The sequence below is a fragment of the Syzygium oleosum genome, unplaced genomic scaffold (assembly GCF_021117445.2).
Source record: "Syzygium oleosum isolate NSW1041296 unplaced genomic scaffold, Sole_v2.1 Sole_v2.01, whole genome shotgun sequence".
Taxonomy (NCBI): domain Eukaryota; kingdom Viridiplantae; phylum Streptophyta; class Magnoliopsida; order Myrtales; family Myrtaceae; genus Syzygium; species Syzygium oleosum.
The window spans coordinates 28640939-28784592 of NW_026607485.1; the positions used below are offsets into that span (position 1 = coordinate 28640939).

The window sequence follows — 143654 nt, forward strand, 5'->3', positions numbered from 1 at the left end:
TGATTCTCTGAAGCCTCTTTGGAAGCATCTTCTAGGCTCACTTCCAATAGAGTAAACTTGTAATTTTTTGCTCCAATTATCAAACCCAGCTCATCCACTTTTAGATCGAACTTTTTGTCACCAACAGTGAATTGAATCCAGTTGGGTGACAAAATGGAAAGATTAGAATAAAAGTAGGCAGTCAGTTCAGCATATACATTGGCAGATTGCAGACAAAATTCATAAATCCTCAATTTCTCAAACAGATGTTTCACTGAGATGCCAGCCTTTTCAAGGTAGTCGAAATCCACAGTCCGATGGTTCATGACCCCTCGAGCAAGTAATAGCTTATAGTAGACATTGTGCTCAGTACTTCTGAATAATCCTCCAGTACCTTGCACACCAGATGCAATTCCCACTTTCATTTCAAAAATATTAAAGAATCGAGCATCATCATCAGGAATTACAAATTTGGATGCACTGGTGGTCTTAGGGCTTATTTGAACGAATTTCTTGTCAGAGGGAGTGGATGATTCTCCGACTTTCTCCTTTCCCTTTCTGGAAGTAGGCTCTTTTGGAGTAGTGCTGGCCTGATCGAGATCAGTTTTAGTGCAAAGCTGAGAATAACTTTGCATAAGACTTGCTTCAAAGAGAAAGCCGTTGTCTTTCAGACATTCACGAAGGACCGATGCAGAAGCATTACTTCTTTTTCAACCTTTGATAAGCATTCCACACAAGTTTGATGCTACTGAAGCGAAAATCAGTTTTACCGATGGTTTTGGGTGGCGACGATTGTTGTGGTGGTGTCGCTTCTGAAGGGTCTTGTTGTTGGTCCAATTCTGTGTCTGAAATTTCCATGAACTCTGCCGGTGCTGAAGACTTGGAATCTTGGTTGAGAATACGCGAAGATCGTCTTTTGAAAGGCATTTTGATCACCTCTAGAGCAAAAAGTTTTGATCTTGGAGAAGGAATGGGAGTAGACTCTGAGTATCGTGAAGGTCGGGAGTGAAAAAGGTTCGTACTAATAGGGTTTTAGAAGAGAGAAGGACAGTTTAAAAAAAATGACAGTATGTGGAAAGAAATACCACTTTTAGAAAATATAATAAGTGAACCCAAATATTTAGGAAGGAAATATACTTTTTGAAGCACAAACAATCACGACAATATCATATCAATATATTAAGCACAATTAATCAGATAAATTAGCATACGTACCTGATTTGCTTCCGAATGTAACAAATATGAAAATATCCTGCCTGAAATGCCAAAAATATACCCGCCAAAATTTGAATTAAGGACGTACCTTTCTTTGTGAGTTTGAAAAGGACATTCAGACTGAGAACATTTGAGTCTGAAAAATTCCTGTCTAACAGATACTTCAAGAAAATAGATAAGTAATGCACAGTTTATTTCTAATTTATTCAAATGAAGACTTATCAAGAGGTTTTGTGAATATATCAGCTAATTGATTTTTAGAATCAATGAATTGAATATTCACATCACCATTTTGAACATGATCTCGAATGAAGTGATGCTTGATTTCAATATGCTTAGCACGAGAATAAAGAATTGAGTTCTTGATCAAATTGATAGCACTTGTGTTGTCACATTTGATTGCAACACTTGAATCTTCAATAGCAAAGTCTCGCAACTGCTGCTTCATCCACAGAATCTGTGCACAGCAACTTCCCAAAGCTACATATTCTGCTTCTGCTGTAGAAAGTGCAACTGTGTTTTGCTTCTTTGAGTACCAGGATACCAACATGTTTCCAAGTAGTTGACATGTTCCTGTAGTACTTTTCCTGTCCACTTTACATCCAGCTAGATCAACATCAGAATAACCAGTAAGAGTAAAATCTGAATCTTTGGAATACCAAAGACCTAACATTGGATAAGTTCCAATGTATTTGATTATCTTCTTTACTGCATAAAAATGTGATTCCTTTGAGTCTGATTGAAATCTTGCACACATACAGACACTAAATAGTATGTCAGGTCTAGATGCAGTAAGATACAATAATGAACATATCATGCTTCTATAAACCTTCTGATCAACCTTTTTACCATTTTCATCTTTGTCCAGTTTGGATGATTGAGACATGGGAATGTCTGTTTTCTTGCAATTTTGCAATCCAAACTTCTTGATAATCTCCTTTGCATACTTCTCTTGGCAAATGAATATACCATCTTTGGTTTGTTTCACTTGTAAACCAAGAAAGAATGTTAATTCGCCCATCATACTCATCTCGAACTCATTCTGCATATTCTTAGAAAATTCTTTGCAAAGCAGTTCGTTAGAGGATCCAAAAATGATATCATCAACATAAATTTGAACAAGTAAAAAATCCTTACCTTTTTTCTTAATGAATAACGTTGTATCAACTTTACTTTTTGTGAAGTCATTTTGCAGAAGGAAGTTACTTAATATTTCATACCAAGCACGTGGTGCTTGTTTCAGACCATAAAGGGCCTTTTTGAGTTTATAGACATAATCAGTCTTCCTTGGTTCTTCGAAGCCAGGTGGTTGTTCCACATATACTTCTTCTTTGATATATCCATTCAGGAAGGTACTTTTCACGTCCATCTGAAATAATTTAAAGTTATGGAAACAAGCATAAGCTAATAGTAGCCTAATGGCTTCTAACCTTGCAACTGGTGCATATGTTTTATCATAATCCATGCCTTCTTCTTGATAATAGCCTTTTGCAACCAGTCTTGCTTTGTTTCTTGTGACTTTCCCTTTGTCATCCAGTTTGTTTCTGAATACCCATTTTGTTCCAATTATTGGATGATTTTTTGGTCTTGGCATAAGTTCCCATACTTTGTTGATTCTGAACTGTTGAAGTTCCTCCTGCATAGCTTCGATCCAGCTTTCATCTGATAATGCTTCACCAACTTCTTTTGGTTCTATTTCTGATATCAATGCCAAGTTGCTGATGTTGTCTTTGTGTTTAGATCTAGTCTTGATGCCATCTTCTATTTCTCCAATGATGAGGTTCTTCGGATGACTGGATTTATGTTTCCAGTTTCTGTCAAATCTTTCCTTCTGAATATCATCAGACTCTAAAAGTTCTGATTGAGTCTGAATTGTATCTTCTTTTCCTTCTTCTACAAATTCTACGATCTTTGGAGATTCTTGTTGAGCTTCTGATAACTTTTGAATGTTGAGAGATGGTTTAGATTCATCTTTGTGAGTCTGGATATTTTCATCAAACCTTACATTCATTGTTTCTTCCACAGTCTGAGAATTCTTGTTGAAGACTCTGTATGCTTTACTTGTAGTAGAATATCCAAGGAATAATCCTTCATCTGCTTTCCCATCAAACTTGCCAGAGCGGTCAATTGGATTTTTAAGTATAAAGCATTTACAACCAAATACACGAAAATATGAAATATTGGGCTTTCTACCTTTATAAAGCTCATAGGGGATTTTCTCAAGAATGAGTCTGAGAAAAGCTCTGTTAATGATATAACATGCTGTAAAAACTACATCTGCCCAGAAATGAAAAGGAATCTTGCTTTCAATCAACAAAGTTCTTGCCATTTCTTGCAAAGAACGATTTTTCCTCTCCACAACACCATTTTGTTATGGTGTATAAGGAGTAGAAAAATTATGTTGAAAGTCATTTTCCTCACAAAAATCTGAAAAACTTTGATTTTCAAATTCTCCCCCATGATCAGTTTTAATGCAGGAAATGGTATAGCCCTTTTCATTCTGAACTCTTTTTGCAAATTTTGAAAAATATGAAAATGCTTCATTTTTATGAGCAAGGAAGAACACCCAAGTAAATCTTGTGAAGTCATCAACAATAACTAAACAATATTTCTTACCACCAATACTTTGTGTTCTGGTTGGTCCAAATAGATCCATATGAAGAAGCTGCAAAGCACGATTAGTGGAAACATGATGTATAGACTTAAAAGAGCTTCTTACTTGTTTTCCTAGAGTGCAGGCATTGCATAACTCTGTTTTCTTGTATTTCAAATCTGGCAGATCTCGAACCAATTTTTTGTTTGAGATCTTTGAGATTTGTTTCATACTGATATGCCCCAATCTTCTGTGCCATAGATCTTCATCCTCTTTGATTGAGATCAAGCAATGAGTGGAGTTTGGATTGACATCTAGAAGATAAATATTGCCGTGTCTTCTTCTTGTGAATGTTTGAGAAGAATCTTTGCTTGTTCCTGAGCATGTATCTTCTTGAAAGTTGATTTTGAAACCTGTATCACATAGTTGGCTTATGCTTATCAAGTTGTAGTTGAGTCCTTTTACCAATGAGACATCATTAATTGTGAGTCCTCCAATTTCAACCGTTCCTTTGCCAACTATTTTTCCTTTGTTATTTCTTCCAAAGGAAACTTTTCCACCATTCAGGCTTTGTAGTTCAACGAATATGCTTGGATCTCCTGTCATTTGTCTAGAACATCCACTGTCTAGGTACCACTTTCTTTTTCTCTTTGTGGTAACCTGCAAAAGTCACAATATCTCAATTTTTCTTTGGTACCCAAATTTGTTTGGGTCCTTGAGCATTAATATAGGCTGTCTTAACAAAGTCTCTTCGAATAGGTCTCCAGACCTTAGGACATTCATTCTCAAAATGTTGTGGATCTCCACATTTTGAGCACTTAAGAGCACTTCGGCCAACAGGTTTGACAAAATTCCTTTTGAAATGATTTTTATAAGCTTGTCGAGGAGGTCTTTGTCTTAATCTCTCTTTGACCTTTGGAAAATTGATTAAGCTATCACTTTCATTCACAAATCCGAGACTAGATTTGTTGTAGTAAGGAATTTGGATAGAAATGATATGTTTCAAGGTTTCTGAACCTTTTGAAAATTTGGAAGTAATTTCTGAAACTTCCTTTTTCAAAACAACATTTTCTTTGGAAAGAAAATCTCGACTTTCCTTGACTTGATGAAATTCTTTTTGAAGGAAATCGATTTTTTCTTTTTATGAAACATCCTGTTGCCTCAGTGATGAATTTTCCTTTTTCAAAGAAGAGATTCTTTTAAGAGCAGTCTTAAATTCAAAGCATAATTCATCAATGTAATTTGATACTTCAATAGGCATTTCAGAATGCTTTATCTCAATTTCCACTTTTGGATCATAATCTAAATCTGAGTCTGAGTCTGACTTAGCCATTAGACAGAAATTTGAGATATCTTCATCACTGTCTTCGCACTCTGTATCACTCCGGGTTTCTGCTTTTAAGGCCTTCTTTGCTTTCTCAAATTTGGTCTTCTTTTTCAGAAGTGGACAATTTGGCTTGATATGTCCACGTTTCTTACAGTGAAAGCAGATTACCTCCTTTGATGTTTCATCGAGAGCCTTCTTCTTCTCAAAAGGCTTCTTCCCTTTGAGGTTTCTTCCTTTGATTTTCATCTTCTTATACTTCTTTATGAAGAGGGCCAGTTCTTCATCATCAACATCTTCATCTTCAGAATCTGCATCAAAATCAATGTTAGTTTTTAATGCAATTGACTTATTACCTCTGGATTCATTCTCCTCATTCCGTTGCTCAGTCTCATATGATTGAAGAGTTCCAATTAACTCATTCACTGATAGAGGCTTGATCCTTTGTGTCGCTCGAAGAGATGTTTTGATATTATCCCACTGCTTTGTCAGTCCTCTCAGTAGTTTGTTGACTTTCATCGCATCTGGGACTGGTTGTCCTTGATATGCAAGACCGTTTACTATGTCAGCAAAGCTGTAATACATATCAGCAATTGATTCTCCAGGCTTCATTTTGAAGGATTCATATTGATCAAGCAAAAGATTGATTTGAGTTTTCTTGGCTCGATCTGTTCCTTCATAAGTAGTGTGGAGAGTATCCCAGATTTCCTTGGCTGATTCACAAGCAGCAATTTTTTTATATTCAATAGGTAATAAGGCACAATAGAAAGAATAAATTGCTTTGAAATCTAAGGCTTCTCTTTTAGATATCTCAGTTTGAGATAATGGAGGATCTGCTGCTTTGCTTCCGTCTGCCTTTTCTTTTGAATCAGAAGATTTTGGATTGACTCCTCTGATGATGACATCCCATTGCATGTGATCAATTGACTTTATGAATGCCTTCATCTGATTCTTCTAGACACTATATTCCTTGCCATCGAAATATGGTGGTCTGTTGTTGCTTTGTCCTTCAATGAGACCTGGAGCACTCAAGCTAGCCATATAGATCGTTAGCTCAGAAGTAAAACACTTCAATAAATGAGCAACCTGCTCTGATACCAATTGATGTAGTTAGCAAGGATCACCTAGAGGGGGGTGAATAGGTGATCTTAAACAATTTATGCGGAAATGAAAGATCACAGTTGAGTCTGAATAAAATTCAGATTCAAGACAGTTTATAGACAGTGCTCTTGATGTGCAGTATGTAAGATAAGAGATAAGGGATAGAAAAACTGCACACAAATTTATAGTGGTTCGGCTTATAGCAAGCCTACGTCCACTCTCCCATGCTGACAGCCTACCGGCTGGATTTCACTATGTAATCAAGAGGAATTACAGATTCTGTGTGACAGCACTCTTGTGTATGATAGGACTCTCTATCTCATACAATCACTCTTACAAAGTATCCCTCAAGATCTTAATTTTTGGCTCAGAAAGACAAGAGAAATGATCGGAGTATGCTCAGACTTTGGACTTGTTGATTCTTGATTCTGTTCTACCTTCTGCTGCTCGTTGATCTCCTTAAATACTCCTCCACTTCTAAACTAGCCGTTGGACAGCTTTCAGAGGATCACCTTCCAATCTTTACCTTAGACAGATTTGTATAAAAATGATTGAGTAGCCGTTGGATGACAGATTCTGAATCCCGCTGATTCTGGTCGCCCATACAATCAGAATCTTGGTTTCCATAAGTAGAGCTTTATCCGTTGTAATGCATACTTGTCGTAGTATTTGATTGTCAATCAATTATAGCCTTGGATTGAGACAATCAAAACTTTCCTTCTGTGAAATCCATGCCAGATCACTAGCTGTTATGTTTCGTTCTGAGTTCTGCGTCTGAAGAAATTCTGCGTCTGCGTCTGCGTCTAAATAATTTCTGCGTCTGCGTCTGCGTCTGCATCTGAATAACTTCTGCGTCTGCGTCTCAAAACTTAGATTATGTGGGTCTTCAATAAGATATGAACTTCTTATTTTGCCAGCTTGTAAAGTCTAAAAAACTTCCTTCTGAGCTTCCAGCATATATATACATACCTGGAATAAAATAGTTCAGAATAAGTATCAAATTTACAATAACATGGAATGTTTTGTCAACTTCAAAATCAATAGGAGTTTTCCTCAACATACTTCACATCCGTCTCGGTAATAAACCATAAAAATAAAGCCCATATATCTCGTATGGTATTCTGAGTTCAAGTTGCAAGCAGATTATAGTTGTATCCTACGTTGTACTCGTGTGCTTACAAAATGGTCCAGTAAAATGTCTAATTTAAATAAATTGCACAAGTCTTGTTATTCACCAACTTATGAAAAATCATATCTAGCTGTTTGTGTTAGGTAGAAAGGCTCGAGCCAATTACATCCAATGAGTTTTCTTTTCCCGAAGAATGTTGTTTTTCATTTAATATCAAGTGCTACTCACGATAGACTTTTATATGTTGATGCCTATGGACAAGTCTCCAATATTCTCTAATTTTTCATTAACATGCGATATATGACCGTTCCACTTACTAGTAGTACTCGTGAATGCTTTGCAGTTTTCTTTTGCAGTTATATCACAGCACCCTTATTCTATTTTTTTTTTTTTGGGTTGATATTCTATTTTGTTTAGAAGTCTTTGCCGGCCACATTGTTCTGTTGGGACGCAAGACATATGAGAGTTTGTTTTTTTTTTTTTGGTAAAACCATATGAGAGTTTTTTTTTTTACCCAGGAACCCCCCGCACGGCCGACAGCCGGAGGGGTAAACCTGGGGTGACGCTAGCGCAGGACCCACTACCACGGCGCCACACTTAAGAATCCCTAACGACTACGCTGGGGTTCGAACTCTGATCCCTTCGTGGGGGGATGAGAGCGCAAGCCAACGCAGCCGCTGCGGGCGGTTGTTTTGCTCAAATCCAAGATTGCCGCACAATGATTCTCCGTGATTTATTTTATTCTTACATTTGGAGTCATCGATGGCATTGTATATGGTTCGATTCACAAATTTCTTTTCTATGGTGGAACCGAGGCACTAAGTGTTTGTTTTACATGGGAACAAATGACATATTGTATGTTCTGCATGCTTTAAGACAAGGATAACAAAATATATTGGTAGGATAGAGAAAACCTCCATGTAATATTTTGATTTATTTTCCATATTGATTGCCGAAATTGTATGTCACATGGAGAGACAAATAACATCCAGAGACAGAAATCATTAACTAAATCTATTCTTAAACAGATACAAGCAAATTTTCACAATTTGCAGCTTCATAGCTGGACATGCTATTTACCGTGTTATCAATAGGATGAGTTTGTCTACTATATATATTTTAGATAACTTTTTCCCTCGAGTAATTCGGAGAGTTATAAGCATTTCTCTCGAAAATGCCGGTCCTTGCTTCATAAGATCCAAAAGATCCTTCCACCAAATTCATAAACAAAAGGTTGGTGGAGAAACCTATAAGAAGAATCTCTCATATATAGACCACGCAAATCGAACTTATATAGAAAAAATCAGGAGAGAAAGTGTAGGCAGAGAGTCAGTCAAATCATGAACGCATTGCAACACATGACGACACTCCTCGTCATAGGGCTGTTTGGCACCGGCAATATTGTGATATGTACTCCTGACACAACAGAGGTTTACTGTATATGCAATGAAATGACGTACAGTTCATTTGATGCATATGAAACTAACTATGGTACTGTTATGGATGATGTGTGTGCTTACACACCAATGAATGGTTTCAATTACTACACTAGCTGCTTCGACTGTCACGGCCATGGAGTGTGTAACGGGGCATTGACACAATCTGATTGCAATGAGTGCTTGAAGGAAGCTAGAGATCATCTGTTCAACGAATGCCGTCTGAGAGTAGGTGCTCAAGTTCAACTTAAGGATTGTAGAATTAGATATGAAAATTATGAATTCAGCGAGTAAATAATATGCTTCACGTCCTTCTCGGTAATGAACTGTAATAATAGGGCATAGATGTCTCGTATGATATCCTGTGTTCAAGTAGCAAGCGGACTATAGTTGTATCCTACGTTGTACTCGTGTGCTTACGAAAAGGTCCAGTAAAATGTCAAAGTTAAATAAATTGCACAAGTCTTGTTACTCACCGGCTTGTGAAAATCTAATCTAGCTGTTTGTGTTAGGTAGAAAGGCTCGAGGCAATTACATCCTAAGAGTTTTATATATCCAATCAATCCTCTATCTATAGTACGGATACTAATTTAGTCCTAAAATTTTAAATTTTTTCAATTTAATCCTAAATCTTAGCTCAAAATTCCAATATAATCATTCCAGTCTTTTTTCACCAAAAATCGCTGATGTGCTGGTGTGCCATGTAAGAAGGCCGACGGTGATTGGATCCCTACGTCCGCAATTTACGACAAAAATTGACTAGAAGGCCCTACATTGGAGTTTTGAGCAAATGTTCAGGACAAATTGACAAAATTAAAAAAATTTAGGACGTAATTAGCATCTATACAAAAGATTTAGGACTGATTGGGTAATTTTCCCATTCCACATGCATACACAAATTCGGCATTGTGGTAAGAGTGGACAAGTCGTTTACTGTTGATTGACGGTATTGCCCTATATAAGCACAAGTGAATCAACGATTTGGAAAATTATTGTTAATTTGATTCATTAATTCTCAAAAAAAATAAAATACATGGTTTGGTATTTTTGCAACTTTGACTAATCATGTGCACTTTATCACTTATAAAATGAGTTTATCCAATGACTTAAGAGTTTATGGAAAATTTTAAGAGGAATAAACATAAGAGTATTTGTAATAGAATGTACTGAAATATAAAATGGGGAACAAAATGAGATTATAAAAGCCAACGAGAGACTTCCGTCTCAATTTACATAAACGAAAGTTGGTGGAAAAACCTATAACAACCTTTTTTTGCCCTATATAAACTGTCCATTGGAGCTTCGGTGAAGAAAAGGTCAGGAGGAAAGGAATACGTAGATGACCAAACCATGAATACATCGGAAAATATTGCGACACTAATGTTCATAGGGATTCTTTGTACTTTTCAATGTCGTGAAATGTGATCCCGATACGAGAGTAGTGTATTGAACATGCAGTGGAAGGACGTATGATCGGTCGGACTCTACCTATATCGTCAAGAAAACTGCTGTCCTGGATGGTTTATATGACAGTACTTTGGCCCACTGTTATAATTATTACATTGATTATGAGAATTGAAGAAAAATGATACTAGAAGTCCCATTATTTTCGTATGACGCTCATTTTAGTGCAAAAAATTTTCACTGAATCACTTCAGTGTCACACAAAAGAAAAGAAATCACTTAAGTGCCTTCGATAATAAAATCTGACAAAAAATCTTATGTGGCTTTTTTAATTTAATGTTAATGCATATGTGGATTTTTTCTGATAGAAGAAAGTCCACGTGGAAAAGAAATCAAATTATTTTTTATTTCCCTCCATGAAAATTGCAATTTCAAATCTCACGGAGCCATTCTTCTTCAACCTTACTCAAATCCTTTTTCACTAACCTCTCGAACGGCCCCAAAAATTAGGGGTATGCAAAATAGACTGCCCAAACTAGAAACCCCCTAGACTGGATCGAACCTGCTGGTTGGGTCCAGTTCCTAATTTCTAAAAGTGGAATCGGTATCATGACGGTATGGTTCTTAGTCCCAAGGGGGAACCAGACCAACTGGACCGAATCGACTACATATACTTTTTTTTTATCTTTTTTAAAAAATTAGTAAAATGTAAATAAACTCTAATTAAACTTCATTGACATAAATTCATTAACAAAAATTAGTAAAATGTGAATTAAACCCCAAGTGGTCGGTTCCATTGGATCGGACCGGGGTCCGGTCCGGTTCCCGGTTTTAGGACCAACCAGTCCGGTCCCTAGTTCCTAATTTTGAGAACCGATCCTCCCTGTCCAGTTTCCAGTTCTACCTTGGAACCGGATCAGACCGGGAACCGATCACTCCTACCAAAAACTCAATCAAATAAAAATGGGTGCTCTCCTAAAGGTCAACACAGCACCAAAAATGATGGTGTCATACTTTGGTCGTCTCTTTCTCTCTCGGCTTTCGCTCACTAAAGCTCTACACAGCACCAACAATGGTGGTGTCTTCGAGTGCTTGAATGCTCTCAGCTAAAGGCATTGCCGTGTCGACCACCGTACTCTCAGTGGCTCTGGCTCCGAAGCTCTCCGTCTTGTCAATCTCTAAGCTCGTGAAGGTTCATATCTCTCTCTTGTGGCTCGAACCTCTGTTCAACTTTCTCATCATCAACGGCGTCATCTTTGCTATAGCCGCTTTCTCCAATCTCCAGAAAAAAAAAATTTCTCCATTCCTATTCTATTCAAAACCATTGTGGCCGAAAGCGAATCCAAATCGTTCCCTGTTCCTGAATACTCTCCAACCTCCCACCTTCCTTGCGTCGCCACTATGGATGCGCAGAACCAGAGCATAGGAGCTACTGGAGAAATAATTTGTTTTGAGTTTAGATTTAGTCTCTTGGCATCTACAATGGTAATTGTCCGAATTAGGGTTTAAATTTGGTGCAAACTTGTTGAAACACATTGTATAGGGCTATTTATGCTGACTCAAAGCGTCGGCGAGCCATGTCGGTCGAAGAAAAGATAAAACATTGCCACGTCAGATTTTTAGCGTCCTCAATAAAAGTTGATACTTGAGTAACTGTTTTTTTTTTGTCAAAGTGGCACTAAAGTGATCTAACGAAAAGTTCCGATATTAAAGTGAGCGTCGTTCAAAAGTTATGACATTTTTATCATCCTAATCATGAGAATTAGCATGGCCATAGAGTATCCAATGATACATTGACTCATCTGGACTGCGACATGTGCATAGGGAAAGCTAAAGCTCTCAACTATGAAGAATACGGCCGAAGTCGTGGGGCTCAAGTTCAGCTTCAAGACCATAGAATTAGATTCAAAGACTAACCGTTTTTTGTATAGTTGAGCTTCTCCATTGAACAAAAATAGCACTGGCGAGCCTCCGTCGGACAAAATGTTAAAATATTGCCACGTCGAATTTTCGGCATCTCAAATCGGTGATGGCACTTAAGTAATTATTTTTTTTTACAAATATTAATATTTCCAAATTTTCAGGCGAACTAATTTTTATAGATGCCTGTAATTTACCTTTGTTACATACATAGAGTAATGGTCCTGAGCAGGACCTTAAAAGGCTCAAAGGGAGACAGGGGAAGGAATTTCCCGGTATGGTGGAGGTTCCTCCCTGTAAGTTCTCTCCAGGGAAGAAAAACATTTGGAGGGAACTTAGGAGGCCTCTTACATAGTGAAGGTAGACACCACGTCAACTTTGGTTAGCTATCGCCGGGTAAGCAGGTATATTAGCCTCATGTGCCTGGAATGACAAGAGGGAAAGTCTCGGTTTCCTGCAGGTCAGCCAGTGTTCCAAATTTTTGGGCGAACTAATTTTTATAGATGCCCGTGATTTACCTTTGTTACATACATAGAGTAAGGGTTCCACTTGTGAAACGGCGGTTGTGATCCTCAGAGTGACCTTAAGTGACAATATACCTCTTTGGGTATGGCTTACTTTTAAATATGGGCAAGGCAAAATTGTGCTTGTCTTAGAGCAAGAAGAAGAAAACGGCTTCCATGAGGACCTCATGAAAACACGTTCTCAATGGCAAAGTAAATTGGTTTTCTGGTTAAGAAAAGTCAGTAAAAAGTTATTGATTTGCGTCGAGAGGTAGGCACATTGTTACACATGGTATCAAAGCATAAGTCTTTACAGGTGATGCCACTAAAATTAAAAATAGGTCAAAATTCACTAAAGGCCCACATAATGAAATCAGGTCATGGGTAACTAAATTCAATTCATTTTATACTCTTGTTTACCTTAACACGAATGGGACATGATCTTAATAGTTAGACAAATCTAAGGTATGAAATGCACGCTTGAAAGCCTGTCTAAATACATTGGGAATCATCCAAATCATCAGTTCAAGATATGGCAGACAATCAGAAGCTGTAGAAGAAATTTGGTGTTCCATAAAGTGAGTAGGGATTGACCTTTGTCGATCAAGTTCACACTCTAATATTAATCTCAATCAACTGAGTTGTTTTTTTGGACGGACAATCAATTGAATTCAGTAGTTCCTTAAAGTTGCCCATTACATATAATTCACATGCACCCTAAGGGCGTAAATGATAACTATTCTGTTTCTAAAATATATTTTTTACTAGAAAAAAGATTTTTTTTATTTCTATTCCCTAGACGAGTTTCTGAACAGAAATACGCATTTGATAACTACACAAAATTTCTCTTCTTGAAACAAAAATTCGTTTAATAACGACACAAATTTTTTCCCTCTTATGCTCTTTTCCATTCATTGACGGCCGCACGGCCAACAAGGGATGGTGGCCGGCAGAGGGTGGTGGGAGGCGGCGGCCGGCCCCCGGGGGGGGGGGGGGGGGGTGTGGTGGTGGCGGGCGGGGAGTGGCGGAGGTGATGATGAACGACAAGAAGAATTTTTATTTCTCTTTTTGTTCCAAAAACTAAAAAGTAGAAAACTTTTACTTCTCATTTCTATTCTAAACCTATTTCTGGACTAAAAATATGTTCCAGAGAAATATAAAATTGCGTTACTGAACAGATTTCTGTTTCAAACTTATTTTCGGGACAAAAAAAATAGAAAAATAAAATAGTTATCATGTGCGTCCTAAAAGACTCGTAGCTAGCAATCTAAAAGAGATTATCTTCTATATTTTTTTATTGCTTAAAATAGATCAAATCTATAGGTTCAGACGCATGTCAATTGGGGAAGGTTAGAAGAGTGACTTTGACATTTTGTGATTAAATGAAAAATGTTATGAAGTACGATACAATGTGAACTTATATCAGGTGTAATTTGAAGTCTCATTGCAAAGTGTTGATTTGAAATGTATAGATATATAAAGGCAAAATGTAATGGCGATTTTTGAAATTTCCATAGAATATTTTCGACAGAGCTACCTATAGAGATCTTCTCTTAATCTTTCACTACATATATACTTACAACGGTAAGATATGTTAATTGAGTACTTCCTGATCGCTAATTCTTATCAAATGTGCAAGTAAACCTTCAAATTCCACCCCAAAAAAAAACCTTCAAAACTTCTTTTTATATAATCAAGCCCTATATATTCTTTTTAGTATTTTGACATAGCCACAAATTAAAGAAAAAGAAGTTGAAAAAGATGTTGGCTTTTGAGTGCATGAATTTCTTACTACACACATCACGGGAGCTCATGTCATTAAGAGAATTGCCTGCTTAAAATGAAAGCAACCTAAAGTACGGTTGCAGTCCATACAAAGCGATAATCTTTGTTTCGGAGGTGATAATGAAATAATAACAACACTAGAGCATAGGGAAATCACGCTAAACTGACACAAGTTGGAAAATGATCTTAGCTATATAAAGCAACTCTGAAAAGACAAGATAAGAAATGCTGATCTTCATTCTTGCTCTGGAGAGTACCAAGCCATCGGAAAACCTCAAGAAGACTTCAATGAATTGGCAACGTCGATGACAAATCGATACTTAACATCCGCCTTTGACAGACGCTCCATGGCAGTGTTCACATAATCCATAGGAATAAGCTCAATATCCGAAACTATGTCGTGCTTCGCTGCGAAATCAATCATCTCTTGCGTCTCTTTAATCCCTCCAATAAGGCTTCCTCCCACAATCTTTCTTCCTGTCATTGTTAGTCTTAACTGTTACTTTTTTTTCTCATATGTGAAACTCGACAATAAATTTTTACAAAAACTACAAAACATTACAATTTTATCTTAGATACCAAAAACGAAGGCAGTTTTTTTAAGAAGAAATTCCAAAGGCGTGCTTAGGCTTACCCATAAGGAGTGGCATAGCAAGTAACTCAAGTGGCTTCTCTGGCGCACCAACCAAGACAAGCTTGCCATGAGTTTTCAAAAGACCGATTAAAGGCAAAAGAGCATGCACGGTGAGGCGTGTCAATGATCCCATCCATTGTACCTATCGCCGACTGCACGTAACAAAAGATAGTAACATAAATTTATGTTACCTTATCCTTATCCCTATACATGATAAAAGAAAATCTTTTATGACTAGAACATACTTGCATCTCTTCAGTGTTGCGGCTAACCAAGAATTCGTCGGCTCCCAAATGGTCCATGGCTTCCTTCTTCTTGTTAGGCGAAGTACTAATAACGGTCACCTTGAGGCCCATGGCCTTGGCAAACTTCACGGCCATGTGCCCCAGCCCACCCAACCCAACCACTCCTAAGTGCAATCCAGCCTTATCAAGCCCATAGTACTTCATTGGACTGTAGACAGTGATCCCGGCACAAAGGAGAGGAGCAACGCCATCAAGAGGCAAGTTGGCAGGAATTTTAATTACAAAGTGCTCATCTGATACCATGACGTCCGAGTAGCCACCATAGGTAATGGTTCCATCGTAGAACTTTGAACCATAAGACAGGATCATTTTGGGGCAGTAATTCTCAAGATCATCTTTGCAATTTGCACAGGATTGACATGACCCAACCAAACACCCAACACCCACTTTGTCCCCAACTTTGAATTTTGTCACTTTGATGCCCACTTCAGTGACTACACCGACAATCTCATGCCTGCATACAATGGCCAATTGGTATAATTATTTTGTCAAAACTTTCGTTTATTTATCTAAGAAAATCGAAAAAGATCATGTTTTTGAGAACCATACCCGGGTACCACGGGATAAGAAGTTGATCCCCATTCGTTTTTGACATTGTGGAGATCAGAATGGCATATACCACAATACAATACCTTAAAAGTCACATCTTTTTCTCCGGTGGCCCTATAAAAATGAATTTCCAGAAAAAAAAGATTTTTACCTTTGTTGCATTTTCACTGCACCAAAAAACAGAAACAGAGAACAGAAAGACCAAGACATGTTACCTTCTTGAGAACTTGAAGGGAGAGAGATGTCCTGAGCAATCTCTGGCTGCCCATCCCAAAGCCTTCACCGGGTGTTCATTTCTCTGGTGACATTGCCATTTCACCAAGCATGACGAGCACTACTTCAAAACTTAAATCGGGAGAGAGTTCTGTAATTTGTGTGTGTTGGGATATCAGAAGAGATTGGCGATGAGAGGGGTGTGAGAACCGAGGTACATATATAGGGCTTGAGAAGGTGCGGGAAGAGGTGGTGATGACGTACTTAGTGAGCAAACTGCGGCAGAAAGCGTGCGTCATCATATCTTCTTGTTTTGACTAGTCAACCTTTGCAAGTAATATCTCTCTTTCGTACTTGCGTGTGCTCTGCTAGCAGCCAAGAGTTCATGGGTAGCATCCAATTGAAAAAAAGGAAAAAAACGGAAACAATATGCAATCCTCTAAAATTATAGCACGTCCACATTATCTCGTTCGTATACGTTTGTAATGGATGTATTATGTATTATTTTTAATATTGGAAAAAATCTATTGTACTTCGGTTCTGTTTCATTTTTTGTCCCGAGAAACATCATTATTGCTAAATTCATTTTCTTGGATTTCGTGGAATTTCTGACTTTTTCATGGAATTTTAATTTTTAAGATTAATTAGAAATAAACAAAAATCGGCCCTAGTATAACATGCCTGATTTTGCACCTGGTCTGTAGAAACGATTTGGAAATTACACGTCCACGAAGAGACTTTCAACAAATCATCCTTTTAAGTAAATTGCTATAACAATGTTTTGAATACACAAATGTACAAGGAAAGATAAAGACCTTAAATAATAATAATAAAATTTTTAGCACTTGCAGGTAAAGTGGATGCGCATTTTTTGCCTTTCCCAATTAAATAATTCCAGAGGATGCGTATTGTTTCTGTTTTTTTTTTCTTTATTTTATAGTTGATGCTTCTCTCTCGTTGGCCGGTATGAGAGCAGACCCAAGTACAAGGAGAGATAAATTTCTTTCAACGGTTGGACTGGTCAAAAAATTGGGAAGCAATGCTGGCGCACTACGTCCGGTTCAGTTTGCTCACTAGGTACGTCATCACCACCTACCCTATTCTGGTATCTTCTCAAGCACTATATGCACCTCGCTTCTCGCCCCGCTCTCATCGCCAATCTCTTCGTACACCCAAATGATCATTTCCTATGGTAAAGGTAGACACCAAGTTAATTTCGATTGGTTATTGCCGAGTAGGCAGATATAATAGCCTCTCGTGCCTGGAATGACAAGAGCGAAAGTCTCGATTTTCTGCAGATCAGCCTGTGTTTCAAATTTTCGGGCGAATTAATTTTTATAGATGCCCGTATTTTACCTTTGTTACATACATAGAGTAAAGGTTCCACTTGTGAAACGGCGGCTCTGATCCTCATAGTGACCTTTAAGTGACAATATACCTCTTTGGGTATGGCTTACTTTTAAATATGGGCAAGGTAAAATTGTGCTTGTCTTAGAGCAAGAAGAAGAAAACGGCTTCCATGAGGACCTCATGAAAACACGTTCTCAATGGCAAAGTAAATTGGTTTTCTGGTTAAGAAAAGTCAGTAATAAGTTATTGATTTGTGTTGAGAGGTAGGCACGTTGTTACACATGGTATCAAAGCATAAGTCTTTACCGGTGATGCCACTAAAACTAAAAATAGGTCAAAATTCACTAAAGGCCCACGTAACGAAATCAGGTCACGGGTAACTAAATTCAATTCATTTTATACTCTGTTTACCTTAACACGAATGGGACATGATCTTAATAGTTAGACAAATCTAAGGTACGAAATGCAGACTCGAAAGCCTATCTAAATACACCGAGAATCATCCAAATTATCGGTTCAAGATATGGTAGACAATCAGAAGCCGTAGAAGGAATTTGGTGTTCCAGAAAGTGAGTAGGGATCGGCCTGTGTCGATCAAGTTCACACTCTAATATTAATATCAATCAACTGAATTGTTTTTTTGGTCGAACAATCAATTGAATTCAGTAGTTCCTTAATGGTAATGCTCCTCTTCTTTGTGGTGGGATCACCGTCAACGGTCCATTGAAGTATTACGGGCTTGATAAAGCCGGAACGCACTTCATGGGCTTGGGCACATGGCTGTAAAGTTTGCTAAGGCCATGGGCCCAAGGTGACCGTCATCAGTACCTCGCCTGACAAGAAGAAGGAAGCCATGGACAGCTAAGAACCAACGGATTCTTCATTAGCCGTAATACAGAAGAGATGCAAGTATGTTAGAGTAACAACAAATTATTTTCTTAGATCATGCATAGGGGTAAGGATAAATGAATACGAACTAATGTTATTATCCTTTATTAACTAGAGTCTGCAATGGGCGCAATGGATGGCATCATTGACACAGTTTCCGTTGTGTCTGCTCTTTTGCCTCTGATCGGTCTCTTGAAAACTAATGGAAAGCTTGTCATGATTGGTGTACCTGAGAAGCCACTTGATTTACTTGCCACGCCGATCCTCAAAGGTAAGCCTAAGCAGGTCTTTTAAAATTATATAGTTCTTCTTGTGAAATATTGCCTTCATTTTGATGTTGAGGGATGCTTTTTAGTTTTAGTAAAAGGTTAGCTTTGAGTTTTTCATAGATACAAAAAGTTAAAAATAAGACTTATAACATCAAGTCGAAAGATTGTGGGACGAAGTGGCATTGGAGGGATTAAGTAGACGCAAGAGATGATTGATTTCGCAACAAAGCACGACATAGTCGCACATATTGAGCTAATTCCTACGGATTTTGTGAACATTGCCATGGAACGCTTGTTAAAATTAGATGTTAACTATAGATTTGTCATCGATATTGCCAATTCATTGAAGCCATTATGATGATCATCCCAATGGATTACTACTTGGCTGAGCATGGATGAAGATTAGCTTTCTTTATCTTGTTTTTTCAGGGCCGTGTTTTACTACTAAGATGATTTTTCCATTTCATAATTTGCTTCCACTTAGTTTGGTGATATCATTTCATTGTCCCCTTTGGAATAACGATAACTACTTTGTCTAAATAACAATTACGTTTAGGGGTGAGTATGGTTTCGTGGTAGAATTTGGAACCAAAGAACTGAACCGGTGGGAACCTGTTCAGTTTTAGGTTGCAGGAGATGCAAGATACGTTTCAGGTTCCAAAAATAGAGAAACCTGTTTCGACAGATAAGTTTTAGGTTATAGGTAGGTAGAACTTGGAACAAATTTTTGTATTTTTTTTTTGTCTATGTCTTCATGTGATCATGTGGTATTTCATGGTGTCCGATAACGAGTGTATAATTTGAAATCACTAATCTGAGCTTCTATTTTATGACTGAGATTTTTACTTTGTTAATGTTTCATATTCTTCGTGTGTTTAAATATAAATTGTGGTCAGTTGATTTGTAGCAACAAGTGATAGTTATTAAAGATGATGATTCACGGCAATTGTTCAATTAATAATACGGGTGGAAACCTAAGTAGATTTTGGAACCAACCTTAGAACTTGTGACAGGGTACATTCCAGGTTCTACAGTATGTAAAGTAAGTTTTAGGTTTCAAAAAATGAGGAATCTATTTTCAAATAAAACCTGTACGGAAACTAAAACCACTTACCCCTAATCACATTATGGGTTTCTTTCCTCTAGAGTATGCAGTCCACATAGTCACAAGAGTTCCTCTATGTTTAGTGAGAAATTCATGCTTTCAAAGCCAATTCCCTTTCTCAACAATCTTTTTGTGAGGTGCGAGAATAGAAACTAAACAACTCAGAGGATTTGGTCGATCAACAAAAAGTTTCACAATCGAATTTCTCATTCGATAATCGAGAAAAACTCTATATATGTTGAGGGTGTGCAAAGGAACCAAGAACGGCCCGGAACCTGACCAGACCGGCTCGAAACCGGCAGCTCCTGTGAGGACCGGTCCGGTTTTCGATTCTAATTTACAAAAATCGATGAGTACCGATCTGGTTCCCAATTCTAGACATGGAATCGCCCACCCAGACTGAACCGGATCGGTAATATATGTACATATATATAATTTTTAAGAAAAATTTCAACCAAACAAAAAAAAGAAAACATTTTTAGAAAAATGAAAGTCATAAAATCCCTAATTTGAAGCTCGACTCTCAACTCCCATTAACTCATGGCCGCGCCTCTAGCCGTTCATTGCCTTTCCCTCTCACTCTCGGTCACCTCTATTTATGTGAAACTTGATGGGACCGGTTCCATGGATCCACCCGGGAACCGGACCATCCGGCTCCCGATTTCAATTTCTCAGAACCGGTCCTTAGTGGGCGGTTCCCGATTCCATGTTGGGAACAGCCCGCCTGAACCATGCTTACCTTTAATATATGTAGATCCGAAAATATTTAAATGAAGTTTCAAAAAATCCTCATTAATTTTTGTCTCATTAGTCCCTCGCATCCTCTAGTATTAAAATCAACAATTTGCACCGTGAGACTCATAAGGGATAATGATACAAACAGTCCTTAAACTTTGACCCAATGTGCAATTTAGTCCATGAACTTTTAATTTATTCAATGTAGTCCCTGAACTTGAATTAATGAAAGGACTACACTGAACATTTTCATATAGTTCAGAGAATAAATTGAACATTTACCATAAGTTCAGGGATTACATTAAACAAATTAAAAATTCAGGGACCACATTACATATTGGATTAAATTTTAGGGACTACATTGAATAAATTAAAAATTCAATGACCACATTGTACATTGCGCCAAAGTTTAAAGACCGTTTGTGTCATTTTTCCGACTCATAATTAGACTTTAAATTACTCGAAACATCAGTTGATATTATAGCTTAGCAAATTGCCATTTTCTCCCAATCCATAGTGAAATTTGACCTTCCTCTTATGATTCTTTCCCGGGCTCCATTGAATAATTGACGAGACTCGGCCATGGGCTCACCGTGATCAAGGTCCAGCGAACCACACATAAATCACCCTTTTTCCTTCTTATCTGTGAGGTTCACTAACTTGCCTAGTTCACACCCCCGACGATTTTTAGAAGCAATTCTAGAATTTACTAAAATAGGGAAAATATTCAACGGGATCAAGTAAATAAATGAAGGGGATTTGGCTGAATTTGGCAAAATAGACGGAGCGATCAAGCTAATTTGGTGGAACTAAATAGGAAATGAGGAGAAATGGGAAAGAAAGAGAGATTTGGGGGCTGGTGGTGAATTTTTTTTGGTCGAAATAAAATTGTATTTATTACTTAAAAGAATACTTGAGAAGTATATAGAATTCATAGCGAAGCAAAGCAAATCGAAATACAGACTCAGAAACCTTAACATGAATGGGACATTATCTTAATAATCAGACAAATCTAAGGTACGAAATACATACTCGAAAGCCTATCTAAATACACTAGGAATCATCCAAATCATTGATTCAAGATATGGCGGACAAGCAGAAGCTATAGAAGAAATCTGGTGTTCCAGAAAGTGAGTAGGGATTGGCCTGTGTTGATTCAGTTTACACTCTCGTATCATTATCAATCAATTGAATTCAATAGTTCCTTAAAGTTACCCATTACATTCAATTGACATACACTCTAAAAGACTCCTAGCTAGCAGTAGCACTCTAAACAAAATTATCTTCTATATTTTGTGAAGTAAGTATACCAAAAGTCCTAAAACTTATCACGAAAGTGTAATTTAATTCTAAAACTTTCAAAAAGTGCAATCAAATCCTAAAACTTATCACAAAAGCACAATCAAGTCGTAAAACTTTCAAATAGTGCAATCAAGTCCTAAAACTTATCACAAATATGCAATTGAGTCTTAAAACTTTTAACAAGTGCAATCCATGAAAGCACTTGATTGAACCAATTTGATAAATTTTAGGACAAGATTATACTTTTTAAAAGTTTTATGACTCAATTGTACTCTCGTGACAAGTTTTAAGACTTAATTGCACTTTTTAATAGTTTTAATAATCAATTGTACTTTCATGACAAGTTTTATGACTCAATTGTACTTAATTGGGGAAGGTTAGAAGAGTGACTTTGACATTTTGTAATTAATTGAAAAATGTTATGAAGTACGATATGATGTGAACTAATTTCATTCGTAATTTGAATTCTCATTACAAAACTTAAGATGTAAAGTGTTGATTTTAAAAGTATAGATGCAAAGTGAAATAAAGGCAAATTGTAATGGCAATTTTCTTTTATTTCCATAGAATATTTTCGACAAGGTTACCTATAGACGTTTTCTCTCAATTTTTCGTTACATATACTTAAACGGTGAGATATGTTCATTGAGTACTTCTGATCGCTAGCTCTTACTAAATGTGCAACTGATTTTTCAAAACTTCATTTTGTATAATCAAGTTCTAATTCTTGTTTTCAGTATTTTGACACAGCCCCAAATTAATGAAATAATAGTTGAAAAAGGATGTTGGCTTTTGAGTTCATGAATTTCTTACTACGCGTACAGGGAACTAAGTCATTAAGAGAATTGCCTACTCAAAGCGAAAGCAACCTAAAGTACGGTTGCGATCTATACAAACTAATAATTTTATTTGTGTGTTTTGGTGTAGGAAGAGATTGGTGATGAGATGGGTGTGAGAAGCGAGGTATGCATAGGGCTTGAGCAGACACTGGAAGAGCTGGCGATGACATACTTAGTGAGCAAACTGGGCAGACATCGTGGGTCCTAATCTCTTCCCATTTTTTGACCAGTCAACCTTTGCACGAGAATTGTCTCTTTTTGAGCGAATTGAACCAGACAAATTCAATTTTGCAAGAAGCTTCTATCTTTTTGCACTCCGAATGTTCGACTGTAGCATCCAAATCTGCGCAAAAACTATAGCATCCAATTGGAAAAAAAGAAAAATATATATAAAAAAAAGAAAGTGATACCACGTTTTCTTCTTCTACATTCTAAAAGGGCATATAATTTTGGCACCTGCAGCTAAAACGGGTGTGCTATATTCATTGCCTTTGCCATTTAAATCAGTTTAGAGGATGCATATTGTTTCTGTTTATTTCTTTTCCTTTTTATTTTACCAATTGGATGCTATAGATGACGTGTCTCTCTTTTTGGCTGCTAGCAGAGCCGACACGAGCACAAAAGCAGACGGTAGCGTTCGGTGCAAGGGTAGGACTAGTCAAAAAATTGGGAAGCAATGATGACGCACTGTGTCCGGTTCAGTTTGCTCACTAAGCACGTCATCGCCGCCTCTTCCTATGCCTTCTCAAGCCCTATATATTCCTCGCTTCCCACCCCCCCTCTCATCAACTTTCTCTCTGTATCTCAAAACACACAAACTACAAAATTCTCTTCCAGTTTGATTTGAAGCAGTGCTCGTCAAGCTTGGTGAAATGGCAATGTCGTCAGAGAACGAACACCCAGTGAAGGCTTTTGGATGGGCAGCCAGAGATTCTTCAGGACATCTCTCTCCCTTCAAGTTCTCAAGAAGGTAATATGCCTCGATTTTTCTTTCCTTCGTTTCTGTTTTTTGGTGCAGCTGAATGTACAACAAAGGTGAACATCTTTTTTTTCGAAATGCATCAATTGTCTTTGTCTTTTTTTATAGGGCCACCGGAGAAAAAGACGTGACTTTTAAGGTATTGTACTGTGGTATATGCCATTCCGATCTCCACAATGTCAAAAACGAATGGGGAAAAACTTCTTATCCTGTATTACCCGGGTATGAGCTCTAAAAATTATCATCCTTTTCCTTTTTCTTAGATACATAAATGGAAATCGTTGAGGAAGTAATTATACTAATTAGCCGTTGTATGCAGGCATGAGATTGTTGGTGTTGTCACTGAAGTAGGCACCAAAGTGACAAAATTCAAAGTTGGGAACAAAGTGGGTGTTGGGTGTATGGTCGGATCATGTCGCTCTTGTGCGAATTGCAAAGACGATCTTGAGAATTATTGCCCCAAAATGATCTTGTCTTATGGTGCAAAGGACTGTGATGGAACCATCACTTATGGTGGTTACTCGGATATTATGGTATCGGATGAGCATTTCGTAATTAAAATCCCCGACAATTTGCCGCTTGATGGTGGTGCTCCTCTCCTTTGTGCTGGGATTACTGTCTACAGTCCATTGAAGTACTATGCTCTTGATAAGGCTGGAACGCACTTGGGGGTTGTGGGGCTTGGTGGGCTCGGGCACATGGCTGTAAAGTTTGCTAAGGCCATGGGCCTCAAAGTGACTGTCATCAGTACCTCACCTAATAAGAAGAAGGAAGCCGTGGACCATTTGGGAGCTGACGGATTCTTGGTTAGCCGTAATACAGAAGAGATGCAAGTATGTTAAGAGTCACAGCAAATTTTTTTTTGTCATGCATAGGGGTAAGGATAAATGAATAAAGATTCATATTAATATCTTTTATTAATTGCAGTCTGCAATTGGTACAATGGATGGCATCATCGACACAGTCTCAGCTGTACATGCTCTTTTGCCTTTGATCGGTCTCTTGAAATCTAACGGAAAACTTGTCATGGTTGGTGCACCAGCGAAGCCACTCGAGCTACTTGCTATGCCACTCCTCATGGGTAAGCCTAAGCAAGTCTTTTAAAATTTTATAGTTCTTCTTGGAAAAGACTGCCTTCATTTGGTGTCCAAAATAGGATTATGATACTTTTTTTGTTTTAGTAAAAGGTTAACTCTGAGTTTTTCATGGACTGAAAAAGTAACGAATAAGACTTATAATATCAGGTAGAAAGATTGTGGGAGGAAGTTGCATTGGAGGGATTAAGGAGACGCAAGACATGATCGATTTTGCAGCGAAGCACAACATAGTTGCAGATATTGAGGTTATTCCTATGGATTATGTGAACACTGCAATGGAGCGCTTGTTAAAAGCAGATGTTAAGTATCGATTTGTCATTGACATCGCCAATTCATTGAAGCCATTCCAATGATCATTTCGATGGATGACTACTTGGTTGAGCGTGGATGAAGAGCAGCTTTCTTTATCTTGTTTTTTCAGGGTCATGTTTTACTACCAAGATGAAATTTCCATTTCATAATTTGCTTCTACTTAGTATGGTGATAACATATCATTGTCCCCTTTGGAATAACGACCACTACTTTGTATTAATAGCAACCACGTTTTAGGTTGCTATCCTCTGGAAGTATGCAAAAGAGTTCCTTTATGTGTAGTAACAAATTCATGCCCTCAAAGCCAATGCCCTTTCTCAACATTTCTGTGACTGTGTGAAGAAAAAACTAAACAACACGGGGGATTTGGTCGATCAACAAGAAATTTCAAGATCCAATTTCTCATTTGATGACAATTGTTAAAGGATCAACAGTGTGCTTAACCCACATAATACGCCATACTATATAAAGAACGTATCATGAAAAATTGAGAAAAAATATTGGTGTATATCTGAAAATAATTTATTGGAATTTCAAAAAAAAAAATCCTCGCTAACATTTGTCGAAACACCACTTTGCATCCTCCACTTTTTAAATCGACACAACCATGAGACTTGTAATTAGACTTTAAATTACACTAAAAAATAGTTGATATTTATAGCTTACAAAATTGTCATTTTCTTCCAAAAATACATATCAATATATATACACATATAAAACTAATGCATTTGTCCATTCTCAAAGATTTACAAAGGAAAACAAATAAATGAAACTTTCTTAGAGGGCTACTTCAGAATTTTTTTAAAGCTTATGCAAATTGTACGTTGGTGGTAAGTTTAGAGGATCTATTCAATTCAATTGCTAAATACGGTCTATAATTCAAGAATCTTTCTGTTTCTAAACATTTAAAATTTGGATTTTACCCAAGATACTTGTAATCTAAAACATTTCAACTTCCATTCTATTATCAACACTTTGAATTTAGTTCTATCTATTTTTACAATATCCTGAAGACATTTGTTCTAAAACTTTTCGATTTCCAAGAACATATCTAATATAAAACGTTGCCCTCTCTAATTTAAACCCTTAAGGAATCTAAGCTAAAATGCTACCCTCAATAAAGCTAACGCAATTCTTTCTAAAACACTACTAACGAACTCGCCCCCATTTTTCTGCCCCTCCTAATAACTAACAAAAAAACAGAGGTAATAACATGGGTGATCCTTGAACTTTTTTTCCTTGTTCAATGTGATTCTTGAATTTTTTTTTTGTACAATCTAATCATTGAATTCTAAAAGTTTGATCATTGTAGTCCTTTCATTACATGTATCGCCACATTATGAATATATTTCTGAATTGGACTGCCGCGACAACATTTATTGGGCCGATATAGTGATGCGAACTAGTAGCCCGCTCTCCCAAGTCAACACTTACTTTTTTTCCCTTTCCTTTTATTCCTTCTATGGGTCTAACATGTGACATTTCCTCTTTCCTGAGGAAAAGGTGAAGAAAAGAGTTGATGGTAAAAAAAAAATATTGATCGTTTGCTAAAAATGAAGGAATGCTGAGCAAGTTGTACCCGTCCGACATCCGGGCTCTGTGAAGGTGTGATTGTGCTTGGGTCTATTAAGAGCTACGCACCGAACTTCTAAGTCCTGACTGATGCAAATTCAATAGCCGATCAGGGGGCAAAGTGGGCCTGAGTCCACTTCAATCTATTTGAAGCCCAGGACTTTCGACGAAAGTACACTCAGATGCACCGAAATGGGCCTCGAGACAGGGCGGCGAGCGACGTGTTTTTGGCGGGTTGACTCGCGATCCCGCCTCGAACTTAGTCATACTACGAGATCTCGAACGAGTTGACAAGGTTACTGAGTTTCAACTTGCGAATCCGTGGGATTTCACGAGTTGGCTCGCGATCTTAATTACGTTGGCCATCCTTGTTGTTTTGTATGCGATTGATGCATTTGACATAAAAAAAATGTTTCATATCGAGTATGGTTGAGTGCCCGAGACAATTATTGACAATGCTAAACCATTAGAAGATGCAAAAGCGTTCAACTTTTTTATACAAATTAATCAATGCAAAAGACATTGGTCATCACAGGTAGAATCTTTCAAGGTGCATTTATATCTAGTTTGACTATACTGCACTAAATCAATTAACTTTCAAGAAAGAACAGGTCCTGCATAAGAGGTCACAAGATTATCTTCGCATATTTCGTATATTATAGTCGAGAAGCGTTCAACTTTTTTATACAAATTAATCAATGCAAAAGACATTGGTTATCATAGGTAGAATCTTTCAAGGTGCATTTATCTCTAGTTTGACTATACTGCACTAAATCAATTAACTTTCAAGAAAGAACAGGTCCTGCATAAGTTGCCACAAGATTGACTTAGGATATTTCGTGTACTATAGTCGAGTTTTTGGTCACAAGTATAGCGTTCAAATATGAAATTTCAACTATTAGTAGTATAAGTTAGTGTTTGACTATATTGCACTAAATCAATTGGTATGGCAATGTTTTAAATACAAATCTGTGCAAGGAAAAGTGGATTTTGCTGTCTTTTTCTCTCTCTCTCTCTCTCTCTTTTTTCATTTGGTTAAGATGATGTTTCTCTCTTTTTCCTGGCAGCCCAAAACGACAAAATTCTCGTGCAAAAGTTGACTGGTCAAAAACAGGGGGAAGGTTCGACCAAAAAAAAAAAAGGGGGGGGGGGGGAAGGGATGATGACGTCTAGAGCCTGGTTCAGTTTGCTCACTAAGTACGTCATCACCACCTCGTCCTGTATCTTCTCAACCCCCATATGTACCTCGTTTATCACTCCACCTTTCTCCTCACATCTCAAAACACACATATTACAGATTTCTCTTCCAGTTTGATTGAAGTAGTGCTCGTCAAGCTTTAGTGGAAATGGCAATATCAGCGAGAGAATGAACACCCAGTGAAGGCTTTTGGATGGGCAGCGGAGATTCTTGGGACATCTCTCTCCCTTTAAGTTCTCAAGGAGGTAACACGCCTGGATTTTTCCGTTTTTTGGCGCAGCTGAAAATACAGCAAAAGGTGAACATTCTTATTTCCTCGAAATGCATTAATTTTCTTTTGTATAGGGCCACCGGAGAAAAAGACGTCACTTTTAAGGATTCATATTGACTTTCAGCTGAAAAAGCCTTAGTTTGTTGACTTTCATCGCATCTGGGACTGGTTGTCCTTGATATGCAAGACCGTTTACTATGTCAGCAAGCCTGTCATACATATCAGCAATTGATTCTCCAGGCTTCATTTTGAAGGATTCATATTGACCAAGCAAAAGATTGATTTGAGTTTTCTTGTCTCGATCTGTTCCTTCATAAGTAGTGTGGAGAATATCCCAGATTTCCTTGGCTGATTCACAAGCAGCAATTTTTTTTATATTCAATAGGTAATAAGGCACAATAGAAAGAATAAATTGCTTTGAAATCTAATGCTTCTCTTCTAGATATCTCAGTTTGAGATAATGGAGGATTTGCTGCTTTGCTTCCGTCTGCCTTTTCTTTTGAATCAGAAGATTTTGGATTGACTCCTCTAATGATGACATCCCATTGTATGTGATCAATTGACTTTATGAATGCCTTCATCTTATTCTTCCAGACACTATATTCCTAGCCATCGAAATATGATGGTCTGTTGTTGCTTTGTCCTTCAATGAGACCTGGAGTACTCAAGCTAGGCATATAGATCGTTAGCTCAGAAGTAAAACACTTCAATAAATGAGCAACCTGCTCTGATACCAATTGATGTAGTTAGCAAGGATCACCTAGAGGGGAGTGAATAGGTGATCTTAAATAATTTATGCAGAAATGAAAGATCACAGTTGAGTCTGAATAAAATTCAGATTCAAGACAGTTTATAGACAGTGCTCTTGATGTGCAGTATGTAAGATAAGAGATAAGGGATAGAAAAACTGCACACAAATTTATAGTAGTTCGGCTTATAGCAAGCCTACGTCCACTCTCCCATGCTGACAGCCTACCGGCTGGATTTCACTATGTAATCAAGAGAAATTACAGATTCTGTGTGACAGCACTCTTGTGTATGATAGGACTCTCTATCTCATACAATCACTCTTACAAAGTATTCCTCAAGATCTTAATTTTTGGCTCAGAAAGACAAGATAAATGATCGGAGTATGCTCAGACTTTGGACTTGTTGATTCTTGATTCTGTTCTACCTTCTGCTGCTCGTTGATCTCCTTAAATACTCCTCCACTTCTAAACTAGCCGTTGGACAGCTTTCAGAGGATCACCTTCCAATCTTTACCTTGGACAGATTTGTATAAAAATGATTGAGTAGCCGTTGGATGACAGATTCTGAATCCCGCTGATTCTGGTCACTCATACAATCAGAATCTTGGTTTCCATAAGTAGAGCTTTATCCGTTGTAATGCATACTTGTTGTAGTATTTGATTGTCAATCAATTATAGCCTTAGATTGAGACAATCAAAACTTTCCTTCTGTGAAATCCATGCCAGATCACTAGCTGTTATGTTTCGTTTTGAGTTCTGCGTCTGAAGAAATTCTGCGTCTGCGTCTGCGTCTGAATAATTTTTGCGTCTGCATCTGCATCTGAATAACTTCTGCGTCTGCGTCTCAAAACTTAGATTATGTGGGTCTTCAATAAGTTATGAACTTCGTATTTTGCCAGCTTGTAAAGTCTGAAAAACTTCCTTCTGAGCTTCCAGAATATATATACATACCTGGAATAAAATAGTTCAGAATAAGTATCAGATTTATAATAACATGGAAGGTTTTGTCAACTTCAAAATCAATAGGAGTTTTCCTCAACATACTTCACATCCGTCTCGGTAATAAACCATAAAAATAAAGCCCATATATCTCGTATGGTATTCTGAGTTCAAGTTGCAAGCAGATTATAGTTGTATCCTACGTTGTACTCGTGTGCTTACAAAATGGTCCAGTAAAATGTTTAATTTAAATAAATTGCACAAGTCTTGTTATTCACCAACTTATGAAAAATCATATCTAGCTGTTTGTGTTAGGTAGAAAGGCTCGAGCCAATTACATCCAATGAGTTTTCTTTTCCCGAAGAATGTTGTTTTTCATTTAATATCAAGTGCTACTCACGATAGACTTTTATATGTTGATGCCTATGGACAAGTCTCCAATATTCTCTAATTTTTCATTAACATGCGATATATGACCGTTCCACTTACTAGTAGTACTCGTGAATGCTTTGCAGTTTTCTTTTGCAGTTATATCACAGCACCCTTATTCTATTTTGTATTTTTTTTTATTTTGGGTTGATATTCTATTTTGTTTAGAAGTCTTTGCCGGCCACATTGTTCTGTTGGGACGCAAGACATATGAGAGTTTGCTTGTTTTGCTCAATTCCAAGATTGCCGCACAATGATTCTCCGTGATTTATTTTATTCTTACATTTGGAGTCATCGATGGCATTGTATATGGTTCGATTCACAAATTTCTTTTCTATGGTGGAACCGAGGCACTAAGTTTTTGTTTTACACGGGAACAAATGACATATTGTATGTTCTGCATGCTTTAAGACAAGGATAACAAAATATATTGGTAGGATAGAGAAAACCTCCATGTAATATTTTGATTTATTTTCCATATTGATTGCCGAAATTGTATGTCACATGGAGAGACAAATAACATCCAGAGACAGAAATCATTAACTAAATCTATTCTTAAACAGATACAAGCAAATTTTCACAATTTGCAGCTTCATAGCTGGACATGCTATTTACCGTGTTATCAATAGGATGAGTTTGTCTACTATATATATTTTAGATAACTTTTTCCCTCGAGTAATTCGGAGAGTTATAAGCATTTCTCTCGAAAATGCCGGTCCTTGCTTCATAAGATCCAAAAGATCCTTCCACCAAATTCATAAACAAAAGGTTGGTGGAGAAACCTATAAGAAGAATCTCTCATATATAGACCACGCAAATCGAGCTTATTTAGAAAAAAATCAGGAGAGAAGGCATAGGCAGAGAGTCAGTCAAATCATGAACGCATTGCAACACATGACGACACTCCTCGTCATAGGGCTGTTTGGCACCGGCAATATTGTGATATGTACTCCTGACACAACAGAGGTTTATTGTTTATGCAATGAAATGACGTACAGTTCATTTGATGCATATGAAACTAACTATGGAACTGTTATGGATGATGTGTGTGCTTACACACCAATGAATGGTTACAATTACTACACTAGCTGCTTCGACTGTCACGGCCATGGAGTGTGTAACGGGGCATTGACACAATCTGATTGCAATGAGTGCTTGAAGGAAGCTAGAGATCATCTGTTCAACGAATGCCGTCTAAGAGTAGGTGCTCAAGTTCAACTTAAGGATTGCAGAATTAGATATGAAAATTATGAATTCAGCTAGTAAATAATATGCTTCACGTCCTTCTCAGTGATGAACTGTAATAATAAGGCATAAATGTCTCATATGATATCCTGTGTTCAAGTAGCAAGTGGACTATAGTTGTATCCTATGTTGTACTTGTGTGCTTACGAAAAGGTCCAGTAAAATGTCAAAGTTAAATAAATTGCACAAGTTTTGTTACTCATTAGCTTGTGAAAATCTAGTCTAGCTGTTTGTGTTAGGTAGAAAGGCTCGAGGCAATTACATCTTGAGAGTTTTATATATCCAATCAATCCTCTATCTACAGTACGGATGCCAATTCAGTCCTAAACTTTTAAATTTTTTCAATTTAATCCTAAATCTTAGCGCGAAATTCCAATGTAATTATTCCAGTCAATTTTCACCAGAAATCGCTGATGTGCTGGTGTGCCATGTAAGAAGACCGGCGATGATTGGATCCCCACGTCCGCAATTGCAAACAAAAACTGACTAGAAGGCCTTACATTGGAGTTTCGAGCAAATCTTCAGGACAAATTGACAAAATTGACAAAATTTAGGATGTAATCAGCATCTATACAAAAGATTCATGATTGATTGGGTAATTTTTCCATTCCACATACATACACAAATTCGGCATTGTGGTAAGAGAGGACAAGTCGTTTACTGTTGATTGACAGCGTTGCCCAATATAAGCACAAGTGAATCAACGATTTGGAAAATTATTGTTAATTTGATTCATTAATTCTCAAAAAAAGAAAATACATGGTTTCGTGTTTTTGCGACATGGACTAATCATGTGCACTTTTTTTTTTTTGATGACCCAGGGAACCCCCGCACGGCCGACAGCCGGGAGGTAAACCCTGGGGGCGACACGTGCTAGCCACCACACACGTGCACCGGTTAAGTCACCCTGCGGCACCCGGGATTCGAGCTAATCATGTGCACTTTATCACTTATAAAATGAGTTTATCCAATGACTTAAGAGTTTATGGAAATTTTAAAGAGGAATAAACATAAGAGTATTTCAAATAGAATGTACTGAAATATAAAATGGGGAACAAAATGAGATTATAAAAGCCAAAGAGAGACTTTCGTCTCAATTTAAATAAACGAAAGTTGGTGGACAAACCTATAACAACCTTTTTTTGCCCTATATAAACTGTCCATTGGAGCTTCAGTGAAGAAAAGGTCAGGAGGAAAGGAATACGTAGATGACCAAACCACGAATACATAAGAAAATATTGCGACACTAATGTTCATAGGGATTCTTTGTACTTTTCAATGTCGTGAAATGTGATCCCGATACGAGAGTAGTGTATTGAACATGCAGTGGAAGTACGTATGATCAGTTGGACTCTACCTATATCATCAAGAAAATTGCCGTCCTAGATGGTTTATATGACGGTACTTTGGCCCACTGTTATAATTATTACATTGATTATGAGAATTGGAGAAAAATGATACTAGAAGTGTCATTATTTTTGTATGATGCTCATTTTAGTTAAAAAATTTTCGCTGAATCACTTCAGTGTCACACAAAAGAAAAGAAATCACTTAAGTGCCTCTGACGATAAAATCTAACGAAAAATCTTATGTGGCTTTTTTAATTAAATGTTAATGCCTATGTGGTTTTTTTTTCTGATAGAGGAAAGTCCACGTGGAAAAGAAATCAAATTATTTTTTATTTCCCTCCATGAAAATTACAATTTCAGATCTAACAGAGCCATTCTTCTTTAACCTTTCTCAGATCCCTTTTCACTAACCTCTTGCATGGCCCCAAAAATTAGGGATGTGCAAAACGGACCGTCCAAACTAGAAATTGCCTAGATTGGACCAAACTGGCTGGTTGGGTCCAGTTTCCGGGAATGTCGATCCAGTTCCTGATTTCTAAAAGTGGAATCGGTGTCCTGGTGGTATGGTTCCTAGTTCCAAGGGAGAACCGGACCGACTGGATCGAATCGTTTACATATACTTTTTTTATCTCTTTAAAAAAATTAGTAAAATGTAAAATAAACTATAAGTGAACTTCATTGACATAAATTCATTGACAAAAATTAGTAAAATGTGAATTAAACCCCAAGTAACTGGTTCCATTGGACCGGACCGGGGTTCGGTCCGGTTCCCGGTCCTAGGACCAACCAATCCGGTCCCCAGTTTCCAATTTTGGGAATCGATCCTCCCGGTCCAGTTTTTAGTTCTATCTTAGAATAGGATCAGACCGGGAATCGATCACTCCTACCAAAAACTCAATCAAATAAAAATGGGTGCTCTCCTGAAGCTCAACACAGCACCAAAAATGATGGTGTCATACTTTGGTCCTCTCTCTCTCTCTCTCTCCGCTTTCGCTCAATAAAGCTTCGTTCGTTTCATGAAAAATATTACGTTTCCGGAAAATATTTTTCAGGAAGCCATTTTCCTGAAAAATAACACAATTTTCCGGTATTCAACTGAAACTGAAAAAGTCTCGAAAAATATTTTCTGCCGTTCGGTATGGAAAATATTTTCCTTCATGCATTATTTTTAATAAATTTGTATATTGTATTTTTGTATTTTAATATTTCTTTTCTTTTCCTTTTTTCTCTTTTTTATTTCCCTTTCTTTCTTGCTCTGCCGATCGCCGGCCACGGTGACGGCCGGCGATCGGCCACAGGCGAGGCTTGGCCTCGCTCGTCCAAGGCCGGCAAGGTTCGCCGTGGCCGGCGACCGGCCTCGGGAGCAAGGCCTCACCTCGCCTCACTAAATCTGGTAAGGCTCGGCCTCGAGCTCGGCCTTGCCTCGCCTCGCCAGATCTTGTAAGGCTCAACCTCGCCTCGCCTCGCTGGTCTCGAGCTCCGCCAAGCATCGCCGGATCTGGCGAGGCGAGGCTAGGCTTGGCTACGCTCGAGCTCGCCAGCCATGGGACGAGACGAGGGATGAGAGGACACGCAAGGTAGCAACGGGGGAGGAGCAAACGAAGTGCGAGGCAGCAACGGAGGAGGAGCGGCTCTGGAAATCCAGCGATGGGAAGAGGAGAGGACGATGGGAACGATGGGAAGAGAAGAGGACGGGAAGAGGAGAGAGGAGAGGAGAAGACGGGAAGATTGGAAAATGATTTCCTTTCCTCAGTTTTCAAAGGAGCTTTTCCATTGACCGGAAAACATTTTCCTTGACCACTCATTTTCCGCCTCCCGAACACCAGAAATTATGAAAAATATTTTTCGAAAAAATATTTTCTGCGAAACAAACTGAACCTAAAGCTCTACACCGCACCAACAATGGCGGTCTCTTTGAGTGCTTGGATGCTCTCGGCTAAAGGCATTGCCGTGTCGACCACCGTACTCTCATAGGCTTTGGCTCCGAAGCTCTCCGTCTTGTCAATCTATAAGCTCGTGAAGGTTCATATCTCTCTCTTGTGGTTCGAACCTCTGTTCAACTTTCTCATCATCAACGGTGTAATCTTCGCTATAGCCGCTTTCTCCAAGCTCCAGAAAAAAAAAATCTCCATTCCAATTCGATTCATAACCATCGTGGCCAAAAGCGAATCCAAATCGTTCCCTGTTCCTGAATACTCTCCAACCTCCCACCTTCATTGCGTCGCCACGATGGACGCGCAGAACCAGAGCATAGGAGCTACTGGAGAAATAATTTGTTTTGAGTTTAGATTTATTCTCTTGGCATCTACAATGGTAATTGTCCGAATTAGGGTTTAAATTTGGTGTAAACTTGTTGAACGACATTGTTTAGGGCTATTTATGTTGACTCAAAGCGCTGACGAGCCGTGTCAATCGAAGAAAAGATAAAACATTGCCACATCAGATTTCTGGCGTCCCAAATAGAAGTTGACAATTGAGTTCTTTTTTTTTTTTTGGCCAAAGTGGCACTGAAGTGATCTAACAAAAAGTTTTGATACTAAAGTGAGCGCTGTCTAAAAATTATGGCATTTTTATTATCCTAATCATGAGAATTAGCATGGCCATAGAGTAGGCAATGATACATTGACTCATCCGGACAGTGACATGTGCATGGAGAAAGCTAAAGCTCTCAACTATGAAGAATGCAACCGAAGTCACGGGGCTCAAGTTCAGCTTCAAGACCGTAGAATTAGATTCAAAGACTACCAGTTTTCTGAATAGTTGAGCTTCTCCATCGAACAAAAACAGCGCTGGCGAGCCTCCGTCGGACAAAATGTTAAAATATTGCCACGTCGAATTTCCGGCATCTCAAATCGGTGATGGCACTTAAGTAATTATTTTTTTTTACAAATATAAATATTTCCAAATTTTCAGGCAAACTAATTTTTATAGATGCCTGTAATTTACCTTTGTCACAGACATAGAGTAATGGTCCTAAGTAGGACCTTAAAAGGCTCAAGGGGAGATAGGAGAAGGAATTCCCCGGTATGGTGGAGGCTCCTCCCTGTAAGTTCTCTCCGTATTCCTTCTCACCAGGGAAGAAAAACATTTGGAGGGAACTTAGGGGACATCTTGTATGGTGAAGGTAGACACCACGTCAACTTCGGTTGGCTATCGCCGGGTAGGCAGGTATAGTAGCCTCTCGTGCCTGGAATGACAAGAAGGGAAGTCTCGATTTCCTGCAGGTCAGCTTGTGTTCAAAATTTTCGAGCGAACTAATTTTTATAGATGCCCTAATTTACCTTTGTTACATACATAGAGTAAGGGTTCCACTCATGAAACGGCGGCTGTGATCCTTAAAGTGACCTTAAGTGACAATATACCTCTTTGGGCGTGGCTTACTTTTGAATTTGGGCAAGGCAAAATTGTGCTTGTCTTAGAGCAAGAAAAAGAAAACGGCTTCCATGAGGACCTCATGAAAACACGTTCTCAATGGCAAAGTAAATTGGTTTTCTGGTTAAGAAAAGTCAGTAAAAAGTTATTGATTTGTGTCGAGAGGTAGGCACGTTGTTACACATGGTATCAAAGCATACTTCTTTACCGGTGATGCCACTAAAACTAAAAATAGGTCAAAATTCACTAAAGGCCCACATAACGAAATCAGGTCATGGGAAACTAAATTCAATTCATTTTATACTTTGTTTACCTTAACACGAATGGGACATGATCTTAATAGTTAGACAAATCTAAGGTACGAAATGCAAACTCGAAAGCCTATCTAAATACACCGGGAATCATCCAAATCATCGGTTCGAGATATGGCGAGACAATCGAAGCGATAGAAGAAATTTGGTGTTCCGGAAAGTGAGTAGGGATTGACTGTGTCAATCAAGTTCACACTCTAATATTAATATCAATCAACCGAATTGTTGTTTTAGTCGAACAATCAATTGAATTCAATAGTTCCTTAAAGTTGCCCATACATACAATTCACATATACTCTAAGGGCGCGAATGATAACTATTCAATTTCTGAAATATATTTCTGACCAGAAAAAGATTTTTTTATTTTTATTCCCCAGACGAATTTCTGAACAGAAATACGTATTTGATAATGACACAAAATTTCTCTTCCTGAAACAAAAATTCGTTTGATAACGACACAAAATTTTTCCTTCTTATGCTTTTTTCCATTCATCGACGGCCGCGCGGCCAACAGGGGATGGCAACAGGAGGCGGTGGCCGGTGGGGGTGGCGGCCGGCAAAGGGTGGTGGGAGGCGGCGGCCGATCGCCGGGGGGGAATGTGGTGGTGGCGGGCGGGGGTGGCTGCGGGAGGTGATGGCGAACGACAAGAAGAATTTTTATTTCTCTTTTTGTTTCAAAAACTGAAAAGTAGAACTTCTCATTTCTATTCTAAACCTATTTATGGACTAAAAATATGTTCCAAAAAGAGAAAAAATGAAATTGCCTTACCAAATGGATTTCTGTTCCAAACTTGTTTTCGAGGACAAAAAAATAGAAAAATAAAATAATTATCATGTGCGTCCTAAAAGACTCCTAGCTAGCACTCTAAAAGAGACTGTCTTCTATATTTTTTTATTGCTTAAAATAGATCAAATCTATTGGTTCATACGGATGTCAATTGTAGAAGGTTAGAAGTGTGACTTTGACATTTTGTGATTAAATGAAAAATGGTATGATGTACGATACTATGTGAACTAATTTCAGGTGTAATTTAAAGTCTCATAGCGAAGTGTTGATTTGAAAAGTATAGATATATAAAGGAAAAATGTAATGGCAAATTTTGAAATTTCCATAGAATATTTTCGACCGAGCTACCTATAGAGATCTTCTCTTAATCTTTCACTACATATATACTTACAACGGTAAGATATGTTAATTGAGTACTTCCTGATCGCTAATTCTTATCGAATGTGCAAGTGAACCTTCAAATTCAACCAAAAAAAAAAAACCTTCAAAACTTCTTTTTATATAATCAAGCCCTATATATTTTTGTAGTATTTTGACATAGCCACAAATTAAAGAAAAAAAAGTTGAAAAGGATGTTGGCTTTCGAGTGCATGAATTTCTTAATACACACATCAAGGGAGCTCATGTCATTAAGAGAATTGCCTGCTTAAAATGAAAGCAACCTAAAGTACGGTTGCAGTCCATACAAAGCGATAATCTTTGTTTCGGAGGTGATAATGAAATGATAACAACACTAGAGCATAGGCAAATCACGCTAAATTGATACAAGTTGGAAAATGATCTTAGCTATATAAAGCAACTCTGAAAAGACAAGATAAGAAATGCTGATCGTCATTCTTGCTCTGGAGAGTACCAAGCCATCGGAAAACCTCAAGAAGACTTCGATGAATTGGCAACGTCGATGACAAATCGATACTTAACATCCGCCTTTGACAGACGCTCCATGGCAGTGTTCACATAATCCATAGTAATAAGCTCAATATCCGAAACTATGTCGTGCTTCGCTGCGAAATCAATCATCTCTTGCGTCTCTTTAATCCCTCCAATAAGGCTTCCTCCCACAATCTTTCTTCCTGTCATTGTTAGTCTTAACTGTTACTTTTTTTCTCATATGTGAAACTCGACAATAAATTTTTACAAAAACTACAAAACATTAGAATTTTATCTTAGATACCAAAAACGAAGGCAGTTTTTTTAAGAAGAAATTCCAAAGGCGTGCTTATTCTTACCCATAAGGAGTGGCATAGCAAGTAACTCAAGTGGCTTCTCTGGCGCACCAACCAAGACAAGCTTGCCATGAGTTTTCAAAAGACCGATTAAAGGCAAAAGAGCATGCACAGCTGAGACAGTGTCAATGATCCCATCCATTGTACCTATCGCCGACTGCACGTAACAAAAGATAGTAACATAAATTTATGTTACCTTATCCTTATCCCTATACATGATAAAAGAAAATCTTTTATGACTAGAACATACTTGCATCTCTTCAGTATTGCGGCTAACCAAGAATTCGTCGGCTCCCAAATGGTCCATGGCTTCCTTCTTCTTGTTAGGCGAAGTACTAATAACGGTCACCTTGAGGCCCATGGCCTTGGCAAACTTCACGGCCATGTGCCCCAGCCCACCCAACCCAACCACTCCTAAATGCAATCCAGCCTTATCAAGCCCATAGTACTTCAATGGACTGTAGACAGTGATCCCGGCACAAAGGAGAGGAGCAACGCCATCAAGAGGCAAGTTGTCAGGAATTTTAATCACAAAGTGCTCATCTGATACCATGACGTCCGAGTAGCCACCATAGGTAATGGTTCCATCGTAGAACTTTGAACCATAAGACAGGATCATTTTGGGGCAGTAATTCTCAAGATCATCTTTGCAATTTGCACAGGATTGACATGACCCAACCAAACACCCAACACTCACTTTATCCCCAACTTTGAATTTTGTCACTTTGGTGCCCACTTCAGTGACCACACCAACAATCTCATGCCTGCATACAATGGCCAATTGGTCTAATTATTTTCTCAAAACTTTCGTTTATTTATTTAAGAAAATCGAAAAAGATTATGGCTGCGTTTGGTTCAGCATTGGGAAGGGGCTTTCAGCCCCGAAAGCCCCTTCCCAAAAATGCTGAACCAAACGGTTAGCATTGAGCATTGAAAATGCTCAAAACTAGCATTTTCAATGCTGAAAGCCCAATACTGATCAGGACTAGCTTTGGACTTTCAGCCTTGAACCAAATGCCAAAATCATTTTTATACTTTCCAAACTACCCTCACTCAAATTTCAATATTCCGGCTTTGCCCTCTCGTTACTGTTCATCTTCTTCACCAAAGGGACTCCGGCGAGGGCAAAGGGCCGGCGACGGCGAAGGTCCGGCGAGGTCGCCCGACCCAGGCGACGGCCGCCCGGGGTCGAGCGATCGCCCGAGGCGCGGCCGCTCGGGGTCGGGCGACCGCCAGTGTGCGGCCGCTGGGTCCCGCGACCTCGGGCGACCGTCGCACGGGTCGCGCGACCCGGGCGGCCGTCGGCCGGGTCGCGCGACCCAGCGGCCGTCGGCTGGGGTCGCGCGACCCGGGCGGCCGTCGGCTGGGTCGCGCGACCCAGGGCGGCCGTCGGCCGAGGTCGCGCGACCTCGGGCCTCGTCGCCCGAGGTCGGCGTCCCTCGCCGGGGGTCGCTCGGCGACGGGCGACGGCCGCCGGTGCCAGATCTGGCTCGCCGGCGGCCGTAGCCCTTCGCCGGAGCCGTAGCCCTTCGCCGGAGCCGTAGCCCTTCGCCGGAGCCGGCGAAGGGTATTTTTGCCTTTTTTTAAAAAAAACCCCCTCAAAGCCCATTTGTAAAAAAAATTAACCAAACACCACTTGGGTCAAAATAGCTTTGCAAATGAGTTTTTACCGAACGCCATTTGCATTTTTCCTAAAGGGCTTCCACCCAAAGGCATTTGCATTCCCAAAGTAGCATTCCAAATGCTGTACCAAACGCACCCTATGTTTTTGAGAACCATACCCGGGTACCACAGGATAAGAAGTTGTTCCCCATTCGTTTTTGACATTGTGGAGATCAGAATGGCATATACCACAATACAATACCTTAAAAGTCACATCTTTTTCTCCGGTGGCCCTATAAAAATGAATTTCCAGAAAAAAAAGATTTTTACCTTTGTTGCATTTTCACTGCACCAAAAAACAGAAACAGAGAACAGAAAGACCAAGACATGTTACCTTCTTGAGAACTTGAAGGGAGAGAGATGTCCTGAGCAATCTCTGGCTGCCCATCCCAAAGCCTTCACCGGGTGTTCATTCTCTGGTGACATTGCCATTTCACCAAGCATGACGAGCACTACTTCAAAACTTAAATCGGGAGAAAGTTCTGTAATTTGTGTGTGTTGGGATATCAGAAGAGATTGGCGATGAGAGGGGTGTGAGAACCGAGGTACATATATAGGGCTTGAGAAGGTGCGGGAAGAGGTGGTGATGACGTACTTAGTGAGCAAACTGCGGCAGAAAGCGTGCGTCATCATATCTTCTTGTTTTGACTAGTCAACCTTTGCAAGTAATGGATGTATTATGTATTATTTTTAATATTGGAAAAAATCTATTGTACTTCGGTTCTGTTTCATTTTTTGTCCCGAGAAACATCATTATTGCTAAATTCATTTTCTTGGATTTTGTGGAATTTCTGACTTTTTCATGGAATTTTAATTTTTAAGATTAATTAGAAATAAACAAAAATCGGCCCTAGTATAACGTGCCTGATTTTGCACCTGGTCTGTAGAAACGATTGGAAATTACACGTCCACGAAGAGACTTTCAACAAATCATCCTTTTAAGTAAATTGCTATAACAATGTTTTGAATACACAAATGTACAAGGAAAGATAAAGACCTTAAATAATAATAATAAAATTTTTAGCACTTGCAGGTAAAGTGGATGCGCATTTTTTGCCTTTCCCAATTAAATAATTCCAGAGGATGCGTATTGTTTCTGTTTTTTTTTTCTTTATTTTATAGTTGATGCTTCTCTCTCGTTGGCCGGTATGAGAGCAGACCCAAGTACAAGGAGAGATAAATTTCTTTCAACGGTTGGACTGGTCAAAAAAATGGGAAGCAATGCTGGCGCACTACGTCCGGTTCAGTTTGCTCACTAGGTACGTCATCACCACCTACCCTATTCTGGTATCTTCTCAAGCACTATATGCACCTCGCTTCTCGCCCCGCTCTCATCGCCAATCTCTTCGTACACCCAAATGATCATTTCCTATGGTAAAGGTAGACACCAAGTTAATTTCGATTGGTTATCGCCGAGTAGGCAAATATAATAGCCTCTTGTGCCTGGAATGACAAGAGCGAAAGTCTCGATTTTCTGCAGATCAGCCTGTGTTTCAAATTTTCGGGCGAATTAATTTTTATAGATGCCCGTATTTTACCTTTGTTACATACATAGAGTAAAGGTTCCACTTGTGAAACGGCGGCTCTGATCCTCATAGTGACCTTTAAGTGACAATATACCTCTTTGGGTATGGCTTACTTTTAAATATGGGCAAGGTAAAATTGTGCTTGTCTTAGAGCAAGAAGAAGAAAACGGCTTCCATGAGGACCTCATGAAAACACGTTCTCAATGGCAAAGTAAATTGGTTTTCTGGTTAAGAAAAGTCAGTAATAAGTTATTCATTTGTGTTGAGAGGTAGGCACGTTGTTACACATGGTATCAAAGCATAAGTCTTTACCGGTGATGCCACTAAAACTAAAAATAGGTCAAAATTCACTAAAGGCCCACGTAACGAAATCAGGTCACGGGTAACTAAATTTAATTCATTTTATACTCTGTTTACCTTAACACGAATGGGACATGATCTTAATAGTTAGACAAATCTAAGGTACGAAATGCAGACTCGAAAGCCTATCTAAATACACCGAGAATCATCCAAATTATCGGTTCAAGATATGGTAGACAATTAGAAGCTGTAGAAGAAATTTGGTGTTCCAGAAAGTGAGTAGGGATCGGCCTGTGTCGATCAAGTTCACACTCTAATATTAATATCAATCAACTGAATTGTTTTTTTGGTCGAACAATCAATTGAATTCAGTAGTTCCTTAATGGTAGTGCTCCTCTTCTTTGTGGTGGGATCACCGTCAACGGTCCATTGAAGTATTACGGGCTTGATAAAGCCAGAACGCACTTCGTGGGCTTGGGCACATGGCTGTAAAGTTTGCTAAGGCCATGGGCCCAAGGTGACCGTCATCAGTACCTCGCCTGACAAGAAGAAGGAAGCCATGGACAGCTAAGAACCAACGGATTCTTCATTAGCCGTAATACAGAAGAGATGCAAGTATGTTAGAGTAACAACAAACTATTTTCTTAGATCATGCATAGGGGTAAGGATAAATGAATACGAACTAATGTTATTATCCTTTATCAACTAGAGTCTGCAATGGGCGCAATGGATGGCATCATTAACACAGTTTTCGTTGTGCCTGCTCTTTTGCCTCTGATCGATCTCTTGAAAACTAATGGAAAGCTTGTCATGATTGATGTACCTGAGAAGCCACTTGAGTTACTTGCCACGCCGATCCTCACGGGTAAGCCTAAGCAGGTCTTTTAAAATTATATAGTTCTTCTTGTGAAATATTGCCTTCATTTTGGTGTTGAGGGATGCTTTTTAGTTTTAGTAAAAGGTTAGCTTTGAGTTTTTCATAAATACAAAAAGTTAAAAATAAGACTTATAACATCAGGTCGAAAGATTGTGGGACGAGGTGGCATTGGAGGGATTAAGTAGACGCAAGAGATGATTGATTTCGCAACAAAGCACGACATAGTCGCACATATTGAGCTAATTCCTACGGATTTTGTGAACATTGCCATGGAACGGTTGTTAAAATTAGATGTTAACTATAGATTTGTCATCGATATCGCCAATTCATTGAAGCCATTATGATGATCATCCCAATGGATTACTACTTGGCTGAGCATGGATGAAGATTAGCTTTCTTTATCTTGTTTTTTCAGGGCCGTGTTTTACTACTAAGATGATTTTTCCATTTCATAATTTGCTTCCACTTAGTTTGGTGATATCATTTCATTGTCCCCTTTGGAATAACGATAACTACTTTGTCTAAATAACAATTACGTTTAGGGGTGAGTATGGTTTCGTGGTAGAATTTGGAACCAAAGAACTGAACCGGTGGGAACCTGTCCAGTTTTAGGTTGCAGGAGATGCAAGATACGTTTCAGGTTCCAAAAATAGAGAAACCTATTTCAACATATAGGTTTTAGGTTATAGGTAGGTAGAACTTGGAACAAATTTTTGTATTTTTTTTTATCTATATCTTTATGTGATCATGCGGTATTTCATGGCGTCAGATAATGAATGTATAATTTGGAATCACTAGTCTGAGCTTCTATTTTATGACTGAGATTTTTACTTTGTTAATATTTCATATTCTTCGTGTGTTTAAATATAAATTGTGGTTAGTTGATTGTAGCAACAAGTGGTGGTTATTAAAGATGATGATTCACGGCAATTGTTCAATTAATAATACGGGTGGAAACCTAAGTAGATTTTGGAACCAACCTTAGAACTTGTGACAGGGTACGTTCCAGGTTCTACAGTATGTAAAGTAAGTTTTAGGTTTCAAAAAATGAGGAATCTATTTTCAAATAAAACCTGTACGGAAACTGAAACCACTTACCCCTAATCACATTATGGGTTTCTTTCCTCTAGAGTATGCAGTCCACATAGTCACAAGAGTTCCTCTATGTTCAGTGAGAAATTCATGCTTTCAAAGCTAATTCCCTTTCTCAACAATCTTTTTATGAGGTGCGAGAATAGAAACTAAACAACTCAGAGGATTTGGTCGATCAACAAAAAGTTTCACGATCGAATTTCTCATTCGATAATCGAGAAAAACTCTATATATGTTGAGGGTGTGCAAAGGAACCAGGAACGGCCCGGAACCGGACCGGACCAGCCTGGAACCGGCAGCTCCTGTGAGGACCGGTCCGGTTTTCGGTTCTAATTTACAAAAATCGGTGAGTACCGATCCGGTTCCTAATTCTAGACATGGAACCGCCCACCCAGAATGAACCGGATCGGTAATATATGCACACATATATAATTTTTAAGAAAAATTTCAACCAAACAAAAAAAAGAAAACATTTTTAGAAAAATGAAAGTCATAAAATCCCTAATTTGAAGCTCGACTCTCAACTCCCATTAACTCATGGCCGCGCCTCTAGCCGTTCATTGCCTCTCTCTCTCACTCTCGGTCACCTCCATTTATGTGAAACTTGGTGGGACCGGTTCCATGGATCCACTCTGGAACCGGACCATCCGGTTCCCGATTTCAATTTCTCAGAACCGGTCCTTAGTGGGCGGTTCCCGATTCCATGTTGGGAATAGTCCGCCTGAACCATGCTTACCTTTAATATATGTAGATCCGAAAATATTTAAATGAAGTTTCAAAAAATCCTCATTAATTTTTGTCTCATTACTCCCTCGCATCCTCTAGTATTAAAATCAACAATTTGCACCGTGAGACTCATAAGAGATAATGACACAAACAGTCCTTAAACTTTGACCGAATGTGCAATTTGGTCCATGAACTTTTAATTTATTCAATGTAGTCCCCGAACTTGAATTAATGAAAGGACTACATTGCACATTTTCATATAGTTCAGGGAATAAATTGAACATTTACCATAAGTTCAGGGATTACATTAAACAAATTAAAAGTTCAAGGGCCACATTGCATATTGGGTTAAATTTTAGGGACTACATTGAATAAATTAAAAATTCAATTACCACATTGTACATTGCGCCAAAGTTTAAGGACCGTTTGTGTCATTTTTCTGACTCATAATTAGACTTTAAATTACTCGAAACATCAGTTGATATTATAGCTTAGCAAATTGCCATTTTCTCCCAATCCACAGTGAAATTTGACCTTCCTCTTATGATTCTTTCCCGGGCTCCATTGAATAATTGACGAGACTCGGCCATGGGCTCACCGTGAACAAGGTCCAGCGAACCACACATAAGTCACCCTTTTTCCTTCTTATCTGTGAGGTTCACTAACTTGCCTAGTTCACACCCCCGACGATTTTTAGAAGCAATTCTAGAATATACTAAAATAGGGAAAATATTCAACGGGATCAAGTAAATAAATGAAGGGGATTTGGCTGAACTTTGGCAAAATAGACGGAGCGATCAAGCTAATTTGGTGGAACTAAATAGGAAATGAGGAGAAATGGGAAAGAAAGAGAGATTTGGGGGCTGGTGGTGAATTGTTTTTGGTCGAAATAAAATTGTATTTATTACTTAAAAGAATACTTGAGAAGTATATAGAATTCATAGCGAAGCAAAGCAAATCGAAATACAGACTCAGAAACCTTAACATGAATGGGACATTATCTTAATAATCAGACAAATCTAAGGTACGAAATACAGACTCGAAAGCCTATCTAAAGACACTAGGAATCATCCAAATCATTGATTCAAGATATGGCGGACAAGCAGAAGCTATAGAAGAAATCTGGTGTTCCAGAAAGTGAGTAGGGATTGGCCTGTGTTGATTCAGTTTACACTCTCGTATCATTATCAATCAATTGAATTCAATAGTTCCTTAAAGTTACCCATTACATTCAATTGACATACACTCTAAAAGACTCCTAGCTAGCAGTAGCACTCTAAACAAAATTATCTTCTATATTTTGTGAAGTAAGTATACCAAAAGTCCTAAAACTTATTACGAAAGTGTAATTTAATTCTAAAACTTTAAAAAAGTGCAATCAAATCCTAAAACTTATCACAAAAGCACAATCAAGTCCTAAAACTTTCAAATAGTGCAATCAAGTCCTAAAACTTATCACAAATATGCAATTGAGTATTAAAACTTTTAACAAGTGCAATCCATGAAAGCACTTGATTGAACCAATTTGATAAGTTTTAGGACAAGATTGTACTTTTTAAAAGTTTTATGACTCAATTGTACTTTCGTGACAAGTTTTAAGACTTAATTGCACTTTTTAATAGTTTTAATATTCAACTGTACTTTCATGACAAGTTTTATGACTCAATTGTACTTAATTGGGGAAGGTTAGAAGAGTGACTTTGACATTTTGTAATTAATTGAAAAATGTTATGAAGTACGATACGATGTGAACTAATTTCATTCGTAATTTGAATTCTCATTACAAAACTTAAGATGTAAAGTGTTGATTTTAAAAGTATAGATGCAAAGTGAAATAAAGGCAAAATGTAATGGCAATTTTCTTTTATTTCCATAGAATATTTTCGACAAGGCTACCTATAGACGTTTTCTCTCAATTTTTCGTTACATATACTTAAACGGTGAGATATGTTCATTGAGTACTTCTGATCGCTAGCTCTTATTAAATGTGCAACTGATTTTTCAAAACTTCATTTTGTATAATCAAGTTCTAATTCTTGTTTTCAGTATTTTGACACAGCCCCAAATTAATGAAATAATAGTTGAAAAAGGATGTTGGCTTTTGAGTTCATGAATTTCTTACTACGCGTACAGGGAACTAAGTCATTAAGAGAATTGCCTACTCAAAGCGAAAGCAACCTAAAGTACGGTTGCGATCTATACAAACTAATAATTTTATTTGTGTGTTTTGGTGTAGGAAGAGATTGGTGATGAGATGGGTGTGAGAAGCGAGGTATGCATAGGGCTTGAGCAGACACTGGAAGAGCTGGCGATGACATACTTAGTGAGCAAACTGGGCAGACATCGTGGGTCCTAATCTCTTCCCATTTTTTGACCAGTCAACCTTTGCACGAGAATTGTCTCTTTTTGAGCGAATTGAACCAGACAAATTCAATTTTGCAAGAAGCTTCTATCTTTTTGCACTCCGAATGTTCGACTGTAGCATCCAAATCTGCGCAAAAACTATAGCATCCAATTGGAAAAAAAGAAAAATATATATAAAAAAAAGAAAGTGATACCACGTTTTCTTCTTCTACATTCTAAAAGGGCATATAATTTTGGCACCTGCAGCTAAAACGGGTGTGCTATATTCATTGCCTTTGCCATTTAAATCAGTTTAGAGGATGCATATTGTTTCTGTTTATTTCTTTTCCTTTTTATTTTACCAATTGGATGCTATAGATGACGTGTCTCTCTTTTTGGCTGCTAGCAGAGCCGACACGAGCACAAAAGCAGACGGTAGCGTTCGGTGCAAGGGTAGGACTAGTCAAAAAATTGGGAAGCAATGATGACGCACTGTGTCCGGTTCAGTTTGCTCACTAAGCACGTCATCGCCGCCTCTTCCTATGCCTTCTCAAGCCCTATATATTCCTCGCTTCCCACCCCCCCTCTCATCAACTTTCTCTCTGTATCTCAAAACACACAAACTACAAAATTCTCTTCCAGTTTGATTTGAAGCAGTGCTCGTCAAGCTTGGTGAAATGGCAATGTCGTCAGAGAACGAACACCCAGTGAAGGCTTTTGGATGGGCAGCCAGAGATTCTTCAGGACATCTCTCTCCCTTCAAGTTCTCAAGAAGGTAATATGCCTCGATTTTTCTTTCCTTCGTTTCTGTTTTTTGGTGCAGCTGAATGTACAACAAAGGTGAACATCTTTTTTTTCGAAATGCATCAATTGTCTTTGTCTTTTTTTTATAGGGCCACCGGAGAAAAAGACGTGACTTTTAAGGTATTGTACTGTGGTATATGCCATTCCGATCTCCACAATGTCAAAAACGAATGGGGAAAAACTTCTTATCCTGTATTACCCGGGTATGAGCTCTAAAAATTATCATCCTTTTCCTTTTTCTTAGATACATAAATGGAAATCGTTGAGGAAGTAATTATACTAATTAGCCGTTGTATGCAGGCATGAGATTGTTGGTGTTGTCACTGAAGTAGGCACCAAAGTGACAAAATTCAAAGTTGGGAACAAAGTGGGTGTTGGGTGTATGGTCGGATCATGTCGCTCTTGTGCGAATTGCAAAGACGATCTTGAGAATTATTGCCCCAAAATGATCTTGTCTTATGGTGCAAAGGACTGTGATGGAACCATCACTTATGGTGGTTACTCGGATATTATGGTATCGGATGAGCATTTCGTAATTAAAATCCCCGACAATTTGCCGCTTGATGGTGGTGCTCCTCTCCTTTGTGCTGGGATTACTGTCTACAGTCCGTTGAAGTACTATGCTCTTGATAAGGCTGGAACGCACTTGGGGGTTGTGGGGCTTGGTGGGCTCGGGCACATGGCTGTAAAGTTTGCTAAGGCCATGGGCCTCAAAGTGACTGTCATCAGTACCTCACCTAATAAGAAGAAGGAAGCCGTGGACCATTTGGGAGCTGACGGATTCTTGGTTAGCCGTAATACAGAAGAGATGCAAGTATGTTAAGAGTCACAGCAAATTTTTTTTTATCATGCATAGGGGTAAGGATAAATGAATAAAGATTCATATTAATATCTTTTATTAATTGCAGTCTGCAATTGGTACAATGGATGGCATCATCGACACAGTCTCAGCTGTACATGCTCTTTTGCCTTTGATCGGTCTCTTGAAATCTAACGGAAAACTTGTCATGGTTGGTGCACCAGCGAAGCCACTCGAGCTACTTGCTATGCCACTCCTCATGGGTAAGCCTAAGCAAGTCTTTTAAAATTTTATAGTTCTTCTTGGAAAAGACTGCCTTCATTTGGTGTCCAAAATAGGATTATGATACTTTTTTTGTTTTAGTAAAAGGTTAACTCTGAGTTTTTCATGGACTGAAAAAGTAACGAATAAGACTTATAATATCAGGTAGAAAGATTGTGGGAGGAAGTTGCATTGGAGGGATTAAGGAGACGCAAGACATGATCGATTTTGCAGCGAAGCACAACATAGTTGCAGATATTGAGGTTATTCCTATGGATTATGTGAACACTGCAATGGAGCGCTTGTTAAAAGCAGATGTTAAGTATCGATTTGTCATTGACATCGCCAATTCATTGAAGCCATTCCAATGATCATTTCGATGGATGACTACTTGGTTGAGCGTGGATGAAGAGCAGCTTTCTTTATCTTGTTTTTTCAGGGTCATGTTTTACTACCAAGATGAAATTTCCATTTCATAATTTGCTTCTACTTAGTATGGTGATAACATATCATTGTCCCCTTTGGAATAACGACCACTACTTTGTATTAATAGCAACCACGTTTTAGGTTGCTATCCTCTGGAAGTATGCAAAAGAGTTCCTTTATGTGTAGTAACAAATTCATGCCCTCAAAGCCAATGCCCTTTCTCAACATTTCTGTGACTGTGTGAAGAAAAAACTAAACAACACGGGGGATTTGGTCGATCAACAAGAAATTTCAAGATCCAATTTCTCATTTGATGACAATTGTTAAAGGATCAACAGTGTGCTTAACCCACATAATACGCCATACTATATAAAGAACGTATCATGAAAAATTGAGAAAAAATATTGGTGTATATCTGAAAATAATTTATTGGAATTTCAAAAAAAAAATCCTCGCTAACATTTGTCGAAACACCACTTTGCATCCTCCACTTTTTAAATCGACACAACCATGAGACTTGTAATTAGACTTTAAATTACACTAAAAAATAGTTGATATTTATAGCTTACAAAATTGTCATTTTCTTCCAAAAATACATATCAATATATATACACATATAAAACTAATGCATTTGTCCATTCTCAAAGATTTACAAAGGAAAACAAATAAATGAAACTTTCTTAGAGGGCTACTTCAGAATTTTTTTAAAGCTTATGCAAATTGTACGTTGGTGGTAAGTTTAGAGGATCTATTCAATTCAATTGCTAAATACGGTCTATAATTCAAGAATCTTTCTGTTTCTAAACATTTAAAATTTGGATTTTACCCAAGATACTTGTAATCTAAAACATTTCAACTTCCATTCTATTATCAACACTTTGAATTTAGTTCTATCTATTTTTACAATATCCTGAAGACATTTGTTCTAAAACTTTTCGATTTCCAAGAACATATCTAATATAAAACGTTGCCCTCTCTAATTTAAACCCTTAAGGAATCTAAGCTAAAATGCTACCCTCAATAAAGCTAACGCAATTCTTTCTAAAACACTACTAACGAACTCGCCCCCATTTTTCTGCCCCTCCTAATAACTAACAAAAAAACAGAGGTAACAACATGGGTGATCCTTGAACTTTTTTTCCTTGTTCAATGTGATTCTTGAATTTTTTTTTTGTACAATCTAATCCTTGAATTCTAAAAGTTTGATCATTGTAGTCCTTTCATTACATGTATCGCCACATTATGAATATATTTCTGAATTGGACTGCCGCGACAACATTTATTGGGCCGATATAGTGATGCGAACTAGTAGCCCGCTCTCTCAAGTCAACACTTACTTTTTTTCCCTTTCCTTTTATTCCTTCTATGGGTCTAACATGTGACATTTCCTCTTTCCTGAGGAAAAGGTAAAGAAAAGAGTTGATTGTAAAAAAAAAAATATTGATCGTTTGCTAAAAATGAAGGAATGCTGAGCAAGTTGTACCCGTCCGACATCCGGGCTCTGTGAAGGTGTGATTGTGCTTGGGTCTATTAAGAGCTACGCACCGAACTTCTAAGTCCTGACTGATGCAAATTCAATAGCCGATCAGGGGGCAAAGTGGGCCTGAGTCCACTTCAATCTATTTGAAGCCCAGGACTTTCGACGAAAGTACACTCAGATGCACTGAAACGGGACCCCGAGACAGGGCGGCGAGCGACGTGTTTTTGGCGGGTTGACTCGCGATCCCGCCTCGAACTTAGTCATACTACGAGATCTCGAACGAGTCGACAAGGTTACCAAGTTTCAACTTGCGAATCCGTGGGATTTCACGAGTTGGCTCGCGATCTTAATTACGTTGGCCATCCTTGTTGTTTTGTATGCGATTGATGCATTTGACATAAAAAAAATGTTTCCATATCGAGTATGGTTGAGTGCCCGAGACAATTATTGACAATGCTAAACCATTAGAAGATGCAAAAGCGTTCAACTTTTTTATACAAATTAATCAATGCAAAAGACATTGGTCATCACAGGTAGAATCTTTCAAGGTGCATTTATATCTAGTTTGACTATACTGCACTAAATCAATTAACTTTCAAGAAAGAACAGGTCCTGCATAAGAGGTCACAAGATTAACTTCGCATATTTCGTATATTATAGTCGAGAAGCGTTCAACTTTTTTATACAAATTAATCAATGCAAAAGACATTGGTTATCATAGGTAGAATCTTTCAAGGTGCATTTATCTCTAGTTTGACTATACTGCACTAAATCAATTAACTTTCAAGAAAGAACAGGTCCTGCATAAGTTGCCACAAGATTGACTTAGGATATTTTGTGTACTATAGTCGAGTTTTTGGTCACAAGTGTAGCGTTCAAGTATGAAATTTCAACTATTAGTAGTATAAGTTAGTGTTTGACTATATTGCACTAAATCAATTGGTATGGCAATGTTTTAAATACAAATCTGTGCAAGGAAAAGTGGATTTTGCTGTCTTTTTCTCTCTCTCTCTCTTTTTTTTTTTCATTTGGTTAAGATGATGTTTCTCTCTTTTTCCTGGCAGCCCAAAACGACAAAATTCTCGTGCAAAAGTTGACTGGTCAAAAACAGGGGGAAGGTTCGACCAAAAAAAAAAAAAAAAAACGGGGGGGGGGGGGGGGGGAAGGGATGATGTCGTCTAGAGCCTGGTTCAGTTTGCTCACTAAGTACGTCATCACCACCTCGTCCTGTATCTTCTCAACCCCTATATGTACCTCGTTTATCACTCCACCTTTCTCCTCACATCTCAAAACACACATATTACAGATTTCTCTTCCAGTTTGATTGAAGTAGTGCTCGTCAAGCTTTAGTGGAAATGGCAATATCAGTAGAGAATGAACACCCAAGTGAAGGCTTTTGGATGGGCAGCCAGAGATTCTTCGGGACATCTCTCTCCCTTTAAGTTCTCAAGAAGGTAACACGCCTGGATTTTTCCGTTTTTTGGCGCAGCTGAAAATACAGCAAAAGGTGAACATTCTTATTTCCTCGAAATGCATTAATTTTCTTTTGTATAGGGCCACCGGAGAAAAATACGTCACTTTTAAGGATTCATATTTTGACTTTCAGCTGAAAAAGCCTTAGTTTGTTGACTTTTATCGCATCTGGGACTGGTTGTCCTTGATATGCAAGACCGTTTACTATGTTAGCAAACCTGTCATACATATCAGCAATTGATTCTCCAGGCTTCATTTTAAAGGATTCATATTGACCAAGCAAAAGATTGATTTGAGTTTTCCTGGCTCGATCTGTTCCTTCATAAGTAGTGTGGAGAGTATCCCAGATTTCCTTGGCTGATTCACAAGCAGCAATTTTTTTTATATTCAATAGGTAATAAGGCACAATAGAAAGAATAAATTGCTTTGAAATCTAAGGCTTCTCTTTTAGATATCTCAGTTTGAGATAATGGAGGATTTGCTGCTTTGCTTCCGTCTGCCTTTTCTTTTGAATCAGAAGATTTTGGATTGACTCCTCTCATGATGACATCCCATTGTATGTGATCAATTGACTTTATGAATGCCTTCATCTGATTCTTCCAGACACTATATTCCTTGCCATCGAAATATGGTGGTCTGTTGTTGCTTTGTCCTTCAATGAGACCTGGAGTACTCAAGCTAGCCATATAGATCGTTAGCTCAGAAGTAAAACACTTCAATAAATGAGCAACCTGCTCTGATACCAATTGATGTAGTTAGCAAGGATCACCTAGAGGGGGGTGAATAGGTGATCTTAAATAATTTATGCGGAAATGAAAGATCACAGTTGAGTCTGAATAAAATTCAGATTCAAGACAGTTTATAGACAGTGCTTTTGATGTGCAGTATGTAAGATAAGAGATAATGGATAGAAAAACTGCACACAAATTTATAGTAGTTCGGCTTATAGCAAGCCTACATCCACTCTCCCATGCTGACAGCCTACCGGCTGGATTTCACTATGTAATCAAGAGGAATTACAGATTCTGTGTGACAGCACTCTTGTGTATGATAGGACTCTCTATCTCATACAATCACTCTTACAAAGTATCCCTCAAGATCTTAATTTTTGGCTCAGAAAGACAAGACAAATGATCGGAGTATGCTCAGACTTTGGACTTGTTGATTCTTGATTCTGTTCTACCTTCTGCTGCTCGTTGATCTCCTTAAATACTCATCCACTTCTAAACTAGCCGTTGGACAGCTTTCAGAGGATCACCTTCCAATCTTTACCTGGGACAGATTTGTATAAAAATGATTGAGTAGCCGTTGGATGACAGATTCTGAATCCCGCTGATTCTGGTCACCCATACAATCAGAATCTTGGTTTCCATAAGTAGAGCTTTATCCGTTGTAATGCATACTTGTTGTAGTATTTGATTGTCAATCAATTATAGCCTTAGATTGAGACAATCAAAACTTTCCTTCTGTGAAATCCATGCCAGAGCACTAGCTGTTATGTTTCGTTCTGAGTTCTGCGTCTGAAGAAATTCTGCGTCTGCGTCTGCGTCTGAATAATTTCTGCGTCTGCATCTGCATCTGAATAACTTCTGCGTCTGCGTCTCAAAACTTAGATTATGTGGGTCTTCAATAAGATATGAACTTCTTATTTTGCCAGCTTGTAAAGTCTGAAAAACTTCCTTCTGAGCTTCCAGAATATATATACATACCTGGAATAAAATAGTTCAGAATAAGTATCAGATTTACAATAACATGGAAGGTTTTGTCAACTTCAAAATCAATAGGAGTTTTCCTCAACATACTTCACATCCGTCTCGGTAATAAACCATAAAAATAAAGCCCATATATCTCGTAGGGTATTCTGAGTTCAAGTTGCAAGCAGATTATAGTTGTATCCTACGTTGTACTCGTGTGCTTACAAAATGGTCCAGTAAAATGTCTAATTTAAATAAATTGCACAAGTCTTGTTATTCACCAACTTATGAAAAATCATATCTAGCTGTTTGTGTTAGGTAGAAAGGCTCGAGCCAATTACATCCAATGAGTTTTCTTTTCCCGAAGAATGTTGTTTTTCATTTAATATCAAGTGCTACTCACGATAGACTTTTATATGTTGATGCCTATGGACAAGTCTCCAATATTCTCTAATTTTTCATTAACATATGATATATGACCGTTCCACTTACTAGTAGTACTCGTGAATGCTTTGCAGTTTTCTTTTGCAGTTATATCACAGCACCCTTATTCTATTTTGTATTTTTTTTTATTTTGGGTTGATATTCTATTTTGTTTAGAAGTCTTTGCCGGCCACATTGTTCTGTTGGGACGCAAGACATATGAGAGTTTGTTTGTTTTGCTCAATTCCAAGATTGCCGCACAATGATTCTCCGTGATTTATTTTATTCTTACATTTGGAGTCATCGATGGCATTGTATATGGTTCGATTCACAAATTTCTTTTCTATGGTGGAACCGAGGCACTAAGTTTTTGTTTTACATGGGAACAAATGACATATTGTATGTTCTGCATGCTTTAAGACAAGGATAACAAAATATATTGGTAGGATAGAGAAAACCTCCATGTAATATTTTGATTTATTTTCCATATTGATTGCCGAAATTGTATGTCACATGGAGAGACAAATAACATCCAGAGACAGAAATCATTAACTAAATCTATTCTTAAACAGATACAAGCAAATTTTCACAATTTGCAGCTTCATAGCTGGACATGCTATTTACCGTGTTATCAATAGGATGAGTTTGTCTACTATATATATTTTAGATAACTTTTTCCCTCGAGTAATTCGGAGAGTTATAAGCATTTCTCTCGAAAATGCCGGTCCTTGCTTCATAAGATCCAAAAGATCCTTCCACCAAATTCATAAACAAAAGGTTGGTGGAGAAACCTATAAGAAGAATCTCTCATATATAGACCACGCAAATCGAGCTTATTTAGAAAAAATCAGGAGAGAAGGCATAGGCAGAGAGTCAGTCAAATCATGAACGCATTGCAACACATGACGACACTCCTCGTCATAGGGCTGTTTGGCACCGGCAATATTGTGATATGTACTCCTGACACAACAGAGGTTTATTGTTTATGCAATGAAATGACGTACAGTTCATTTGATGCATATGAAACTAACTATGGAACTGTTATGGATGATGTGTGTGCTTACACACCAATGAATGGTTACAATTACTACACTAGCTGCTTCGACTGTCACGGCCGTGGAGTGTGTAACGGGGCATTGACACAATCTGATTGCAATGAGTGCTTGAAGGAAGCTAGAGATCATCTGTTCAACGAATGCCGTCTAAGAGTAGGTGCTCAAGTTCAACTTAAGGATTGCAGAATTAGATATGAAAATTATGAATTCAGCTAGTAAATAATATGCTTCACGTCCTTCTCAGTGATGAACTGTAATAATAAGGCATAAATGTCTCATATGATATCCTGTGTTCAAGTAGCAAGTGGACTATAGTTGTATCCTATGTTGTACTTGTGTGCTTACGAAAAGGTCCAGTAAAATGTCAAAGTTAAATAAATTGCACAAGTCTTGTTACTCATTAGCTTGTGAAAATCTAGTCTAGCTGTTTGTGTTAGGTAGAAAGGCTCGAGGCAATTACATCTTGAGAGTTTTATATATCCAATCAATCCTCTATCTACAGTACGGATGCCAATTCAGTCCTAAACTTTTAAATTTTTTCAATTTAATCCTAAATCTTAGCGCGAAATTCCAATGTAATTATTCCAGTCAATTTTCACCAGAAATCGCTGATGTGCTGGTGTGCCATGTAAGAAGACCGGCGATGATTGGATCCCCACGTTCGCAATTTCAAACAAAAACTGACTAGAAGGCCTTACATTGGAGTTTCGAGCAAATCTTCAGGACAAATTGACAAAATTGACAAAATTTAGGACGTAATCAGCATCTATACAAAAGATTCATAATTGATTGGGTAATTTTTCCATTCCACATACATACACAAATTCGGGATTGTGGTAAGAGAGGACAAGTCGTTTACTGTTGATTGACAGCATTGCCCAATATAAGCACAAGTGAATCAACGATTTGGAAAATTATTGTTAATTTGATTCATTAATTCTCAAAAAAAGAAAATACATGGTTTCGTGTTTTTGCGACATGGACTAATCATGTGCACTTTTTTTTTTTGATGACCCAGGGAACCCCCGCACGGCCGACAGCCGGCAGGTAAACCCTGGGGGCGACACGTGCTAGCCACCACACACGTGCACCGGTTAAGTCACCCTGCGGCACCCGGGATTCGAGCTAATCATGTGCACTTTATCACTTATAAAATGAGTTTATCCAATGACTTAAGAGTTTATGGAAATTTTAAAGAGGAATAAACATAAGAGTATTTCAAATAGAATGTACTGAAATATAAAATGGGGAACAAAATGAGATTATAAAAGCCAAAGAGAGACTTTCGTCTCAATTTACATAAACGAAAGTTGGTGGACAAACCTATAACAACCTTTTTTTGCCCTATATAAACTGTCCATTGGAGCTTCAGTGAAGAAAAGGTCAGGAGGAAAGGAATACGTAGATGACCAAACCATGAATACATCGGAAAATATTGCGACACTAATGTTCATAGGGATTCTTTGTACTTTTCAATGTCGTGAAATGTGATCCCGACACGAGAGTAGTGTATTGAACATGCAGTGGAAGGACGTATGATCGGTCGGACTCTACCTATATCGTCAAGAAAACTGCCGTCCTAGATGGTTTATATGACAGTACTTTGGCCCACTGTTATAATTATTACATTGATTATGAGATTTGGAGAAAAATGATACTAGAAATGTCATTATTTTCGCACGACGCTCATTTTAGTGCAAAAAATTTTCGCTGAATCACTTCAGTGTCACACAAAAGAAAAGAAATCACTTAAGTGCCTCCAACGATAAAATCTGACAAAAAATCTTATGTGGCTTTTTTAATTAAATGTTAATGCCTATGTGGATTTTTTCTGATAGAAGAAAGTCCACGTGGAAAAGAAATCAAATTATTTTTTATTTCCCTCCATGAAAATTGCAATTTCAGATCTAATGAAGCCATTCTTCTCCAACCTTTCTCAGATCCCTTTTCACTAACCTCTCGCACGGCTCCAAAAATTAGGGGTATGCAAAACAGACCGCCCAAACTAGAAACTGCCTAGATTGGACCGAGCCGGCCGGTTGGGTCCAGTTCCCGGGAGTATCGGTCCAGTTCCTGATTTTTAAAAGTGGAATCGATGTCCTGGCGGTATGGTTCCTAGTTTCAAGGGAGAACCGGACCGACTGGACCGAATCCACTACATATACTTTTTTTTATCTCTTTAAAAAAATTAGCAAAATGTAAAATAAACTTTAAGTGAACTTCATTGACATAAATTCATTGACAAAAATTAGTAAAATGTGAATTAAACCCCAAGTGACTGGTTCTATTGGACCGGATCGAGGTCCAGTTCAGTTCCCGATCCTAGGACCAACCAGTCCGATCCCCAGTTCCCAATTTTGAGAACCGATCCTCCCGGTCCAGTTTCCAGTTCCACCTTTGAACCGGATCAGATCGGGAACCAATCATTCCTACCAAAAACTCAATCAAATAAAAATGGGTGCTCTCCTGAAGCTCAACACAGCACCAAAAATGATGGTGTCATACTATGGTCGTCTCTCTCTCTCTCTCTCAGCTTTCGCTCACTAAGGTTTCGTTCATTTCGCGAAAAATATTACGTTTCCGGAAAATGTTTTCCAGGAAGCCAGTTTCCTAGAAAATGACATAATTTTCCGGTGTTTGGCTGAAATCTGAAAAAGTCTCGGAAAATATTTTTCGCCGTTCGGTATGGAAAATATTTTCCTTCATGCATTATTTTTGATAATTTTTTATTTTGTATTTTAATATTTCTTTTCTTTTCTTTTTATTCTCTTTTTTATTTCCTTTTCTTTCTTCCTCTGCCGGTCGCCAGCCACGGCGACGGCCAGCCACAAGCGAGGCTCGGCCTCCCTTGCCCAAGGCCGGCGAGGCTCACCGTGGCCGGCGACCGGCCTCGGGCGAACAAGGCCTCCCTTTGCCTCGCCAGATCTGGCAAGCCTCGACCTCGAGCTCGGCTAAGCATCGCCGGATCTAGCGAGTCAAGGCTAGGCGAGGCTCAGCCTTGCTTGCCCAAGGCCGGCGACCGGCCTCGGGCGAGCGAGGCCTCGCCTCACCTCGCCTCACCAGATCTGGTAAGGCTCGGCCTCGCCTTGCCTCACCGGTCTCAAGCTCCACCAAGCATCGCCGGATCTGGCGAGGCGAGGCGAGGCCTCGCTCGAGCTCGCTGGCCATGGGACGAGACGAGGGACGAGAGGACACGCAAGGCAGTAGCAGGGGAGGAGAAAACGAAGCACGAGGCAACAGCGGAGGAGGAGCGGCTCTGGAGATCCGGCGATGGGAAGAGGAGAGGACGATGGGAACGATGGGAAGAGGAGAGAGGAGAGGAGAGGACGGGAAGATTGGAAAATGATTTCCTTTCCTCAGTTTTTAAAGGAACTTTTCCATTGATCGGAAAACATTTTCCTTGATCACTCATTTTCCGCCTCGCGAACACCGGAAATTATGAAAAATGTTTTCCGGGAAAATATTTTCTGCGAAACGAACGGAGCCTAAAGCTCTACACAGCATCAACAATGGCAGTGTCTTCGAGTGCTTGGATGCTCTCGGCTAAAGGCATTGCCGTGTCAACCACCATACTCTCTGTGGCTCTGGCTCCAAAGCTCTCCGTCTTGTCAATCTATAAGCTCGTGAAGGTTCATATCTCTCTCTTGTGGTTCGAACCTCTGTTCAACTTTCTCATCATCAACGGTGTAATCTTCGCTATAGCCGCTTTCTCCAAGCTCCAGAAAAAAAAAAATCTCCATTCCAATTCGATTCATAACCATCGTGGCCAAAAGCGAATCCAAATCGTTCCCTGTTCCTGAATACTCTCCAACCTCCCACCTTCCTTGCGTCGCCACTATGGAGGCGCAGAACCAGAGCATAGGAGCTACCGGAGAAATAATTTGTTTTGAGTTTAGATTTAGTCTCTTGGCATCTACAATGGTAATTGTCCGGATTAGGGTTTAGATTTGGTGCAAACTTGTTGAACGACAATGTTTAGGGTTATCTATGTTGACTCAAAGCGCTGACGAGCCGTGTCAGTTGAAGAAAAGATAAAACATTGCCACATCAGATTTCTGGCATCCCAAATAGAAGTTGACAATTGAGTTCTTTTTTTTTTTTGGCCAAAGTGGCACTGAAGTGATCTAACGAAAAGTTTTGATACTAAAGTGAGCGCTGTCTAAAAATTATGGCATTTTTATTATCCTAATCATGAGAATTAGCATGGCCATAGAGTAGGCAATGATACATTGACTCATCCGGACAGTGACATGTGCATGGAGAAAGCTAAAGCTCTCAACTATGAAGAATGCAACCAAAGTCACGGGGCTCAAGTTCAGCTTCAAGACCGTAGAATTAGATTCAAAGACTACCAGTTTTCTGAATAGTTGAGCTTCTCCATCGAACAAAAACAGCGCTGGCGAGCCTCCGTCGGACAAAATGTTAAAATATTGCCACGTCGAATTTCCGGCATCTCAAATCGGTGATGGCACTTAAGTAATTATTTTTTTTTACAAATATAAATATTTCCAAATTTTCAGGCGAACTAATTTTTATAGATGCCTGTAATTTACCTTTGTCACAGACATAGAGTAATGGTCCTAAGCAGGACCTTAAAAGGCTCTAGGGGAGAAGATAGGAGAAGGAATTCCCCGGTATGGTGGAGGCTCCTCCCTGTAAGTTCTCTCCGTATTCCTTCTCACCAGGGAAGAAAAACATTTGGAGGGAACTTAGGGGACATCTTGTATGGTGAAGGTAGACACCACGTCAACTTCGGTTGGCTATCGCCGGGTAGGCAGGTATAGTAGCCTCTCGTGCCTGGAATGACAAGAAGGGAAGTCTCGTTTTCCTGCAGGTCAGCTTGTGTTCAAAATTTTCGAGCGAACTAATTTTTATAGATGCCCTAATTTACCTTTGTTACATACATAGAGTAAGGGTTCCACTCATGAAACGGCGGCTGTGATCCTTAAAGTGACCTTAAGTGACAATATACCTCTTTGGGTATGGCTTACTTTTGAATTTGGGCAAGGCAAAATTGTGCTTGTCTTAGAGCAAGAAAAAGAAAACGGCTTCCATGAGGACCTCATGAAAACACGTTCTCAATGGCAAAGTAAATTGGTTTTCTGGTTAAGAAAAGTCAGTAAAAAGTTATTGATTTGTGTCGAGAGGTAGGCACGTTGTTACACATGGTATCAAAGCATACTTCTTTACCGGTGATGCCACTAAAACTAAAAATAGGTCAAAATTCACTAAAGGCCCACATAACGAAATCAGGTCATGGGAAACTAAATTCAATTCATTTTATACTCTGTTTACCTTAACACGAATGGGACATGATCTTAATAGTTAGACAAATCTAAGGTACGAAATGCAAACTCGAAAGCCTATCTAAATACACCGGGAATCATCCAAATCATCGGTTCGAGATATGGCAGACAATCAGAAGCAGTAGAAGAAATTTGGTGTTCCAGAAAGTGAGTAGGGATTGACCTGTGTCAATCAAGTTCACACTCTAATATTAATATCAATCAACTGAATTGTTGTTTTAGTCGAACAATCAATTGAATTCAATAGTTCCTTAAAGTTGCCCATACATACAATTCACATATACTCTAAGGGCGCGAATGATAACTATTCAATTTCTGAAATATATTTCTGACCAGAAAAGATTTTTTTATTTCTATTCCCCAGACGAGTTTCTGAACAGAAATACGCATTTGAAAATGACACAAAATTTCTCTTCCTGAAACAAAAATTCGTTTGATAACGACACAAAATTTTTCCTTCTTATGCTTTTTTCCATTCATCGACGGCCGCGCGGCCAACAGGGGATGGCAACAGGAGGCGGTGGCCGGTGGGGGTGGCGGCCGGCAAAGGGTGGTGGGAGGCGGCGGCCGATCGCCGGGGGGGGGGGGGGGGGGGGGGAATGTGGTGGTGGCGGGCGGGGGGTGGCTGCGGGAGGTGATGGCGAACGACAAGAAGAATTTTTATTTCTCTTTTTGTTTCAAAAACTGAAAAGTAGAACTTCTCATTTCTATTCTAAACCTATTTATGGACTAAAAATATGTTCCAAAAAGAGAAAAAATGAAATTGCCTTACCAAATGGATTTCTGTTCCAAACTTGTTTTCGAGGACAAAAAAAATAGAAAAATAAAATAATTATCATGTGCGTCCTAAAAGACTCCTAGCTAGCACTCTAAAAGAGACTGTCTTCTATATTTTTTTATTGCTTAAAATAGATCAAATCTATTGGTTCATACGCATGTCAATTGTAGAAGGTTAGAAGTGTGACTTTGACATTTTGTGATTAAATGAAAAATGGTATGATGTACGATACTATGTGAACTAATTTCAGGTGTAATTTAAAGTCTCATAGCGAAGTGTTGATTTGAAAAGTATAGATATATAAAGGAAAAATGTAATGGCAAATTTTGAAATTTCCATAGAATATTTTCGACCGAGCTACCTATAGAGATCTTCTCTTAATCTTTCACTACATATATACTTACAATGGTAAGATATGTTAATTGAGTACTTCCTGATCGCTAATTCTTATCGAATGTGCAAGTGAACGTTCAAATTCAACCAAAAAAAAAAAACCTTCAAAACTTCTTTTTATATAATCAAGCCCTATATATTTTTGTAGTATTTTGACATAGCCACAAATTAAAGAAAAAAAAGTTGAAAAGGATGTTGGCTTTCGAGTGCATGAATTTCTTAATACACACATCAAGGGAGCTCATGTCATTAAGAGAATTGCCTGCTTAAAATGAAAGCAACCTAAAGTACGGTTGCAGTCCATACAAAGCGATAATCTTTGTTTCGGAGGTGATAATGAAATGATAACAACACTAGAGCATAGGCAAATCACGCTAAATTGATACAAGTTGGAAAATGATCTTAGCTATATAAAGCAACTCTGAAAAGACAAGATAAGAAATGCTGATCTTCATTCTTGCTCTGGAGAGTACCAAGCCATCGGAAAACCTCAAGAAGACTTCGATGAATTGGCAACGTCGATGACAAATCGATACTTAACATCCGCCTTTGACAGACGCTCCATGGCAGTGTTCACATAATCCATAGTAATAAGCTCAATATCCGAAACTATGTCGTGCTTCGCTGCGAAATCAATCATCTCTTGCGTCTCTTTAATCCCTCCAATAAGGCTTCCTCCCACAATCTTTCTTCCTGTCATTGTTAGTCTTAACTGTTACTTTTTTTCTCACATGTGAAACTCGACAATAAATTTTTACAAAAACTACAAAACATTAGAATTTTATCTTAGATACCAAAAACGAAGGCAGTTTTTTTAAGAAGAAATTCCAAAGGCGTGCTTAGGCTTACCCATAAGGAGTGGCATAGCAAGTAACTCAAGTGGCTTCTCTGGCGCACCAACCAAGACAAGCTTGCCATGAGTTTTCAAAAGACCGATTAAAGGCAAAAGAGCATGCACAGCTGAGACTGTGTCAATGATCCCATCCATTGTACCTATCGCCGACTGCACGTAACAAAAGATAGTAACATAAATTTATGTTACCTTATCCTTATCCCTATACATGATAAAAGAAAATCTTTTATGACTAGAACATACTTGCATCTCTTCAGTATTGCGGCTAACCAAGAATTCGTCGGCTCCCAAATGGTCCATGGCTTCCTTCTTCTTGTTAGGCGAAGTACTAATAACGGTCACCTTGAGGCCCATGGCCTTGGCAAACTTCACGGCCATGTGCCCCAGCCCACCCAACCCAACCACTCCTAAGTGCAATCCAGCCTTATCAAGCCCATAGTACTTCAATGGACTGTAGACAGTGATCCCGGCACAAAGGAGAGGAGCAACGCCATCAAGAGGCAAGTTGGCAGGAATTTTAATTACAAAGTGCTCATCTGATACCATGACGTCCGAGTAGCCACCATAGGTAATGGTTCCATCGTAGAACTTTGAACCATAAGACAGGATCATTTTGGGGCAGTAATTCTCAAGATCATCTTTGCAATTTGCACAGGATTGACATGACCCAACCAAACACCCAACACCCACTTTATCCCCAACTTTGAATTTTGTCACTTTGGTGCCCACTTCAGTGACCACACCGACAATCTCATGCCTGCATACAATGGCCAATTGGTCTAATTATTTTCTCAAAACTTTCGTTTATTTATTTAAGAAAATCGAAAAAGATTATGTTTTTGAGAACCATACCCGGGTACCACGGGATAAGAAGTTGTTCCCCATTCGTTTTTGACATTGTGGAGATCAGAATGGCATATACCACAATACAATACCTTAAAAGTCACATCTTTTTCTCCGGTGGCCCTATAAAAATGAATTTCCAGAAAAAAAAGATTTTCACCTTTGTTGCATTTTCACTGCACCAAAAAACAGAAACAGAGAACAGAAAGACCAAGACATGTTACCTTCTTGAGAACTTGAAGGGAGAGAGATGTCCTGAGCAATCTCTGGCTGCCCATCCCAAAGCCTTCACCGGGTGTTCATTCTCTGGTGACATTGCCATTTCACCAAGCATGACGAGCACTACTTCAAAACTTAAATCGGGAGAGAGTTCTGTAATTTGTGTGTGTTGGGATATCAGAAGAGATTGGCGATGAGAGGGGTGTGAGAACCGAGGTACATATATAGGGCTTGAGAAGGTGCGGGAAGAGGCGGTGATGACGTACTTAGTGAGCAAACTGCGGCAGAAAGCGTGCGTCATCATATCTTCTTGTTTTGACTAGTCAACCTTTGCAAGTAATATCTCTCTTTCGTACTTGCGTGTGCTCTGCTAGCAGCCAAGAGTTCATGGGTAGCATCCAATTGAAAAAAAGGAAAAAAACGGAAACAATATGCAATCCTCTAAAATTATAGCACGTCCACATTATCTCGTTCGTATACGTTTGTAATGGATGTATTATGTATTATCTTTACTATTGGAAAAAATCTATTGTACTTCGGATCTGTTTCATTTTTTGTCCCGAGAAACATCATTATTGCTAAATTCATTTTCTTGGATTTCGTGGAATTTCTGACTTTTTCATGGAATTTTAATTTTTAAGATTAATTAGAAATAAACAAAAATCGGCCCTAGTATAACGTGCCTGATTTTGCACCTGGTCTGTAGAATCGATTTGGAAATTACACGTCCACGAAGAGACTTTCAACAAATCATCCTTTTAAGTAAATTGCTATAACAATATTTTGAATACACAAATGTACAAGGAAAGATAAAGACCTTAAATAATAATAATAAAATATTTAGCACTTGCAGGTAAAGTGGATGCGCATTTTTTGCCTTTCCCAATTAAATAATTCCAGAGGATGCATATTGTTTCTGTTTTTTTTTCTTTATTTTATAGTTGATGCTTCTCTCTCGTTGGCCGGTATGAGAGCAGACCCAATTACAAGGAGAGATAAATTTCTTTCAACGGTTGGACTGGTCAAAAAATTGGAGAAGCAATGCTGACGCTTCTCGTCCGGTTCAGTTTGTTTCCATATCGAGTATGGTTGAGTGCCCGAGACACTTATTGACAATACCAAACCATTAGAAGATGCAAAAGCGTTCAACTTTTTTATACAAATTAATCAATGCACAAGACATTGGTTATCACAGGTAGAATCTTTCAAGGTGCATTTATATCTAGTTTGACTATACTGCACTAAATCAATTAACTTTCAAGAAAGAATAGGTCCTGCATAAGATGTCACAAGATTGACTTCGGATATTTCGTGTATTATAGTCGAGAAGCGTTCAACTTTTTTATACAAATTAATCAATGCAAAAGACATTGGTCATCACAGGTAGAATCTTTCAAGGTGCATTTATATCTAGTTTGACTATACTGCACTAAATCAATTAACTTTCAAGAAAGAACAGGTCCTGCATAAGAGGTCACAAGATTAACTTCGCATATTTCGTATATTATAGTCGAGAAGCGTTCAACTTTTTTATACAAATTAATCAATGCAAAAGACATTGGTTATCATAGGTGGAATATTTCAAGGTGCATTTATCTCTAGTTTGACTATACTGCACTAAATCAATTAACTTTCAAGAAAGAACAGGTCCTGCATAAGTTGCCACAAGATTGACTTAGGATATTTCGTGTACTATAGTCGAGTTTTTGGTCACAAGTGTAGCGTTCAAATATGAAATTTCAACTATTAGTAGTATAAGTTAGTGTTTGACTATATTGCACTAAATCAATTGGTATGGCAATGTTTTAAATACAAATCTGTGCAAGGAAAAGTGGATTTTGCTGTCTTTTTCTCTCTCTCTCTCTCTCTCTTTTTTTCATTTGGTTAAGATGATGTTTCTCTCTTTTTCCTGGCAGCCCAAAACGACAAAATTCTCGTGCAAAAGTTGACTGGTCAAAAACAGGGGAAGGTTCGACCAAAAAAAAAAAAAAGGGGGGAAGGGATGATGACGTCTAGAGCCTGGTTCAGTTTGCTCACTAAGTACGTCATCACCACCTCGTCCTGTATCTTCTCAACCCCTATATGTACCTCGTTTATCACTCCACCTTTCTCCTCACATCTCAAAACACACATATTCGATTTCTCTTCCAGTTTGATTGAAGTAGTGCTCGTCAAGCTTTAGTGGAAATGGCAATATCGCGAGAGAATGAACACCCGGTGAAGGCTTTTGGATGGGCAGCGAGAGATTCTTCAGGACATCTCTCTCCCTTTAAGTTCTCAAGAAGGTAACACGCCTGGATTTTTCCGTTTTTTGGCGCAGCTGAAAATACAGCAAAAGGTGAACATTCTTATTTCCTCGAAATGCATTAATTTTCTTTTGTATAGGGCCACCGGAGAAAAAGACGTCACTTTTAAGGATTCATATTGACTTTCAGCTGAAAAAGCCTTAGTTTGTTGACTTTCATCGCATCTGGGACTGGTTGTCCTTGATATGCAAGACCGTTTACTATGTCAGCAAACCTGTCATACATATCAGCAATTGATTCTTCAGGCTTCATTTTGAAGGATTCATATTGACCAAGCAAAAGGTTGATTTGAGTTTTCTTGGCTCGATCTGTTCCTTCATAAGTAGTGTGGAGAGTATCCCAGATTTCCTTGGCTGATTCACAAGCAGCAATTTTTTTTTATATTCAATAGGTAATAAGGCACAATAGAAAGAATAAATTGCTTTGAAATCTAAGGCTTCTCTTTTAGATATCTCAGTTTGAGATAATGGAGGATTTGCTGCTTTGCTTCCGTCTGCCTTTTCTTTTGAATGAGAAGATTTTGGATTGACTCCTCTAATGATGACATCTCATTGTATGTGATCAATTGAGTTTATGAATGCCTTCATCTGATTCTTCCAGACACTATATTCCTTGCCATCAAAATATGATGGTCTGTTGTTGCTTTGTCCTTCAATGAGACCTGGAGTACTCAAGCTAGCCATATAGATCGTTAGCTCAGAAGTAAAACACTTCAGTAAATGAGCAACCTGCTCTGATACCAATTGATGTAGTTAGCAAGGATCACCTAGAGGGGGGTGAATAGGTGATCTTAAATAATTTATGCAGAAATGAAAGATCACAGTTGAGTCTGAATAAAATTCAGATTCAAGACAGTTTATAGACAGTGCTCTTGATGTGCAGTATGTAAGATAAGAGATAAGGGATAGAAAAACTGCACACAAATTTATAGTAGTTCGGCTTATAGCAAGCCTACGTCCACTCTCCCATGCTGACAGCCTACCGGCTGGATTTCACTATGTAATCAAGAGGAATTACAGATTCTGTGTGACAGCACTCTTGTGTATGATAGGACTCTCTATCTCATACAATCACTCTTACAAAGTATCCCTCAAGATCTTAATTTTTGGCTCAGAAAGACAAGAGAAATTATCGGAGTATGCTCAGACTTTGGACTTGTTGATTCTTGATTCTGTTCTACCTTCTGCTGCTCGTTGATCTCCTTAAATACTCCTCCACTTCTAAACTAGCCGTTGGACAGCTTTCAGAGGATCACCTTCCAATCTTTACCTTGGACAGATTTGTATAAAAATGATTGAGTAGCCATTGGATGACAGATTCTGAATCCCGCTGATTCTGGTCGCCCATACAATCAGAATCTTGGTTTCCATAAGTAGAGCTTTATCCGTTGTAATGCATACTTGTTGTAGTATTTGATTGTCAATCAATTATAGCCTTAGATTGAGACAATCAAAACTTTCCTTCTGTGAAATCCATGCCAGATCACTTGCTGTTATGTTTCGTTCTGAGTTCTGCGTCTGAAGAAATTCTGCGTCTGCGTCTGCGTCTGAATAATTTCTGCGTCTGCATTTGCATCTGAATAACTTCTGCGTCTGCGTCTCAAAACTTAGATTATGTGGGTCTTCAATAAGATATGAACTTCTTATTTTGCCAGCTTGTAAAGTCTGAAAAACTTCCTTCTGAGCTTCCAGAATATATATACATACCTGGAATAAAATAGTTCAGAATAAGTATCAGATTTACAATAACATGGAAGGTTTTGTCAACTTCAAAATCAATAAGAGTTTTCCTCAACATACTTCACATCCGTCTCGGTAATAAACCATAAAAATAAAGCCCATATATCTCGTATGGTATTCTGAGTTCAAGTTGCAAGCAGATTATAGTTGTATCGTACGTTGTACTCGTGTGCTTACAAAATGGTCCAGTAAAATGTCTAATTTAAATAAATTGCACAAGTCTTGTTATTCACCAACTTATGAAAAATCATATCTAGCTGTTTGTGTTAGGTAGAAAGGCTCGAGCCAATTACATCCAATGAGTTTTCTTTTCCCGAAGAATGTTGTTTTTCATTTAATATCAAGTGCTACTCACGATAGACTTTTATATGTTGATGCCTATGGACAAGTCTCCAATATTCTCTAATTTTTCATTAACATGCGATATATGACCGTTCCACTTACTAGTAGTACTCGTGAATGCTTTGCAGTTTTCTTTTGCAGTTATATCACATCACCCTTATTCTATTTTGTATTTTTTTTATTTTGGGTTGATATTCTATTTTGTTTAGAAGTCTTTGCCGGCCACATTGTTCTGTTGGGACGCAAGACATATGAGAGTTTGTTTGTTTTGCTCAATTCCAAGATTGCCGCACAATGATTCTCCGTGATTTATTTTATTCTTACATTTGGAGTCATCGATGGCATTGTATATGGTTCGATTCACAAATTTCTTTTCTATGGTGGAACCGAGGCACTAAGTTTTTGTTTTACACGGGAACAAATGACATATTGTATGTTCTGCATGCTTTAAGACAAGGATAACAAAATATATTGGTAGGATAGAGAAAACCTCCATGTAATATTTTGATTTATTTTCCATATTGATTGCCGAAATTGTATGTCACATGGAGAGACAAATAACATCCAGAGACAGAAATCATTAACTAAATTTATTCTTAAACAGATACAAGCAAATTTTCACAATTTGCAGCTTCATAGCTGGACATGCTATTTACCGTGTTATCAATAGGATGAGTTTGTCTACTATATGTATTTTAGATAACTTTTTCCCTCGAGTAATTCGGAGAGTTATAAGCATTTCTCTCGAAAATGCCGGTCCTTGCTTCATAAGATCCAAAAGATCCTTCCACCAAATTCATAAACAAAAGGTTGGTGGAGAAACCTATAAGAAGAATCTCTCATATATAGACCACGCAAATCGAGCTTATTTAGAAAAAATCAGGAGAGAAGGCATAGGCAGAGAGTCAGTCAAATCATGAACGCATTGCAACACATGACGACACTCCTCGTCATAGGGCTGTTTGGCACCGGCAATATTGTGATATGTACTCCTGACACAACAGAGGTTTATTGTTTATGCAATGAAATGACGTACAGTTCATTTGATGCATATGAAACTAACTATGGAACTGTTATGGATGATGTGTGTGCTTACACACCAATGAATGGTTACAATTACTACACTAGCTGCTTCGACTGTCACGGCCATGGAGTGTGTAACGGGGCATTGACACAATCTGATTGCAATGAGTGCTTGAAGGAAGCTAGAGATCATCTGTTCAACGAATGCCGTCTAAGAGTAGGTGCTCAAGTTCAACTTAAGGATTGCAGAATTAGATATGAAAATTATGAATTCAGCTAGTAAATAATATGCTTCACGTCCTTCTCAGTGATGAACTGTAATAATAAGGCATAAATGTCTCATATGATATCCTGTGTTCAAGTAGCAAGTGGACTATAGTTGTATCCTATGTTGTATTTGTGTGCTTACGAAAAGGTCCAGTAAAATGTCAAAGTTAAATAAATTGCACAAGTCTTGTTACTCATTAGCTTGTGAAAATCTAGTCTAGCTGTTTGTGTTAGGTAGAAAGGCTCGAGGCAATTACATCTTGAGAGTTTTATATATCCAATCAATCCTCTATCTACAGTACGGATGCCAATTCAGTCCTAAACTTTTAAATTTTTTCAATTTAATCCTAAATCTTAGCGCGAAATTCCAATGTAATTATTCCAGTCAATTTTCACCAGAAATCGCTGATGTGCTGGTGTGCCATGTAAGAAGACCGGCGATGATTGGATCCCCACGTCCGCAATTTCAAACAAAAACTGACTAGAAGGCCTTACATTGGAGTTTCGAGCAAATCTTCAGGACAAATTGACAAAATTGACAAAATTTAGGACGTAATCAGCATCTATACAAAAGATTCATGATTGATTGGGTAATTTTTCCATTCCACATACATACACAAATTCGGCATTGTGGTAAGAGAGGACAAGTCGTTTACTGTTGATTGACGGCATTGCCCAATATAAGCACAAGTGAATCAACGATTTGGAAAATTATTGTTAATTTGATTTATTAATTCTAAAAAAAAAATACATGGTTTCGTGTTTTTGCGACATGGACTAATCATGTGCACTTTATCACTTATAAAATGAGTTTATCCAATGACTTAAGAGTTTATGGAAATTTTAAAGAGGAATAAACATAAGAGTATTTCAAATAGAATGTACTGAAATATAAAATGGGGAACAAAATGAGATTATAAAAGCCAAAGAGAGACTTTCGTCTCAATTTACATAAACGAAAGTTGGTGGACAAACCTATAACAACCTTTTTTTGCCCTATATAAACTGTCCATTGGAGCTTCAGTGAAGAAAAGGTCAGGAGGAAAGGAATACGTAGATGACCAAACCATGAATACATCGGAAAATATTGCGACACTAATGTTCATAGGGATTCTTTGTACTTTTCAATGTCGTGAAATGTGATCCCGATACGAGAGTAGTGTATTGAACATGCAGTGGAAGTACGTATGATCAGTTGGACTCTACCTATATCATCAAGAAAATTGCCGTCCTAGATGGTTTATATGACGGTACTTTGGCCCACTGTTATAATTATTACATTGATTATGAGAATTGGAGAAAAATGATACTAGAAGTGTCATTATTTCCGTATGATGCTCATTTTAGTTAAAAAATTTTCGCTGAATCACTTCAGTGTCACACAAAAGAAAAGAAATCACTTAAGTGCCTCTGACGATAAAATCTGACGAAAAATCTTATGTGGCTTTTTTAATTAAATGTTAATGCCTATGTGGTTTTTTTTTCTGATAGAGGAAAGTCCACGTGGAAAAGAAATCAAATTATTTTTTATTTCCCTCCATGAAAATTACAATTTCAGATCTAACAGAGCCATTCTTCTTTAACCTTTCTCAGATCCCTTTTCACTAACCTCTTGCATGGCCCCAAAAATTAGGGATGTGCAAAACGGACCGTCCAAACTAGAAATTGCCTAGATTGGACCAAACTGGCCGGTTGGGTCCAGTTTCCGGGAATGTCGATCCAGTTCCTGATTTCTAAAAGTGGAATCGGTGTCCTGGTGGTATGGTTCCTAGTTCCAAGGGAGAACCGGACCGACTGGATCGAATCGTTTACATATACTTTTTTTTCTCTTTAAAAAAATTAGTAAAATGTAAAATAAACTATAAGTGAACTTCATTGACATAAATTCATTGACAAAAATTAGTAAAATGTGAATTAAACCCCAAGTAACTGGTTCCATTGGACCGGACCGGGGTTCGGTCCGGTTCCCGGTCCTAGGACCAACCAATCCGGTCCCCAGTTTCCAATTTTGGGAATCGATCCTCCCGGTCCAGTTTTTAGTTCTATCTTAGAATAGGATCAGACCGGGAATCGATCACTCCTACCAAAAACTCAATCAAATAAAAATGGGTGCTCTCCTGAAGCTCAACACAGCACCAAAAATGATGGTGTCATACTTTGGTCCTCTCTCTCTCTCTCTCCGCTTTCGCTCAATAAAGCTTCGTTCGTTTCATGAAAAATATTACGTTTCCGGAAAATATTTTCCAGGAAGCCATTTTCCTGAAAAATAACACAATTTTTCGGTATTCAACTGAAACTGAAAAAGTCTCGGAAAATATTTTCTGCCGTTCGGTATGAAAAATATTTTCCTTCATGAATTATTTTTAATAAATTTGTATATTGTATTTTTGTATTTTAATATTTCTTTTCTTTTCTTTTTTTCTGCTTTTTATTTCCCTTTCTTTCTTGCTCTGCCGATCGCCGGCCACGGTGACGGCCGGCGATCGGCCACAGGCGAGGCTTGGCCTCGCTCGTCCAAGGCCGGCAAGGTTCGCCGTGGCCGGCGACCGGCCTCGGGAGCAAGGCCTCACCTCGCCTCACTAAATCTGGTAAGGCTCGACCTCGAGCTCGGCCTTGCCTCGCCTTGCCAGATCTTGTAAGGCTCAACCTCGCCTCGCCTCGCTGGTCTCGAGCTCCGCCAAGCATCGCCGGATCTGGCGAGGCGAGGCTAGGCTTGGCTACGCTCGAGCTCGCCAGCCATGGGACGAGACGAGGGATGAGAGGACACGCAAGGTAGCAGCGGGGGAGGAGCAAACGAAGTGCGAGGCAGCAACGGAGGAGGAGCGGCTCTGGAAATCCAGCGATGGGAAGAGGAGAGGACGATGGGAACGATGGGAAGAGAAGAGGACGGGAAGAGGAGAGAGGAGAGGAGAAGACGGGAAGATTGGAAAATGATTTCCTTTCCTCAGTTTTCAAAGGAGCTTTTCCATTGACCGGAAAACATTTTCCTTGACCACTCATTTTCCGCCTCCCGAACACCAGAAATTATGAAAAATATTTTTTGAAAAAATATTTTCTGCGAAACAAACTGAACCTAAAGCTCTACACCGCACCAACAATGGCGGTCTCTTTGAGTGCTTGGATGCTCTCGGCTAAAGGCATTGCCGTGTCGACCACCGTACTCTCATAGGCTTTGGCTCCGAAGCTCTCCGTCTTGTCAATCTATAAGCTCGTGAAGGTTCATATCTCTCTCTTGTGGTTCGAACCTCTGTTCAACTTTCTCATCATCAACGGTGTAATCTTCGCTATAGCCGCTTTCTCCAAGCTCCAGAAAAAAAAAATCTCCATTCCAATTCGATTCATAACCATCGTGGCCAAAAGCGAATCCAAATCGTTCCCTGTTCCTGAATACTCTCCAACCTCCCACCTTCCTTGCGTCGCCACGATGGACGCACAGAACCAGAGCATAGGAGCTACTGGAGAAATAATTTGTTTTGAGTTTAGATTTATTCTCTTGGCATCTACAATGGTAATTGTCCGAATTAGGGTTTAAATTTGGTGTAAACTTGTTGAACGACATTGTTTAGGGTTATTTATGGTGACTCAAAGCGCTGACGAGCCGTGTCAGTCGAAGAAAAGATAAAACATTGCCACATCAGATTTCTGGCGTCCCAAATAGAAGTTGACAATTGAGTTCTTTTTTTTTTTTTTTGCCAAAGTGGCACTGAAGTGATCTAACGAAAAGTTTTGATACTAAAGTGAGCGCTGTCTAAAAATTATGCCATTTTTATTATCCTAATCATGAGAATTAGCATGGCCATAGAGTAGGCAATGATACATTGGCTCATCCGGACAGTGACATGTGCATGGAGAAAGCTAAAGCTCTCAACTATGAAGAATGCAACCGAAGTCATGGGGCTCAAGTTCAGCTTCAAGACCGTAGAATTAGATTCAAAGACTACCAGTTTTCTGAATAGTTGAGCTTCTCCATCGAACAAAAACAGCGCTGGCGAGCCTCCGTCGGACAAAATGTTAAAATATTACCACGTCGAATTTCCGGCATCTCAAATCGGTGATGGCACTTAAGTAATTATTTTTTTTTACAAATATAAATATTTCCAAATTTTCAGGCGAACTAATTTTTATAGATGCCTGTAATTTACCTTTGTCATAGACATAGAGTAATGGTCCTAAGCAGGACCTTAAAAGGCTCAAGGGGAGATAGGAGAAGGAATTCCCCGGTATGGTGGAGGCTCCTCCCTGTAAGTTTTCTCCGTATTCCTTCTCACCAGGGAAGAAAAACATTTGGAGCGAACTTAGGGGACATCTTGTATGGTGAAGGTAGACACCACGTCAACTTCGGTTGGCTATCGCCGGGTAGGCAAGTATAGTAGCCTCTCGTGCCTGGAATGACAAGAAGGGAAGTCTCGATTTCCTGCAGGTCAGCTTGTGTTCAAAATTTTCGAGCGAACTAATTTTTATAGATGCCCTAATTTACCTTTGTTACATACATAGAGTAAGGGTTCCACTCATGAAACGGCGGCTGTGATCCTTAAAGTGACCTTAAGTGACAATATACCTCTTTGGGTATGGCTTACTTTTGAATTTGGGCAAGGCAAAATTGTGCTTGTCTTAGAGCAAGAAAAAGAAAACGGCTTCCATGAGGACCTCATGAAAACACGTTCTCAATGGCAAAGTAAATTGGTTTTCTGGTTAAGAAAAGTCAGTAAAAAGTTATTGATTTGTGTCGAGAGGTAGGCACGTTGTTACACATGGTATCAAAGCATACTTCTTTACCGGTGATGCCACTAAAACTAAAAATAGGTCAAAATTCACTAAAGGCCCACATAACGAAATCAGGTCATGGGAAACTAAATTCAATTCATTTTATACTCTGTTTACCTTAACACGAATGGGACATGATCTTAATAGTTAGACAAATCTAAGGTACGAAATGCAAACTCGAAAGCCTATCTAAATACACCGGGAATCATCCAAATCATCGGTTCGAGATATGGCAGACAATCAGAAGCAGTAGAAGAAATTTGGTGTTCCAGAAAGTGAGTAGGGATTGACCTGTGTCAATCAAGTTCACACTCTAATATTAATATCAATCAACTGAATTGTTGTTTTAGTCGAACAATCAATTGAATTCAATAGTTCCTTAAAGTTGCCCATACATACAATTCACATATACTCTAAGGGCGCGAATGATAACTATTCAATTTCTGAAATATATTTCTGACCAGAAAAAGATTTTTTTATTTTTATTCCCCAGACGAGTTTCTGAACAGAAATATGCATTTGATAATGACACAAAATTTCTCTTCCTGAAACAAAAATTCGTTTGATAACGACACAAAATTTTTCCTTCTTATGCTTTTTTCCATTCATCGACGGCCGCGCGGCCAACAGGGGATGGCAACAGGAGGCGGTGGCCGGTGGGGGTGGCGGCCGGCAAAGGGTGGTGGGAGGCGGCGGCCGATCGCCGGGGGGGAATGTGGTGGCGGCGGGCGGGGGGTGGCTGCGGGAGGTGATGGCGAACGACAAGAAGAATTTTTATTTCTCTTTTTGTTTCAAAAACTGAAAAGTAGAACTTCTCATTTCTATTCTAAACTTATTTATGGACTAAAAATATGTTCCAAAAAGAGAAAAAATGAAATTGCCTTACCAAATGGATTTCTGTTCCAAACTTGTTTTCGAGGACAAAAAAAATAGAAAAATAAAATAATTATCATGTGCGTCCTAAAAGACTCCTAGCTAGCACTCTAAAAGAGACTGTCTTCTATATTTTTTTATTGCTTAAAATAGATCAAATCTATTGGTTCATACGCATGTCAATTGTAGAAGGTTAGAAGTGTGACTTTGACATTTTGTGATTAAATGAAAAATGGTATGATGTACGATACTATGTGAACTAATTTCAGGTGTAATTTAAAGTCTCATAGCGAAGTGTTGATTTGAAAAGTATAGATATATAAAGGAAAAATGTAATGGCAAATTTTGAAATTTCCATAGAATATTTTCGACCGAGCTACCTATAGAGATCTTCTCTTAATCTTTCACTACATATATACTTACAACGGTAAGATATGTTAATTGAGTACTTCCTGATCGCTAATTCTTATCGAATGTGCAAGTGAACGTTCAAATTCAACCAAAAAAAAAAAACCTTCAAAACTTCTTTTTATATAATCAAGCCCTATATATTTTTGTAGTATTTTGACATAGCCACAAATTAAAGAAAAAAAAGTTGAAAAGGATGTTGGCTTTCGAGTGCATGAATTTCTTAATACACACATCAAGGGAGCTCATGTCATTAAGAGAATTGCCTGCTTAAAATGAAAGCAACCTAAAGTACGGTTGCAGTCCATACAAAGCGATAATCTTTGTTTCGGAGGTGATAATGAAATGATAACAACACTAGAGCATAGGCAAATCACGCTAAATTGATACAAGTTGGAAAATGATCTTAGCTATATAAAGCAACTCTGAAAAGACAAGATAAGAAATGCTGATCTTCATTCTTGCTCTGGAGAGTACCAAGCCATCGGAAAACCTCAAGAAGACTTCGATGAATTGGCAACGTCGATGACAAATCGATACTTAACATCCGCCTTTGACGGACGCTCCATGGCGGTGTTCACATAATCCATAGTAATAAGCTCAATATCCGAAACTATGTCGTGCTTCGCTGCGAAATCAATCATCTCTTGCGTCTCTTTAATCCCTCCAATAAGGCTTCCTCCCACAATCTTTCTTCCTGTCATTGTTAGTCTTAACTGTTACTTTTTTTCTCACATGTGAAACTCGACAATAAATTTTTACAAAAACTACAAAACATTAGAATTTTATCTTAGATACCAAAAACGAAGGCAGTTTTTTTAAGAAGAAATTCCAAAGGCGTGCTTAGGCTTACCCATAAGGAGTGGCATAGCAAGTAACTCAAGTGGCTTCTCTGGCGCACCAACCAAGACAAGCTTGCCATGAGTTTTCAAAAGACCGATTAAAGGCAAAGAGCATGCACAGTGAGACGTGTCAATGATCCCATCCATTGTACCTATCGCCGATCGCACGTAACAAAAGATAGTAAATATAAATTTATGTTACCTTATCCTTATCCCTATACATGATAAAAGAAAATCTTTTATGACTAGAACATACTTGCATCTCTTCAGTATTGCGGCTAACCAAGAATTCGTCGGCTCCCAAATGGTCCATGGCTTCCTTCTTCTTGTTAGGCGAAGTACTAATAACGGTCACCTTGAGGCCCATGGCCTTGGCAAACTTCACGGCCATGTGCCCCAGCCCACCCAACCCAACCACTCCTAAGTGCAATCCAGCCTTATCAAGCCCATAGTACTTCAATGGACTGTAGACAGTGATCCCGGCACAAAGGAGAGGAGCAACGCCATCAAGAGGCAAGTTGTCAGGAATTTTAATTACAAAGTGCTCATCTGATACCATGACGTCCGAGTAGCCACCATAGGTAATGGTTCCATCGTAGAACTTTGAACCATAAGACAGGATCATTTTGGGGCAGTAATTCTCAAGATCATCTTTGCAATTTGCACAGGATTGACATGACCCAACCAAACACCCAACACCCACTTTATCCCCAATTTTGAATTTTGTCACTTTGGTGCCCACTTCAGTGACCACACCGACAATCTCATGCCTGCATACAATGGCCAATTGGTCTAATTATTTTCTCAAAACTTTCGTTTATTTATTTAAGAAAATCGAAAAAGATTATGTTTTTGAGAACCATACCCGGGTACCACGGGATAAGAAGTTGTTCCCCATTCGTTTTTGACATTGTGGAGATCAGAATGGCATATACCACAATACAATACCTTAAAAGTCACATCTTTTTCTCCGGTGGCCCTATAAAAATGAATTTCCAGAAAAAAAAGATTTTCACCTTTGTTGCATTTTCACTGCACCAAAAAACAGAAACAGAGAACAGAAAGACCAAGACATGTTACCTTCTTGAGAACTTGAAGGGAGAGAGATGTCCTGAGCAATCTCTGGCTGCCCATCCCAAAGCCTTCACCGGGTGTTCATTCTCTGGTGACATTGCCATTTCACCAAGCATGACGAGCACTACTTCAAAACTTAAATCGGGAGAGAGTTCTGTAATTTGTGTGTGTTGGGATATCAGAAGAGATTGGCGATGAGAGGGTTGTGAGAACCGAGGTACATATATAGGGCTTGAGAAGGTGCGGGAAGAGGTGGTGATGACGTACTTAGTGAGCAAACTGCGGCAGAAAGCGTGCGTCATCATATCTTCTTGTTTTGACTAGTCAACCTTTGCAAGTAGGAGTGGTTGTAATCTAAAACATTTCAACTTCCATTCTATTATCAACACTTTGAATTTAGTTCTATCTATTTTTACAATATCCTGAAGACATTTGTTCTAAAACTTTTCGATTTCCAAGAACATATCTAATATAAAACGTTGCCCTCTCTAATTTAAACCCTTAAGGAATCTAAGCTAAAATGCTACCCTCAATAAAGCTAACGCAATTCTTTCTAAAACACTACTAACGAACTCGCCCCCACTTTTTTACCCCTCCTAATAACTAACAAAAAAACAGAGGTAATAACATGGGTGATCCCTGAACTTTTTTTCCATGTTCAATATGATTCTTGAATTTTTTTTTTGTACAATCTAATCCGTAAATTCTAAAAGTTTGATCATTGTAGTCCTTTCATTACATGTATTGCCACATTATGAATATATTTCTGAATTGGACTGCCGCGACAACATTTATTGGGCCGATATAGTGATGCGAACTAGTAGCCCGCTCTCCCAAGTCAACACTTACTTTTTTTCCCTTTCCTTTTATTCCTTCTATGGGTCTAACATGTGACATTTCCTCTTTCCTGAGGAAAAGGTAAAGAAAAGAGTTGATGGTAAAAAGAAAAATTGATCGTTTGCTAAAAATGAAGGAATGCTGAGCAAGTTGTACCCGTCCGACATCCGGGCTCTGTGAAGGTGTGATTATGCTTGGGTCTATTAAGAGCTGCGCACCGAACTTCTAAGTCCTGACTGATGCAAATTCAATAGCCGATCAGGGGGCAAAGTGGGCCTGAGTCCACTTCAATCTATTTGAAGCCCAGGACTTTCGACGAAAGTACACTCAGATGCACTGAAACGGGACCCCGAGACAGGGCGGCGAGCGACGTGTTTTTGGCGGGTTGACTCGCGATCCCACCTCGAACTTAGTCATACTACGAGATCTCGAATGAGTCGACAAGGTTACCGAGTTTCAACTTGTGAATCCGTGGGATTTCACGAGTTGGCTCGCGATCATAACTACGTTGGCCGTCCTTGTTGTTTTGTATGTGATTGATGCATTCGACATAAAAAAAAAATGTTTCCATATCGAGTATGGTTGAGTGCCCGAGACACTTATTGACAATACCAAACCATTAGAAGATGCAAAAGCGTTCAACTTTTTTATACAAATTAATCAATGCACAAGACATTGGTTATCACAGGTAGAATCTTTCAAGGTGCATTTATATCTAGTTTGACTATACTGCACTAAATCAAATAACTTTCAAGAAAGAATAGGTCCTGCATAAGATGTCACAAGATTGACTTCGGATATTTCGTGTATTATAGTCGAGAAGCGTTCAACTTTTTTATACAAATTAATCAATGCAAAAGACATTGGTCATCACAGGTAGAATCTTTCAAGGTGCATTTATCTCTAGTTTGACTATACTGCACTAAATCAATTAACTTTCAAGAAAGAACAGGTCCTGCATAAAAGGTCACAAGATTAACTTCGCATATTTCGTATATTATAGTCGAGAAGCGTTCAACTTTTTTATACAAATTAATCAATGCAAAAGACATTGGTTATCATAGGTGGAATCTTTCAAGGTGCATTTATCTCTAGTTTGACTATACTGCACTAAATCAATTAACTTTCAAGAAAGAACAGGTCCTGCATAAGTTGCCACAAGATTGACTTAGGATATTTCGTGTACTATAGTCGAGTTTTTGGTCACAAGTGTAGCGTTCAAATATGAAATTTCAACTATTAGTAGTATAAGTTAGTGTTTGACTATATTGCACTAAATCAATTGGTATGGCAATGTTTTAAATACAAATCTGTGCAAGGAAAAGTGGATTTTGCTGTCTTTTTCTCTCTCTCTCTCTCTCTCTCTTTTTCATTTGGTTAAGATGATGTTTCTCTCTTTTTCCTGGCAGCCCAAAACGACAAAATTCTCGTGCAAAAGTTGACTGGTCAAAAACAGGGGGAAGGTTCGACCAAAAAAAAAAAAAAGGGGGGGGGGGGGGGGGGAAGGGATGATGACGTCTAGAGCCTGGTTCAGTTTGCTCACTAAGTACGTCATCACCACCTCGTCCTGTATCTTCTCAACCCCCATATGTACCTCGTTTATCACTCCACCTTTCTCCTCACATCTCAAAACACACATATTACAGATTTCTCTTCCAGTTTGATTGAAGTAGTGCTCGTCAAGCTTTAGTGGAAATGGCAATATCAGCAGAGAATGAACACCCAGTGAAGGCTTTTGGATGGGCAGCCAGAGATTCTTCAGGACATCTCTCTCCCTTTAAGTTCTCAAGAAGGTAACACGCCTGGATTTTTCCGTTTTTTGGCGCAGCTGAAAATACAGCAAAAGGTGAACATTCTTATTTCCTCGAAATGCATTAATTTTCTTTTGTATAGGGCCACCGGAGAAAAAGACGTCACTTTTAAGGTATTGTACTGTGGTGTATGCCATACTGATCTGCACACGATCAAAAACGAATGGGGACTAACTTCTTATCCTGCGGTGCCTGGGTATGAGCTCTTAAAAACATCATCCTTTTTTATTTTCTTAGGTAACGAAATGTTTTTAGAAAACAATCATAGTAATTCGCCATTATATGTGTTGCGGAAGCCAAGCGATCGAACAATAAAATTGACAGAATAAGAAAATAAATAGGACATCAGATTTACGTGGTTCGGTCGTAATGACCTACGTCCACGGGGAGAGCAGCACGGAATTCCACTATAGATCAAGCGATACAACGGAGATTACAACCACACTCAAGTCACTCAAACACTCTCAGTGTTTCCCAAGCCCCAATTACACCCAATAACTCACACAGTGTTTAGCCCCACAATTCCTCACGAAATAATCTCTCAATCTCGCAAAAGAATTATATATAAATCTTATCACAAAATTTAATCGCTACGAACACTTAAACTCTTGAGTGTAATTTGCCGAAGAAAGACCCACGAAACTCTCTGCCAAGCACTCTATTTCGGCGCTTCAAGTCATTCTTCTGTCTATTGACCAACTGAGCAACTCGCTAATATATATGAACTGCTCATATATCCACCGTCTGAAGAAGTGCAACAAATCGCTACGCGTACTGCAGAGGGAAACATAATCAAGTGGGATTCGGTCAACGAAAGTCAACTTTCCTCTTTTCTATCTTTCTTTGACCGACTCTTCAATGCACTCAGCAAGGAAATTGACTCACGTAATCTCCTTTTTTTTTTATTATTTCTTTCCTTGGACGATTTGCTTTCCTTTCGTATTTGCTTGCCGACTCTTGCATGTTAGGAAAACAAATTTCCAATTTTTCCTTTTGCTCGATTTCGGAGATCCGCAAAATATTCAATTCGGAATATTTAGATTTCGCTTTGGGCTTAAACTCGAGACATATTTTCAACAATATGCAGTTATGAGATTGTTGGTGTGATCATTGAAGTAGGCACCAAAGTGACAAAATTCAAAATTGGGGACAAAGTGGGTGTTGCTGGTATGGCCGGATCATGTTGCTCTTGTGCAAATTGCAAAAACGATCTTGAGAATTACTGCCCCAAATTGGTCTCGACCTATGGTGCAAAGTACCACGATGGAACCACCACCTATGGTGGTTATTCGGACATCATGGTATCAAACGAGCACTTTGTAGTTAAAATCCCTGATAACTTTCCTCTAGATGGTGTTGCTCCTCTCCTTTGTGCCGGGATCACTGTCTATAGCCCATTGAAGTACTATGGGCTTGATAAAGCCGGAATGCACTTAGGGGTGGTTGGGCTTGGTGGGCTCGGGCACATGGCTGTAAATTTTGCTAAGGCCATGGGCCTCAAGGTGACCATCATTAGCTCCTCACCAAATAAGAAGAAGGAAGCTATGAACCATTTGGGAGCCGATGGATTCTTGGTTAGTCATAATACAGAAGAAATGCAAGTATGTTATAAACACATTAAATTTTTGTCTTTGAACATCTATTGTGGTAAGGATAACCGAATATAAATTAATGTTACTATCTTTTGTTAACTGTAGTCTGCGATAGGTATAATGGATGGCATCATCGATACTGTCTCAGCTGTACATGCTATTTTGCCTTTGATCGATCTCTTGAAAACTCATGGAAAGCTTGTCATGGTTGGTGCACCAGAGAAGCCACTTGAGCTGCTTGCTATGCCACTCCTCATGGGTAAGCCTAAGCAGGTCTTTTGAATTTAATAATACTTCTTGGAGAAAATTGCCTTCATTTTTGGTGAATAAGGTGAAATTCTAATGTTTTTTCTAGTTTAAGTAAAAGGTTCATTAGAGTTCCATGGACAGAAAAAAGTGACAAATAATACTTATAATTACAGGTAGAAAGATTGTGGGAGGAAGTTTGGTTGGAGGGGTTAAGGAGACGCAAGAGATGATTAATTTCGCAACGAAGCACAACATAATTGCGGATATTGAGCTTATTCCTATGGATTATGTGAACACTGCCATAGAGCGTTTGTTAAAAGGAGATGTTAAGTATAGATTTGTGATCGACATTGCCAATTCATTGAAGTCCTTTTGATGATCATTACAATGGATTACTACTTGGCTGAGCGTGGAGGAGGATCGACTTTCTTAACATGTTTTTCAGAGTCATGTTTGACAACTTAGATGATTTTTCAATTTGATAATTTGCTTTTACTTAGTATGGTGATATCACTTCATTGTCTCCTTTGGAATAACGATGAGTACTTTGTGTAGATAGCAACCAAAGCCGATCCCCTTTCTCAACAATCCTCATTAACTTTTGTCTGAATACCACTTTACATCTTCTACTTTTAAAATAACACTTTGCACTATGGGACTTATAATTAGACATTAAATTACACCATACATCAATTGATATTATAGCTTATAAAATTGTCATATTCTTCCAAAATTAGCAATCCATTTACATGTCAGCATATAAATACATGTAAAACTAATACATTTGTCCATTTCTCAACAATTTAATAAGGAAAACAAATCGAGAAACTTTCTTAGAGCGCTACTTAGGTTTTTTTCAGAGATCGTGCAAATTGTATGTAGTTGGTAAGTTTAGAGGAACTATTCTATTCAATTGCTTCATATCTATACCGCCTATGGAAAACAATTGACCTACGTTGTTATGGAAACTCAAGAATGACGTTGTTTCTGAGTAATTAGAAACGATGTGGTTTCGCTTAGTTAACATGTGTATTGTACATGCCAGGGCTGTTAGCCACTTCAAATGTTATGTTAACCCATATGGACGGAAAATTTAATGATGGTCGTTTTTACCCCTCATGTAAAAAGTTCGTCTACTTTCTTGGGTCATTAAAAAATTGCAAATTTTTTTATCTTACGGATAAATTCCTGCATATATTTTCTTAGATCGGTCACACAGAATCATATAAATCATACGCAGTTCTAACACTTGTCACTTCTATTGCGATCAATTTGCTTCTGAAGCCCCCGACGAAGCAACATATTGATTGCAAGACGTACCACTCTTTCGTTCATTGCAGCAAGAGCTTCTCATTGCCATTGAGTGCCACAGCTTTCTAAGGTAAACATGAGCAAAACAAAAGAAGGAACGACTCCATCCTTGAAACAAGCGTATGGACGACTCATAGTACATTAATTACTGTGATATTGCTTATATTCAATCTCTCCGATCGATCTTCTACAGATGAATGGCCACGTGCGGATCTTCTGTTGTGCGAAGTTCATATGGATAAAACCCATTTTCATTTGATGAATTCACGTCCGTCGTCCCATAAACCTGTCACAGTGCTTTAGTCTCGAACTATATACACCATTAGTTTAGACAAAATCATGAATTTCCCTATGATGAATAGACATACCTTTTTGAGTAGCTCCATGTTCTCCTGGCGAACTAGGTTCAGCTTCCTATATAGTTCCACATTTTCTTGATGAATCATACTTCCCTACGATTCCAAACGAATTTCATGCTTAATCGCGAGAATTCGCGAATCGCTTCAACAGCTAAATGGGTTCGATCTTGGAAGTACCTTTCGACTCAATTCTCGTATTTCGTCATTCAAAATCTGCTCCTGCAATTTCAGATGTTTGTCAGTATAAAAGGTTGACCATGGAATTTTAGTGTTGATAGCCATGTAGTCAAATTGCATTTCTAACCTTCTTAACTCGGACACCTCGCAAACTCATCTCCAACTGGTTTTCTATGTTTTGTACGTCCTTCACATTTAGTCCGCTGAGTTGCTCTCCCATCAACTTCCTAACTCAACACAATGTACAATATTTGTTAAGATTGTAGAGATGTATGCAATTGCTAATTGCAAAATGCCTTATATATATGTGCGCACCTTTCTTTTACGAAGATAAGGTAGGCAAAGTATGAACCCATGAAATACCTGACTAACCTCATGCATTATATCTAGGTTTCTCATTTAAATTGGGAAAATGTTATATACAGTTCTAAAACTGGTGAGGGGTATAAAGTCTTTGTCTTGCTAAAATTCAGTTAATTAATCAAATGGGGATATATCTTGGAAATACTAGCGGTGAACAAACTTTTCTTCACGAGTGGCATCTACACCATTCATCTGTTACTTGTGGCCAACCTGCCATTTCACTAACCAACATCAAGGGTAACAAAGATCACTTGTGGAGAAAGCTCTCTCCACCAATAGTACTTTTAAATAAAATCTAATTCATTAATTAGGCCGGGAATGTATTGCTCTATAAAATATAGGCGATATGGGATTAGTAATATCTGAAATCCAATATCCCCATTCCTCACCTCTAGAAGGATTACACATGCTCGGTTTGAAAATATGCCATACTATTTTGAGATTGTGCGAGACTTATCTACCGACACAACCATATCTAGATGATGTGAGATAAGATACATATCTTAAACCCGATAGGCATGTTAAACGGTAGAGTGCTAGGATGTCATATAGAAGAAATTAACATGGAATCAAGGTCTAAAATAGGAAAAATCTTTAAGGAGAACCTAGCGAGAGGGACAGTTCTTTACGCATCTATTCCAGGAAAAGCTCGATGAACATACCATATATGTGCAATATGACCTCAAGAACCACAAAGTACTGCATTAGGAGAAAACTGTTACCTGTAAGTTTCACGTAGATTCTTCAATTCTTGCCTTAACATTGCCGCCTCCCTTTGCCAAAACTGCAAATAGGAAGAGCAAGAGACAGGGGTTACAGTCGCTCGGCATTCAAGCTTAACATGCTCCTTTATTGTATTTTCTATTTTTGTTTTTACTTACGCTTAAACTCTAAACAGAAAGTCATGATTACTTCATAAGAACCTTAGATTGTCATGGAGGGATATCTTGCTGTCGTGCAAATTATATATTACTTAATCAACGTTGATGGATGATAAAACAATGCCAAGCTTTGTATTCATATCTTGTCTGCTGTTCACATCATATGTTTGAGATGTCACGTAAATGGAGGACAAAGCATGTTCGTGAAGGAAAAAGAGCAACATTCAGGTCAAGAAAAAGAGCAGTTCTGCAGATTACTTTTGACTAGTACAAAAACATTCAATGGAATTGAAGAGTGAAGTGTAATACCTTCACATCGGTTAATGGATTGAGAGGCTGCTGATGCTCTTCTTTCGCTGTCTGGTATCTTTCGAAAATTGACTTCATGCTAGTGCAATACATAACCATGAAAAAAAACTATATTTCATAAAAAACACTTAAGTCAAAAGAGTCATTTGTCTCACACATTCTTTTTCAAAATTACCCTTGCAACTACAATATCTAATTACTGAGTAACCACCCACTTTTTTCTTTGCTTAACCCATTCTTTTGTCTCAATTTTCTACAGGAGCCAATATTTTTCTAACATTTCCTCGATCCTCACCACGATGGAACATTATGGACATCATTATAGAAGTTTTTAGCCTATACTTTTGCACATGATGGTTTTCATCTTACCATTAGAATGATAAAACTGAATTGATTTAACAAATAGAAGTTATAATATGATCTCTAAGTAGTTGTGCATGCGCTACTAAATCTATATTGCTAATGCGGAATAACTAGTGATGCCGCCTATATTACTAAGGCTTACCGAAATTGGTTTACAAGTGGAACGACCCTTGCAATATTATCATTTCACTTATCCACTGATTTCAATTTTTTTTCAACATAATATAGAGATAACTTCTAGTATAATTGCTAACCAACCGTAACACTAATACAAGAGAAATATAACTTATGAAGGGACCATAAGTTGTACATAAGGGAAGGGAGTAGATTGAAGAGCTAGATCAGTGCAAGGTCACGAGGGTAGCTCATACTTTGTTTAAAAATAATTCCAACCCTTGTACTATTATCCGGCGACAACGTAAGTCCTATAGGTGAATTTTCTCTAAAAATTTGTGAGAAATTGTTCAGTCAGGACCGGCTACACTGACATGTGAGTCCTACTTGTACATATTCCTAATGGAAATTACATTTCAGTTCCTATACTTTTTGGAATGTTCAAGCTTAGTCCCTATACTTTTTGTATTTCTTATAACAATATTAATCCTCCTACCATTTATTGATGGCATTTTAAATACAATTTTTCACATTTCCATTCAAAAAAATTTATAAATGATGTTGGCTATGACATAACACACATATGGATATAAGTATTTATAACTTCAACCGATGGCTATACTAGTAATAACAGAAGTAACTTTTATTAAGCCACTTAAGTATTCAAGAGTTGAGATAGGCACTCGATACTACATACAATCAATAAGACATGGACTTGTTGGTGTTACTATAATCGGAAGAGTTTACATAAACCGTGTAAATATTTTGCCTATTAGATATTGAGTTAAAGTCGTGGCTAGGAGATTTAAAAGCTACCTACGTTTCTCTAAGACTAGTCCTAGGTTTTTCTTTATGTATCCAAGCTGAAAATACGGATGCCATTGTTGCATATAGTGTAATTATTTTTATGGGACGGTCAATCTGATAGGCACGCTTGTGCAAGTTGGAATCACCAATGGTTGAGTCAGGAAAACCAAGGAGGTCTGGTTTTGTTTTTTATGACGAAAAAACCCATTTTAGATAGCTAAATTTCGAATACATGCATTATCTTACTAATCTCATTAATTGGGTAAGACATAAGCCAAAGGTCATGTGAGTAGTGATCTAAACATAAAATATATACACAAGCTAAGTGGCACAGGGAATCAAACATGTATCATGCGTCTAATTCACACAAATGAATTCGTTCTTTTAAGCACCGATCCAAACCCATGGAAAGAGAAAAACAATTGCTAGCTAGAGTAATCAATTAATTTTGACAACTTTCCAAGGTTGGAAAACAAAATGGCAATGCTTCCCTAGGATACTGTACTTTGAGAAACAACACGAATACTATTAAAGTATCTTGTACCGCCTATCGCTTGCTAATGGCTAAAACTGTCCACATAGACCGTCCTCCATGTAGTAATTTAAAATTCTGTATCGGCATTTCTTAATGGATTTTTTAAGTGTTTTGCGATCATTATTTTGTTGGCCAAGAAAGAGTTTTTCCCTTTTTTGTGACGAGGTAATGTGATATTGATAACCTATCTAGTATTCTCATATTCACATGGAAGAGTACTTAAAAGGTAACGATTCTAATGAAACATGATGATACTTATCATACTAGTGCATGTGACACCAAGTAAGCGTGTATCAATAAGATGCGAATACTATATAGATTCCTCTCATCAACCACAAACTACCCAGTATTGGCCATTCACCTACACAATCAAATTGCATGTTAAGGACACCAACTTCCCTTTCAATAGTTCATAACAGAGGTCCAGAAAATGAAAGGTGCATGGAAGGAAGTCGGTTATAAGCGGTAATAAACTAGAAGCAAGTGAAATAGCAGACCGCGATCACAAGATATTTTATTCTGTCTAATAAAAATAGCACATAAGGGGTCTTGTTTGTGGTTATATACTGTCTTCATTTGATAATCTACAACTTTGTCTGATCCTTTCTGTTTAATTTTATCCTCATTTTAGCATAATAACTGCGTCGAGTATGATATGTTAAGGATATATATATTGCTCTTGGTTAAATTTTTTGAATTGAGATTCTTTAAATGGTACCACAGCTTTAACAAAGCTGCACACTTCCGCTATTCACTCGATGATGAAATTCACTTGCCAATACCATGTGTGTGAAAAATTATCATTACCGACGTTGTATAAAATAAAAATGCAAAAGATTAATTTGACGGTGGAGATCCAGAAAAGAAACACCAATAAGAAAGAAACAGATACAGCAGGATCTAAACAGGAAGTATTTGGATTCAAGGACCACAACTACAGAAGCTTTGAGACAGAAAATCTGGCGCACAAAATTAATAGCCCTCTCTGTCTCTCTGCCTCTCTCTCTCTCTTTCTCTGACAACATGAGAAGAATAAGAAAATGCAAACGTGAACCAGAGCAGGGGCTGACCTGGTGCTAGAATACTCATGCAGCCTTCCAGTGCTGGAGAAGATGACGAGCCCAACTTGGGCATCACAGAGAATAGCGAGCTCCTTGGCCTTCTTGATCAAGCCCTTCCTTCGCTTTGAGAAGGTCACTTGCCTGCTCGTTGAGTTGTCGATCCGTCGGATCACAATCTTTCCTCTGCCCATTTGCACTCTTCGAGTTCTAGGGTTTTGGGTGGTGGACTGATGGTGCTTTTGTATAGGAATATGACTTGAGAGAGAGAGAGAGAGAGAGAGAGAGAGAGAGAGAGAGAGAGAGAGAGAGTAGCTTAACTATGACGAAGATGATAGACAAAGCTTTTAGTCTCTAGAGCCGAAGAGAAATTTCGCTGAACAACCGTTAAAGTCGTCTTAGTATTGCGTATTTAAAGTCCTTACCTTTTGTACCGTACCCCGTTATGTGAAGATTCACTCTATTAAAAAAAGTTAAGGAAATCTTTTGGCGAGTGTGCATCTCTCGATTTTCCAAAAGGGCTATGTTTTTCTTCATTTTTCGGTGGAAATTACTTTAACCTAATATCGATTGGTTATTGCATATTAACATTATGAGTAATTATAGTATACACCAACAGTGTAGAAGAATATTTACTTTATACAGTACTAATTTGTGAGATTGAGCACTTATAATCCTCAAATCAAAGGGGGATAAAACTGCTTGCGTGAAATTTCTTTACTTTAGCAATATAAATTTTATTTTTCCTAATATTATAGTGTCATCCACGTGTTAACTCTATTTTAAAAACCACACATCCCGAGAATCCTTAACACTATCTATGATTAGAAGTTCTTATATAAACTCAATCTTTGTAAACTAACATGATCATATCCATTGATCTTATGAGCCCTATTATGGGACCAACGGATTCAATGGTTATCATCATGTTGATCTTGTAAGTCAATACAATATATTTCCATCTATCACCATCCCCGTTCTCTCTCTCCTCTCTTCCATCATCTTTCTACTCCACTGACTCTTTGATTAGCTATCGCGCGTTGTCTACCCGCCGTTATTGTTATCTCTCTCTATCTCTCCATTGCATCTTGGTAGGCATTGTACAATTTGAGCTCCTACAGTGATGAATCTAGATCTGCCTAGAATTGAGAAGTGAGGAGTCGGTTGATGGTGACAACTGCAGGGAACTTGATGCCACTGCCAAGGAAGCTTGAAGGATCTAATGCTGCACAATTGAGGGGTGGTAGTCAAGGTGGTGTTAGAGAGAGGAGGAGGAGCAGGTTGACGGGGCTTCCATTGTATCGAGCAGTCGGAGACATTGGTAGTGTGGCTAAGCGATGGTGGTCTATTAGAGAGAATATATGCTTTAGTGAGTAACAATTATATAGATGTATTTCGACCAAAAAAACAATTATATCGATGTATAAAGTTTCACATTAATCTTGGAAGCTGATGAAAGTAGTAGGAAGTTTCAAACATAATACTTTTGAAAACTATCTCATCATTCCACACAAATTAAAAGGATCCATTTGGATCCACCTAACTTGTCAAGTTATTATCTTTACAAGACATGTGTGCATAATGTCATTTCTTTTCTTCTAAATAGCAGATGACATTCTCTAGCTAATCACTACTCTTTAGATCTTATATTCAAAGTTGTATATCTCAAATGACACATTTACCCATGTGTGAAAAAACCCCAAAAAACCCAAACCTTTAAGTCATCTGTGGTGTAGGCAACCTCTCTCTCTCTCTCTCTCTCTCTCTCTCTCTCTCTCTCTCTCTCTCTCTCTCTCTCTCTCTCTCTGCCAACAAGACCTCGACAAGGTTATCGTGGAGTGGGCAACCTCAAATTGACGTCAACATTGTTGGTGACCTCAATCCATAGTCGTCATAACTATAGTGACCTCAATGAGAGTCATTCGGGGCGTCCATGGTCACAATCCAAGGGTGGGATGCGATGGGTGACTTGTTGCCATGAGAGGTTCTCTTCGCAGTGGTGGCAAGTGGTAAAAAAACTGTGATCATGGCCGGTGATGCTGCAGTAGTGCTGAGCTGAGGCGAGGTAGGACTAAGGTTTTGCGAATTAGGGTTTTAGGTGTTTGGGTTGAAAGAAGACATGGATATTTTTTTAAAAGAAGATTGTCGATTGTATTAGTACATGCCCAATCTAAAATTGAGGATGCAATGAGGAAAAGGTGTACAAGTAGTGAAACTTAACTTGATGCACCTTTTTTAATGTTTAATACATGAGGAGACTTGCAAAGGACAATAGACTATTCTTTGGATGTCCCAGACTCCGCCATCTCAAAAGTTCAATGCTTCATCATCGGCAAAATACATCCCAATCCATTGATATGCGACCATCTTTTTTATTTGCTAACTTACTTATAAACCTCTTACTTACTTGTCTAGGATGTGACAACTCATCATGAAAAAGTTAAATCAAATGAAGGCATATATATATATATATAAGTAGTGAAATAGAAAAAAGAAAAAGAAAAAATAGAGTGGGACTTGCCAATTTCGGCGAGAGTAGATTCAGTTCATGCCATGCGTCGAAACTCCAAAGGAGGGCTGTAAGCACACACGTTGTCTCTTCATCGCTTTTCAAGAGATTGTTGGATTGGAACTTGAAGCTATCTACCTACCCACAAAGCTCATCGTTTGATGCAGGATCCAGACAATCTTCTTGTTACTTTAGTATTCCAAGTGATGCATCGCGTCCATAACATTGATTCGGACGAGAATAGCCGTTGAAACAAAAGTATGGCCTTCAAAGAATACATTACACGTAGATCTTTCAAAATGGATTATAAATCTAATTTTTAATTCATATATAATGAATTGAGTTATTAAATGTGTTAATTATATACAGCAAATAGACCATAAATGAATTTAGACTTAAATTTATGAGTCATAAATGATTTATTATTGGTGTTAAATAGGTTCATAACTTATTTAGACCCAACTTACATCTATAACTCTCTCTCTCCGTTACTCGATCTAGCACTCGCTCACTCCATACTTTCACCTTAGTTTAGGTACAAATTTTCCTAAATTGTGTTAAATAAAGAAGTGTTTCAGCAATATGGGTCGGGTCTGGTATATGTTGGATTGGGTATGGATGACTAGATTTGTATTGTATGGAATTGAGTCAAAACGGGTTAAATAAGTCGATTTGAATCGGATCATTTTTTATATAATCCAAATCCGACTCGACCCGACCCACTCATTTGAAAGATCTAATCACATGACCAGACCATCATCTCAAAGCTAAGTAGCAATGATATTTCCTTGTAGCTAGTGAATAGATAAGTAAAATCACTTATGTTGTTGCCAGCAATCGTATGAATACCTACGAACACTTGCTTTTAGATGTTACTATGCAAATAAATGGATAATTTACAGCCAACAAAGTTATAGTGTCAAAGTAAATTTCATATAGACGGGTACAAGATAGGATCAATCCTAATAGACAATATACTGAAATAAAAGGTTTGGCTTAATGGTGGTCATGCTATTTGTGTGATCGACCCATTTTGTAAGATAAGTCCATATCATAATTTAGGTAAACGTAGAAGGAAATGTGTTTTGATACACTCATTTTCATTATGGGTTTTCAATTGGTGTGTCATACATGTAAAAATCGTTAACCAAATGGAATTTTTAAAACTCTAATAGAAAATTAAAAAAGAGAGAGTTGAGCGTGTAAGTTATTAAGTTCCTAAGAGCTGGATTTCTCTCTCTTATTCCAATGATGTAGTTCTAGCGCGTCGAGGCTCCCGCCGCCATTGGATCTATCGGTTTATGACGAGCGACCCATGCTCGCTAGGTGTTTGATAAAAGAGTCGATACCTAGATTTAAGTCCCATTTCTATCTTACCCTGAGTTATTTTTCTTAATTGTAATTTTGATTATAATTACAATAATTTTTTTTAACAATTTGGAGGTACACGCGCGAAAATTCGAGTACCCAGATGTCTATAAAATATAATATAAGTCTCCATGAACTAAGTATTTATTAATCGAAAATCTCTCGCACCTCAATCAACTAAAGCTCAACTTCCGGAGGGTTTGAATTTCATTCGTCGTTTGTCGAGTTCTCCAAAACGCGCAGAAAGCGATATAGACAAGAAACATATGTCAGCACCCAAGTTGACTGACACGCACGTGACGGTCGCGAAAGTGGAATTCCCCAATCGAGAAAGGACTTGGCACGCTCTCAGCAAAATCAGCCAATCGCAGACGGTCCCGTACACCTGATGACCTGGCGTTTCATTTTTTTTTTCCACCTCTCCAGATCACAAGCCAAACATTGGCTGAGCAAACGCCTCGGTTTGGGCCTTCTTCATTAAACATGATGTTTTGGGGCTATTGCCAAAGGAAAAGCACGCCCCTAAGGATCTCGGAGCAAGTCCAAAGGCTCGACTTTTGAAGGATATTTGCTTTTTTTGGAAAAGATAAAGATAGAAGATGAATTAGAGGTGTGAGGTATGCTGACACAACACATTAAAATAAAAAACGCATCTATGAAACTCCGCTCCACTGAATGGGGATAGGTCACGAAGGCCCTCGTTAGAGCGAAAGTTCCATTCCTTTAATGAGGTTATCTCTTAACCGAGCACAAACGATTTAAGGAAAATTCTTGGTTGTCGACATGAAGCACTCCCCTTAAGATTTTTCTCTCTCTATATATACACTGTCATATGATAAAAGAAAATAAAAAAAAAATTTACAGCCAATTGTAGATTGTCGACATGTTTGAGACGTCATTTCAAATTATCGACGTATGTGTGGCAGTTCATTGTGCTCACTACTTCTAAATACATCTATCACTTATCATATCTTGTTAGCGATAGTTTTCTTTTATCACTGTGTATTATAATGTATGTATAAATCAAGTATTCTTGTAATAGTTTTCCCTTTATTTTATTGAAGACATGATGACAAAGCATTCATTGCTGTCTCCAAAATGAACAATTCCTATTGGTTAGACCCATGTGGTGACGATAATTTCTTAGACCAATAAGATTCTCCTTTTGAGAAAACCCTAATTGGACCATAGAGACTCGAAAGTCTAAGAGGAAGATCTCATGATATTGGAATTCTAATGCCTCTAGGAACGAGCTCAGACAGGTGTCAATCATCAGCAAATCATACAAACTCAAAGACCAAGGAAAAGTAATCCTGTGGATGTTCTTCCATTTAATTTATAATCCCAACAACGCCTGAATGTCGCTTTGCTGAGTCACGGTGCTGTAGAAAGGAGTTCACTTTCTAACGAGAGAAGCACGTGGTGTGTTGTTGTGACCGATATGTTTTCCTCCATCCAAGGAAAAGAAGGGATCGCACTTTCTGGGCAGGCGATGATGGGTCCCCTCTCCGACTTAGCAAACAGAAAATAGAGGGGAAAAACAAAAGATGGGTCTCTCTCTTGAGTCTTGTGGACAAAATCGAGATGCCCATCTGAGTTTTCGCGTCTTCATTTCCTATGCATGAGTTTTGTGAAGGTGTAATTGCTTTCTCACAACATTCTTACTCCTTGATCAGATGAACAAATCGCAAACAACTTTAAACATAAAATATAGCTCGCGCGCTGTGGAGTCACGTGGCACGCTCATGCGTGACAAAATGACTAAGAGAGAACGAGACAGCCAATACCTTCCATTTGCCGCCTATTTAACTTTGTGCAAGAACTTGCTCTTTATTTCCATCACAACATTCTTATTCCTTGATCAAATGAACAAATCACGAACACTTTAAACGAAAAATATCTCACGCGATGTGGAGTCACGTGACACACTCATGTGTGACAGAATGACTAAGAAAGAACGAGACAGCCAATACCTCCCATTTGCTGCCCATTTAACTTTGTGTAAGAACTTGCTCTTTATTTCCATCACAACATTCTTATTCCTTGATCAGATGAACAAATCGCGAACAACTTTAAACGCAAAATATAGCTCACGCGATGTGGAGTCACGTGACACACTCATGTGTGACAGAATGACTGAGAAAGAACGAGACAGCCAATACCTCCCATTTGCTGCCCATTTAACTTTGTGTAAGAACTTGCTCTTTATTTCCATCACAACATTCTTATTCCTTGATCAGATGAACAAATCGCGAACAACTTTAAACACAAAATATAGCTTGTGCGATGTGGAGTCACGTGGCATGCTCATGGGTGACAAAATGACTAAGAGATAACGAGACAACCAATACCTCCCATTTGCTGCCCATTTAACTTTGTGTAAGAACTTGCTCTTTATTTCCATCACAATATTCTTATTCCTTGATCAGATGAACAAATCGCGAACAACTTTAAGCGCAAAATATAGCTTGCGCGACGTGGAGTCGCATGGCACGCTCATGCGTGATAAAATGACTAGGAGAGAACGAGATAGCCAATACCTCTCATTTGCTGCCCATTAAACTTTACGTAAGAACTTGCTCTTTATTTCTATCTCTTCCAATAGCAGTCACTACCTCCCATTGGCAGCCAATTCTTAAACTTTATGCAAGAACTTTCTAGTTTATCTATCTCTTCGAATGGGAGCTAATACCTATCATTTGCAAAAACCCTTCGAGAAACATCCACTAATTATATCACTTGGTTCAACAATTGAGTACTTCACAATATCATTTTTTGTTTCATCAAATTTCATAAATATGCAAAACACAAGATTTTTAGCCTTTGGATCTGCATAGAACTATTTCATTATCTTCATTCTCATCTTATGATCTAACACTCTCATCACCACTTTGGGGATATTCTATGTCATAACCATCGGCCACTACAACTCCTTGGTCCCTATTCATAACTTCATCCAGTTCCTCAAGTAGTGCATTCCTCCTTTACTGATATTTCTCACTTGTTCTCTTGCCTATCCAAATTCATCATCATCATCATCATCATCACTTACATGCACCAAAGGTTCGTCATCTTCATCAATGGACAGTGCAACTTCCCAACCCCTACCCCAACCCAATCCCTTTTTCATCAAGTGTCTCTTCACCATCAGATTTGTTCCTTATCCGAGTTTTATTCAACTCTCTTTTTAGTACTAGCTTTATGCCTTGCCTTAGTCTACTCTAGTCTCTTTTCAATACCAGTTTAAACCACTCATTCTAAATCAGTTCCATAACCTACTTGGATACTCTGTAGTATACTAGCTTCCACTCCTCTAAATCATATCCATGACCTACCTCTGCGTCCTCATCTTTTTTTTTTTTTTTTTGGTAAAGGTAAGTGTATATATAACTTTCTCAAACACCAAATACAAGCTAAAGCTCAAACCAAGTCCTGACCCTATTAGGACATAACCTGTCCATATAGGGTCAAGAGAGGTCCAGCAAGACTATACAAGATAGAAGGGACACCCCAGGGCCCCGAATGAACAAGAGGGGGAAGAAGGTCACCCAACAAGGCTAACCAAAAGACCTACAAACAACAAAGCAGGTACAAGCCAAAGGAACACGGAAAGCTCAACCACAAAAACACAAAGGAGATAAGGGAAAGCTATACAAAGGAAAGCCAACCCAGCCCATTTAAGAAAAAATGGATGGTGAGAGCCCCCAACTCCTTTGTAATCTCCTATTCAATGGTGTGTCTGCAACTCTTCCAAGGGTTGAGGCTTTATCCTTCACCACTTTGATCATATGATTGCGTATACCAGGGATGAAAGTACTCTTGTTTCGGAAAATAGAGTTGTTTCTTTCAGTCCATATTATATGACAAAGGGCTCCAAATGAGAACCTGGAGAGACGATGAGCAAATGATGATCCTCCACAAACCTTCATTGCCCATGTTATATGCTCATGCCATGGCCGGTTACGCCATGGAAGATAGCATTTAGTTGCCCAAAAAAACGCCAAGCTTCTTGTAATGGAGCACTGAAAGAAGAGGTGGTTGATTGAGTCCGGAGTAGTACCACAAAACGCACATAGAGCGGAATCAATCCTGCTATTATGAATAAGCGCAGTCTGTGTAGGCAATCTACCAAGGGAAACTATCCATAGAAGAAAGGAGTGGCGTGGAGCAAAATGATGATCCCATATGAAGGAATGCCACTGAGCGGGGAGTCCCTTTCTTCTTATATGGTTCCAAGCTATCGCCACCGAGAAGGTAGATGATGGTTGAGGAGCCCAGATCAGCTCATCTTCAATGTCATCCTCAAAAATAGGTGGAGGTTCCGTCCAATTCAATATAGTATCCAAAGTATGTGACTGCTGCCATACTAAGTCATAAAAGGCCCGAACAGACGTGTCCCGGGGAATACGAGACTGATAAATGTCCGCATCACTGAACAGAAGGTATAGGGGGCCTTTGTCGTGCCACCAATCAAACCACCATGAGACCGACCGACCATGACCAATTTTCCATCGAAAAATAGTCCGAGCAGAGCCTCGTAGGTCAAGGATTTTCTTCCATGTCCAGGAGCAAAAAATGGGCTTAGAAACAATCCAGAAGTTAGAGCTTTTTATGAAGTTCGAGTGTATCCACTTGCACCACATGGACTCCTTATCGGTGAAAAGAAGCCATATGTATTTGAGCATCATAGCTCTATTATATTCAGTAAGTCTGCGGATCCCAAGACCTCCTTCTTCTTTAGGAAGGCATACCGTATCCTATGCGACTTTAGCGCCACCCGAACCTAATTCAGGGCCCTTCCAAAGAAATTGTCTCAAAATGGCCTCAATACCATATAGCACCGATTTAGGAAGAGAGAAGATGGTGGCCCAATACACCTGGATAGAATGCAAGACTGATCGAATAAGTTGTAGACGGCCCGCAAAAGACAAGAACCGATGGGTCCAAGATCGGACACGCGACGTTATGGAATCAATCAAGCATTTACAATCCTCTTTACGAAGCCTCGAGGATATGACAGGCACGCCTAGGTATCGAAAGGGAAGAGATCCTTGTTGAAAACCAAGGCAAAGTAGGAGGCCACTATGTAACTCCGGGTTCCCTCCCGAGAGGTAAATATTGCTTTTCCTGGCATTTTGTCTTAGACCAGACCAATTCGAGAACAAATCAATTGCTTCCTTGATTAGTTGTATAGATCTCAAGTGCGCCTGTGCGAATATAAGGACGTCATCCGCGAAGAAAAGATGGGAGGTTCGCACTTTCTTGCAACGCCAGAACCATTTGAAGTCCGGATTATGAGTTTTATCTCTGAGCATACCGGAGAAGATTTCCATAGCTAAGACAAATAAGTACGGCGAAAGTGGATCTCCCTGTCGTATACCCCGGGTACTAGCAAAAAATCCATGAAGCTCCCCATTTATAGCAACTGAGAATTTGGCGGTGGAAATGCAGGCCGAAACTAGCTTAGTAAAGTTTTCCGGAAACTTGTAAGCTGCGAGCACCTTTTGAATGAAGCTCCACTCAATCGTGTCATATGCTTTTTGGAAGTCCACCTTGATGGCGCACTTAGGAAGGTAAGCCTCATGGTGGAAGTCCGCAAACAGCTCCTGGGCGATCATAATGTTGTCACTTATTCTACGACCTCGGACGAATGCCGTTTGAGGCGGTCCAATTATCGAAGGTAAGACCTGCGCGATACGCTTTGCAAGAATTTTGGATATGCATTTATAAAGGGTGTTACAACACGCAATTGGTCGGAAATCATTCATACTCGACGCATTGGGGGTTTTCGGTACCAATGTTAATATGGTATTGTTGATCTCTTTGAGCATGTGGCCAGTTTCAAAGAAATTCTTGATCGCCCTCAAGATTGAAGGGCCAGTAATCTCCCATGTGAGTTTGAAAAATTCAACATTGAATCCATCTGGCCCAGGAGCCTTGCCTTTGGCAAGTGAAAAAAGTGTGGCTTTAATTTCCTGATCGGTTACTGGTTGTGACAAGAATAGCTGCTGATTTTCATCTAAGGTCTTGTCAATAAAACCACTCACCTCCCGGACTGAGGTCTGAACAGTGGAAGAGCTGCCGGTGAGTAGTTGATGAAAGTGAGATACTATATGATTTCTAACCGCCAATGGTTCTGTAATAAACTCCTCATCGTCTGATGAAACGGACAAAATTCTATTATGAAGACGTCTACGATTGACATGGTGGTGAAAGAACTTGGTATTCATATCCCCTTCCTTAATCCAACGGATTCTGGATTTTTGCCTATAAAAGGATTCTTCTTGAAGTCTTAGGTCGGAAAATATTCTTTGAAGCTCCATTTCTCTTGCAAGAAGGCTCTGGTCGAAGGGGTTCGAGTCCAAGGCCGTCTGAACAATGAATAGGTCCGATCTAGCCTGTTCTGTTCTTGTGGAAATATCCGAGAAGGAACAACGGTTCAAATGTTTCAGCTTAGACTTAAGAGCTTTAAGTTTGCAGCAAACATTGAACATAGGTGTACCCTCAATATGCATATCCCAAACTTGAGTGACTAGATCCAGAAACGTTGGATGAGAAGCCCAAAAGTTGAAAAACTTGAAAGGCTTGTTCGAAGTAGACGGTGGAACAATCTTGATCACCATAGGAGAATGGTCCGAAATACCGGGTGGAGGGAAGTTAGCTTCCGAGTAGGAGAAGATTTGAGACCAACTAGCATTGGTAAGTACTCGGTCAATTTTACGCATTTTCCGGTTGGCACCTGAGGAGTGCGACCATGTGTATCTACAACCAACATAACGGAGATCCTCCAGTCCCGCATGGTCGAGACATTCCTTAAATTCATCAAAAGCTGGAATCCACGGGGTGGAACTGCCCACTCTATCGTCTGGATCTCTAATCGCATTAAAATCCCCAGCAACAAGCCATGGGAGATCACATGAGGAGAGCTGAATAAGGTCAGCCCACAATTGTCTTCGATTCATGAAGGTGTGTTCTCCATATACTACTGTGAGCATACAAGTTTCATTAATGTGCAGCAACCTTGTTTGAGCATGAATTAGTTGAGAAGAGGAGAAATGGAGGTCCATCTCAATCTCATTTGGGTCCCAACCAAGCCATATTCTTCCAAGGGGAGAGAATTCATAATTGGACATCCAATTCCAGTTAACAAAAAGGGCTTTAGATTTCTCAATAAACCGAGAAGCCTTGACTTTAGTTTCTATTATACCAATACAACAAAGATGATTCTTCCTAATAAAGGAGCGAATTTCTGCTTGCCTAAGGGGTCCAACTAGCCCCCCGATATTCCATATTCCAAAAAACATATAGGAAGAAAGGGAAAAAACTATCTCTGAGCTTTCCTTGGCCTCCTCCTTTTAGATTCCTTTTTTGAGGAGGACGGGCTAGGAACACTCATAGGGCATTTCGAGCTATGTGTAGAACCGGGAGAGGGTTTGGGCACATCCTCAGAGACACTGGATGCAAACGTGCGAGATCTAGTGTTGGGGGGGGACACAGCAGCAGCTTCCATTTCCAGTCTGTCTTCTGAGGCACTAGATGCCTCTAGTTCTACTCGGGAACCAGAGGAGTCTTCAGTGGAATCCTGTGGCGTGGGTAGAGGATCCAGAATCTGCTGATCAGTACATAAACATCACAACCATGAAGATAATGGTAAACAAGTTCCCTAACATCATTATCATCATGCAGCAATTTCATATCTTCCTTTAAGCTCTTACCAAGTACCCTATAATGCAATTTCTCTATTTTGCACCCAAGCTATTCCACTATATTCCTCGCACATTATTTATATGATAATCTATTCATATCGATTCTAATAATATTGACATTTTCACTAATATATTTCCACTCATTGCCAATAATAAATTCCCCACCGTATTAAACATTAATGGGTGTAGTGGTATCACTTATGTTGACACAAAGAGGCAACGAATTGAGCAGTCGGTCCCCATGATCGCATCAAATTAAATAAACAATAATTGATTTTCTCGATGAGCGAAAAAAAGCGAAGAATCTTCCTCAAAAACATAATAAATTATTCACCTTGTCCCTATTGCAAGATTCTTTACTCTGGCATCAAATTCTAATTTTACCTCTAAGCTACGGCCTTTTCTCGCTTTAAGTCTGTCTATTGAGAGAGAGAGAGAGAGAGAGAGAGAGAGAGAGAGAGAGAGAGAGAGAGAGAGAGAGAGAGAGAGTTGTTCCTGATTCTTTGATGTGTTGTTTTAGACAACCATTTGCCATGTCATTTGGTCAATTGTTCACTTTGATCTTGAATTTCTTTAAAGAAAGCCACATCAAATATGATATATAAGTTAAATCCACGTAGGATTCATCGTTGGAGATATATCGCCGGAGTCACTCAACTAAATGTTTCTTTTTTCAAAATTTAAGACATGTAATTGATTGATTGAAAAGTTATGACACCAAAGCGAACGCCGGATGAAAGTTATGGTACCCGTGGCATCGCTTTCCTTATAAAAGTACATGTCTCATAGTACATTACTCCAATTTTGGCTGACCAAAACTTTTAAACTGGATGGGTTTTCTATCAAGTAAACTTGCTTGCTCGTCACTATAAGTGCAATAAGTTGTGTACGGAGATCACTTTGGTGCCATAACTTTTTTTCGGATCACTTTGGTGCCAAGTCGGAGGAAAAGAGATCACTTTAGTGACTCCGGCCAAAAAAAGAGCCACGTCAGATTTCCGACGAGCCACGTCAGATTTCCGGCGAGCCATGTCAGCATCAGAAATTAATAAAAAAAGAGCCACGTCAGATTTCCGACGACCATGTCAGCATTGGCACTAAAGTGATCGTTTTTCAAAAAAGTTGACACCAAAGTGATCCAAAAAAAAGTTATGGCACCAAAGTGATCTCCGTACACAACTTATGGCGATCACTTTGGTGCCATAACTTTTTTTCGGATCACTTTGGTGCCAAGTCGAAAGAAAATCGATCACTTTAGTGACTCCGGCCAAAAAGCTGACCTGGCATTTATACTAAAAAAAAAATGGTCTGACTTGTACACGGTGGAAATTGTCTGGCTTTTTTTTTGAATTTTTTAATTTTTAAAAAAAAAGTTGCAGCAGTGGCGAGGAAGCCCTCGCCGCTGTTGCCGCCAACCCACCACCGCCGGGAAGGGCCGGCGGTGGTGGGCGCAGTGGTCGGCGAGGGTCGCCGATCCCTGGCCGGGGCCCGACGACCCTCGCCGAGCCCAGGGAGGGCCGGATCCGGCGACCTTCGCCAAGCCCAGTGAGGGCCGGATCCGGCGAGGCGAGACCTCGCCGTCTCCTGGGTCGCGACGGCGAGGTCTCGCCTCGCCCTTGCTTGGCGAGGCCAGACCTCGCCGTCGCCTGGGTTGCGACGGCGAGGTCTCGCCTCGCCGGACGAAGGTGAGGCCAAACCTCGCCGTCGCGACCCAGGCGACGGCGAGGTCTCGCCTTGCCGGACGAAGGCGAGGCCGACCTCGCCGTCGCCTAGGTTGCAACAGGCGCGGCCTCGCCGTCGCTGGGCGAGGCGAGACCACGCCGTCCCCTGGGTCGTGACGGCGAGGCGTGGCCTCGCTTGGGGCGAGGCGAGACCTCGCCGGCGCCTGGGTTGTGACGGTGAGGTCTCGCCTCGCCCAGCGAAGGCGAGGCCGACCTCGCCGTCGCCTGGGGGCGAGACCTCGCCGTCGCCTGGGTCGCGATGGCGAGGTCTCGCCTGGCCGGATCCGGCCCTCGCCGACCATTGCGCCCACCACCGCCGGCCCTTCCCGGCGGTGGTGGGTTGGCGGTAGCAACGGCGAGGGAGCCCTCGCCGCTGCTGCAGGTTTTTTTTTTAATATAATTTTTTTTTAAAAGTACACGTCGGCGGGCTAAACGGCGTCGTTTTTTATTTTTAATACTGACTGGACCTCTCCGGCGAGCCGTGTCAGCGCCACATCGGATTTCCGGCGAGCCACGTCAGCATTGGCACTAAAGTGATCGATTTTCAAAAAAGTTAGCACCAAAGTGATCCGAAAAAAAGTTATGGCACCAAAGTGATCGCCGTACATAAGTTATGGCACTTCTAGTGTACTTTTGCCTTAACTAATGTGAGGGGGGATCAGTCTTGTTTCTTAAGGAGTGTCTCTGTATGTGCAAGATTGAAGATTCCTTGGAGAGAAAGCCCACTGGGTTTTAACTATTCGAGTCACGGCCCGTTCGCTCAGGTGAGATGTGGATTTGGCCCGCTCAAAGCGTGGATTTCAAATTTTTGGACCCTCCTTTCCACTTACGGCTTTTATGATAAAACTGAAAAATAAATACTAACATATTTAAGTATTGAATTTTAAGTGCCGAAAATAGAAAGAAAGGGTTCTTCGATAATAAGTAAAAACCTTAAAAAGATGAAGATCCAAAGGGTAAGAGAGCTTTTGAACAACCAACTTGACATAAGGATTCTAGCTCTCACTGAATATTATTAATTTCTTACCATAAACTTGGAACTAGGGTCATTATTGATAGGGTCACCGAATATTGTGACCCACACCGGCACAATAAAAAAAAAAAGCAAAGAAAAAAAAAGAAATGAAAAAAGAAAAAAAATTCAATTTTCTTAAAAAAAATTACAAAAATTGTTCATGTTAGCGCTGGCCATGTGGAAAGCCTTAATTGGCAAATGGTTTAGGACTAAATTAGCCAAATTGAAAGATTTAAGATTGAATTGGCACAAGTGCAATAGATTTAAGACATTTTTTGGTAATTTCCCCTATTATTTATAGATGATCCGATCTTTCACCAAAAGAGTACTCAAGGCAATAGACATATAGAGTAGTTGCTTATATGAATTATGTCATAACATTTCTCTCAGTCGACGTGGGGTTTCGACTGTTACATTCTCCATTCAGTTAAGTTGTGCTAAACATTGGACTATAGTATCAGATACCCAACTTTGACGTATTTTGTGATGTTGAGACATCAACTCAAAAACAAAATATAGTTTAGTGACCTAGATCGGAATAAGTGTGAACTCAAGTTGGCTGATTTCGCTATTAATTTGTATGACGATATGAGCTTTCATTGAATAATTGCAGACTTAGATGCCACCATGTTCGCGTATATCGTCAATCCCGCATCCGGAATTTTAGACCCAATCATTTAACGTGAACATGTTTTCTTTTGAATTCTCCCAATTTCCCACCTCACTTGAACAGTTGACCGATTGAATCAATTTGCTTCGGAAGAGGAATGATACGAGCTCCCTGTTTGAGTTCATCTTATGTAGGACAAATCGAACTCTGTCCTCGTTGACTGCATCGTATTTAATACTATAATGTCGTTGTTTTCGCCGTAATGTTGGGGATGATGATCAGTCTGGCAAGATTGTGTGTTCTTTACATTGTCTGTTCTGGCTGCTCAAGCTTCACAAAGTCAACAATCGTTGTAGTTGAAACTTGGGCATCAAGGTCTGGCTCTGTTCAGACTATGAACAACGTTATAGAATCGTCACGGTATGTCTTAAAACTCAATTTTCACATATTCTCTCTCTCTCCCTCCATGGCCGTCTATTCGGAATCGAAGCGCTCCTTGCGCCATTTCCTTCTCTTCTTGTCCTTCTATGTGCAGCTTCGATCGGGCTATTCTCTTTCCTTCAACATATCTCGGTTCGACCTGCAGGCCACGGACATGGTCTATGAAGGCGATGCAAAGCCGAACGTCGGGACCATCGACTTCACTAGCCCCACTTACTCGTGCCATGTCGGCCGAGCCGTTTACGCAGAGAAGCTGCGGCTCTGGGACTCCGCCTCCGGGAGGCTCACCGACTTCTCCACTCGCTTCTCCTTCACCATCGACATGCGGAAACAGTCAGTGTACGGGGCTGGCTTGGCCTTCTTCTTCGCCCGGTCGGGTTCCAAATCCCGGTCAATTCGGTTGGTGGCTTCCTAGGCCTGTTCAACACCACGTACAGCGACTCGTCCTCGAACCAAATCGTCATGGTCGAGTTTGACACCTTCGCCAATCCCGAATGGGACCCTCCATATGAGCATGTCGGGATCAACAAAAACTCGATCGCCTCGGCCGAGACCACCCCTTGGAATGCCAGCTTCCACAGCAGCGACACTGCCGATGCGTGGATTGCGTACAATTCCGCAACCAAGAACTTGAGCGTTTCTTGGAGCTACCAGACCATGCTGAACCCGCACGAAAACACAAGTATTTCGTATCAGATTGATCTCACCACTGTCTTGCCCGAGGAGGTGATGATCGGTTTCTCAGCTGCGACTGGTTATTACATTGAACGTCACCAAATTGAATCTTGGTCCTTCAGTTCAAACCTCGAAGTCAAGGAAAAGCAAGGAGATGCAAAAAGGGCCAAGTTAGTTGTTGGCTTGGCAGTTCCGCTAGGAGTCCTACTCTGCGGCCTGGTGGCGATATCGGCAATCTTCTGGAGGAGGAAGAGGAGGAGCGAGGGATTGGGGATGGCAAACTTGACGTCCATAAACGATGAGCTTGAGAGACGCGCAGGGCCACGGAGGTTTACGTATGCGGACCTCGTTTCCGCAACCAACAACTTCGCCGAGGAGAGGAAGCTGGGCGAGGGCGGGTTCGGGGGAGTCTACAGGGGATATCTGGTTGGCCTGGATGCGGCAGTCGTGGTGAAGCGGATATCGAGAGGTTCGAAAAAGGGGAAGAAGGAGTTCATCACCGAGGTGAAGGTGATCAGCAGCTTGAGGCACAGAAATTTAGTGCAACTTATAGGTTGGTGCCACGAGGCGAACGAGTTCCTGCTCGTCTACGAGTTCATGCCGAACAGTAGCCTCGACAGGCACCTCTTCAGCAAGCAGAGCCCTCTAAGTTGGGCTGCCCGGTACAAGATTTCGGTCGGGCTCGCCTCCGCGCTCCTCTATCTCCACGAGGAGTGGGAGCAGTGCGTGGTGCACCGGGACATCAAGTCGAGCAACGTGATGCTAGACTCGGGGTTCAACGTCAAGCTTGGAGACTTTGGGCTGGCCCACCTCATGGACCGCGAGCTTGGGCCGCAGACGACCGGGCTAGCCGGCACGTTCGGATACCTGGCCCCGGAGTATGTGAGCACAGGGCGAGCGAGCAAGGAGTCTGATGTGTACAGCTTCGGGGTGGTTGCGCTCGAGATTGCTACGGGACGGAGGTCTGTCGATCCAATGGAGCGATCGTCGCAGATGAGTTTTGGTGGAGTGGGTGTGGGACCTCTATGGGAAAGGCCGGGTTGTTGAGGCTGTGGATGAGAGACTCCAAGTGGATTTTGATGGGAAACAAGTGGAGTGCTTGTTGGTCGTGGGCTTGTGGTGTTCTCATCCCGATCGGGGCTTGAGGCCCTCCATAAGGCAAGCGCTTCAGGTCCTCAATTTTGAGGCCACGGTGCCGGTTCTTCCTAATAAGATGCCGATCGCTGTGTACAATGCGCAGTTGCCGCCGTCCGTCAGCTCCGGCGAGCCTCTCATCACCAATAGTCTCCAAGAAGGTCGTTGAGCATGGTTAATTTACTATTGGAAGGATGGAATAAGTGTTATGTTGCGAGTGTTTGTAATTTTTCAAGCATTGGAACAATGAAGCTTGTGATAAATGTTTTTTCTTATTTTTAAGTATATTGAATCTAAGTAAATTCTTGTTTGATAACTCAATTCAACGTTGAAAACTCAAGTGTTCCTATCTCAACGCAATAAATGGGCTCACATGTAAGAAATGGCTAGCAATCCCGCCACACAACTTAAAACGGTTGATGCCTGAATTACAATTTATATGGTGTGCTTATGAAGGATCAGTATACCATTATTAGATAACTAGACTTTAGATAACAAACCAAAGATTATATCCGATAAACGCGCTGTAAAGACAGTAGTGAATAAATTAAAACGGAAAGGAAAAAAAAAATTAAAGCCCCACCAGATAAATATAGAAAAAAAATAGGCCACTTGCACACCTCATTAGATATAGATGAATATAGGAAGATTTTTGGAAATTTGGGGACAAGAAAGAAAAACTGAAATTACTTTATTCCTCAACAGAAATTAGATATGTTCCTGCATTCTTCAGATATTTCAGTCAGGGGAGAGGCACATGCCACAGGAATTCTTTGCTTGTACTATAGCCTCTACCTCAACATGGTAACTTATGCAGTGTGTGTTAACAACGATGGCTAGTAAAAGCCGGTATACATATGGTAGGGTGGTGAAGATATGGAAAAGCCGAGTCAACGACCCTCTTCGATGATAGAGGTTAATAACGGTTCGCCGGAACTAACCAATGGCGGAGGAACACGATAGACAGGTTCGGGCATTTTCATCGGGAGATTCGGGACATCAGCCTCGAATTTCAGAACTTGAATTGCTTGCCTCATCGACGGCCTTAGATTCCAATCTGGATGAGCACACCACAACCCCACCATCATCAAGCGCTCGACTTGCTTCTCTTCGAAATCCGAGCCCATCCGTTCATCGACGGCCTCTAGAAGCTTCCCCTCCCCAAAAATAACCCAAACCCACTCTACCAGACTCATCTCCGACTTCTGATTTTTTGGATCCCTAGCTTTCCTTCCAGTGGCAATTTCTAGAGCGACGACTCCGAAGCTGTAGACATCCGATTCTTTGCTTGCTCGGCCAGTCCTTAGGCACTCGGGTGCAAGATACCCGAGAGTACCGGCCAAACCAGTAATCTGTGGCCCGAGTTCGTGGTCCATCAGCCTAGCCAAACCAAAGTCGCCCAATTTCACATTGAAATTAGAGTCTAGCATGACATTGCTAGATTTGATGTCCCTGTGTACCACGCACTGCTCCCACTCTTCATGCAAATAGAAGATCGCTGAGGCTATGCCGATTGAGATTCTGTACCTAATTGACCAATTGAGAGGACCCTTCTTTCCAAAGAGATGCAAGTCGAGGCTCCCGTTTGGCATATACTCATAAACGAGCAAGAACTCGTGCCCGTCGTGGCACCAACCTATGAGCCGCACAAGGTTCCGGTGCCGTAAACTACTAATGACCTTCACCTCAGTGGCAAACTCTTTTTTCCCTTGCTTGGAGCCTCTCGATATTCTCTTTACTGCAATCATCATGTCTAGGTTGAGTAAATATCCCTTGTACACGGCCCCGAATCCTCCTTCACCAAGCTTTCTGTCATCTGAGAAGTTGTCGGTTGCGGAAGCAAGGTCTTGGTAGGAAAACCTCCTCGGTCCGGCGCGTCTCTCGAAGTCATCGTTAATGGATGTGAGCATCGCCGTCTCTGGTAACTTCTCCGTGCTTTTTCGCTTCCTCCTCCTCCATATGATTCCTAATGCTATAGCCGCAACAGATGCTACCATAACGGTCGGCGGAATTGTCAAGCCAAGTATCAGGCCAAGCCTTTTTGGATTCCCACTACTTGGTTCCTCCACTGCTAAACTCGATTTGAAATCCCACGAACCAAGGGTGTGTCGTTCCATGGTATAGCTGGTGGCAGCCGAAAATCCTATCACGACCCATTCGGGAAGAACTGTCCTCAGATCGATCTGATACCAGAGGCTTGTGTTCTCTTGGGGGTTTGGCGTGGTCTGGAAGCTCCACGACACACTTAAATTCATCGTGGAAGCATTATAATCGATCCATGTGTCGATAGTATCTCCACTATGATAGGTGACGTTCCAAGGAGTGGTAACGGCTGAAGCAATTGAGTTCTTGTTGATTCCGACATGCTCATAACTGGGGTCCCATTCTGGATTCGCAAAAGTGTCAAACTCGACGTGTATGATTTGATTCTGAGACAAGTCGCTGTTCGTGGTGTTGAACAGGCCTAGAAACCCGCCTATCGAATTGACGGGGATTTGAAATCCCACCGGAGCCATGAAAAAGGCGAGCCCCGAGGCGTATTGGCCATGACGCTGACCGTTCGTGTCGATGGTGAATTGGAAGTGGGTAGTGAAGTCGGAGAGCTTCCCCGAACCGGAGTCCCATAACCGGACCTTCTCGTTGTATGTGGCTCGGCCCACATGGCAGAAATAGCGCTGACTCGTCATGTCGATGGCTCCAACCGTAGGCTTTGCATCTCCCTCGTACAATATATCATTCGTGGCAGGATCGAAACGAGAGATGTTGAATTCAAGGCAAATTGCAGAGTGCACAAGAATGAAAGAGAAGAGAAGGGACAGAGTAGTTGAAATTGATGAAGACATTATTGAACATAGAGTGTCACTCCCCAAAACCTACCAGGATAGGGGATGACACGGCCGTCCTCCCACCCGAAGGACGCAGTCTCAAATGACAACAAGAAATCTAACTCCCAAAAGTCCTCACGTATCTTCGTTCTCTCTCTATTGATTACTAACCAAGCAACCTGAAAAGATGGGGAAAGAGAGGGGTGAGTAACCACAACTCAGTAAGTAATGCGTATCTCTTCTATGTAGATCGAATAGCCACTATGCATATGTATAAGTATAAAGCAATACCATAAACTCATAATCCAACTCTTTAATATACATATCAAATCAAATACAAGTTGTTTCATTTACAATTATGAAAATACTCTTTTTAAATCATCATCTCAATTCAAATATCAATAATCAGGTCCATTGATCAATCTCAATAATTCACGTATCAATGGTTTGTTCCATTGATTAATCTCATCATAAAAGGCCTCGTTCAGGGTAGAGGTGCAGCCACACTGCCATCCCTCAACTTGACCCGATATTATCCTTTTTGAGCCGCAGCCGCATTGCCATTGCTCTCAAGGATTTTTCTTGGCACAGCGGAAAACACATCAATGGTCTATCCATCGACTAATATATTGCTCAATATCAAACAATGGTCACGACACAACGCCTTGTGACAAGTCTACCAAGATTCCTCCCTTGGTAAGGTCTCCACTTACAAAGCCGGTGGCTCGGTCTAGAAGGATATCCTAACCCGGTATGTATACCCCCACGCCCCTCAATGGGCTCACAGCGACATTGAGCATCAAACAATCATTTTCCAATAATCCACAATACCAAATCCATAATCCATTTCATAAATCATAATACGTTTCCCAAATCATTTCATAAATCAGTTCGCAAAGCGGTACACATATATCCTTTCACAATACCTTTTGTAAAATCATTCTCAAAAACAAAATGGTAGTAATTGCCGATCCATATTTTATGCAACAAATATTCTTTGATACTCAAATCTCTATTACTTTCAAGACATGAGTTTACAAATTCATAGAAAGGATAATACCACTCACCTGGAAAACGCCTACAATCAAACAACGTAATTATACGTGCCCACAATCTCGTAATCCTATCAATTAAACAAGAATCAAAATCAAAACCCAATAAAAATCTAGACTCGACTAAACTACGTTATTTCGTAGTCCAAACGCTCACTATCTAAACTAATGACCAATTGTATGACAAACGGCTTCTCGCGTGATAAACTTCCTCGTGCCATAACTTTGTCCACCGAACTCCATTTCACGCGAATTTATGGTCCAAAGAAAGCCCTTTCGACGTACTAAAAAATCTATAGCTTGGCCGATCCAAAATCTAGCCTGAAGCTGATGAAATTTGGCCCGGAAGCTACCGGTCGCGCACTATTCATCAAGCGCAGGAAACTTCGAAAATTCATTTTGAGTAAATCATAAGTTCAAATCGAGTTCCGTAAAATGCTATAACTCCATAACACCCTAAACCATCAAAATCCCATGATATCTCAGCTTATCAACTCCTACAACGGACTTCACAATTCTACTTTCACATAATTCCGAATTTCATCATTAATTCCAAAAATACTCCGATTGAACGAACGAATGTCGTAAATTGTTACCAAACATTACAATTCGTAGTTGAGTCGACTTGGTGAGACGTCCGACGCGAACTTCCCTTTCTTCTTCTCCTTCTTCTTCCTTCTCTCTTTTCTTTCCTCTGCCGAGGTCTCTGCCAAGCTCTCCTCTTCCTCTTTCTTTTACTCTCTCTCTCTTCCGCAATTCCCTCCCTCTTTTCCTCTTTGTCTCCTCCTTTTTCTTTTCTTTTCTCTCACTTTCTCTTTTTTCTTCCCCATTTCCCGTTCCTTGTTTCCCTCCCATCTCCCACTCTCTCTGTTTGTCTTCTCTTTCTTTTTCTCTTTTGTCCTTCTCTCTTTCTTTTTGACCAATTCTTACGTTTCACCCTCCTTAAAATAAATTTCATCCTCAAAATTTGAATTTATCTTGACTTTCAAGTAAATTAGGGTATTTGCGTTTCGTTTCTTCCTCAAGTTCTCAAGTAGCTTCTCTCAAACTATGGTTTTGCCATTGAATTTTTCACATACAGAATAGTTTGCCGCCGCAATACTTGATCTTTCCTATTGATGATGCGAATAGGCTGCTCACATACATTAAGTTCTTCCTTAACCTCACTAGCATAAAATCTAGCACATGTTCAGGATTTGACACATATATCCGAAATAAAGACGCATGGAACCCATCATGTGCGCGGATCTTATAATGCCCTTCAAAGTAGAAAACCTTTAAATATATATATATATATATATATATATATATATATATGATCTCCTGCACCAAACTCCACATTAGCGCCTTTTAAGGTCTGTGTAACTTTTCTGATGACTTCGAGCCGTTTTTGAGATGTTCCCGAACCAACCTGACTTTTTCCTTCGATTGCTAAATGAACTCGGGGCTAGCTAGTCTTTTCTCACCAACATCATCCCAACATATAGGAGTCATGTCCAACCATACAGAGCTTCAAAAGGCGTCATTTTAATGCTGGAATGATAGCTGTTGTTATAAGAAAATCCTGCCAAATGTAGATGTTCATCCCAAGAACCGCCAAAGTCAATAACGCAGGATCTTAACATATCCTCTAGCATTTGGATCGTTCTTTCTGACTGTCCATTTATTTATGGGTGAAAAGCTGTACTCAAGTTGAGTTTAGTACCCAATGCTCCTTGTACACTCCTCCAAAAGTTAGATACAAATTTGGGATCCCTGTAAGAAACAATGCTTACTGGAACTCCATGAAGCTTCACTACCTCATTAACATATCGCTTTGCCATGTCTTCTTTTGATAGGCCAAATCGATATGACAAAAAGTGCGCGGACTTAGTCAATTGATCAATAATCACCCATATAGCATTTAGGTCCAACTTGCTCACATCCTTGAGAGTAGACTTCCAAGTAGTGAGTAAAGTTGTCACTTTCAAAAGACTTACGAGGTATTTGCTACTGCATTTTTCTTGCTTGTATTAATGGATGAACAAATCATAATCTTTCAGAAGCTCCAACCATCTCCTTTGCCTCATGTTCAATTCTTCTTGAGAAAAATATACCTTAAGCTCTTGTGATCCCTAAAGACTTCGCGTTTTTCTTCATACAAGTAACGCTGCCATGTGATTTCAACTGTCTACAAGCATAAGCCCAACTTTACCATTTTCATCACCAAAATGCTGAAATTCCTTTTTCCATCCACTTCTACTAATCACCACCTAATTTCACATTTATTGCTTAGTCTTCCCATTTCGCATTACTATTCTCAAATCAATCCAGCGAAAATTATTACTTACTATTTGTCATGCCTAAAAGATCACACTACTAAAGTATTCTAGTATCCAAACACCTCTTCCTTTTTTTTTTTTTTGCACTTCCTACATAGTCTCTAATATCTCCAAATTATCATCAATTAACAAAATACCATTATGACAATTTTCTCCGGTACCATAAAGTTCATAATCATTCGCTAACACTTGAAATATAATCCGCAGAATATCCGTCAAATCAAAACATATCACAACTAGAATTTTCACAAGTTGTCGATTCTCCTTTCAACATTTAATTCATTTCAATTACGTACATAGTCCAAGAATATCATATCATCCACTTGAAGATTCGAGCAAATCAACTCTTATTTATTTTACAAAAACTTTCGAATACTTTTCATGTCTTTACTAACAACTCGAGAAGAGATTATTGATAACATTATCTCAAAATTTGTCAATCTAATATCATGAGATAATTAACTCTTAATACTCTCAAGACAGGATCCACTTATTCAAATTTCCAATCTCAACTGTCTCCTAAACAATTTATCCATAAATCTTATCTAAAAATATTACCACTTAAGAGATCATCACTTACGATTGAATGCTTACAACTTCCCAAATCACTGAGATAAGAACGTATCTAGTTTCCATTAAATTCAATGGTCTCAAGTTCTCGATGGTCTATGCAAAGTCTCATACTATTGTCCTTCTTCTTCACAAATAAAACAGGAGTTCCCCAAGATGAAACATTTGGTCTAATGAAACCCTTCTCCAAAACCTCTTGGAGTTGCGTTTTCAACTCTTTCAATTCAGCAGGTGCCATATGATACGGTGCCTTAGAGATTGGTGCTATACTGGGCATCAATTCAATATAGAACTCAATTTCTCTATCAAGAGGTAAACTTGGTAAATCCTCATGAAATACACTAGGAAATTCTCTAACAACAGGAGCATTTTCCAACTTCACTACAACCTTCCTTGTGTCTTTTACACAAGCTAGGGGCCCGTTTGGTAACGTTTATATTCCCAGAAACAATTTCTGTTCAAAAATAGTTTTTTCTATTTCTATTCTATAGATGAGTTTCTGAGCAAAAGAGACTGTTTGGTAACTGCATAAAATTTCTATTCCCAGAATAGAAAAAGAACATAAATGCGTTTGGTATAATCCTAAAAATTTCTATTCCCAATTTTTTTCATTTAATTATAAAAATGTCAGTGAAGACTTAACAATTCACATTTGGATAAAACTAGACTAGAAATAGAATCAAAATATATTATGATATAGAATTCGATGATCTTAATACAATCATAAAGAAAATTACTCTTTATAGACAAAGCAAATACAGGGTGGTGGTCGAGGAAATTGGGGTTTAGGGTTTAGAATTTATGGTTTAGGTTTTTAGGATTTTATGTTTAGGGTTTGGGGTTTTGAGGTTTCGGATTTAGGGTTTTGGGGTTCAGGGTTCGAGGTTTGGGTTTTTGGGTTTGGATTTTAGGGTTTCGGATATTAGGTTTTAGGGTTTAGGGTTTCGATTTTTGGTTTTGGGGTAGGGTTTGGGATTTAGGGTTTAGGGTTTTGAGGTTTTGGGTTCGGGTTTGGGGTTTGGGTTTTGGGGTTCGGGTTCGGGTTTTTGGGTTTGGATTTTGGGGTTTTGGGTATTAGGTTTTAGGGTCTCTAGTTTTGGGTTTAGGGTTTTAGGATTTCGGGTTTTAAGGTTTGGGTTTTGAAGTTCATAGTTTTAGGATTTAGGGTTTCGCTTTTTGGGTTTGAGGTTTAGGGTTAAGGTTTGGATTTAGGGGTTTGGGTTTTAGGGTTTCGAGTTTTGGGTTTCGGGGTTTTGGGTTTTAGGTTTCGGGTTTTGGGATTTAATGGTATATGAAATTGTTTTTCTAAACTGACATTGTTTCTCTTTTTGTTCCTGGGAACATAAAAGTAGATTTTTTTTCCTTCTTATTTTTGTTCCAAATCTATTCCCTGGCCACTTTTGTATTCCGAGAAATAGAAAAATTAACTGACGTACACAAACAGATTTCTATTCCTTTTATGTTCCAGGGAACAGAAGAACAGAAAAATAGAGAAACAGAAACGTTACCAAACGAGCCCTAGATAACCACAGCAACCCTTTCTCAAAAGTTTCCTCGCTTGTAAAGTCGAGATCAACCTTGGAAAAATGTCTTTGCAACTTGCCGAAAAGAGAATTCGGGTTGATTCAGAAGTCTAAAGATCACTTTCTTCGAAAAACAATCAACAGTAGCACGATATGTGGATAATCAATCCATCCCTATAATAACATCGAAATCTCGAATATTTAGTTCCATTAGATCCACAAGCATTTCAACATATTAATCTGGAGCACGTATCTCTTGAGCACATGATCATCAATCAAGAAATCACCAGTAGAAGTATCAATATGCAATTCATATTCAAGAGGCTCAGGCAATACATCAAGCTTCTTTGCAAATTTAGTAGAAACAAAGGAATGCGTAGCACCGGAATCAAACAACGCATAAGCACATTGCGAGGCAATAAAAATATTACTGCAACCATCGTGTTAGATGACGCCACGTCCTCCTCCGTCATCACAAAAACTTTCCCACTTGTCCTCTATCTTTGTGGGTTCTCTCGGGCTTACCAACTGAAGGAGCATTCCTTCGCATGAAACATCTATGTGCTAGGTGTTTGCATTGTCTACGTAGATAACATGATCTACTATCGGCCGTTGAATTCCTTTGTGCAGGACAATCCTGCCGTATGTGTCCCACTCTCCCACATAAGAAGCACACTCCTGTTTTCCAGCGACACTCACTGCCATGATACCCTCTACAAGTAGTACACGGGTTTTGAGTATTCTGGGCTTTAAACTTCCCTGGGAGGTTATTGCCTCTTCGATTACCATTGCCACTTATACGACTTCCTTGAAATTCGATGAACTTGGGCCTCTTTTGTGGATGAGCACCATGTGTGTCACGCTCCAATTTGTACTATTCCACCTTGATTGCTCGTTCCAAGACATCCTTGTATGTGGTTAGTTCGAGAGGTGCGAGCTTAGAATGTATATTAGGCCAAAGGCCTCTTTGGAAATGTTCAGCTTTAAGTTCTTCATTAGCCACATAATGTTCCGCAAACCTACTTAACTGGTGGAAGCGGCCTGCATAGTCCATCACTGTAGAGCCACCTTGAGATATGTGTATGAAGTTGTCCATCATCTTTGCTTGGAATAACTTCAGGAAGAATTTAGTGTTGAAGGCCTTTGTAAAGTCTTCCCAAGAAATTGTCACATCTCCGCCTCCCAGGGCGGATCTAGTCCCTTCCCACCAATACTTAGCTTCGCCCTCCAAACATTGAGTGGTAAAGTCAATCTTTCGATCATTAGAAACTCTTTCGGCTTTAAAGTGTTGGCAGAATAATAACAATCTGAACAATATCGGATTAGGGCAGCGGAACAAAATAAGCTCCCCTCTTATGCAAACCTAATAGGAACAATTGAATCAAGGAATATAAATATCAAGCACGAAAACACAAGGCGATTTTTTTACGTGGAAAATCTCCTCGGTGTGAGGAGATCAAAAATCACGGGACCAGAGTCCACCCATAAATCTTCACTATCAGCAAAATTGGGTGAACAAAGTTCTTCTCTAGTAAAAAATAGAGGTACATAGCAACAAAGACATCAAGAACATCATTCTTGGCAATATACTTGAACTTCACAAGAGGTAAAGGGTAAATCTCACCAAAAACGCACTTTTGGTGCAACCCACGAAAACCTGATGTAGGAAGCTTCAAGTGAAAATCAATCCAATCAGATTCGAGAAGAATGTGGCATAAACCAGCTGACAAAATTTCAGCTCAATCGGACCACAAATCGACCTCCGACGTTAGCATCAGATACTTCCTCAACCCATATTTTCTGCTCTCTCTTTCTCTCTTGTTACTGCGTCTCAAAAACGTTCTTTTGCGGCTACAACATAATAATAGTGAGAAACCCAATTTCTTCATTTGAATAGACATATGGTTCAAGAATTAGGCTTGCAATTCATTGGGCTTCCTCCACATGGGAGTGAACCTAGCCAACACAAAGATCCCCTCTATTCCTCTAATCCAACGTTCGGTCAATAGAGGATCCGATTTCCCATCGTAAGTAGGTGGCTTCGCCTTCCTGAACTCGACAAATGTGCACTCTCTATCACCTTCGGTCACAGCGGTTCCACTTCCACCTAAATCTTTCAACTGACAATGGAAGTTAAGTACCAATTGACAAGCCTAAGATAAATCAGCTTTGGGGGTAGCCTCATGAAGTTCATCACTTGCATCCTATGATTCAGAACTCCTTTCAAATCAATCCTCCAGTCTGTTTTTTGGAGCCATGCTTCAAGAACTTTGAGGCATATCCTTGATGTTGGGGGTAGCGACTTGTTTGCCTTTATTATTCTTGTGAAGAGAGGAAAGCGGCTCTGAATCAAAACTCATGATTACCTGCATCCAAGAATGAAACTACACCTTAGTATCTCAAAGAATAACGTGCTAAAACCATCACACAATCTCACAACATCCCATAAAATCTACTCCTAGATCATAACTTACGCTCTGATACCAACAAATCTCACACCCCGAAACCTACCAGGATAGAGGATGACACGACCGTCTTCCCACCCGAAGGACGCAGCCTCAAACCACAACAAGAAATCTAACTCCTAAAAGTCCTCACGTATCTTCGTTCTCTCTTTATTGGTTACTAACCAAGCAACCTGAAAAGATGGGGAAAGAGAGAGGTGAGCAATTACAGCTTAGTAAATAGTGCGTATTTCTTCTAAGAAGATCGAGTAGCCACTATGCATATGTATAAGTATAGAGCAATACCATAAACTCATAATCCAACTCTATATACATGTCAAATCATATATGAGTTGTTTCATTTACAATTAAGAAAATACTCTTTTTAAATTATCATCTCAATTCAAACATCAATGGTCAAGTCCATTGATCAATCTCAATAACTCACATATCAATAGTTTCTTCAATTGATTAATCTCATCATAAAAGGCCTCGTTCGGGGTGGAGGTGCAGCTGCACTGTCATCCCCCAACCCGACCCGATATTATCCTTTTTGAGCCACAGCTGCACTGCCATCGCTCTCAAGGATTTTTCCTGGCATAGCGGAAAACACATCAATGGTCTATCATCGACCAATCTATTGCTCAACATCAAATCATGGTCATGACACAATGCCTTGTGACAAGGCTACCAAGATTCCCTCCTTAGCAAGGTCTCCACCTACAAAGCCGGTGGCTCTGCCCAGAAGGATATCATACCCTCACGCCCCTCAATGGGATTACAACGATATTGAGCATCAAACAATCATTTTTCAATAATCCACAAAACCAAATTCATAATCCATTTCATAAATCACAATACGTTTCCCAAACCATTTCATAAATTAGTTCGCAAAGCGGTACACATATATTCTTTTACAATACCTTTCGTAAAATCATTCTCAAATACAAAATGGTTTTTTGGTAAAGGTAAGAGTTTGTATTACTTTTCTGAATCACCAAATACAAGGAAATGACAAGAGAAAACCCCGAATCCCGAATCTACATGAAGTCCGAAAGAGGGGGGGCACTCAACAAGGCAAAAACGAAAAACTAACAACCAACAATGCTAGGTACAAGATAGAGAAACTACACAACCAAATTATGAAAAAATGGAAGGTGAGAGTTCCCAGTTCCTTTGGAGTCGCCTATTTGTAGGTGTGTCAGCAATTTTCCCTAAGGATAGAGCTTTATCCTTCACCAGCTTGAGCAAGTGTTTGCGGATTCCCGGAATAAAGATACTCTTGTTTCTGAAAAGAGAGTTGTTCCGCTCAATCCATATGATGTGACAAAGAGCACCGAAGGAGAATCTAGCGATTCGGTGCCGGAAGGAAGTGCCTCCACAAACTTTGAAGGCCCACGAAAGAAGCTCCAGCCACGGACGATTGCGCCATGGCAGATTGCATTTGGTTGCCCAAAATGAGGCCAGCCTGCTGGTAACAGAACATTCGAAGAAGAGATGGTTGATGGAATCTGGGATAGTACGACAGAAAGCACATAAACCTGATTCAATCCGACGATTCTGCATAAGAAAGACCTGGGTAGGTAGCCGTTTTAATGACACAATCCATAATAAAAAGGAGTGGCGGGGGGTCAAGTGAGAGTCCCATATAAAGGAGTGCCAAGGTGCTGGATTGCCTTTCTTCCTTATGTGGTTCCAGGCCTGGGCCACCGAGAAAGATTCAGTCGGGTTTGGACTCCAGGTAAAGCTGTCCGGAGTGTCATCATCTAATCTTGGAAGATGATCCATCCATTCCAGGATAGAGTGGAGGGTTGCTGATGGTTGCCATGTAGAGTGGAAAAAATCCCGAACCGAAAAGTCCCGCGGGATCCGAGATTGGTATATTTCCGTATTGTTGAAAAGTAGGTAGAGGGGGCCTCTTGTGTGCCAGCAATCATACCAAAAGGATATCGACCGGCCATTGCCAATTTTCCACCTGAAAAGGGTCTGGGCTGAGACTCGCAAGTCGAGAATCTTCTTCCAAGTCCATGAGCAAAAGGTGGGCTTGGGTACAATCCAAAAGTTCTTCTTTAAAAAGTTAGAATGTATCCATTTACACCACATGGATTCCTTATCGGTGAAAAGGATCCATATGTGCTTTAGAGTCATGGCTCTATTATATTCAGTAAGCCTTCGTATCCCAAGGCCGCCTTCATCTTTTGGGAGACAGACAACATTCCAAGATACCTTTGCACCTCCCGTTCCTAAGCCAGGACCTTTCCAAAGGAAGCGTCGAAGGATAGCCTCAATGCTATTGAAGACCGATTTGGGGAGGGAGAAAATTGTGGCCCAGTAAACTTGGATGGAGAGTAAAACCGATTGTATGAGCTGTACGCGACCAGCAAACGATAGGAATCTTTGGGTCCAAGAACAGGCTCGTGCCGTTATGGATTCAATGAGGAATTTGCAATCCTCTTTACGCAGCCTAGAAGAGATAATAGTTGCCCGATCCATATTTTATGCAAAAAATATGCTTTGATACTCAAATCTCTATTACTTTCAAGTCATGAGTTTATAAATTCATAGAAGAGATAGCACAACTCACCTGAAAAATGCCTACGATCAAATAACGTAATTATATGCGCCCACAATCTTGTAATCCTATTAATTAAACGAGAATCGACGTCAAAACACAATAAAAATCTACTCAAATTAATGACTCGACTAAACTACGTTATTTTGTAGTCCAAACGCTCACTATCTAAACTAATGACCAATCGTACGACAAATGGCTTCTCGCGCGATAAACTTCCTCGCGCCGTAACTTTCTCCACCGAACTTCGTTTCACGCGAATTTACAGTCCAAAGAAACCCCTTTCGACGTACTAAAAAACCTATAGCTTGGCCAATCCAAAATCTAGCCTGAAACTGACGAAATTTGGCCCGGAAGCTACCGGTCGAGCACTATTCATCACGCGCGGGAAACTTCGAAAATTTGTTTTGAGTAAATTATAAGTCCAAATCGAGTTCTGTAAAATCCTATAACTCCATAACACTCTAAACTATCAAAATCCCATGATATCTAAGCTTATCAACTCCTACAACGGACTTCACAATTCTACTTTCACATAATTCCGAATATCATCATTAATTTTGAGAATACTCTGACTGAACGAACGAATGTCGTAAATCCTCACCAAACGTTACAATCCATAGTTGAATCGACTTGGCGAGACGTCCGACGCGAGCATCCCTTTCTTCTTCTCCTTCTTCTTCCTTCTCTATTTTCTTTCCTCTCGGTCGAGCTCTCTGCCGAGCTCTCCTCTTCCTCTTTCTTGTATTCTGTCTTTCTCTTCTCCACGATTCCCTCCCTCTTTTCCTCTGTCTCTTCCATTTTCTTTTATTTTCTCTCCCTTTCTCTTTTTCCTTCCCCATTTCCCGTTCCTTGTTTCCCTCCTGTCTCCCACTCTCTCTTTTTCTTCTCTTTCTTTTTCTCTTTTGTTCTTCTCTCTCCCTGTTTTGACCAATTCTTACATAGAGTGACCAGAGAGAGACCTGTGATTGTGCAATGAACGTTGCTATAAATGAAATAGGGGTGAGCATGGTCCGAGCAGGCGATTTCGAACATAGAACCGGAAATCGGAAACTAAGGCCCAGTTCCGAGAAATTGGAATTGGGAGCCGCTGGTCCGGTCCGATTCCCGGATGGGTTTGTAGAACCGGTCCCACCAAGTTTCAAGCAAATGGAGGTGACCGAGAGTGAGAAAGGGAGGTGATGAATGGCTAGAGGCGTGGCCGTGAGTTGATGGGAGTTGAAAGTCGAGCTTCAAATTAGGTATTTTATGATTTTAATTTTTCTAAATTTTTTTTTTTGGTTGAAATTTTTCTTAAAAATTATATATATGCATATATATATTACCGGTTCGGTCCAGATGGGCGGGTGGGAGGTTTCACGCCTAGAACCGGGAACCGGACCGATCCTCACGGGAACCGCCGGTTCTGGACCGGTCCGGTCCGGTTCCGGGTAGTTCCCAGTTCCTTTGCACACCCCTAAAATGAAAATGTCGCTCAAATCAAATAGCTTGATGTCTCCATTACTTTTAGTTGTCATCATGCTTAGGTTTCAACAACTCGGGTATATTTTATAACTGAGCGAAGATCTACCGAAGAAAATCAAAAGCTTGAAAATATAAACATAGACCTGTAGCTATCGGATTGATCTCACCACTGTCTTGCCCGAGGAGTTGATGATCGGTTTCTCAGCTGCGGCTGGCTACTACATTGAACGTCACCGAATTGAATCTTGGTCCTTCATTTCAAACCTCGAAGTCAAGGAAAAGCAAGGAAATGCAAAAATGACCAAGTTAGTTGTTGGCTTAGCAGTTTCGCTAGGAGTCCTACTCTGCGGCCTGGTGGCGATATCGGCAATCCTCTGGAGGAGGAAGAGGAGGAGCGAGGGATTGGAGACGGCAAACTTGACGTCCATAAACGATGAGCTTGAGAGAGGTGCAGGGCCATGGAGGTTTGCGTATGCAGACCTCGTTTCCGCTACCAACAACTTCGCCGAGGAGAGGAAGCTGGGCGAGGGCGGGTTCGGGGGAGTCTACAGGGGATATCTGGTTGGCCTGGATGCGGCAGTCGTGGTGAAGCGGATATCGAGAGGTTCAAAACAGGGGAAGAAGGAGTTCATCACCGAGGTGAAGGTGATCAGCAGCTTGAGGCACAGAAATTTAGTGCAACTTACAGGTTGGTGCCACGAGGCGAACGAGTTGCTGCTCGTCTACGAGTTCATGCCGAACGGTAGCCTCGATAGGCACCTCTTCGTCAAGAAGAGCCCTCTAAGTTGGGCTGCCCGGTACAAGATTCCGTTCGGGCTCGCCTCCGCGCTCCTCTATCTCTACGAGGAGTGGGAGCAGTGCGTGGTGCACCGGGACATCAAGTTGAGCAACGTGATGCTAGACTCGGGGTTCAACGTCAAGCTTGGAGACTTCGGGTTGGCCCGCCTCATGGACCACGAGCTTGGGCTGTAGACAACCGGGCTGGCCGGCACGTTCAGATACCTGGCCCCAGAGTATGTGAGCATGGGGCGAGCGAGCAAGGAGTCCGATGTGTACAGCTTTGGGGTGGTTGCGCTCGAGATTGCTACGGGACGGAGGTTGGTCGATCCAATGTGTTGAGGAAAACTCCTATTAATTTTGAAGTTGACAAAACCTTCTATGTTATTGTAAATCTGATACTTATTCTGAACTATTCCAGGTCTGTATATTCTGGAAGCTCAGAAGAAAGTTATTCAGACTTTACAATCTGTCAAGTATATTTTTGAAGACCCACATAATCTAAGTTCTGAGATTCAGAAGCAGAAGTTATTCAGATGCAGATGCAGAAGTTATTCAGATGCGGATGCGACGAAGAAATTATTCGGACGAAGAAATTCGTCGACGCGAAGAAATTATTCGGACGCAGAAATTCTTGAGACGCTGAGACGCAGGAGTTCTTCGATGCGGACTGGAATATCTTCGACGTTGAGAATTCGAACGTAACACAACAGCTAGTGATCTAGCATGGATTTCACAGAAGGAATGTTCTGATTGTCTCAATCTGAATCAAATTGATTGACAATCAAACATCATGACAAGAATGCATTACAATGGACAAAGTTCTACTTATGGAAACCAAGATTCTGATTGTATGGGCAACCAGAATCAGCGGGATTCAGAATCTGTCAACCAACGGCTACTCAATCCTTACTATACAAATCTGTCCAAGGTAAAGATTGGAAGATGATCCTCTGAAAGCTGTCCAACGGCTAGTTTGGAAGCAGATGAGTATTTAAGGAGATCAACGAGCAGCAGAAGGTAGTACAGAATCAAGAATCAACAAGTCCAAAGTCTGAGCTTAATCCAATCATTTTTCTCTTGTCATTCTGAGCCAAATATTAAGATCTTGAGGAACACTTTGTAAGAGTGATTGTGTGAGATAGAGAGTCCTATCATACACAAGAGTGTTAACACTCGAAGTTGTAATTCCTCTTGATTACATAGTGAAATCCGCCAGTAGGGCGTAAGCGTGGGAGAGTGGACGTAGGCTTGCTATAAGCCGAACCACTATAAACTTGTGTGCAGATTCTCTATCCCTTATCTCTTACTTTACATTCGCACATCAAGAGCACAGTCTATATAATCTGTCTTGAATCTGAATTTTATTCAGACTCTTCTGTGATTTATTTTGTTTCCGCATAAATTACTAAAAATTGTTTTAGATCACCTATTCACCCCCCTCTAGGTGATCCTTGCTAGCTACATCAATTGGTATCAGAGCAGGTTGCTCATTTATTGAAGTGTCTTACTTCTGAGCTAACGATCTATATGGCTAGCTATGGTGCTCCAGGGCTCATTGAAGGACAGAGCAACAACAGACCACCATATTTCGATGGCAAGGAATATAGTGTCTCGGAAGAATAAGATGAAGGCATTCATAAAGTCAATTGACCACATGCAATGGGATGTCATCATCGGAGGTGTCAATCCAAAGTCTTCGATTCAAAAGAGAAGGCGGATGCAAGCAAAGCAATAGATCCTCCATTATCTCAAACCGAGATATCCAAAAGAGAAACCTTAGATTCCAAAGCAATTTATTTTCTTTATTGTGCCTTATCACCTATTGAATATAAAAAAATTGCTGCTTGTGAATCACCTAAGGAAATCGGGATACTCTTCTTATTACTTATGAAGGAACAGATCGAGCCAAGGAAACTCAAATTAATCTTCGCTTGGTCAATATGAATCTTTCAAAATGAAGCCTGGAGAATCAATTGCTGATTTATATGACGGGTTTGCGATATAGTAAACGGTCTTGCTTATCAAGGACAACCAGTTCCAGATGCAATGAAAGTCAACAAACTTCTGAGAGGACTGACAAATCAGTGGGACAACATCAAAACATCTCTTCGAGAGACACAAAGGATCAAGCCTCTATCAGTGAATGAGTTAATTGGAACTCTTCAATCATATGAGACTGAGAAACGAAATGAGGAGATTGAATCCAAAGGTAATAAATCAATTGCTTTGAAGACTAACATTGATTCTGATGCAGATTCTGAAGATGAAGACGTTGATGATGAAGAACTAGCTCTGTTTATAAAGAAGTATAAGAAAATGAAGATCAAAGGAAGAAACCTCAGGGGAAAGAAGCCTTTTGAAAAGAAGAAATCTTTCGATGAGACAGAAAGATCGAAGGATGTTATATGCTTTCACTGTAAGAAACGTGGACATATCAAGCCAAATTGTCCACTTCTGAAAAAGAAGACCAAGTTTGAGAAAGCAAAGAAGGCCTTAAAAGCAGAAACCTGGAGGTGACACAGAATGTGAAGACAGTGATGAAGATTTCTGTCTAATGGCTAAGTCAGACTCAGACTCAGATTCAGATTCTGATCCCAAAGTGGAAATTGAGGTAAAACATTCTGACATGCCTATTGAGGTATCAAATTACATTGATGAATTATGCTTTGAATTCAAGACTGCTCTTAAATGCATCTCTTCTTTGAAAAAGGAAAATTCATCACTGAGGCAACAGGATGTTTCACAAAAAGAAAAAATCGATTTCCTTCAAAAAGAATTTCATCAAGTCAAGGAAAGTCGAGATTTTCTTTCCAAAGAAAATGCAGTTTTGAAAAAGCAAGTTTCAGAAATTACTTCCAAATTTTCAAAGGGATCAGAAACCTTGAAGCATATCCTTTCTATCCAAATTCCTTACTACAACAAATCTGGTCTCGGATTTGTGAAGGAAAGTGATAGCTTGATTGATTTTCCAAAGGTCAAGGAGAGATTAAAACAAAGACCTCCTCGACAAGCTTATAAAAATCATTTCAAAAGGAATTTTGTAAAACCTGTTGGTCGAAGTGCACTCAAGTGCTCAAAATGTGGAGATCCACAACATTTTGAGAATGAATGTCCTAAGGTCTGGAGACCTGTTAGAAGAGATTTTGTTAAGACAGCCTATACTAATGCTCAAGGACCCAAACAAATTTGGGTACCAAAGAAAACTTGAGATGCTGTGTTTTTTGCAGGTTACCACAAAAATAAAAAGGAAGTGGTACCTAGACAGTGGATGCTCTAGACATATGACAGGAGATCCAAGTATATTCGTTGATCTACACAATCTGAATGGTGGAAAAGTATCCTTTGGAGGAAATACCAAAGGAAAAATCGTTGGCAAAGGAACAGTTGAAATTGGAGGACTTACAATCAATGATGTCTCGTTGGTAAAAGGACTCAACTACAACTTGATAAGCATAAGCCAACTATGTGATACAGGTTTCAGAATCAACTTTCAAGAAGATACATGCTCAGGGACAAGCAAAGATTCTTCTCAAACATTTACAGGGAGAAGACATGGCAATATCTATCTTCTAGATGTCAATCCAAACTCCACTCATTGCTTGATCTCAATCAAAGAGGATGAAGATCTATGGCATAGAAGACTGGGCATATCAGTATGAAACAAATCTCAAAGATCTCAAACAAGAAACTGGTTCGAGGTCTACCAGATTTGAAATACAAGAAAACAGAGTTATGCAATGCCTGCACTCTAGGAAAACAAGTAAGAAGTTCTTTCAAGTCTATACATCATGTTTCCACTGATCGTGCTTTGCAGCTTCTTCATATGGACCTATTTGGACCAACCAGAACACAAAGTATTGGTGGTAAGAAATATTGTTTAGTCATTGTTGATGACTTCACAAGATTTACTTGGGTGTTCTTTCTTGCTCATAAAAATGAAGCATTTTCATATTTTTCAAAATTTGCAAAAAGAGTTCAGAATGAAATGGGCTATTCCATTTCCTGCATTAAAACTGATCATGGGGGAGAATTTGAAAATCAAAGTTTTTCAGATTTTTGTGAGGAAAATGGCTTTCAACACAATTTTTCTACTCCTTACACACCAGAACAAAATGGTGTTGTGGAAAGGAAAAATCGTTCTTTGCAAGAAATGGCAAGAACTTTGCTGATTGAAAGCAAAATTCCTTTTATTTACGGGCGGATGCGGTTTTACAAGCATGCTATATCATTAGAGCTTTTCTCGGACCCATTCTTGAGAAAACCCCCTATGAGCTTTACAAAGGTAGAAAGCCCAACATTTCATATTTTAGAGTGTTTGGTTGTAAATGCTATATCCTGAAAAATCCAAATGACCGCACTGGAAAGTTTGATGAGAAAGCAGATGAAGGATTTTTCCTTGGATACTCAACTTCAAGTAAAGCATACAGAGTCTACAACAAGAACTCTCAGACTGTTGAAGAATCAATGAATGTGAGGTTTGAAGAAAACATTCAGACTCACAGAGATGAATCTGAACCATCTCCCAACATTCAAGAATCATCAGAAGCATCAGAAGGCAAAGAAGATATAATACAGACTCAACCAGAAAGTTCAGAGTCTGCAGAATTTCAGAAGGAAAAATATAACAAAAACTGGAAACATAAATCCAGTCATCCGAAGAACCTCGTTATTGGAGAAATAGAAGATGGTATCAAGACAAGATCCAAACACAAAGAGAACATCAGCAACTTGGCTTTGATATCAGAAATAGAGCCAAAAGAAGTTGGTGAAGCTTTATCAGATGAAAGCTGGATCGATGCTATGCAGGAGGAACTTCAGCAGTTCAGAATCAATAAAGTATGGGAGCTTGTGCCAAGACCCAAAAATCATCCAGTAATTGGAACAAAATGGGTATTCAGAAACAAACTGGATGACAAAGGGAAAGTTACAAGAAACAAAGCAAGACTGGTTGCAAAAGGCTATTCTCAAGAAGAAGGCATAGACTATGATGAAACATATGCACCAGTTGCAAGGTTAGAAGCCATTCGGCTACTACTAGCTTATGCTTGTTCCCATAACTTTAAATTATTTCAGATGGACGTGAAAAGTGCCTTTCTGAATGGTTATATCAAAGAAGAAGTATATGTGGAACAACCACCTGGTTTCGAAGAACCAAGAAAGAGTGATCATGTCTACAGACTCAAGAAGGCTCTTTACGGTCTGAAACAAGCACCAAGAGCTTGGTATGAAAGGTTAAGTAACTTCCTTCTGCAAAATGGTTTTACCAAAGGTAAAGTTGATACAACTTTATTTGTTAAGAAAAAGGGTAAGGATTTCTTAATTGTTCAAATTTATGTTGATGATATAATCTTTGGATCTTCTAACGAATTGCTATGCAAGGAATTCTCAAAGAATATGCAGAATGAATTCGAGATGAGTATGATGGGAGAATTATCATTCTTTCTTGGCCTTCAAGTGAAACAAACCAAAGATGGTACATTCATTTGCCAAGAGAAGTATGCAAAGGAGATTATCAAGAAATTTGGATTACAGAATTGCAAGAAGACAGACATTCCCATGTCTCATTCATCCAAACTGGACAAAGATGAAAATGGTAAAAAGGTTGATCAGAAGGTATATAGAAGCATGATAGGCTCTTTATTATATCTAACTGCATCTAGACCTGACATTCTTTTTAGTGTCTGTATGTGTGCAAGATTTCAATCAGACCCAAGGGAATCTCATTTCTCTGCAGTAAAAAGAATAATCAAATACATTGGAACATATCCAATGTTAGGTCTTTGGTATTCCAAAGATTCAGATTTTACTCTTCTTGGATATTCGATGCTTGATTTAGTTGGATGTAAAGTGGACGGGAAAAGTACTTCCGGTACATGTCAAGCTGTTTGGGAATATGTTGGTATCTTGGTACTCAAAGAAGCAGAGTACGGTTGCACTTTCTACGACAGGCGGAATATGTAGCATTGGGAAGTTGCGTGCAGATTCGTGGATGAAGCAGCAATTACAAGACTTTGATATTGAAGAATCAAGTGTTGCAATCAAATGTGACAACACAAGTGCAATCAATTTGACAAAGAACCCAATTCTTCATTCTCGTGCTAAGCATATTGAAATCAAGCATCACTTTATTCGAGATCATGTTCAAAATGGTGATGTAAATATTCAATTTATTGATTCTAAGAATCAATTAGCTGATATATTTACAAAACCTCTTGATAAATCTTCATTTGAATTCATCAGAGAAAAACTGTGCATTACTTATCCATTTTCTTGAAGTGTTTGATAGACAGGAAATTGTTCGAGACTCAAGTATTCTCGGCCGAACATTTTTCGACTCACAAAGACAGTACGTTCCTTATTCAAATTTTGGCGGGTATAAAATTGACATTTTTGGCAGGATACTTGTATAATTCGTTATACTTGGAAGCAAATCAGGTATGCATTCTATTTTATCTGCTAAAATCTGCCTAATATATTGATATGTTTGGTTAAGTTTTAGAGAGAATATTTTCTTCCTACTTGTTTGGGATATCTCTTAATTTCTAAAAGTACTTTTTTTCCTTCCAAAAAGTTATCAACCTCCTTTTTAAGCCCGTCCTTCTCTGTTTTCAAACCCTATCAGTACGATCTTTTTCTCTCAAAAACCTTCCGATATACAGAGACTCTCCTCTTCTTCTTCCAAAAGATCGAAACTTTCGTCTTCAAAGGTGATCATAATGCCGGTCAAGATGGTGGCCCACAGAAGATCTTCTCGTATTCTTAATCAAGACTCAAAATCTACCGCAGCGGCGGAATTTTTAGAAGTTTCAGACTCAGAATCCGATCATCATGTCAACCCTTCTGAAGCGTCAACCCCTCAGCGTTCGTCTCCACCGAAATCGTCTGGTAAAACTGATTTTCGGTTCATAAACATTAAACGTGTGTGGGAGAATTATCAAAGGCTGAAAAGGAATAATGCCTCTGAGTCAGCTCTTCGTGCTTGTCTGAAAGACAACGATCTTCGCTCTGAAACTCACCTTGCGAAAATCTATTCTGAATACTGCACTAAATCAGGGCAAGTTCCAACCAGCACTACTCCACAAGAAACTTCTTCCAGAAAGGGCAAAGAAAAAGTTGGAGAAGCTTCAACTCCATCTGAAAAGAAATCGGTTCATGTAAGCCCTAAGACATCTAGTGCGTCAAAATTTGTTGTTCCGGATGATGATGCACGATTTTTTGAGAATTTTGAGATGAAAGTTGGAATAGCATCTGGCTTGCCTGGAACAGGAGGCTTATTCAGAAGCACTGCGCATCAGATGTATTACAGGCTGTTACTTGATAGAGGAGTAATGAACAATAGAACTGTGGATTTCGAGTATTTGGAGAAGGCTGGAATTTCTGTACAGAACCTGTTTGAAAAACTAGGGGTTTATGAATTTTGCCTTCAATCTGCCAACACTTATGCTGAATTAACTGCCTACTTTTATTTGAATCTTTCAATTCTGTCACCAAACTGGTTACAGTTTACTATTGGTGACAAGAAAGTTGATTTAAAGGCGCATGAGTTGGCAAGGATAATTGGAGCCACACACTCCACTTTTACTCCATTGGCAGTAAGTCTTGAAGAGGCTTCTCAGCTAGCTTCTGAAAATCCGAACTTTGCTCAAGGATCAAAAAGACATCTCTCCTATTCTGACTTATCAAGACGATCGGTGATCTTGCATAAGATCATCATCAACTGTTTAAAGCCAAAGGATGCCTCAAAAACTGACCTTTCGAAATCAGAGATCAAGCTCATTTGGGCTATCTTGACAGGTCAATCTCACCTCATAATATTCCATATGTACAGAGCATTGCAGAAAGATAAGGGTCATCTGCCATATGGAGCTTTGATCACTCATATCTTCATGTATCTCAATTTATCTATTCCTGGTGAGTTGCGAGAAACTATGCTTCCCCTTATGTTTGTTGGAGAAAAAATGCTCTCCAAAATGAAGAAATTTGAAGATATCAGGGACATAGTAAAAAGGAAAGAGGCTCAACAGTCAGAGGCCAAATCTGTTGGCAAGAAAATTCAGAAAGAAAAGGAGCAAAGGAAAAGAACTAGTTCAGCAAGCAAGCAAACTGATTCTCCAACCCCAATCAAAGTGTACAGAAAGAAAAGAAAAACTCTTCTGCATGATGAAAATGATGAAGCAGAAGCAGCACACTTTGAATCAGGTCACACTGCAGAACCAGAACATGTTCCTGAACCAGTTCCAAATGTTTGAGTAACCAATTCATGAAGAGCATGTTTCGAAGAACAATCACCGTTCTCGGGGGAGATTCCACAGAATCGGCCGCGAGGTACAATCGCCTGAAGAAGCTAATGACCAAGGTCAGCCATCTGAAAATCAGAACATCCTTTCGATTCTGCTCGAGATAAAGGACAAGCAGGCTGCTCTAGAACAAAATTTGCAGAACCTACAGAAAATTGTTGAGGAAAACACCAAGGCTCAACAACTTCAAGCAGCAGCAGATAAAGCGGAATTAGAGGGAGCCATTGCTATGTGCTCATCCAGCATGGATAAAGCCATAGGTCAATGCAGTTCGAAGATTGAGGAGGCTGTCTCAATATTGGAAAATTTTCAACTGATTCGTACTCCTAAAAAATAGCCTGTTTTTCAACATTTCTCTCTATTTTTTTCAATTGGTCTGTAATATTTCTCATACTTATTGTTAGACTGATTGATTACTTAATATCAATGCATTATTCTATCTATTACTATTCTTTTTGTTGATGACAAAAAGGGGGAGAAATCATATTGCAGATTTACAGGTTATTCTCAAAGGAAGAAAGACACAGATATCAACAGAGTTTGCTATTTCAATCTGTGTTTATTGAGCTTAATATGTTTATTTATTTTCAAAATGATTCAATCTGCAAAGAAAGTTTTGTCACCATCAAAAAGGGGGAGATTGTTGAGGAAAACTCCTATTAATTTTGAAGTTGACAAAACCTTCTATGTTATTGTAAATCTGATACTTATTCTGAACTATTCCAGGTCTGTATATTCTGGAAGCTCAGAAGAAAGTTATTCAGACTTTACAATCTGTCAAGTATATTTTTGAAGACCCACATAATCTAAGTTCTGAGATTCAGAAGCAGAAGTTATTCAGATGCAGATGCAGAAGTTATTCAGATGCAGATGCAGACGAAGAAATTATTCGGACGAAGAAATTCGTCAGACGCAGAAGAAATTATTCAGACGCAGAAATTCTTCAGACGCAGACGCAGGAGTTCTTCTGATGCAGACGCAGAATATCTTCAGACGCAGAATTCAGAACGTAACACAATAGCTAGTGATCTAGCATGGATTTCACAGAAGGAATGTTCTGATTGTCTCAATCTGAATCAAATTGATTGACAATCAAACATCATGACAAGAATGCATTACAACGGACAAAGTTCTACTTATGGAAACCAAGATTCTGATTGTATGGGCAACCAGAATCAGCGGGATTCAGAATCTATCAACCAACGGCTACTCAATCCTTACTATACAAATCTGTCCAAGGTAAAGATTGGAAGATGATCCTCTGAAAGCTGTCCAACGGCTAGTTTGGAAGCAGAGGAGTATTTAAGGAGATCAACGAGCAGCAGAAGGTAGTACAGAATCAAGAATCAACAAGTCCAAAGTCTGAGCTTAATCCAATCATTTTTCTCTTGTCATTCTGAGCCAAATATTAAGATCTTGAGGAACACTTTGTAAGAGTGATTGTGTGAGATAGAGAGTCCTATCATACACAAGAGTGTTAACACTCAGAAGTTGTAATTCCTCTTGATTACATAGTGAAATCCAGCCAGTAGGCTGTAAGCGTGGGAGAGTGGACGTAGGCTTGCTATAAGCCGAACCACTATAAACTTGTGTGCAGATTCTCTATCCCTTATCTCTTACTTTACATTCTGCACATCAAGAGCACAGTCTATATAATCTGTCTTGAATCTGAATTTTATTCAGACTCTTCTGTGATTTATTTTGTTTCAGCATAAATTACTAAAAATTGTTTTAGATCACCTATTCACCCCCCTCTAGGTGATCCTTGCTAGCTACATCACAATGGAGGCCGGGTTGTTGAGGCTGTAGATGAGAGACTCCAAGTGGATCTTGATGGAAGACCAGTGGAGTGCTTGTTGGTCGTGGGCTTGTGGTGTTCTCATCCCGATCGGGGCTTGAGGCCCTCCATAAGGCAAGCGCTTCAGGTCCTCAATTTTGAGGCCACAGTGCCGGTTCTTCCTAATAAGATGCCGATCGCTGTGTACCACGCGCAGTTGCCGCCGTCTGTCAGCTCCGGCGAGCCTCTCATCACCAATAGTCTCCAAGAAGGTCGTTGAGCGTGGTTAATTTACTATTGGAAGGATGGAATAAGTGTTATGTTGCGAGTGTTTTTAATTTTTCAAGCATTGGAACAATGAAGCTCGTGTTAATCGTTTTTACTTATTTTTAAGTCAATTGAATCTAAGTAAATTCTTGTTTGATAACTCAATTCAATGTTGAAAACTCAAATGTTCCTATCTCAACGTTACTCATATTTACTTGTTCTGAATTCCAGATGTTTAGTTCTTTTTGAAAGATATGAATTGATGCCACAGCTAGTAACTTCAACTTTATTTATCTCGAAGTCCTTTATTATTGGAAGGTGACTTGGTTCTTTCTGACTAGGTGGTGAATTTCATCTAGGATTCTTTATCGTTGTCCGTTGACGTGTTCCTTTATGCCTTTGTGGTGACTTTAAGTATCCAAATTTCATTTTTTTTTCTCATACACATGTTTTAAATACCTTTAAATACCTGATGGAAGGTATCGTTTATGATTAGGTGTTGAACTTTATCTGAGATTTTTTATCATTGTCTGTTGGCGTGTTCCTTATGCCTTTGTGGCGACTTCATCTATCCAAACTTCATTTTATCCTCATACACATATATTTAAAACCTTTCCATCAATAGTTTCCAATAAGACTCTTCCATACACTTAGCCCAGAAAATGCATTTCCAAATCTCTCGATCTCATCACACATCGTCGAGGAAACATCATGCAGGTTTCATGAGCCAGTCAAGTTAAGATTTTTGACTTGTGCGGATGGCCTTGACATTTGGTGCGAATGTTATCTTTTAATTTTCACTTTTGTTTTCCTTTTTCGATGTGATGTTTGAAATTTGACTTTTTATTACGTATCGAATGTCTAAAACCTTTTTAAAACATACAAATTATTGAGAATAGAGTCATTTGTATTATTGCTCACGATTTGCACCGAGTTTAAAATATTTTTAATTTGTGAAATTTTGGAGGGGAAACGACAAATACTTTTTTTCAAAAATTATTAACAGGATCATTACTAGCATAACTTCATAATATTTTGACGGATGTCTGGCTACGTAATTGATCTTAATAGCTCATTAGCTTGGACCTCATGATCTTTGAGAGCTCGTTTGATTGACAAAGCGAATCAGAATTATTGGAGTAATAGTACTGGGTTGCTCACAAGTTTGTAATAACTTGTGATTTCACCACACAACTTAAAACGGCTGAAACCTGAATCACAATTTATCTAGCGTGCTTATGAAGAATTAGTATAACATTAGACAGTAAAGACAGCACTGAATAAAGTAAAATGGAATTGAAAAGAAATTTCAAGCATTAACAGATAAAAAAAGAAAATCAAAGGCCACTTTCACACTCTTTTAGATGTTGATTAATACTTCAATTACTATGGTTATATATACAAACAGGTAGATACCACAGGTATTCTTTGACTTAGAATCTAGCCACAAAACGCAACATGGTGTTTGATAACTCAATTCAATGTTGAAAACTCAAATGTTCCTACCTTAACGTAGTAAATGGGTTGCTCACAAGTAAGAAATGACTTTTTATATGGTGTGCTTATGAAGAATCAGTATACAATTATTAGATAACTAGACTTTAGATAACAAACCAAAGATTATATCCGATAAACACGCTGTAAAGACAGCAGTGAATAAAGAAAAATGGAAATGAAAAAAAAATTAAAGCCCCACCAGATAAATATAGAAAAAAAGGCTACTTGCACACTTTATTAGATGTAGATGAATATAGGAAGATTTTTGGAAATTTGGGGACAAGAAAGAAAAACTGAAATTACTTTAGTCCTCAACAGAAATTAGACATATTCCTACATTCCTCAGATATTTCAGTCAGGGGAGAGGTACATGCCACAGGAATTCTTTGCTTGTACTATAGCCACTACCGCAACATGGTAACTTATGTAGTGTGTATTAAGAACGATGGCTAATAAAATCCGATATACACATGGTAGGGTGGTGAAGATATGAAAAAGCCCAGTCAACGACCCTCTTCGACGATAGAGGTTAATAACGGTTCGCCGGAACTAACCAATGGCGTAGGAACACGATAGATGGGTTCGGGCATTTTCATCGGGAGATTTGGGACATCAGCCTCGAATTTCAGAACTTGAATCGCTTGCCTCATCGACGGCCTCAGATTCCAATCTGGATGAGCACACCACAACCCCACCATCATCAAGTGCTCGACTTGCTTCTCTTCGAAATCTGAGCCCATCCGTTCATCGACAGCCTCTAGAAGCTTCCCCTCCCTAAAAAGATCCCAAACCCACTCTACCAAACTCATCTCCGACTTCTGATTTTTTGGATCCCTAGCTTTCCTTCCCGTGGCGATTTCTAGGACGACGACTCCAAAGCTATAGACATCCGATTCTTTGCTTGCTCGGCCAGTCCTTAGGCACTCGGGTGCAAGGTACCCAAGAGTACCTGCCAAACCAGTAATCTGTGGCCCGAGTTCGTGGTCCATCAGCCTAGCCAAACCAAAGTCGCCCAATTTCACATTGAAATTAGAGTCTAGCATGACATTGCTAGATTTGATATCCCTGTGTACCACGCACTGCTCCCACTCTTCATGCAAATAGAAGATCGCTGAGGCTATGCCGATCGAGATTTTGTACCTAATTGACCAATTGAGAGGACCCTTCTTTCCAAAGAGATGCGAGTCGAGGCTCCCGTTCGGCATATACTCATAAACGAGCAAGAACTCGTGCCCATCGTGGCACCAACCTATGAGCCGCACGAGGTTCCGGTGCCGTAAACTACTAATGACCTTCACCTCAGTGACAAACTCTTTTTTCCCTTGCTTGGAGCCTCTCGATATTCTCTTTACCGCAATCGTCATGTCTAGGTTGAGTAAATATCCCTTGTACACGGCCCCGAATCCTCCTTCACCAAGCTTTCTGTCATCTGAGAAGTTGTTGGTTGCGGAAGCAAGGTCTTGGTAGGAAAACCTCCTCGGTCCGGCGCGTCTCTCGAAGTCCTCGTTGATTGATGTGAGCATCGCCGTCTCTGGTAACATCTCCGTGCTCTTTCGCTTCCTCCTCCTCCATATGATTCCTAATGCTACAGCTGCACCAGATGCCACCATAACGCTCAGCGGAATTGTCAAGCCAAGTATCAGACCAACCCTTTTTGGATTCCCATTACTCGGTCCCTCCAATGCTAAATTCGATTTGAAATCCCACGAACCAAGGGTATGTCGTTCCATGTAATAGCCGGTGGCAGCCGAAAATCCTATCACGACCCATTCTGGAAGAACTGTCCTCAGATCGACTTGATACCAGAGGCTTGTGTTCTCTTGGGGGTTTGGCGTGGTCTGGAAGCTCCACGACACACTTAAATTCATCGTGGAAGCATTATAATCGATCCATGTGTCGATAGTATCTCCACTATGATAGGTGACGTTCCAAGGAGAGGTAACGGCTGAAGCAATTGAGTTCTTGTTGATTCCGACATGCTCATAACTGGGGTCCCATTCCGGATTCGCAAAAGTGTCAAACTCGACGTGTATGATTTGATTCCGAGACGAGTCACTGTTCGTGGTGTTGAACAGGCCTAGGAATCCGCCTATCGAATTGACGGGGATCTGAAATCCCACCGGAGCCATGAAAAACGCGAGCCCCGCAGCGTATTGGCCATGATGCTGACCGTTTGTGTCGATGGTGAACTGGAAGTGGGTAGTGAAGTCGGAGAGCTTCCCCGAACCAAAGTCCCATAACCGGACCTTCTCGTTGTATGTGGCTCGGCCCACATGGCAGAAATAGAGTTGACTCGTCATGTCGATGGCTCCGACCGTAGGCTTTGCATCTCCCTCGTACAATATATCATTCACGGCAGGATCGAAGCGAGAGATGTTGAATTCAAGGCAAATCGCAGAGTGCACAAGAAGGAAAGAGAAGAGAAGGGACAGAGTAGTTGAAATTGATGGAGACATTATTTTACATAGAGTGACCAGAGAGACACCTGAGATTGTGCAATGGACGATGCTATAGATGAAAATGTGGCTCCGATCAAATAGCTTGATGTCTCCATTATCTTTAGTTGTCATCATGCTTAGGTTTCACCGACTCGGGCATATTTTATAACAGAGCAAAGACCTACCGAAGAAAATCAATAACTTGAAAATATAAACACAGACCTGTAGCTTTTGGACTTCAATCAATCGCCAGCACCGTTGTTTAGAGGTAAATAGGAGATGTTTTGACAATGATGTATGACCCCCTACAATTCACACATAAATCCAGATTTGAAACGTTCATGTACGATTAGATCGCAGCGAAGACCAATTCTTGTTAGGTCGTACTTGAGGCAGCTATGTGACAAGGACTGTTGGACGATTTCAACAGAAGAAATCTAATGACCTGCCCACAGGAACTTTTGACAAGCATTTTCGCTTAAATTAGTTCTTACTTATAGCTACACACTGACGGAATCCATAAAAAAATATTGAAAAAGCTCTCAAAGGGGTTCCAGAGATGAGAATTTAGAAGCCGGATCTTTGATAGAAAAATGGATCCGAAATGGTATGATTTTTTACATAGATTCATAAGAAGAAAAAAACAACTTTTCAAAAATTGAAGCAAGAACCATGCGTGGGACTCGAAGTCCCAAAGGGACAATCGGGAACTTTTCATTGGAGGTGGACAATTCGTCCACTTGATTTTATCAATTTGCAAATTCTTCTTAAGTTAGATAAAAGAATGAAATTGGGTTTGTCCACAATGAGGGAGACAATATTTAACTAGTTACCTCATAGCTTTGCCTGGGGCCTCTCTCTCTCTTCTTGATCTACCGCCACCTTGTAATGGTTATTTGCCCCAACGCAACGGAGACCACCGTTCTCACTCATCTGATAAAACTTTTTGTGGTGTAATGAGCTCTTGTTGTACTAAATTAATCCCTTGTTAATCTAATGAACGCTACTTTAGCATTTGATTCGTTATAATGAATGAATTGACTTTTCAAAAAAGGTCTAGGAAAGCAGTCGGGCCATAATTAAAGGCTCAAATAGCATAGGAAGGGGAAATTGTCGAATCAATCATAAACCCATAGCATGAATGTAATTCAGTCCTAAACTTTTCAATTTTACCAATTTAGTCCAAAACTTTTACTTGAAGTTCCAATATAGTCATTTCTGTCAATTTTCGCCAAAAATCGCTCACTTGGCGGTGTGCCACGTAGGATGGCCGGCGATGACTGAACTGCCACGTCAACGATTTTCAATAAAAATTGACCGTAACGATTACATTATAATTTCGTGCAAAGATTTATGAATAAATTAACAAAATTGAAAACTTTAGAACTGAATTTGCATCCGTACAATAGGTCTAGAACTAATTGGGTAATTTTCTTAAAGTAAAGACTACTAATGTTACATCTAGGGAATTCATTTATTTGACAACCAATTATTATTAGATCCAGACATGACAACCAAAAGGAATTTAGTGTTATGTTCCCCTTTCATGGCCACGAAAGAAAAAGAAAGAAAAAAATTATTAAAAAATTATAAAAAAAAGTCCATGTCATCGCCAGTTATGCCACGTAGGACGTTCGGCGTCTATGTCAGCAATTTCATACCTAAAGTAGCCGAATGGATTCAATTTGTACCAATGTGAAAAGGTTTAAGACTAAATTAGTTCAATTAAATGGTTTGTGATTGAATTGATATCAATGTAATAGGTTTATGATTTATTTTATACTTTTCCCTTGGCTAGCTGTTGAGTGTTCCCCTTAATGTCCCTATATCAAAACTGGGTCAGTTGATAAAAAAATATTTCGAAAAAAAAAACAAACAAAATAACCCAAGAAATAAAAGTATCAACAACTAAATAAGGGAAAATGACACAAATGATTCTTGAACTTTGGCCAAATATTTAATATGGTATCTAAACTTTTGATTTATTCAGTGTGGTCGCTGAATTTTAGCCCAATGTGTAACTTGGTCCCTAAACTTTTAATTTATTCAATATGGTTACTGGACTTTTGGTGTATTAATCCCTGAACTACATGAAAATGTTCAATATTGTCCATAATCTTGAATTTATGGAAGGACAACATTGAATATTTTCATATAGTTCAGGAACTACATTAAACATGTACCAAAGTTCCGAGGATCACATTGAATAAATTAAAAGTTCATGGACCATAGTGCACATTGGGCTAAAGTTCAGGGACCGCATTGAACAAATTAAAAGTTCAGGAACCATATTGAATATTTGGCCAAAATTCAGGGACCATTTGTGTCAGTATTCCAATCTTTTTCTAACGTGGCCACTTGCCTTCGGAAAATATTAACAATGCAACATCAGATTCATGTAGGATTTTTTAGGCAATTTTGGACGGAATTATAACGGAAGGTATAAGTGTCAAATGGGTACAAGTTTGGGATTTTTAGTGTCACAAAAAAAATTAAGATAAATGTGTCATAGTGCGCATAGTTTGAAGTTTTTATGTTTTTTTTGCCATTTCAAATAACTTATTAGCATAAGTACATAAATATTTTTAACGATATCTGGCTGTGTACTTTATCTTAATAGCTTATTAGCTTGGACCTTATGATCTTTCAAAGCTCGTTGGATTGACATAGCGAATTTGCATTGTTGTAGTGGTAATGGGTTGCTCTTTACAAATGACATCTTAGTGGAGACGGGGGGCATCCGTGAGGGTACTCTTAATGGCCATTTTGTACCTTCATTGTACTCTACGGATGGAGGAATACATAGAGTTGAACATAACTCGAGTCTCCTTACAAAATTTTCGTTTTGTGGTTCCGAAGGATCCAGCTACAGAAAAACTAGAAATACGTGCATTTTTTTTTTGTTGGTCAATTTAGAAATATCTTGCGATTTCATCCCACAACTTGGTTGATGCATGAATCACAATATATGTGGTGTGCATAGGAAGGATCAGTATATCATTAAATAACAAGTTCAAGATTATATAAGATAAAACACGCTCAAAAAAAGTGTCAGAAAAGTCATAAACCTTTTACATTGATACCATTGAGTCCTAAATCTTTTTTTGATGCCAATTGAGTCCTAAACCTTTTGTCTTTATACCAATTCAGTCCTTCCGACTAATTTTGACCGGACACTGCTGACGTAGACAACTTTTAATAATATATTTTTGATTTTTTTTTCCTCACCTCCCTCCTTCCTCTAGTCGGTCGTCGGCTAGAGGCCAGAGGCCGGCGTAGGTGAGGCTTGCCCTTGCCGGATGGCCGCGAGGGCGGCCTCGCGCTGGGCTGGCAAGGTTCGCCCTCGCCCAGCTCGAGCCTCGCCTAGCTCGAGCCTCGCCTAGCCGCTGGCGAGGCTCGAGCCCTCACTAGAGGTCGTGAGGTTGAAGGCCTCTGGTGAGGTCATGCCTTGTCGGCTGTCGCGACCTACCCCTCAAGGGCCGAACTCGATGGGGCTCATTTAGAGGTAAGTGTTCATGAAACGGTCCATACGGTACATCATAAAAGATGGTTCATCCGTACAGTCCATTATTCATGAACGTGAATCTTCCCTAATTCATACCTCGCGTGACAGCGGATCAATTTTATCTTATTTAGGAGTCGCCACTAGCCTAGGTCGGAGGTCGGCTAGAATACCTAACCAATACGTGGGAATTTCATATTGGTTTCTACGAAAACCAGAGATCAAAGGTTCGGGGACTAGCTTACGTTAATATTTCTATTAACGCCCTTTCGGTACCGCTAAACTTAACATGGTTGTTATCTAAGTTGTCATGCATTTGTTCTTTACCATTTTCATGTCAAAGTTTTAGTCCACAATGTGATCATGCATATTGTTTTTTGTGTTTTCATTTAAGATTCTAAACTAATCCTATCTTAGTCTAGAAAAGAAAGAAAGAAACGATTGTATTGAAAGGCATTGCGTAAAGTAAACACTCAAAGTATTGAAAAGACGAGCTAATTCTAAGTGCGAGAAAGTAAAAACTCGCAACTCGTCGGGTGTTTATTACAACACAAATTGAAAACCCGAGACATGATCGGGGATGAATGAATTGAATACGAATTGAAACCGGATCGGACATCGGTCTATCGCCATCATCAAATGAATACAAATTGAGACCGGATTGGACATCGATCAATCGTCTTGGTCTTTTACAACTTTGGATTATCCTCCCATGGACCGTCTCTCAGGTGTCGGCGTTTATATTCATGACATACATTCATGACAAACAATATCCAAAAGAATAACCAAAGAAAAGCAATAGTGCAAACAATTCACTAATCAAGCACGGGCCTCGGGATCGGCTTTTGTTTTTCATGCATTTCGATTCACCACCCACCTAATCATCTAATATTATTTGATTAATGGTTAACGATAATGGGCTACCATTTGCATTCACAAAACGGCAACTCATATCAATTAACCCCTAAAGTCGGGTTCTAAATGACGATAATGGGCTACCCGCCGAACATGCACCAGGCCTAACATTCATCTAACAAACACATGCATAGCAATGAAATAAAGAGATGCGACTCGAGGCTTCCGTTTGGCATATAATCATAGACGAGCAAGAACTCGTGTCCATCGTGGCACCAGCCTATGAGCTGCACGAGGTTTCGGTGCCTCAAACTGCTAATGACCTTCACCTCGGTGACAAACTCTCTTTTCCCTTGCTTGGAGCCTCTCGATATTCTCTTCACCGCAATCGCCATGTCTAGGTCGCGTAAATATCCCCGGTAAACAGCCCCAAATCCTCCTTCACCGAGCTTTCTGTCATTTGAGTAGTTGTTCGTTGCTGAAACAAGTTCTTGGTAAGAAAACCTCCTCGGTCCGGCGTGTCTCTCAAAGTCATCATTAATGGACGTCAGCGTGGCCTTCTTTGCTAACTTCTCCGTGCTCTTTGGCTTTCTCCCCCGTATAATTCTGAACGCTGTAGCTGCACCAAAAGCTACCACAACGCTCGGCAGAATTGTCAACCCAAGTATCAGGCCAACCCTTTTTGGATCACCACTATTCGGTCGCACCACAACTAAAGTTGAGTTGAATTCCCACAAATGAAGTGTTTGTCGTCCCCTGTAAAGGTCACTCGCGGCCGAAAATCCGACCACGACCCATTCAGGAAGGACTGTCCTTAGATCGATATGATACTAGAGGCTTGTGTTCTCTTGGGGATTTGCCGTGTTCTGGAAGCTCCACGACACACTCAAATTCGTCATGGAGGCATTATAATTGATCCACGCGTCAATAGTATCCCCACTATGATAAGTGACATTCCAAGGAGTGGTCACCTTTGAAGCAATTGAGTTCTTGTTGATTCCGACATGCTCATAAGCGGGGTCCCATTCCGGGTTCGCTAAAGTGTCAAACTCGACGTGTATGATTTGATTCTGGGACGAATTGCAGTTCGTGCTGTTGAACAGGCCTAGAAACCCGCCCGCAGAATTGACCGGGATTTGAAATCCCACGTGAGCCATGAAAAATGCGATCCCCGCACCGTATTGGCGGTGAGGATGACCTTCGGTGTCGATGGTCAACTGGAAGTGGGTAGTGAAGTCAGAGAGCTTCCTCGCACTGGAGTCCCATAACCGGACTTTCGTGTTGTACATGACTCGGCCCACTTGGCTATGATAGTTTTCTTTCGTTAACTCGACGGCTCCAACTATAGGCTCCGCATCTCCCTCATACAGTATATCATTTGCGGCGGGATGGAAGCGAGAGATGCTGAATTCAAGGCATATCGCAGAGTGTACGATAAGGAAAGAGAAAAGGACGGACAAAGTTGGTGAAACTGATGAAGGCATTATTGGACATACAGTGAAGAGAGACACCTAATCGTGCAATTGAAGTTGCTATAGATGGAAATGTCGCTCGGATTAAATAGCTTGATGCCTCCATCATTTGTTATTTGTCATGATGCTTGAACGCGCATATTCTTTATCAGAGCCAAGATTCACCGAAGAAAATCAAGAGCTTGAAAATATAAACAAAGACATGTAACTATCTGACTTTAATCAATCACCAGCACCGTTGTTTGGACGCCAATAGGAAATGCTTAACAATTGTGAATGGCCCCTCAAATGGACATACAAATTCAGATTTGGAAACTGCATGTATGATAATCGCAAAGCGTACAAGAAGGAAAGACGAGGAAGCGTACAAGAAGGAAAGACGAGGAAGGACAAAGTTGTTGATGAAGACATTATTGGACATGGAGTGACCAGGGAGAGACCCGAGATCGTGCAATTGACGTTGCTATAAATGAAAATGATGCTTAGATCAAATAGCTTGATGTCTCCATCTTTTCTCATTTGTATGGTGCTTACTTTTCAGCAATTCATGCATATTATGCAATAGAGCGAACATCTATGAGAAAATCAAGAGCATGAAATAGTAATAGAAAAAAACATGTAGCTATCCGACTTCGATCGCCAGTACCGTTGTTTTGGCGTGGATTAGAAATGTTTAACAATTGCGAATGGCCCCTCAAGTTCACATAAAAATCTAGATTCGAAAAGTGCATGCATGATAATCGTAGAGCGTACAAGAAGGAAAGACGAGGAGAGACAAAGTTGTCGATGAAGACATTATTGGACATGGTAACTAGAGAGAGACCTGAGATCGTGCAATCAACGCTGCTATATATGAAGATAATGCTCAGATCAAATAGCTTGATGTCTCCATCTTCTCTTATTTGTCATGATGCTTATGTTTCAGCAATTCATGCATAGTTTATAATAGAGCAAAGATCTATCGAAGAAAATCGAGAGCATGAAAACATAAACAAAGACATGTAGCCACAAGACTTCGATCAATCACCAGCACCGTTGTTCCGATGTAAATAGGAAATGTTTAACAATTGGGAATGACCCCTCGAATTCACATGTAAATCCAGATTTGCAAAATGCATCTACAATTAGATGGCAGTGAAAGACCAATGAGCCATGTGACAAAGAATGGTGGACGGTTTGACGGAAGAACTCTAATTTAGTAGGCATCGTCATCCAAATAATGGAGGCTGACCAAATTGTTAGTAATTAAACCAAATTATTTGAACTTTTCCAATCAAGCGAAGAGGTTATCGATACACTAAACAAATTGTCGATCGGCTAACTTACAGAAAATAATATAGACCGACCAAATTGTCGATTTCAAGAACTCTATGATCATGTGGCCGAAAAATCATTTCCTTTTATGGTCCATCGGAGTTTATTTCCAGAATGAGACTTGGGCCGAATTTTCATAGAGTTGGGCCCGCCAATGCAATTCACGATCGGACAAATTTAAATGAATTCATGCAATACGGCATATTATTACTAAAGAAAAAATGTCCATAATGTCCAAAGGCCTAAATGCAATATATAATAAGAGTGCAAAATTATGCGATCGATGTTTTTGTTTAGAAGTCGAGTCCGATCCCTAATTTTTTTATGTGATGAATGCCTAATCTAAGAACCAAAATGAAGTATCCACACACAGAAACTCAACAGCGAGGAGCGACGGCATGTGGAGGGGACAAGACCTCGACATCGGTGGGACAGTGAGGTGGCAGATCCCAGCATTGGCAATGACTGAAGGTGGAGGGAGGAGAGAGAATGATAAAGAGTTAGGATTTTGAGGGGGTGTTTGGATATTTCTGTGTACATTCCTTATAAAATTGAAGATAATTGGCTCATTAGAGTAATTATAGTATACATTATCAGTGTAAAACAAAATTAACACAAAAGGTCTGATACATCATTAATTTGCGAGAATATAATTATAATCTTCAAATCAATGATAGACGAGATGGCGTTTATTTTTATACTAACGCAACATGTTAAAGTAAGAACTGTATATATCAACAACAATGCGTTGTATAGTTGATATACACACGTTTGTATACGAAGATACGACAAAGCACAGTCAACGGCCCTCTTCGATGATTGAAGTCAACAACGGCTCGCCAGAATTGACGGATGGTGTAGGAACATGATGGACAGAAACGGGCATCTTCATTGGGAGATTCGGGATATTAGTCTCGAATTTCAGGACCCGAATCGCTTGCCCTATCGACGGCCTCAATTTCCAATCTGGATGAGCGCACCACAACCCACCATCATCAAGCACTGGACTTGCTTCTCCTCAAAACGTGAGCCCATCCTTTCCTCGGCAGCCACTAGAAGCTTCCCGTCTCCAAAAAGATCCCAAACCCACTCTACCAGAGGCTTCGGGTTTCTCTGATCCCAAACTTTCCTTCCCGTGGCAATTTCTAGGGAGACAACTCCAAAGCTGTAGACATCCAATTCTTTTGATGCTCGGCCAGTGCTTAGGTACTCAGGTGCAAGGTACCCAAGAGTGCCGGCCAAACCAATAGTATGTGGACCAAGTTCGTGGTCCATCAGCCTAGCCAAACCAAAGTCACCCAATTTCACATTGAAATTAGAATCTAGCATCACATTACTAGACTTGATGTCCCTG

At 39.5% G+C, this 143654-nt stretch overlaps 10 protein-coding genes and 6 pseudogenes across 10 annotated transcripts; 8 read left to right on the forward strand and 8 right to left on the reverse strand.

Moving 5' to 3' along the window:
• Nucleotides 1-8699: 8699 nt before the first annotated feature.
• Nucleotides 8700-9071, forward strand: LOC115668669 (antifungal protein ginkbilobin-like protein). The gene has a single exon (XM_030590080.2). It carries the CDS (start codon nucleotides 8700-8702, stop codon nucleotides 9069-9071), a length of 372 nt encoding a protein of 123 aa, XP_030445940.2.
• A 5403-nt stretch (nucleotides 9072-14474) lies between these two features.
• Nucleotides 14475-16191, reverse strand: LOC130141011 (probable mannitol dehydrogenase; annotated as a pseudogene).
• Nucleotides 16192-17129: 938 nt separating this feature from the next.
• LOC130137404 (probable mannitol dehydrogenase) lies at nucleotides 17130-18955 on the forward strand (annotated as a pseudogene).
• Nucleotides 18956-23365: 4410 nt separating this feature from the next.
• On the forward strand, nucleotides 23366-25261 carry LOC130141007 (probable mannitol dehydrogenase). The gene is made up of 5 exons (XM_056321606.1): nucleotides 23366-23548; nucleotides 23666-23779; nucleotides 23877-24390; nucleotides 24485-24638; nucleotides 24802-25261. Exons 1-5 carry the CDS (start codon nucleotides 23451-23453, stop codon nucleotides 25005-25007), a joined length of 1086 nt encoding a protein of 361 aa, XP_056177581.1. The 5' UTR covers nucleotides 23366-23450; the 3' UTR covers nucleotides 25008-25261.
• Nucleotides 25262-37870: 12609 nt separating this feature from the next.
• LOC130141008 (probable mannitol dehydrogenase) lies at nucleotides 37871-40538 on the reverse strand. Its single transcript, XM_056321610.1, has 5 exons — nucleotides 40411-40538; nucleotides 40196-40309; nucleotides 38665-39178; nucleotides 38418-38571; nucleotides 37871-38261 (listed from the first exon to the last, which is right to left on the reverse strand). Exons 1-5 carry the CDS (start codon nucleotides 40518-40520, stop codon nucleotides 38059-38061), a joined length of 1095 nt encoding a protein of 364 aa, XP_056177585.1. The 5' UTR covers nucleotides 40521-40538; the 3' UTR covers nucleotides 37871-38058.
• A 759-nt stretch (nucleotides 40539-41297) lies between these two features.
• Nucleotides 41298-43123, forward strand: LOC115665449 (probable mannitol dehydrogenase; annotated as a pseudogene).
• A 4409-nt stretch (nucleotides 43124-47532) lies between these two features.
• Nucleotides 47533-49429, forward strand: LOC115665448 (probable mannitol dehydrogenase). The gene is made up of 5 exons (XM_030587334.2): nucleotides 47533-47715; nucleotides 47834-47947; nucleotides 48045-48558; nucleotides 48653-48806; nucleotides 48970-49429. The coding sequence occupies exons 1-5, from the start codon at nucleotides 47618-47620 to the stop codon at nucleotides 49173-49175; spliced, it is 1086 nt and encodes a 361-aa protein (XP_030443194.1). The 5' UTR covers nucleotides 47533-47617; the 3' UTR covers nucleotides 49176-49429.
• Nucleotides 49430-62134: 12705 nt separating this feature from the next.
• LOC130140618 (probable mannitol dehydrogenase) lies at nucleotides 62135-63918 on the reverse strand. Its single transcript, XM_056320479.1, has 5 exons — nucleotides 63753-63918; nucleotides 63538-63651; nucleotides 62929-63442; nucleotides 62682-62835; nucleotides 62135-62525 (listed from the first exon to the last, which is right to left on the reverse strand). Exons 1-5 carry the CDS (start codon nucleotides 63860-63862, stop codon nucleotides 62323-62325), a joined length of 1095 nt encoding a protein of 364 aa, XP_056176454.1. The 5' UTR covers nucleotides 63863-63918; the 3' UTR covers nucleotides 62135-62322.
• An 11848-nt stretch (nucleotides 63919-75766) lies between these two features.
• On the reverse strand, nucleotides 75767-77557 carry LOC115668382 (probable mannitol dehydrogenase). Its single transcript, XM_056320493.1, has 5 exons — nucleotides 77392-77557; nucleotides 77177-77290; nucleotides 76558-77081; nucleotides 76323-76463; nucleotides 75767-76166 (listed from the first exon to the last, which is right to left on the reverse strand). The coding sequence occupies exons 1-5, from the start codon at nucleotides 77499-77501 to the stop codon at nucleotides 75964-75966; spliced, it is 1092 nt and encodes a 363-aa protein (XP_056176468.1). The 5' UTR covers nucleotides 77502-77557; the 3' UTR covers nucleotides 75767-75963.
• Nucleotides 77558-79856: 2299 nt separating this feature from the next.
• Nucleotides 79857-82432, forward strand: LOC115663944 (probable mannitol dehydrogenase). Its single transcript, XM_056320489.1, has 5 exons — nucleotides 79857-80015; nucleotides 80116-80229; nucleotides 81121-81634; nucleotides 81731-81884; nucleotides 82048-82432. The coding sequence occupies exons 1-5, from the start codon at nucleotides 79918-79920 to the stop codon at nucleotides 82248-82250; spliced, it is 1083 nt and encodes a 360-aa protein (XP_056176464.1). The 5' UTR covers nucleotides 79857-79917; the 3' UTR covers nucleotides 82251-82432.
• Nucleotides 82433-83207: 775 nt separating this feature from the next.
• Nucleotides 83208-88397, reverse strand: LOC115663945 (MADS-box transcription factor 27-like). The gene is made up of 7 exons (XM_030585905.2): nucleotides 88164-88397; nucleotides 85275-85353; nucleotides 84807-84868; nucleotides 83849-83948; nucleotides 83722-83763; nucleotides 83554-83637; nucleotides 83208-83471 (listed from the first exon to the last, which is right to left on the reverse strand). The coding sequence occupies exons 1-7, from the start codon at nucleotides 88343-88345 to the stop codon at nucleotides 83373-83375; spliced, it is 648 nt and encodes a 215-aa protein (XP_030441765.1). The 5' UTR covers nucleotides 88346-88397; the 3' UTR covers nucleotides 83208-83372.
• A 15143-nt stretch (nucleotides 88398-103540) lies between these two features.
• Nucleotides 103541-105608, forward strand: LOC115685249 (L-type lectin-domain containing receptor kinase IX.1-like; annotated as a pseudogene).
• Nucleotides 105609-105973: 365 nt separating this feature from the next.
• LOC115685246 (L-type lectin-domain containing receptor kinase IX.1-like) lies at nucleotides 105974-108311 on the reverse strand. Its single transcript, XM_030610279.2, has one exon. It carries the CDS (start codon nucleotides 108171-108173, stop codon nucleotides 106221-106223), a length of 1953 nt encoding a protein of 650 aa, XP_030466139.1. The 5' UTR covers nucleotides 108174-108311; the 3' UTR covers nucleotides 105974-106220.
• A 12048-nt stretch (nucleotides 108312-120359) lies between these two features.
• On the forward strand, nucleotides 120360-121220 carry LOC115664794 (L-type lectin-domain containing receptor kinase IX.1-like; annotated as a pseudogene).
• An 11711-nt stretch (nucleotides 121221-132931) lies between these two features.
• On the reverse strand, nucleotides 132932-135289 carry LOC115685239 (L-type lectin-domain containing receptor kinase IX.1-like). The gene has a single exon (XM_030610271.2). It carries the CDS (start codon nucleotides 135287-135289, stop codon nucleotides 133223-133225), a length of 2067 nt encoding a protein of 688 aa, XP_030466131.1. The 3' UTR covers nucleotides 132932-133222.
• Nucleotides 135290-143099: 7810 nt separating this feature from the next.
• LOC115685237 (L-type lectin-domain containing receptor kinase IX.1-like) overlaps nucleotides 143100-143654 on the reverse strand; it is a 13029-nt pseudogene continuing 12474 nt past the window's right edge.

Coding starts and splice junctions, on each gene's coding strand:
- LOC115668669 (XM_030590080.2), top strand. CDS start 8,700: ATGACGACACTCCTCGTCATAGGGCTGTTTGGCACCGGCAATATTGTG.
- LOC130141007 (XM_056321606.1), top strand. CDS start 23,451: ATGGCAATGTCGTCAGAGAACGAACACCCAGTGAAGGCTTTTGGATGG. Junction 23,549..23,665: donor CCCTTCAAGTTCTCAAGAAG/GTAATATGCCTC, acceptor CTTTTTTTATAG/GGCCACCGGAGAAAAAGACG. Junction 24,639..24,801: donor TGCTATGCCACTCCTCATGG/GTAAGCCTAAGC, acceptor TTATAATATCAG/GTAGAAAGATTGTGGGAGGA.
- LOC130141008 (XM_056321610.1), bottom strand. CDS start 40,520: ATGCTTGGTGAAATGGCAATGTCACCAGAGAATGAACACCCGGTGAAG. Junction 40,310..40,410: donor CCCTTCAAGTTCTCAAGAAG/GTAACATGTCTT, acceptor TCATTTTTATAG/GGCCACCGGAGAAAAAGATG. Junction 39,179..40,195: donor TCTTATCCTGTGGTACCCGG/GTATGGTTCTCA, acceptor CATTGTATGCAG/GCATGAGATTGTTGGTGTGG.
- LOC115665448 (XM_030587334.2), top strand. CDS start 47,618: ATGGCAATGTCGTCAGAGAACGAACACCCAGTGAAGGCTTTTGGATGG. Junction 47,716..47,833: donor CCCTTCAAGTTCTCAAGAAG/GTAATATGCCTC, acceptor TTTTTTTTATAG/GGCCACCGGAGAAAAAGACG. Junction 48,807..48,969: donor TGCTATGCCACTCCTCATGG/GTAAGCCTAAGC, acceptor TTATAATATCAG/GTAGAAAGATTGTGGGAGGA.
- LOC130140618 (XM_056320479.1), bottom strand. CDS start 63,862: ATGCTTGGTGAAATGGCAATGTCACCAGAGAATGAACACCCGGTGAAG. Junction 63,443..63,537: donor TCTTATCCCGTGGTACCCGG/GTATGGTTCTCA, acceptor CATTGTATGCAG/GCATGAGATTGTCGGTGTGG. Junction 62,526..62,681: donor TGCTATGCCACTCCTTATGG/GTAAGCCTAAGC, acceptor TAACAATGACAG/GAAGAAAGATTGTGGGAGGA.
- LOC115668382 (XM_056320493.1), bottom strand. CDS start 77,501: ATGCTTGGTGAAATGGCAATGTCACCAGAGAATGAACACCCGGTGAAG. Junction 77,291..77,391: donor CCCTTCAAGTTCTCAAGAAG/GTAACATGTCTT, acceptor TCATTTTTATAG/GGCCACCGGAGAAAAAGATG. Junction 76,167..76,322: donor TGCTATGCCACTCCTTATGG/GTAAGCCTAAGC, acceptor TAACAATGACAG/GAAGAAAGATTGTGGGAGGA.
- LOC115663944 (XM_056320489.1), top strand. CDS start 79,918: ATGGCAATATCAGCAGAGAATGAACACCCAGTGAAGGCTTTTGGATGG. Junction 80,016..80,115: donor CCCTTTAAGTTCTCAAGAAG/GTAACACGCCTG, acceptor TCTTTTGTATAG/GGCCACCGGAGAAAAAGACG. Junction 80,230..81,120: donor TCTTATCCTGCGGTGCCTGG/GTATGAGCTCTT, acceptor AACAATATGCAG/TTATGAGATTGTTGGTGTGA.
- LOC115663945 (XM_030585905.2), bottom strand. CDS start 88,345: ATGGGCAGAGGAAAGATTGTGATCCGACGGATCGACAACTCAACGAGC. Junction 85,354..88,163: donor CATGAGTATTCTAGCACCAG/GTCAGCCCCTGC, acceptor GTATTGCACTAG/CATGAAGTCAATTTTCGAAA. Junction 83,638..83,721: donor TACGAGAATTGAGTCGAAAG/GTACTTCCAAGA, acceptor TTGGAATCGTAG/GGAAGTATGATTCATCAAGA.
- LOC115685246 (XM_030610279.2), bottom strand. CDS start 108,173: ATGTCTTCATCAATTTCAACTACTCTGTCCCTTCTCTTCTCTTTCATT.
- LOC115685239 (XM_030610271.2), bottom strand. CDS start 135,289: ATGACAACTAAAGATAATGGAGACATCAAGCTATTTGATCGGAGCCAC.